We start from the raw sequence: 144,179 nt of genomic DNA, 5'->3' as shown, positions 1-144,179 counted from the left end.
TAAGCACAAAACACAAACAATACACTAAGGGGTCACAGACGGAATAAAAGCACGCAATAATGAATAAATGAGAAAGGGTTTTTTTTTTTTTTTTTATATAAATAAATAAAAGGAAGCACAAGGGCACAATAAAAACACATACAGAAGGGGAACAACACAGGGGAGAAATCTAAATTTTCCCACACTCTTTGTTTTTTTTTTTTTTTTTTTTTTTACACAGGTTAACTCTCCACCAAATATCCCCTTCTCTCGGGCCACCACCTAATATTGTTATAGATATGGAATGGAAAGTATGTAAGTAAATGTGAAGACATTGGGGGACTTGTGCAAACCTCAATGCCTCAGGACTGAATGTAAATGTTTGTTGAATCTTTTCTAAGAAAATAATAAAGATGATTTAAAAAAAAAAAAATTGTCTGTGCTGCATTATTTTGCAAAATCATCCTCAAGCTGTTGTGACTACCAAATGTTTAAATCCTTAAGAGACTGTCCGTTTGTGGTTGCAGTCCTTTTAACTCCTGTTAATTTCCTCTGCAAAATGGTCAGACCTCAAAAACATCTTCTGTTGGTGTCTCAAATTAACATATATGTGTTTTTTGCTTTCCTTGCTCTTTTCCAAGTCCTGTTTTGTTGACCAATAAAATTTGTATCAAATTTTAATGTTTTATGTGTTTTGTTAATAATTTGTTTTGCAAATGCATGCTCAATCCAAGTAATGCATTTTACACTCCCCCCCCCCCCAAATGCTCAATCCAAGTAATGCATTTTACGCTCCCCCCCCCCCCCCCTGAACATTTTTCACGCAACAAATTTCCCAGCTGCAGTTTAACTAGGCTGATTGGCATGGCAAAACAAAAAAAGGTGTGATTTGCGTAAAAGCTACTTTCCTGGTGCCTTCATGGTAGCCTATGCATGCGTATGTTGCCATGGATAGGCACCAGGGAAGGAAAATTACAGAGAGGTAAGTATTCAATTTTCTATTTTAGCGCATTGTTCTCAGCCTCAGTCCACAAGTATCCTCAACAGGACATGTTTTGGGAATTTATCTTAGCTAAATAGCTGTCCAAAATAGCAAGCCATTGACTCTGATTTAAAGCACCTGTGCAAGATGAAGGTAAACCTGCAAACATGGCCTGTTGGGGGTACTTGAGGACAGGATTGAGAACCATTTATTTAGAGCATTGAGCTAAAATATAGCTCAAGACAATCCTATTCTAATTGTGGGCATTTAAGGGAAACCAAGTGAGTGTTAGAACCCCTGCTTGTCTTTTTTAGGTTGGGCTGTGTGTCCCTTTCTGAAAATTGGCTTCACTTCCTGTCACAGGAAGTGAGGGTAAAACCCTACTAATATCTTTCCCTGGGGACACACAGGTCAATCTAACTAATGTCACCATTAGGCAAATTGCACTCTAGCTCTTCATTGTGTACACTCCAAATCATTAGGTATTTTGGGGCTTATTAAAGGCAAATCCACCTTGCAATACAAGTGTACTCGCTGTAAATCTGAGGGGAAGAATTTTATCATCCAATCATGTAGAAGCAAAGATTTTTTATTTTTTATTTTTTTCTTGCATGTCCCCCTCGGATATCCAGCAACTGCACTTCCAAGTGCACTTGTAGTGCAAAGTGGATTTGCCTTTAGTAAATAAACCCCAAAGTCCAAGATACCTAATAATTTGGAGTTTTATACAGCAAAATGCTAGAGTGCAATTTACCTAATTGGGAAACTATTTAGATTGACCTGTGTCCCCAAGGAAAGACATTGGTAGGGTTTTACCTTCACTTCCTGTTTGGCTATGTGACAGAAAGTGAATCAATTTGAAGGAGAAACTGGCAAAATTTGGGAGGTGTCTTCACCCTCAGGGGTGAAGACATCCCCAAAAACTGACAAGGCTTCTAATCCCTCTGCACTCTATCCCCAAGCAAAGATAAGAAAGAATTTCATTTAGTTTAAAGCGGGAGTCCGCCGGGAGTTCCACCCTTTTTTTTTTTTTTTTAAAGCCAGTAGCTACAAATACTGCAGCTGCTGACTTTTAAAATAAGGACACTTACCCGCCCAGCGCGCCCACGATGTCGGCACCCGAAGCCGATCTCTCGATCATCTCTCGAGTGCTGCCGCCGCCATTGGTAGGGTTTTACCTTCACTTCCTGTTTGGCTATGTGACAGAAAGTGAATCAATTTGAAGGAGAAACTGGCAAAATTTGGGAGGTGTCTTCACCCTCAGGGGTGAAGACATCCCCAAAAACTGACAAGGCTTCTAATCCCTCTGCACTCTATCCCCAAGCAAAGATAAGAAAGAATTTCATTTAGTTTAAAGCGGGAGTCCGCCGGGAGTTCCACCGTTTTTTTTTTTTAAAAGCCAGCAGCTACAAATACTGCAGCTGCTGACTTTTAAAATAAGGACACTTACCCGCCCAGCGCGCCCACGATGTCGGCACCCGAAGCCGATCTCTCGATCATCTCTCGAGTGCTGCCGCCGCCATCTTGGGTATGGGAATCAGGAAGTGGAGCCTTTCGGCTTCATTTCCCGATTCCCTACTGCGCATGCGCGAGTCGCGCTGCGTCCTGCTGCCTCTGGGATCCGTGTGTTTCCCAGCAGGCAGCGGGGGACTTTCGGAAAGGGGCGTAATCTACGCCCCTTTCCGCAGATAGCTATGCCGGAACCAGGAACAGTGACTGGTGACAGTATGTAAAAAAAAAAAAAAAAAAAAATTTTAATAAATTGTTTTTAACATACTTTGACCAGAGCAAATAATGTTACCATAGTAACATTGTACTACTCTGGGGAAGTGATCAGTATTTTATTTTTCTTTACACATTATGTTTGCTTATAGCAATGACTTTCATTACTATAAGCAAACATTTTACTGAAGGAAATTGATTCATCCGCTTTGTTTTGTGGGGATTAGCTGTGATTGATCACAGCTGATCGCATGGCACAGATAGGCTGTGATTGGCCCAATCTGTACCATGTGATCACTGTGACCAATCACAGCTAGCAACACAATTGTACACAATGGATGACTTGAAAGGAAGCCATCCATTGTTTGATGGGGACAATGGTCTCTTCCCCACAACCCTAGCTGGTGGTTGTGGGGTTATGCAAGCAGTGCGCTTATCAGATCCTGCCCCCCCCCATGTGAATGAGTTTGGGGTACATAGTACCTCTACTCATTCACCAAACAAGTGACAAAAAGTATTAAAAAGACAGAGACAGCTTTTGACAATTCCATTATTAGAAAATAAAAAAACAGTGTCCCCGATGTAAATCCATTGTCAATCACGCCGTATGCCGCACCTGAAAAAAACAAACGCTTTCACTGTCCATGAAGGTTGGCCACCTACTGCAGGCTCCACCATTTGTCAGTTCTTATATAGGAAAGGGCGGGGCCACCTGGCTATGTCACCTGGTGGCACCGCCCCCTTGTGATGCCAAGGACCAGTGCATGCTTATACCCCATACTTAATTTACATGGGGGCTGGGATCTGGGGTTCTCCTTATTAAAAGGGGCTTCCAGATTCCAGTAATTCCCCTGTCTGCATACCCCCACAACCACAGGCTGGGGTTATGGGGATGAAGCCCTTGTCCCGCACCCAACCCCCCCCTCCCATGTTGAGGGCATGTGGCCTGGTATGGTTCAGGCTCGCTCGCCCCCCTTTCCTGACCTGCCAAACTGCATGCTCAGATAAGGGTCTGGTATGAATTTTGGGGGGACCCCACGCCATTTTTTTTAAACTTTTTTTTAACTGTCAGTTTTTTTATTATTCAACTGTCAGTGAGGAAGTCCATTGACTACTGATGACTCATCTATTGTGAAAGACGACGCGGCCAGTTTCCCGACCCCACTCCTTAACATCCAGCTTTTACTGTGCCCTGATTGGGCAAAGCTTTGCCCAATCAGGGCACAGAATTCTCTGTGTGTCGACGCAGTGCATTGGAGGACGTTCGACAAGGCGAACACCCCGCTGAACACCCTGCAAATTCAGGTGTACCCTGAACAGTTAATGTTTGACCCGAACTGATGCTCGGACCAAACTGTTCGCCCAACTTTACTTGTGAGCTGGTGTACTGTACACTATGTCACATTCTGTGCAGCTCAGCAGGTGGTGGCAGTAGTTTTTTGTGTAGAGAAAACCGAATGTGAACTGGCTGAACAAGCCCTGGCATTAAACATTCCTCCTGGTGCCACTGTGGGCTGCCATACTACCTTGCTTTTCTGTTTTTTTTAAGCTAAAAAAACTTGGGAATCGGAGGTACAATGTTACAGCCTCCCAACTTAATTCCTATTATCTGCAATTCTTTTAGTTACAGCCTCCCAACTTAATTCCTATTATCTGCAATTCTCTTAGTAGTCTGTTGTATTGGTGGACCTAAGGCAAATGCCCTATTTGTCCTTTTATTGATATCAATTATTTAAATGTGCATATATGGATCTTCAAACATCTTTTATATGAAGCCTCTTTAATCATTTACCAGTGGTGGTTCTATTTTTAAGACTTATATACGAATTATATCTTTTTTGCCTTTACCTGAAATAGTTTTCTAATAGACATTGCTTTAGATATCATTTGTTTTGATTATGTATAGAAACCCATTTAAGTTTACAAGATGGAGGCTCATGATTAAATTAAAGGGTAACAGGCAATTAATGAACCTCATATACACTGATAATAGAAAATTATATGTTTCTGTGCTGTTAGTCATTGTCTTATTATGAGGCAGAGAAGTCCTGCTCTCACTAATGGAATGCTTACTAATTATCAGCATTGCCCCGGAAAAAGCACAATGGGAAACAAAAGGTATAGTGAATAAATTGGAGTATAAGGACTCACAAAATCCTGCCACACCTTGTTCTTTGCCCAGGGCACTGAATGAGGTGCCAAATAGCAAGCTTAAACCTTGTTATTACAATTTTGTAAGTGTTTTCATTTTTTTTTTGTAACAAGCTATGTGGGTGTTCTGTACATTTCTTTTTCTTGGAGGGCGTATTAATCAACTGTTCCAGTTTTATAGGCAATACTATCATTCAACATGGTCATTAATGTTGGTGGGTTTCTACGTAACCAAGCTTTTGATAAATTTAAAAATATATGTATATTAAAAATGTATATTACTGTAGAGGTTACAAAAAGAAAACTTGTTTTGTATGAAGCTGAAAGCAATTTGTAGATACCAAAATGATGCTAAGACATTCATATTCTCCTGTGATATTGCTTTTGGGCAACCAAACTGCCCGTGTACTTCTACATTTGCTTGCTCAAATGGCAGAAAACATACAAAGGTTAGTAATAAAAAGAAGGAAACCATTTTTTCCGGGTGGGGGGGGGGGGGGGGGGGGGGGGCTCCTAGAAAACCAGACTAATGAAAAGAGCAACCAGGAAAGCAAGCACTGGGTTGGAAATTTAGGAATTAAAGCTACACTTTACCAACAACACCCTGATTTAAAATAATGTTAACATACATTTCACATTAATATTTATGCCACCAAAATTAGTATGTGATGTATATTGCTGGAGGCTGCCATTTTTCTGAAGCCTAGATCCCCTAAGCAGCAGTAAATCTATAGTCTATCAGCAGATTGGCCCCTAGTGGCTCTAATTTTCAGCACAATGCCAAAAATAGAGAGAAACTGAGCATGTGCAGAGCAGGCTTAGACATTGTAGTCCTAGATTTTAAACATTATAGCCGCTTATTTTTAATGCTTTACATAGCTATACTTGAAAAAAGGGCCAGTATAAAGTGATCTAACAGGACTAAATTTTCTGACTAAAGTTCCACTTTAACCACTTGCCGACCGCCGCACGACGATGTACGTCGACAGAATGGCACGGGCAGGCATATGGGCGTACATGTACGTCCCTGCCTTCCCGCGGGTGGGGGGCCCGATCGGGCCACCCCCGGTGCCAGCGGCGGTCGGTTTTCGTTCAGAAGTGATCCGGGATGAGGGGGCAGCCATTCATTCATGGCCACCCCCTCTCGATCGCTCCTGACAAATGGAAGTGAGGCGTGACATCACTTCCTCTCCTGTAATGTAAACACAGGAGAGGAAGTGATGTAATCTCACCTCCATGTCGGTATTTTTCGTTCCGGCACCGAGGAGAGAGGATCGGTGAGTTGCACCAACACGACACTTCACAGTAGAACATGCCAGGCACACTCACACCCTCCCTTCACCCCCCGATCACCCCCCCAATCACCCCTGCCCCCCCAGTCACAGTGACACCAATAGCATTTTTTTTTTTTGCATTGGTGTCATTTGTGACTGTAATAACTGTTAGGGCAGTTAGGGTTAGCCCCCTTTAGCTCTAGGGTACCCCCCTAACCCCCCCAATAAAGGTTTAACCCCGTGATCACCCCCGTCGCCAGTGTCACTAAGGCTGGGTTCACATTGCAGCGGTTTATGAGAACGGATGTGATTCGCACCGCACTGCAGTGCAAATCACATCCGATCTCTGTGCGATTCGAGTTTAGCCATACTGAATTCGCACCGCACCCGCCGCAAATTCGCACGGGACCCTTTTTTTGGTCAGAATCGGATCGCATGGGTGTTCACACCATGCGATCCGAGTTTGCAGATCGCACTGCGATATGCGAACTGATCTGGGGGTGTCATTAACATTTCACTGACACTCCCAGCAGTTCGCATAGGGCAGTGTGAACTGCCGCCGGGAGGCATGCGATGCGGGAACCCGCCGCGGATTCGTGGCGTTCCTGCATCGCTCCAGTGTGAACCCAGCCTAATAAGCGATCGTTTTTCTGATCGCTGTATTAGTGTGACAGGTGATGCTAGTTAGGCAGGTAGGTATTTAGGTTCGCCGCAGCTTTTTATAGCGCCAGGGACCCCCATATACTACCGCATAAAGCCCCCTGATTGCCCCCTAGTTAACCCTTTCACCAGTGATCACCATATAACTGTTACAGGTGACGCTGGTTGGTTAGTTATTTTTTTATAGTTTCAGGGCACCCGCCATTTATTACCTAATAAAGGTTTAACCCCCTGATCACCCGGCGGGTGTCATTTGTGACTGTAATAACTGTTAGGGCAGTTAGGGTTAGCCCCCTTTAGTTCTAAGGTACCCCCCTAACCCCCCCAATAAAGGTTTAACCCCGTGATCACCCCCCGTCGCCAGTGTCACTAAGGCTGGGTTCACATTGCAGCGGTTTATGAGAACGGATGTGATTCGCACCGCACTGCAGTGCAAATCACATCCGATCTCTGTGCGATTCGAGTTCAGCCATACAGATAGTATGGCTGAATTCGCGTCGCACCCGCCGCAAACTCGCACGGGACCCTTTTTTTGGTCCTTAGCAGAATCGGATCGCATGGGTGTTCACACCATGCGATCCGAGTTTGCAGATTGCACTGCGATATGCGAACTGATCTGGGGGTGTCATTAACATTTCACTGACACTCCCAGCAGTTCACATAGGGCAGTGTGAACTGCCGCCGGGAGGCATGCGATGCGGGAACCCGCGCGGATTCGTGGCGTTCCCGCATCGCTCCAGTGTGAACCCAGCCTAATAAGCGATCGTTTTTCTGATCGCTGTATTAGTGTCACAGGTGACGCTAGTTAGGCAGGTAGGTATTTAGGTTCGCCGCAGCTTTTTATAGCGCCAGGGACCCCCATATACTACCGCATAAAGCCCCCTGATTGCCCCCTAGTTAACCCTTTCACCAGTGATCACCATATAACTGTTACAGGTGACGCTGGTTGGTTAGTTATTTTTTTATAGTTTCAGGGCACCCGCCATTTATTACCTAGTCTCCCTAGTGTACCCCTAAATTTAGGGGTGTCTACTTTCCAAAATGGGGTCATTTGGGGGGGTTTGTGCCATCTTGGCATTTTATGGCCTTCAAAACTGTAACGCCCTTAGAAAGCCTGAAGGCGGTGCTTGGTTTTCGGGGCCCCGTACGCGGATAGGCTCCCAAAAAGTCCCACATATGTGGTATCCCCGTACTCAGGAGAAGCAGCAGAATTTATTTTGGGGTGTCATTTCACATATGCCTATGGCATGCGTGAGCAATATATCATTTAGTGACAACTTTGTGAAAAAAAAATAAAAAAAAATTAAAGTTTGTAATTTTCCCGCAACTTGTGGCAAAATATAAAATATTCCATGGACTCAACATGCCTCTCAGCAAATAGCTTGGGGTGTCTACTTTCTAAAATGGGGTCATTTGTGGGGGTTTTGTGCCATCTTGGCATTTTATGGCCTTCAAAACTGTAATAGGTAGTGAGAAGTGAAATCAAAAATTTACGCCCTTAGAAAGCCTGAAGGCGGTGCTTGGGTTTCGGGGCCCCGTACGCGGCTAGGTTCCCAAAAAGTCCCACATATGTGGTATCCCCGTACTCAGGAGAAGCAGCAGAATTTATTTTGGGGTGTCATTTCACATATGCCCATAGCATGTGTGAGCAATATATCATTTAGTGACAACTTTGTGTAAAAAAAAATAATTTTTTTTTTGTCATTATTCAATCGCTTGAGGCAAAAAAATAAAATATTCAATGGGCTCAACATGCCACTTATCAATTTCCTTAGGGGGTCTACTTTCCAAAATGGGGTCATTTGGGGGGGTTTTGTACTGCCCTGCCATTTTAGCACCTCAAGAAATGAGATAGGCAGTCGTAAACTAAAAGCTGCGTAAATTCCAGAAAACGTACCTTAGTTTGTAGATGTGACAACTTTTGCGCAAACCAATAAATATACAGTTATTGACTTTTTTTTTACCAAAGACATGTGGCTGAATACATTTTGGCCTAAATGTATGACTAAAATTGAGTTTATTGGATTTTTCTAATAACAAAAAGTAGAAAATATCATTTTTTTTTCAAAAATTTGCGGTCTTTTTACGTTTATATCGCAAAAAATTAAAATCGCAGAGGCAATCAAATACCATCAAAAGAAAGCTCTATTTGTGGGAAGAAAAGGACGCAAATTTTGTTTGGGTACAACATTGCATGACCGCGCAATTACCAGTTAAAGCAGCCCGGTGCCAAATTGTAAAAAGACCTCTGGTCATTGACCAGCAAAATGGTCCGGTCTGAAAGTGGTTAATGATATGCGCCATCAGGAGTCTAGAACCATCAAATCCAGCCATCTCTCCAGTTCTAATGTTACCTTACACCACGCCTACTCTGTGTATCCATTTTTTCAAGGGCTCCCTCCAGCCAAAAATTTGTTTGCCATAACTCCATCAATATCACCAGCAAAGCAGCTTAATTTTATATCCCATTAACCACTTAAGCCCCGGACCAATTTACAGCCAAAGGACCAGGCCCCTTTTTGCGATTCGGCACTGCGTCGCTTTAACTGACAACTGTGTGGTCGTACGACATGGCTCACAAACAAAATTGGCATCCTTTTTTTCCCACAAATAGAGCTTTCTTTTGGTGGTATTTGATCACCTCTGCGTTTTTTATTTTTTGCGCTATAAACAAAAATAGAGCGGCAATTTTGAAAAAACTGCAATATTTTTTACTTTTTGCTATAATAAATATCCCCAAAAAATATATAAAATAAACATTTTTTTCCTCAGTTTAGGCTGATACATATTCTTCTACATATTTTTGGTAAAAAAAATCACAATTAGCGATTATTGATTGGTTTGCGCAAAAGTTATAGCGTTTACAAAATAGGGGATAGTTTTATAGCATTTTTGTTAATATTTATTTACTAGTACACATCGGACAATTTTTGACACATTTTTGGGACCATTATCATTTATACAGAAATCAATGCTATTTAAATGCATTGATTCCTGTGTAAATGACACTGGCAGTGAAGGAGTTAACCACTAGGGGGCAGTGTAGGGTTATGTATGACGTTATGTGTTTTTTTCTATTGTAGGGGGGCGTGGCCTGGCATGTGACGTCACTGATCATCCTTCCCTATAAAAGGGAAGAGACGATCGGTGACAGCCACACAGGGAAGCATGGGGAGAGGTTTGTTTACACAGACCTCTCCTCGTTCTTCATCTCTGTGACCCAATCGCGGGACACCAGTGGCAATCAGGTCCGCTGGTCCCCCGGCCACAGTCACGGAGCACAGGACCGGGTCGGGAGCGCGCCGCCGGCGCCGCGCTCCCGACCCACAGCTGGGCACTTAAACAATCACATACCGCTACGTAATTGTGCCCAGCTGTGCCATTCTGCTGACGTATATCAGCGTGAGATGGTCCTTAAGTGGTTAAAGAAGAAGAGAATATGTGCGGCATTTCGAGACTTCATAATTTGCCATGTCACGTATGTTAATTCTCCATTATGAAGGCTAGTTTACAAGACCAACCGCTTCCAGGTCGTCCTTGCTTCCGAGCATGCGTGTTTGTACTTTGGACTTTTGTCTGACGGACTTGTGCACACACGCTCAGAAAATCCGACAACAGACATTTGCCCGCAGAAAATTGTAAAGCCTGCCATGCACCATTTGTCCGTGGAAAATCTGACAACAATTGTCCCATGGAGTATACAAACGGTTGGTATCCGATTGTGTGTACGCGACTTTAGTGTATAAGTCAGTGACGGCGAACCTTGACACCCCAGCTATTTTGGAACTACATTTCCCATGATGCTCAACTACACTGCAGAGTGCATGAGCATCATGGGAAATGTAGTTCCATAACATTTGGTGTGCCAAATGGTTCTGGTTCGCTATCACTGGTATAGATGCACACCAGTATGGAAATAATATGAGCTTAATATAATAAAAGATTAATAATAGTACATACAATACATCCAAGGTACAAACAGTTATTATGAGCAAAGGGCCCAACACGAATCCTGCTGGAATAGTGCACATATACCCAGGTATATATACTGTGGTTATCAATTAAGATACCACCAGATGAATTTTGCTGAAAATTCCAGATGCAGGGGCCCCTGAGAATGATCATGATGTGGCATCTGTCTTAGTGACAAAAACCTGAAGATCAGCAATGATGGGGAGATACTTCAACCATTGTCCAACAACTGGCATGGAAAGCCAAACTATGGACAGGTATAGATTTTTTTTTTTTTTTTTTTTTTCAAAAGTAGCACCCAGGTTGCATTGCATTGCACTTGCTTTACTGGGACAGGGTAACTTACAGACAAAAAAAATAAAATAAAAATAATTGAAAATTGAAAATAATGTTAAAAGAAACCCCATACAAACCTACCTCACTGGCTTTTTTATGAAAAGAAGTAGTGGAAACCTACTACATTGGTGTTTAATCTCATGTCAGTTAGGTGTAGAGTTACATACAAAAGTTGGGAATCACTTAATTTAACTTCACCTATTTCTATTAACATATACGTTCAAAATACACCAGTGAAGTGAGGTAGACATAATGGCTTTTTTTTGTAAAACTGGACAGCCATGGTCAAATTACGGGTATGGTTTATTTTGTATGTTAATAGTTACTGTACAGTGTATGTCCTAGACCCCCCCCCCCCCAATTAATTTCTCAGTACATCCCTCCTCCCCATGTTCTAACCCCCAAAAATGCCATAAGTGCAAAAAATACCAGGAGAACAGAAAGAATTGACAGCTAGTTACAGAAAACATTTGAAGATCAGATTTCTGACACCAAATATTGAGATGGTGTACACATTTTATTCTCTACCTGATATATTTTATACTCTGTGCAGAGGTTTTGTCCATTTTTTTTTACAATCAACAGAACAACTAACTTGACCACAGACCTTGACGGTGCTGTGATCAGCAGATACATTAAAAAGGTCCACGTGGCAAAACTCTTTGCTACCACCAAACACATATCTGAAGTCTATATTTTTTTAGAGAATATTTGGGGATAAAGGGATGGGAGGAGCTTTGTGAAATATGGGGTTATGATTTTGATGTATTTTTGCGTACTATATTTTGACATTATATTACATTTATATTTTCAAGACAATGCAGTGCATTACTGTGAAAAAAAAACTCTACTAAGAAACAGTTTTATCACTTGCCAATTTGTACAAAGTTAAAAATGGTGTACATATGTAAATAATAAAATGTGTATTATTTGTAATACAAATAATTCAATAAAAATAAAAGCACAGTAAATTGTAAGAAAAAAGAAAATGTCCTCAGGAAGAATCCAGTCACCGTAGTGGAAAGATTTTATGCAGTGGCTAACAATCGTTTTATCCGTACTCCACCATCACTCGTGTGTGAGAAATGCAAACTCACCAGATATCTAAATAAAACAAGCCTTGTAACAATCAGATTCCTTAGATATCCCTGTGTATCTGAAGAGGATTGATCTCAGCTCAAGATATATCTCCTTAGTTTAATACCAAAAAAGCTTGGGAGAAACTCAATAGATATAGATAACGCAACAAGTTTATTGCAACAAAGGTCCCAGCATATAGATAACGAATGTGCACTTACATTTCAAGGTGCTATAAGTTAGCACTAACATGTACAGCCTGCCAGGTATAAAAACTCTGTCTCTCCAAGTTACGATGCGCGTTCCAGAGCACCGGAGGTCAGAAACACAAAAACCAGAAGTGACGTAGATATGGGTGGAGGCAAAGCCCCAATGCATTTCGTGATCAACACATCATCAGGAAGCTTGCCCACCTTTATTTTGTTGAAGCCTTATATATCCCACTGTTCGGTCTAATTGGTTAGCAAAAAAATCACTCATAAAGTTCCAGTTTGGGTTACCCACAACTTGGAATAGCTTTAAAAAACATCAACACGCCGTTGTACATATTGGTATCTCACCTTTACAATCAAAACGTATGTGAGCAAAGTAGAACGCTTAAAACAATCACAAATCCATTTAATCATATAAAAATAAATCAGTATAAAATCATTTCATTATTAAACAAATCGGACATTACAAAATCACAGGACTCAAGTTGGCAAAAAAAATGTGGTCCAGTGACATACAGTAAATAGCATAATTGAATTTGGTGTAAAAATCATAAAAAAACTATATATAACAATATTAGTTCAATCAGCTCCCACAAAAGACATCCATATTTCTATCAAGTGGCCAAATGGTGTACTTCATGTGTAAACTGATTCAACCAACAGTCTCACACCCCTACACATAGATTTTAGTGGTACAAAATAATGTATTTGTATTTAGTAAAAGAATACATTATATTAAAATTAAAGGCGAGAACTACCTTTATTAATGCAAGGGTGACTTAAAGGCTTTATTAGTCAGACTAAAATAATAGGGTCAGCAATTACAATAAATGTGGCTAAAATATAGCAATTTAAAAGTTGGAGATATAACAATTTAGGCCAATATCTATGCTGAGTCCTGATGGAAGCAAACAACCAATCTCATGTATCCACCAGGTCTCATTCTGGGAAATATGTCTAGGAAGAACACTTCCTCTCCAATGTCTATAAATCCTATCAATTCCCACAAACCAGAGGACAGATGGGCCCCTATTATGCATTTTTCTAAAATGACTGGACATGTTATGTTTAGTACAGCCCTTTTTGATATTATTAACATGTTCATTGATCCTTTTAAATATGGGGTCTAGTAGTTCTACCTACGTATATCAACCCACAAGGGCAAGTGAGGAGACAGGTTGCACATTTAGTGTGGCATGTGATAAAGTCATACTTTCAACCCGTGGTGCCATGAAAATTTTCTACCTTTGTTTTTTTAAAACTAGTGATTCTAGAGGAAATACATCTACCACATCTCTCTAAGAAAGTGGTACGTCTCTTAGGGGGATTCAAAACATTTTTGGCTATTATATTAAGTATTCCAGGAGCTCTTCTGTATATAGTAGAGTAAGTAGAGGCTTTTTTGGAAATATTTTGCTCTAAGTGGAATCTTTCAACAGGATCAGCCAATATTTGCATACAATTTTTTCTACACTTTTGTATTGGGCGTGGTAACCTGCAATAGAGACCATGTCGACCAGTTTTCCTTTTTTAGTTTTTGTGTCAAAAACTTGCTTCTCTTTTACCAATCTCATCTCTCATTTTTATTCATTCAATCTTTTGTTTTATAGCCCTTTCCTTTAAACCTTTCTACAAGTTTCTCTGATTGGGAGAGATAGTAATTTTTATCATGACTGTTTTTTTTTTAGCTCTTATGAACTGGCCTTTAGGAATGGCTCCAACCCACCTAGGGTGATGACAACTCCTAGTGGATACATAGCCATTTCTATCAACATCTTTAAAAAAAGTGTGAGTGTACACTTGATTATCTGTCTTATATAATTTGAGGTCTAGAAACTGAATGATGTCTGAATTCCAATTGGCTGTTAATTTGATGTTATAAGCATTACTGTTTAATAAGGCCAAGAACTCTTTTAGCCTTTCCGCAGATCCCCTCCATAACCCCAGGATGTCAGGATGGACCAAGGAACTTATTTGCCAACTGAAGTCCTGTGATTTTGTAATATCTAATTTGTTTACTAATGAAATGATTTTATAGATATACTGATTTTTATATGATTAAAAGGTTTTGTGATTGTTTTAAGTGTTTCTACTTTGTCCACATATGCTTTGACAGCGGGGTTTTGATATTTTTTAAAGCTATTCCAAGTTGTGGGTAACCCAAACTGGATCTCTATGAGTGATTTTTTTTTTGATAACCAATTAGACCGAATGGTGGGGTATATAAGGCTTCAACAAAATGGCAGCGGGCAAGCTTCCTGATGATGTGTTGATCGCGAAATGCATTGAGGCTGCGCGTCTGCCTGTTTCTACGTCACTTCGGTTTTTGTGTTTCTGACCTCTGTGTCAGAAACCACGAAACAGACTGACACAGAAGTACAATCAAATCACACTTGTTTATTAATAAAAATAAAAAGGTAAATAGAAAAAAGCATAGTCAAGCATAGCCAGAGTCCTGTAGCCAGATCGGGTAGTCAGACAGTCCAAAGTTCATTAACCAGATCGGGTAATCGGCCAGGCAATAAGTCAGGGATCCAAGAAGAGCAACCACAAGCAGGATAAGAAGCCAGGTGGGATGTCAGCAAGCCAGTCTTGAAACAAACAGCAGGAGATGGCAAATGAAAAAGTGAGCAGGAAGGCTTTAAATAGGCAGGTCAGACGAGCATCATCGGGAACAGCTGGTAACTGTGTAAAGAGAAGAGAGCTGGCAATTAGCCGACAGCTGAGCGGCCAGCCCAGAGGAGGAAGGGCTAAGCCAGCCCTGACACTCCGTTACTCTGGACCGCACGCCGCAACTTGTGAGACAGCGTTTTTTGTACCTGGCATGTACATGTTGGTGCTAACTTATAGCACCTTGAAATGTAAGTGCACATTCATTATCTATATGCTGGAACTTTTGTTGCAATAAACGTGTTGCACTGTGATATCTATCGAGCTTCTCCTGACCTTCTTTGGTATTAAATTAAGGAGACATATCTTGAGCTGAGATCCATTCTCTTCAGATACACAGGGATATCCAAGGAATCTGATTGTTACAAGGTTTGTTTTATTTAGATATCTTGTGAGTTTGCATATCTCACACACGAGTGATGGTGGAACACAGATAAAACGATTGTTAATCACAAAATCTTTCCACTACGGTGACTGGATTTTCTCACAATTCACTGTGCTTTTATTGTGGAACAATATTTTGGAATTGATATATATACAGTTTATTAAGGATTTGTATTTATTTTTCAGCCTATAACATGCACTTTTCCCCCCTGAAAATTAGGGAGAAATAATGCTTGCATGTTATATACCAATTCCTGCTGTCTCTGAGGGAAGTGGAGTGTTGAGCACCACCGGAGTATACACAGCCTCGATCTTCTGTGTACCCGTCGCTCAGACACGTACAGTCCCACCTCTAGGACAGCATTGGATCACTGTTCTGTCTATTACAGGAGGCGCGACTGTGTGTAGCTGATGGCCAGGTACACTGAAGGTGATGTGTAATTCGAAACTTGTGAGGCTGCAGATGGGCAATGTACAGGCTGCATTCATTTGCAACGGTGAAGCTGCAGATGGGCAATGGTGAGGCTGCAGATGGGCATTGTGCAGGCTGCATTAATTTGCAATGGTGAGGCTGCATTAATGGGCAATGGAGAGGCTGCTCATGGGCAATTGTAAGGCTGCAGATGAGCACTGTGCAGGCTGAATTAATTTGCAATTTTGAGGCTGCATTAATGGGCAATGGAGAGGCTGTTGATGGGCAATGTGCAGGTTGCATTAATTGGCAATGATGAGGATGCAGATGGGCAATGGCAAGGCTGCAGATGGGCACTGGTGAGGCTGCATTGATGGGCAGTAGGGAGGCTGCAAATGGGCACCGGTGAGGCTTCAGATGGACACTGGTGAGGCTGCAGATGGGTACTGGTGAGGCTTCAGATGGGCACTGATCAGGCTGCATTGGTGGACTGTGACCCTTATTTTGCTTCAAAGTTCTTTATTTAAAATGTAAGTTTTGTTTCTGAAACTTCCCTCTTAAAATGAAGGTGTGTGTTAATTTTACGCCTGTGCATGTTATACGCCGATAAATATGGTATATATATATATATATATATATATATATATATATATATATATATATATATATATATATATATATATATAGGAAGGAACAGCAATGCATGTTGATATATATAGTTTATTAAAAATTTATATTGATTTTTAGCACCAAACTTTCACTTTATTCTGCTAATCATGATACAGACTGCCTGCCTTTTACTGCGAGGAAAGGCTGCCTATGGATGTAGGAGTGGTGTTTAGGCCTAGGACTTTTTTATTTAACCACCTCCCACCCGGCTACTGCACATATACGGCTGGGTGGGTGCTTCCTCCTTCTGAGTGAACATTCTGGAACGTCCCTCAGAAGGAGGGGAATCGTGCGCACGTGTGCCAGTGCAGCGGCGTGATCCCGATGCACTCGTGTCACCCGGACACGGCGCATATCAGATCGGCAGGAGGGCTCTAAGATTGGCCCTCCTGATCACATGATGACTGTGTCTAATCACAGCCGTCATGTGATGTAAATAGAGAGCTGTTTGCTAGGTGATCAGCTCTCCTCTCCTCACACGGAAGTTGTCAGTGAGGAAATGAGAGCAGATCACTGAAGTCAGCCGGTGATCAGTGAGTATAACCTTTTTTTACAGCATTTTACACACTGATCACCGGCACAGTTTCCCCACACATGTAAACACACAATGTAAACACACAATGTCCCCAAAATAGTGTCCCCAAAACACTACCCCCACACACATGTCCCCACACATGTCCCCACACAGTAAAAATATCTGTCCCCCACATATGTAACAGTAAAATCATATGTCCCAATGATCATCTGCACACATATGTCCATGATCATCTGCGCACATATGTCCGTGATCACACAAACCAATTATTATACACTTTTTTTTACCAAAAACATGTAGCAGAATACATTTTGGCTAAAATTTATGACAAAATTAGATTTTATTGGATTTCTTTCAAAACAGAAAATAGAAAATATTGTTTTCTTTTTTTTAAATTACGCTCTTGTTTTCGCTTATATTGCAAAAAATAAAAAAACTGATTTGTGAATAAATCCATCCAAAAGAAAGCTATATTTGTGCGAACAAAATGATAAAAATGTAATTTGGGTACAGTGTTGCATGACTGCTCAATTCTTATTGAAAGTGCAAGAGCGCTGAAAGCTGAAAATTGACCTGGGAAGGAAAGGGGCGAAAGTGTCCAGTATTGAAGTGGTTAAGTAGCATCCAGGTTGCATTGCATTGCATTTGCTTTGCTCAGAACAGTAAGCCCCTGTACACACAGTCGGAGATTTCGACAACCAAATCCGTCGGATTTTGTCCGTCGGATTTTGTCCGTCGGATCTTGTCCGAAACTGTTGCATACACACAGTCGGATAAAGTTGTCGAAAAATCCGATCTTTCAGAACGTGATGATGTAATTTCGTTACGATGGGACTACATTCAGGCTAGTAGCCAATAGCTTTGATGTAGGAATTTGATCTGAGCATGCGTGGCACTTGGTCCGATCAAAATTCTCTACACATGATCGGAGTATGTGCGATCGGCCCAGTTGGTCGGGAAATATTTCCAACAAGTTGGAAAATTGGGTCCGACGGATATTCCGACGGGATCAGTCCGATGCATACCACACACAGTCGGATTATCCGACAACACGGTCCAACAGGACACATTCCGACGGATTCTCCGACCGTGTGTACAAGGGCTTATACTTATGACAAGATGGAGCAGACAGAATAATAGACTTTATAGTCACAGATAGCAGTAGGCAGGCACTGAATATCTCCAATGGAGCTGTTGTGAAGATACTTTGCCTCTGAAGGAACAGCAATGCATGTTGATAACTTGTATGTTACAAAAGTTGCAGATCTGATGCATCAAGTTTGGTAAATGTTAACTCCTTCAAGCAAGTGCCCTCCAGACTGGACATCATTTATTTGGGGGAAATATTCTCTTGTAAGGAGATCCTTCATGGGAGGAAATGTGGGAACAAAACACTGTGGTGGTGTTGAGACATTGGTAGTTAAATTAATTTGATTTCGCCATACTGCATAGCTACCTTGTGGTGTGTTGGGAGCTTTGGTTTTAATTAATGTGTGACTACCTAGTATGTCCTAGCGCAGTGGCCTGTAGCCGGAAACGGCCCTTTGCTTTTATCCGACCCTTGGGGCATTATTCCTCCCACCGATATGATACACTATTCTGTCAACTGACACTATCAATGGGGGACCATTTTTCCCACTGACACCAATAATGGGGCACTATTCCTCCCAATGATATCAACAATGAGGCGCGATTCCTCCCCCAACACCAAATGTGTCGATGTTTACTCCCACTGATGCCAGGAAAGAAAAAGGAAAGTATTGGGACTTTAAATGAGAGTTGTGAAGAATAGAAACACAAGCCAGGCACACATGACCAAGGCCCCACAAAGATGAGAGTGTCCATTTGACATTCGCTGATAATACATAGCAATGCCTCCAAAGGTGTCTATGAAATTATGAAATTAATACATTTGGGGCCAAAACTCCCCCATGAATCAAGCAATGTCATGGAAAGGACACACTGGAACATCAATACTGACGTACCGTCCAGAGCAAGGCATGGCGCTGATGCTCAACAGGCAAGGGCCTGCCCGAACCTCCGCTTGTCCAAGGCAACAAGGTAGAAGGGGAGGGCACCGGGAGCGCATCGCAGCTCCTGGGCATATAAACAGCCAGTCAGTCCCTCAGAGTCAGACTGCATGGAACCGGACAAGATAGTGACACCAAGGTATAGTGAAAAAATGCTGTATTTGGTGTATAAACATGCTGTATTCTATAGATGTCTCAATTGGTACAGATCAAAGACAAGGATCTGACAACTGTGGTGAAAAGCTCAAAGGACCAAGGGTTGTAATTATGAATTATGTGCCAGCCATTCATGTGCCTTCATTCCTATTACATTGTAAACTGGAAAGGGGGCGCTTGGTACTTTAAATGAAGCAACTAAATAGGTGCCTCCATCCCTAATTCTTGCAAAAAAAAAGAGGTATTGGGACATATGAGGCATGTGAAGAATACTGGATAATTGATCAAAATATCATATTTATTAAACATATGCACATGTCATAACACACCCGATTTCTATATACATGAGTAAAAATTATTACATCTATATACACACCCATGACCCATTAAATTCATCTATCTACATAGATATCATAATGACACTTATGCAGTATATAATGTTATGAGCCAGTATAAAAAGTGGGTTGCGCTTAACTTTTTTATTATTTAACAAAAGTGCCGTGCTTAAATGGAAAACTCCCTTAACTATGAAAAATGACTCCTTTATCACAATAGTGAATATTGCAAAAGTGCAATATAATATTGAAAATTAAAAATAATAATCAGAATATTCAAAAAATTCAAGAAATGTTGGTACCGCTGCAGAGCTATCCACCTGACCTGCAGTGATATCAAGTAATTAAAGTGCCTTACAGTGCCTGAGAAATATGGAACCAATATCAATGTACTATGGATGTCCCAAGTGAATGATCACCTAGGGACACCCTTGCAGTAATAGCAAATAATTAAAGTGCCTTATAGTGCATTAAACCACATAGAATATGAAACCAATTACAATATAATATGAATGTCCCAAGTGAGTGATTACCTATGGACTCCCTTACAGTAATATCAACTAATTAAAGTGCCTTATGGTGCCTTAACCACTTCAGCTCCGGACCAATAAACACCTTAAGGACCAGAGGTCTTTTTGCAATTTCGCACTGCGCTGCTTTAACTGGTAATTGCGCGGTCATGCAATATTGCACCCAAACGAAATTTGCGTCCTTTTCTTCCCACAAATAGAGCTTTCTTTTGATGGTATTTGATTGCCTCTGCGATTTTTTTTTTTTTGCGATATAAATGGAAAAAGAGCGAAAATTTAGAAAAAAAATATATTTTCTTCTTTTTGTTATAAGAAAAATCGAATAAACTAAATTTTAGTCATACATTGAGGGCAAAATTTATTCAGCCACATGTCTTAAAAAAAATGTCAATAAGCGTATATTTTTTGGTTTGCGCAAAAGTTATAGCGTCTACAAACTAGAGTACATTTTCTGGAATTTACACAGCTTTTAATTTATGACTGCCGATCTCATTTCTTGAGGTGCTAAAATGGCAGGGCAGTACAAATCCCCCCCAAATGACCCCATTTTGGAAAGTAGACACCCCAAGGAAATTGCTGATGGGTATGTTGAGCCCATTGAATATTTATTTTTTTGTCCTAAGGGATTGAATAATGACAAAAAAAAAAAAAAATTTTTTTTACAAAAAGTTGTCACTAAATGATATATTGCTCACACATGCCATGGTTATATGTGGAATTGCACTCCAAAATATATTCCGCTACTTCTCCCGAGTATGGGGATACCACATGTGTGGGACTTTTTGGGAGTCTAGTAGCGCACGGCACCCCGAAAACCAATCACCACCTTCAGGATTTCTAAGGGTGCAAATTTTTGATTTAACTCCTCACTACCTATCACAGTTTCGAAGGCCATAAAATGCCAAAATAGCACAAAACCCCCCAAAATGACCCCATTTTGGAAAGTAGACACCCCAAGCTATTTACTGAGAGGCATGTTGAGTCCATGGAATATTTTATATTTTGCCACAAGTTGCGGGAATATTACAAACTTTTTTTTTTTTGCACCAAGTTGTCACTAAATGATATATTGCTCACACATGCTATGGGCATATGTGAAATGACACCCCAAAATACATTCTGCTGCTTCTCCTGAGTACGGGGATACCACATGTGTGGGACTTTTTGGGAGTCTAGTCACGCACGGCACCCCGAAAACCAATCACCACCTTCAGGATTTCTAAGGGTGCAAATTTTTGATTTAACTCCTCACTACCTATCACAGTTTCGAAGGCCATAAAATGCCAAAATAGCACAAAACCCCCCCAAATGACCCCATTTTGGAAAGTAGACACCCCAAGCTATTTACTGAGAGGCATGTTGAGTCCATGGAATATTTTATATTTTGCCAAAAGTTGTGGGAATATTACAAACTTTTTTTTTTTTTTTGCACAAAGTTGTCACTAAATTATATATTGCTTACACATGCTATGGGCAGAAGTCAAATTACACCCCAAAATAAATTTTGCTGCTTCTCCCGAGTACGGGAATACCACATGTGGGGGACTTTTTGGGAGCCTAGCCACGTACGGGACCCCAAAAACCAAGCACTGCCTTCCGGATTTGAATATAAAATGCTACCAAAAAACCTGTTAGCGATGGCAGGGATCAGGCCTGACTCTGCGATCGCTGCAGTTATGTGTTTAGTGTTTTGTAAGTGACAGTGATCGATCGATACTGCACTTGGGTGGGCTGGGCAGAGGGGCAAAACGCAGGTGCTAGCAGGTATTTGGGCTGATCCCGCTAACAATGCGTTTTTTTGGAACCCTAAACTGCTGGGGACGCTAGTATAGATCTGATCAGATCAGATATTGATCTGTTCAGATTCTATACCACTACGGGAGGTGTATGCTTTGCGTGTGGGTGTTAGCGGTACTGGCACTAACCTAGCGCTGCCTGGGGCGACGCAGACCCTGACCCTAAAACCTAATTGATATCACCCGCCGGGTGATCAGGGGGTTAAACCTTTATTGGGTAATAAATGGTGGGTGCCCTGATGCTATAAAAAACAAACTAACCAGAGTCACCCGTAACACTTATACGGTGATCAGTGGTGAAAGGGTTAACTAGGGGCAATCAGGGGGTTCAAATTTTTATTAGGTAGTATATGGGGGTCCCTGGCGCTATATAAAAACCTGACGGGGAACCTAAATAACTAACTGGCTAACCAGCGTCACCAGTGACACTTATACTGTGATCGCTGGTGAAAGGGGGTGAAAGGGTTAACTAGCAGCAATCAGGGGGTTAAAACCATTATTGGGTAGTATATTGGGGTACCTAGCGCTATAAAAACCTGGCGGTGAATCTAAAAAAATAACTAGCTACCTAGCGACACTAGCGACACTGATGCAGCGTTCAGAAAAATGATCGCTTAGTGACACTGGCAAAAGGAGATGAAAGGGTTAACTAGCGGAAATCAGGGGGTTAAAACCATTATTGGGTAGTATATCGGGGTACCTAGCGCTATAAAAACCTGGCGGTGAACCTAAAAAAATAACTAGCTACCTAGCGACTGTAGCGACACTAATGCAGCGATCAGAAAAACGATCGCTTAGTGACACTGGCAAAAGGGGGTGAAAGGGTTAACTAGCGGCAATCAGGGGGTTAAAACCATTATTGGGTAGTATATCGGGGTACCTAGCGATATAAAAACCTGGCGGTGAACCTAAAAAAATAACTAGCTACCTAGCGACACATGCAGCGATCAGAAAAATGATCGCTTAGTGACACTGGCAAAAGGGGGTGAAAGGGTTAACTAGCGGCAATCAGGGGGTTAAAACCATTATTGGGTAGTATATCGGGGTACCTAGCGCTATAAAAACCTGGCGGTGAACCTAAAAAAATAACTAGCTACCTAGCGACTGTAGCGACACTAATGCAGCGATCAGAAAAACGATCGCTTAGTGACACTGGCAAAAGGGGGTGAAAGGGTTAACTAGCGGCAATCAGGGGGTTAAAACCATTATTGGGTAGTATATCGGGGTACCTAGCGATATAAAAACCTGGCGGTGAACCTAAAAAAATAACTAGCTACCTAGCGACACATGCAGCGATCAGAAAAATGATCGCTTAGTGACACTGGCAAAAGGGGGTGAAAGGGTTAACTCTAGGGGCAATCAGGGGGTTAAATCTTTATTGGGGGGTGATAGGGGGCTACCCTGGACCTAACACTAACTGTCCTGACAGTTTTTACTGTCACAACTGACACTGAATGCATTGATCAGTAAAGAAATGATCAATGCAATCAGTGACACTGTGACTGGGGGGGGAGGGGGGGCGGGGGGGGGATCGGGGGGCGATCGGGGGGGGGATCGGGGGGGGGGGGGTTTGTGTGCCTGTGTGTACCTACATGTCAGTGTAGTGTTGGTGCACACTTACTATTAGTCTTCTCCTCGTAGTCCGGTCAAAAAGACCGCCCCGTGGAGAATGACATCACTTCCTCCTTCCTGTGTAAACAATACACAGTGGGAGGAAGCTTCTCATTGGCCAGGAGCGATCCAGAGGGGGTGGCCGAAAACCAACGGCCATCCCCTCATCACGGAGCGCTCCTGGAGCGAACCGGACCGCTGCAACCAGCGGGAGGGGGTCCGATCGGACCCCCCACCCGCTGGAAGGCAATCACGTAGATCTACGTGATTGTGCCTGCCTGTGCCATTGTGTTGACGTACATTGGCAATACGGCGGTCCTGAAGTGGTTAAACCACATACAATATGAAACCAATTACAATATAATATGCATGTCCCAAGTGAGTGATCCACTCCTATAGGAAAAGTGCACAGTGCATATATGGATGAACAATCACTCCAGTGCTGATTAATTCTTCTTATTTCAAAAATACCGTTTTCCAAATATAAAGTGCTTCTTAAGCCCCGTACACACGAGAGGACTTATCTCCGACAGACCTCCAAAGGAGTTCCGCCGGAATTCCGACGGAGTTCTGGCGGACTTTTCGACCGAACGGACTTGGACACACACCATCACACCAAACTCCGACGGAGTCGAACGTGATGACGTACGACTGGATTCGAATAAGGAAGTTCATAGCCAGTAGCCAATAGCTGCCCTATCGTCGGTTTTAGTCCGTCGGAGTAGCATACACACGAGCGGATTTTTCGACGGGGACCGGGTCCGGCGGAGTTCCGTCGGGAAAATTTGAAGCATGCTTCATTTCTAAAGTCCGTCAGACTTTGGCGAATCAAAAGTCCGTTGCAGCCCACACACGATCGGATAGTCTGACGGACTCAGTCCGTCGGAGTTTGGATGTCGAAAAGTCCGCTCGTGTGTACGGGGCTTTATAATCACCAGCCAAGTGACTTCACCACCACCAAATGAAATGGCCACGCACCAGATATAATTTGTATATGCGCCTTTAGCTCATTTAGGATAACCACTCCTTTAGGGATCTCATCAACACCCTCTCCAAAATAGAAACCTCTCATGCTATTTAACTCACAAAGATATATAGGGGACCATGATAGTGCAGTAAGTCAAAACAAATTTATTAAAAATTTTAAAACAACAAAATTAACACTCACATATGCCTGTGCCTGAGCCGGCCCCAAGCATGTCCAGCCATGTACATGGGAATATAGGTTTAGTCTGCCTCCCTGTGTACTCAAGGCCCTCGGCAGCGGTCGGCAATTAAAAAATACATCCCAATCCTCTTCCTTATCCACCAAAACTAACCAACGGAGGTCCAGACAGCCACTACGCATTTCACAAAGGTAAGTATTGTGTCATCAGGAAATCCTCCCCCGGTCATGCAAGTGACCAGGGGAGGACTCTTCGGAGGAGGGCCAACAAGCTGGCATCCTGAGAAGTGCCTGGTTACTGAGTTATGAAGGACACTGACAAATTCACGCTTTTTCCAGTACTACCAAGAAGACAGAGAACGTTCCAGGTACTGAGGAAAAAGGCTCCTGTTCACTTTCAGTAACAACTTGTTCAAGGTCAGAGATTTCACAAGTTCTGAGTCAAAGCGCTGATTGCCATAATCTATGGCTAGAGATTTGTTCAGCCTTGAAGTGCCCAGTTGCGAGTGGCTACTCTCTGGGGTGGTACTAGAGACTTTGTTATATCTGCAGTTCAAGGTGCCTGAGTTCTTCACCCTTGCCCTCTGTTCCCATACGAGACTGTGTTGTTGGATGTTACCCCTGCAAATAAAAAAACCTTTCAAAAGGACTTTATTGGTGTCAGCATCCAAAGCTGTTGGGTACCAACCCTGGGAACCCCTAGACATGGAAGAACAAGCCAGGCGGAGGTAACCGGTAATCCCAAAACGTTAAGACCGCCCCCTGCAGAGGGTTGTGGCCGCTACAAATGCATATATGTTTTCAATATATTTTATATTATGTCCTTTTGTCTTTTAATGATCTCAATATATGGATCAATACTGGCTCATAACATTATATACTGCATAAGTGTCATTATGATATCCATGTAGATAGATGAATTTAATGGGTCATGGCGGGTGTGTATATAGATGTAATCATTTTCAATCATGCATGTACATATCGGATGTGTTATGACAAGTGCATATGTTTAATAAATATGGTATTTTGATCAACTACCCAGTATTCTTCATGTGCCTCATTTAAAGTCCTTCATTTTTATTGCAAGAATTAGGGATGGATGCTTCATTTAAAGTTCCAAACGCCCCCTTTCCAGTTTACTGATGCAAGGAAAATTTCCACTCCTGCTTGCCATAGCCCAGCCCCCCTGAAGTCTCAAGAACAAATAATCTGGCCCTTTGTTGGGAAAGTTTGGGGATCACTGTCCTAGAGCATGAGCTCAGCCCCAGTGACCAAGTCATGGAAATCCAGAATTCAGACACATGGTCGCTGACAATCCTGAGCTGAGTTTTTACTGTTGTCCTTGGTTTTAAGAGGTTAACGTTCTGCCGTGCATGTAAACACTCTTAGCCCCTGTACACACGGTCGGAGATTCTGCCAACCAAATCCGTCGGATTTTGTCCGACGGATTTAGTCTGATGGATTGTGTCCGAAACTGTTGCATACACACGGTCGGACTAAGTTGTCGAAAAATCCGATCTTTCAGAACGTGATGACGTAATTTCGTTACGATGGGACTAGATTCAGGCTAGTAGCCAATAGCTTTGATGTAGGAATTTGATCTGAGCATGCGTGGCACTTGGTCCGATCAAAATTCTCTACACATGATCGGATTACGTCCGACCGGCCCAGTTGGTCGGGAAATATTTCCAACATGTTGGAAAATTGGGTCCGACGGAAATTCGGACGGAATCAGTCCGATGCATACCACACACAGTCGGATTATCTGACGACACGGTCCGATAAGACGCATTCCGACGGATTCTCTGTGTACGCGGCATTAAACGTAAGCGAAAACAAAAAGAAATTTATGTGAAACATACTTTAAAGAATGTGACAAATGTTGGAAAATACAAAAAAATCATATATACATAATAAATATATGTCCGCCATAAAAAAAAATCACCAATAATGTGCCAGTGAATATATCAACAGATATTACCAATAAAACACATACAAAATTCATGAGTGCACAAAATAAAGTCAAACGAATATGACCAAATAAAAATAGACCAGTGCACTGTAAAATAAAAAGTTCATATGACTGTGAGCAATGCCACCCCCACACTCTAGAAACAGCAAGATGTGTTTATTCCACCACTAGAACAGCAGAAATTGACTCTTAATGGATTGCTATGATCCACTATGACGGAGGATCAAAGGAAGCATGTAATAGATTGCGGCTTAGCTTCCAGGGGACCAAAGGCGTAGTACCAAACTTATAACAGCCACTTCCCAAGAAGTCAGGTCATCCGTAAATACTCTCCTCATGTGTTCAGATTAAGACTAAACACTCTTAAATGTATCAAAAATATGTGATGCCAGAATATGGTGTTGCTGATGCTGTTTTTGAAAATCGTTCTGTTCTGTAATACACAAAGCATAAAAGTCATCTCCCAAATATGTAATTCAAAGAACCACCATGTTGCATTAAAACAAGAACCCTGTAATCACTGTACACTTTATTAAAATGTATTTTGCATTGGTACATGTCCCCTATGGCATTGCCCAGCTACCCCTACCCTTTTTTTCCCATTACCTTGACTGTTTGATTGAAAATGGGCAGAAGTATTTTCAAGATCTGCCCCCCATAGGCTTCAATGGGGATTGATATAAAGATTAGAAATTTAGAACTTCAACAAACCCCCCACAAATAAAATCTGGGTACAATTACTTATCCCTCTGGCAGACATACTGAAGTAAGGCATACAAATAATTTCAACTGCCAGTAAATCTAGCTAAATGTTATTCAAGACCATCTACATCTTATTTTTTTTCTTAAGTTTCGGACATAGCTGAAAAAATTTGGACTGTCAGGTTTTGAATGCTAACACAGAATATATAATGTACAATGCACACACATATGTGACAAAAATATAAATAAACAAATAGATAATGTATATAATAAATAAAATTAATCCATTAGGCTGCTATAGAAAGTGCAGAAAATGGCATATATATATATATATATATATATATATATATATATATATATATATATATATATATATATAATCCATATTATAAAGTGCAATATATCAGTAATTATAGTCCATAATATAAAAATATGTACGGTACAATTAATCCACAGTTCATCCACCATGTGACCATTTCCCAGAAAACTCTTGCGTATGATCCAAGTCTTTTGCTTCAAACATCACACCTGCAGTCAGTGCTTAATCCTCAACCTTCCCCCTGTGATTAAACAAACTCACCAAATGGTATTGACCTCTTTTCAAAAAACAGGACTATTGCAATTATCAGTATTCCCTTATATGTTTGAATCCTTTCTGCCCAATGCTCATCTCAGATAGTCGAGGAAAAACCCAGACAAAAGAAAGCTATGGAAAGGTGAATTTACACCCAACACCATCCCCACGTATCTGATCCCTGCTACATTTGCCTAAGTAGGTGGTAAGACATTGCTTCCCACACAGCTGGTGCAGCAGTCTGGGGTTCTGAAAACCCCACTCTTTATCCCCATCTTTACTTAGGACTTCCGGGATAGATCAGATCTATTTAGATTGGTTAGATGCTGGCATGTGATCACCTTGACCAATTGGAATTGCTCTGATCTGTCCCAGAAGTCCTAGGGAAAGAAGGGAATGCAAAGCTGGGTTTCCCCAGACCACTGCATCGGCTGTGTGGATAATCATCTACAGAGGTAAGTGCAGGGGGGGGGGCCAGGGGGGTCAGAAGGGTATAAGGTGTTAGTTTACCTTTACATTTTTTGTGAAAAGTTGATCTTACGCTTTAAGCAATGTAATAGTCACTTACATTAAAAAGTGCTTTCCCAACACTGCATAAACTCTCAGTTAGGGATGAGCTTGGTGTTCGAGTCGAACGCATCGGCCATTTGTCTGTTCGGCAAAATCATAACTTTGCGGGCAGTTTGCACCATATTCGTGTGGCGCGAATGGCCCACAATGCACTAAGCCATCGCAGTGCAATGCTGGCTCGTGATTGGCCACTGTGACCCCGCATGCTCGGCCAATCACAGCGCCAGCAGCGAAAAGAGACATAATAGGCCACAGGCAGGATGACTGTTGCCAATTATAGCTCAGGGGGTTTAGTACACGCCCCACACTATATAAGGCCGCCAGCCTTGTGTAGTGTGTTCCGGCGTGCAGGGAAAGAACAGCATAGGCAGGGACAGTGTGTTCTTTTCTTGTGAATCTGCAGCAGTTAAAGTGGGTGTTGTGTGCCTCCAGCACAGTATACACCTGTAGCTACCCTTTATTGCTGGTGTTCTCTAATACAAGCATCTGCAGGAGTTAAGTGGGTGTTGTGTGCCTGCAGCACAGTATACACCTGTAGCTACCCTTTATTGCTAGTGTTTTCTAATACAGGCATCCGCAGGAGTTAAAATGGGTGTTGTGTGCCTCCAGCACAGTATACACCTTTAGCTACCCTTTATTGCTGGTGTTCTCTAATACATGCATCCGCAGGAGTTAAAGTGGGTGTTGTGTGCCTCCAGCACAGTATATGCCTGTAGCTACCCTTTATTCCTGGTGTTCTCTAATCCAGGCTTCCGCAGGAGTTAAAGTAGGTGTTGTGTGCTTCCAGCACAGTATAGGCCTGTAGCTACCCTTTATTGCTAGTGTTCTCTAATACAGGCATCCGCAGGAGTTAAAGTAGGTGTTGTGTGCCTCCAGCACAGTATACACCTGTAGCTATCCTTTATTGCTGGTGTTCTCTAAGCCCTTGTACACACGGTCGGACATTCCGACAACAAAATCCGTCGGATTTTGTCTGACAGATTTTGTCCGAAACTGGTGTTGCATACACACGGTCGGACAAAGTTGTTGGAAAATCCGATCATTCGGAACGGGGTGACGTTATTTAGTTATGATGGGACTACGTTCAGGCTAGTAGCCAATAACTTTGGTCTAGGAATTTGATCTGCACATGCGTGGCACTTTGTCCGATCGGAATTCTCTACAAATGATCGGACGAAGTCCGATCGGACCATGTCGTCGGAAAACAATTATATCCAGCTCTCAAACTTTGTTGGTCCGACATTCCGACGGAAAAAGTCAGATGAAGCCCACACACGCAGAAGTTAAAGTGGGTGTTGTGTGCCTCCAGCACAGTATACACCTGTAGCTACCCTTTATTGCTGGTGTTCTCTAATACAGGCATCCGCAGGAGTTAAAGTGGGTGTTGTGTGCCTCCAGCACAGTATACACCTGTCGCTACCACTTATTACTGGTGTTCGCTAATCCAGGCATCTGCAGGAGTTAAAGTGGATGTTGTGTGCCTCCAGCACAGTATACACCTGTAGCTACCCTTTATTGCTGGTGTTTTCTTATACAGGCATCCGCAGGAGTTAAAGTGGGTGTTGTGTGCCTCCAGCACAGTATACACCTGTAGCTACCCTTTATTACTGGTGTTCGCTAATCCAGGCATCTGCAGAAGTTAAAGTGGATGTTGTGTGCCTCCAGCACAGTATACACCTGTAGCTACCCTTTATTGCTGGTGTTTTCTTATACAGGCATCCACAGGAGTTAAAGTGGGTGTTGTGTGCCTCCAGCACAGTATACACCTGAAGATACCCCTTATTGCTGGTGTTCTGTAATACAGGCATCTGCAGCATTTACAGTGGGTGTTGTGTGCCTCCTGCACAGTATACACCTGAAGCAACACCTTATTGCTGGCGTTGTTCTGTTTCTGTAACACAGGCAGGCAGCTGCAGCAATTACAGTTGGTGTACTGTGACATCTGCTCAGTGTGCACCTAAACCTACCCAATTGCTGGTTTTCCCATCTCCCTGCAGGCCATTACTATGTCTGGAAGGCCAACAAGGAGAGGCAGACAGTCAAAAGCCAATAAAAGAGGGCAAGCAGGCTCTGTGTCTAGAGACAACAGTGCTGGTCGTGGACGCGGTGCATCATCATCATCAGCACTTGGCCATGGGACACGCTTGTCCTTATTTTCGGTAGCTGGACGCGTTGAGCCGCATCATGCCAAAGACTTGGTAGAGTGGATGACCAAGCCCTCCTCATCCTCCTCATCCTCTCTCACCCAGGCTCAGGGAACTAGCAAAGCAGCTGCCAACACGTCCTCTTCCCTCGTCTCAATGTTATCAGTCACTCCTTCCCTAGACCCACCATGTCCTCCTGAGGAGTCCCCCGAACTGTTTGAGCACAGTGTTGGGTACATGCTCTAGGAAGGTGCCCAGAGTTTTGAAGGCTCTGATGCTCAAGAAGGACAGAAATCTGGCAGTCATGTTCCACCAGCTGCAGCATACTGCCAGGTTTGCTCCAGTGATGAAGAGGGAGGGGATGATGAGGTCACTGACTCCATGTGGGTGCCTGATAGGAGAGAGGAGGAGGAGGAGGAGGCACATCTACAATGAGGCAGGATGCCCTCCGGGGCCAGCTTAGAGGCAGCACACCGAATGAATCACACCGCAGAGCTCTGCCTGTGCAGGGCGCTGCCTCTGCGCGTAATTCCAAAAGTTCTTTGGTGTGGGCCTTTTTTGAGACGAGCGCATCAGATTGCACCGCTGCTATTTGCAACATATGTCTCAAGCGTATCTCGCGTGTCCAAAACATCAGCCGCTTGGGCACCACATGCTTGACCAGACATATGTTGACCTGCCGTGCAGCTCGTTGGCAAGCGTACCTTAAAGACCCACACCAAAGAACAAAGCGGATCTCTCGTTGCTCCTGATCAGCTGGGATCTCCAACCCCACTAGACCTTCAGTCCTCTCTGAAACCTGCACTGAGAGGAATGAAGGTTTAGAATTAGGTGTGTCACAGCCAAGTACATGCGGGCACTCTGCTAGCAGTACACCCACATCCGATTGTAGCAGGCAAATTTCCCTGATCCAGATGCTGGACCGTTGAAAGAAGTTCACTCCCAGTCATCCACATGCCCAGCGGTTGAATGCTAGCTTGGCTAAATTGCTAGCACTTCAACTGCTGCCTTTTCAGTTGGTAGACTCGGCCCCCTTCCGTGAGTTTGTGCAATGTGCGGTTCCTCAGTGGCAGGTCCCCAAATGCCACTTTTTCTCATGGAAGGCGATTCCGGCTCTCTACCGGCATGTGGAAGGCAATGTCCATGCCTCGCTGGACAGGGCGGCCAGCGGTAAGGTGCATATTACCACTGACTCATGGTCAAGCAGGCATGTACAGGGACGTTACCTATCCTTCACGGCCCATTGGGTCAATCTTCTGGCAGCTGGGAAGGATGCAGGACAAGGTGTAGTAGTGTTGGAGGTTGTTTCCGCCACCACGCCTCCAAAATGCTACTACTGGTTGTGACACACCTCTCTCCTCCACCCCCTCTTCTTCTGCCTCCATGGCCTCTTCCAGTGCTCTGTCCTCGGAACCAGCGGTTCTCCGTAGGCGTTCAAGGGGCTATGCAAGTAGGCAGGCAAAAAGATGCCATGCCGTGCTTGGGCTGGTTTGTTTGGGGGACAGGAGCCACACTGGGCCAGATATTTTGTCAGCTCTGCAGGGGCAGGCCGAGAGGTGGTTAATGCCATGCCAGCTTAAGCCAGGAATGGTGGTTTGCGACAATGGCACCAACCTCCTCTCCGCCCTCCGACAGGGACAACTGACCCATGTGCCCTGTGTGGCTCACGTCCTTAACCTGGTGGTGCAGCAGTTCTTGGCCAGGTACCCGGGCTTACAGGGTGTCTTGAGGCAGGCCAGGAAAGTCTGTGTGCATTTCCGTCTATCATTTAATGCCAGTGCTCGACTGGCTGAGCTCCAAAAGGAGTTGAACCTGCCCAAGAACCGCCTTATATGTGACATGCCCACCAGGTGGAACTCAACGTTGGCCATGCTACAGCGGCTGCACACGCAGCAGAGGGCCATCAATGAGTTCCTGTGTGACTACGGCAGCAGGACAGGGTCAGGGGAGCTTGTATTTTTTTCACCACGCCAGTGGGGCATGATCAGAGATGCATGCACTGTCCTGTCACCATTTGAGGAGGCCACGAGGATGGTGAGCAGTGACAGTGCATGCATCAGTGACACTGTACCTCTTGTCCACCTGTTGGAGCACATGCTGCGTGGAATAATGGACAGGGCACTTGAGGCAGAACAGAGGCAGGAAGAGGAGGACTTCCTTGCCTCTCAAGGCCCCCTTTATCCAGAGAGTGTTCCTGCTGTCCCACCCATCACACAGGAAGAGGACGAGGAGGAGGAGGAGGCATGTGTCAGCATGGAGGTGGAGCACTCAGCATCAACAGTCTTTTAGGGATGATTTACAGTGTCAAGAAACCCATGGACTTGTACGTGGCTGGGAGGAGGTGGCTGCGGATAATGTTGTCCTTAGTGACCCAGAGGACTCCGGTACGAATGCCTCAGCTAACCTACGCTGCATGGCCTCCCTGATCCTGCAAAGCCTGCAGAAGGATCCTTGTATTCTTCGGATCAAGGAGAGGGACCATTACTGACTGGCCACTCTCCTCGATCCATGGTACAAGGGTAAGGTTGTGGACCTTATCTTGCCATCGCAGAGGGAGCAGAGGATGAGACATCTCCGGGAGGCCTTGCAGAAAGGTCTGTGCAAAGCGTTCCCAGAGACTGGGAGGTAACAAACTCCTGGTCCTGGACAACGTGTTGCTGAGGCTTCGGTCAGTCACAGAAGGAGCGGTGGAGAAGGTGGCCTTCTGACTGATGCATTCAGACAATTTTTTAGTCTGCAGCCCCAAAGTATGATCAGTTCCAGCAACCATCGCCAGCGTCTGATTTACATGGTGCAGGAATACCTAGGGGCAAGGTCAGACTTGAACACCTTTCCTACTGAAAATCCTCTGGCTTACTGGGTCTTGAGGATGGATCACTGACCAGAGCTTGCACAGTATGCAATTGAGCTACTGGCCTGTCCTGCATCCAGCGTTCTTTCGGAACGCACCTTCAGTGCTGCTGGAGGCTTTGTAACCGATCACCGGGTGCGCCTGTCCACCGACTCGGTTGATCGACTGACCTTCATAAAGATGAATCAGTCTTGGATCACCACCAGCTACCAAGCACCTAAAGCTGATGTAACCGAATATTATTTTTTTTTTAATGTCACATTCCTTCAAGACTGCCTATGCTGATACTGAGTGACTGCCTTGTTATGTTGACTGACTATCCTCTTCCTCCTCAATGATCCTGCTGATAGCTTGGAAGAACATTTTTGGTTCTGGGTGATGCCACCAGTCCAATTTTTCAGCCCCTGTTTAACAGGGGCGTGTAATTACAATTTTGGATGCAATGCTTTGCAGCAGGGCTCATTCCTGCACTCCAACTAGAGTATATGGGAGAGGTTGCAGTGTCGTAGCACCAGCACCAGTGCCCAAGGCCCATTTTTTCAGCCCCTGTTTAACAGGGGCATGCAATTACAATTTTTGATGCAATGCTTTGCAGCAGGGCTCATTCTTGCACTCCAACTAGAGTATCTGGGAGAGGTTGCAGTGTCGTGGCACCAGCGCCAGTGCCTAAGGACCAATTTTTCAGCCCCTGTTTAACAGGGGCATGTAGGTACAATGTTTGATGCAATGCTTTGCAGCAGGGCTCATTCCTGCACTCCAACTAGAGTATCTGGGAGAGGTTTCAGTTTGTGGCACCAGCAAGCAGTGCCTAAGGCCCAATTTTTCAGCCCCTGTTTGACAGGGGCATGTAATTACAATTCTTGATATATTATTTCACAGCAGGGCCCGTTCTTGCACCCACTGAGAGTAACTGTTAGGACTTATAGTGTTGTGGCACCAGCACCACCACCACAACCACGAAAGGCCCAATTTTTCTACCACTGTTAACAATGGCATGCAATTACAATTCTTGATATAATCATTCACAGCAGGGTGCTCCAGCACCCACCAAGAGTCACTTTGAGGGCTTACAGTGTTGTGGCAACACCAACACCTTAGGCCCACATTTCTGCAGAGCATATAGGGCAGGCCCCTACTTTCAAACATCCAACTTACAAATGTCTACTACTTGGAAACGGAAGGAGACAACAGGAAGTGAGATGAAAAAGACGGACTGCCAAAAAAATTATACAGGGGTGATAAACCTTCCCTATGTTTTCCAAAAAGCTTAAAAATAGATTTTTTGACTGGAGCTACACTTTAAAAATGTACCAGTTCAAAATTACAAACAGATTCTACTTAACACAACAAACCTACACAGTCCCTGTCTTGATTGCACCACCTGTATACTGCTGTTCTGAGTATATAGAGCCTGGGGGCCCCACGCCTTTCCTTTTTTAAATTTGGCTACGGGGTTCCCTTTAACATCCATATGACCCAAAGGGGCTGGTAATGGGCAGGGGGGGGGCTACCCATGCCATTTTTTTCTCAATGATTTTCATCCGTATTGCCGGAGCCAGACATGACATTAAAACCGCAAGCAGTTTTAAATGACTTTTTTTCATTTAAATGTCATTTTGTGCAGGGACTGTTCTAAACTCGGCAAACACGTGCCACTTCACAGGCATACTATAGACACCCCCCAAGCACGATATTTAAAGGAATATTTCACCTTTTTTCACTTTAATCATCATTAAAATCAATGCTCCCGAAAAAACGGCGTTTAAAAAAAAAAATTGGCATTGACCCATGTCCCCTGGGGCAGGAGCCGGGTCCCCAAACCCTTTTTAGGACAATATCTTGCATATTAGCCATTAAAATTAGCACTTTTTATTTCGAACGTTCGAGTCCCATAGACTTCAATGGGGTTCTAATGTTTGCACACATTTTATGTCCGTTTTCAAAGTTCTGGTGCGTACTGAACCGGGGGGTGTTCGGCTCATCCCTACTCTCGGTCAATCATAATGACGTCACAATGCAAAGCCCTGCTCAACTCACGTTTTATCAATCCTGACGTCAGAAGAAGTCTTGCAGCCATTATTATACATCCATTAATCCCTAACTTTCATAACATTCTATAAAAAGTTGCTGGTGACACCTAGTGGTAATATAACTCATTTCCGTTTCCCTACTAAACTCTGTTAATTAGCCAAAATACCTGGTGACATCTAGTGGGCAATTACCTAACTCCATGCAGTCTTTATTGTGTTAACATTATTGTAGGAAAATGTTACAGATCCACCTAAAAAAAAGACTGAAATTCTACTACAGTATGTGTTCAAAACTAGAATTTTTTTTTTACCTAGAATTGGGCTTTATGTTGTTTCAAACATCACAAATAGACACAATTCTTGTATGTGGTAATATGTGCATACACCCGATTGACCGTATGAATTGAGATGATCTTTTACCAGCTAATAATGATAAGTAGTGATGGACGAACTTCCGACGGGACGTTTCGCGAACGCGGCCGATACATCGTGAACCGTAACGTTTGCGGCGGGCCCCATTGACTTCAATGGGAGGCGAACTTTACAAACCTACAGGTCAAATTTGCAGCCACAAAATAATTACTAGCTGTGCACACATAGTCCCACCACATGGCCAATGACATAACACATGTATGAGGTGAATCTGGGATCGACAACTACAAGCATTCTTTTTTTATATGTGAAATTCTGACAATTCAGGACTCAGGAGCACAAAAAGGCAATGGAGGAGAGGGAAGGTCAGGGTAGGCTAAGAAGAGGGTGCAGGAGATGATCACCAGCACCGTGATATAGAGCACTGACACCTGCACTGTGATAGAGTGATCTGACACCAGCACCATGATAGAGAGCACTGACATCAGCACCGCGATATAGAGCACTGACACCTGCACCGTGATAGAGTGATCTGACACCAGCACCGTGATAGAGAGCACTGACATCAGCAGTGTGACATAAAGCACTGACACCAGCATCGTGATATACAGCACTGACACCTGCACCGTGATAGAGTGATCTGACACCAGCACCGTGATAGAGAGCACTGACATCAGCAACATGGCATAAAGCACTCACACCAGCACCGTAATATACAGCACTGACACCTGCACCGTAAGCAGTCCCAGGAGGAAGTCAGCATAGCACAGGGATGGTGGGAGCCCCTCGTAATGAGCATAGCACAGGGATGGTGGGAGCCCCTCATAATATGCACAGCAGAGGTACAGCCCCAGGAGTAAGTCAGCATAGCACAGGGATGGTGGGAGCCCCTCATAATAAGCAGCCCCAGGAGGAAGTCAGCATAGCACAGGGATGGTGGGAGCCCCTCATAATGAGCATAGCACAGGGATGGTGGGAGCCCCTCATAATATGCACAGCAGAGGTACAGCCCCAGGAGGAAGTCAGCACAGCACAGGGATGGTGGGAGCCCCTCATAATAAGCAGCCCCAGGAGGATGTCAGCATAGCACAGGGATGGTGGGAGCCCCTCATAATAAGCAGCCCCAGGAGGAAGTCAGCACAGCACAGGGATGGTGGGAGCCCCTCATAATAAGCAGCCGCAGTAGAAATATGACACCACTCAACCTCTTCAAACAGGAGGGTACGGGCATATAGTACGGTGTGCTTGTTTTGTACAAGGAAGTGAGCCAAATGAAGAAAGAAGGTCTGTGTGCTCGATTAAAAAAATTGTTTATAGACATATACATGGTCTACTGGTCACATGTGTTGAATTCCTCCAAGATCCATGCCTCATTCATTTTTAGAAATGTGAGGTAGTTAACACTGTCGTGAGCTAGGCGAGTACGCTTATCAGTCACGATTCCCCCTGCTGCGCTGAACGTCCTTTCGGACAGGACACTGGATGAGGGGCAAGCCAACAGTTCGATTGCAAATTGGGCAAGCTCTGGCCAGAGGTCAAGCCTGCCCACCCAGTAGTCCAGGGGTTCATCACTCCTCAGAGCGTCCACATTGGCCATTAACCCGATGTAGTCGGACACCTGACGGTCTAGGCGTTCCCTGATGCTGGATCCGGATGACACCTGTCGATGGGTCGGCTGAAAGAATGACCTCATATCAGAAGTCACCAACACATCTTCAAACCAGTCTCTTCTTACAGGCGCTGTTGGATTGGTACCCGCAACTCCTTCTCTGGGAGTGGGAATTGCTCCTCTGCCAGCTCACACAAAAGCAGAATGCAGCATTTCTCCAAGCACGGCCTGAAAGTGATCCATTCTGACAGCCCTCTGTGACGGCGGTAACATTTCCGCCATTTTGTGTTTGTACCGGGGGTCTAAGTACGTTGCCAACCAGTAATGGTCCTTGACCCTTATGCTTTTTATACGGGGGTCCCTATTAAAACACTGGAGCATGAAGGCCCCCATTTGCACTAAAGTGGAAGCGGTGTGGTGGCCTGGCTCCTGCTCATCATCCAGGATAATGTTGTCCTCTTCATTCTCCTCTCCCCATCCATGCACAACAACAGGGATCCCAGAAATGTTTAAAGCATGCTCTTCTTGCTCCTCCTCATCCGCCCCGGCACCATCCTCCTCTGACTCCTCTTCAGACTCCTGTTGTTGACTTGTCTCAGATAGAGTAGCCCCCCCCCCTGGGAATTCATACAGCATTGCGACTTCCTCATCTTCATGCTCCTGCTCCTCCACAGTTTGATCAATGACACAACGCAATGCACGCTCCATAAAGAAGGCATAAAGGTACCATGTCACTGATGGCGCCATGGCTACGACTGACGAGTTTGGTGATCTCCTCAAATGACCGCAGAAGTCTGCATGCGTCGCGCATGAGCACCAACTGGCATGGTGAAAAAAAACCCAGCTCCCCAGAACCTGTTCTGCCGCAGTTCATACAGGTAGACGTTAACTGCACGTTTCTGCTGGAGCAGCCTATCAAGCATATAGAAGGTTGAATTCCATCGCGTCAGCAAACGCAAATAAGACGTTTGACCGGCAGATTGTGTCGCCACTGAATGTCAGCAAGGCGAGCCATGGCCGTGTAAGATCTTCTGAAATGGGCCGATATTTTCCTTGCCTGCCGCAAGATGTCCTGGACCCCAGGGTATTTGACAACGAATCGCTGCACGACCAAGTTTAAGACGTGTGCCATGCATGGCACGTGCGTAATTTTGCCCTGTTTCAATGCGCTAAGCAGATTGGCACCATTGTCACACACCACTTTACCAACTGTCAAATTGAGCGGTGTTAGCCACTGATCTGCCTTTGAACGCAAAGCTGAAAGGAGTGCCGGGCCAGTGTGGCTCTTGGCTTCCAGGCACAACAGACGCATCATGGCAACGTCTCACCTGGCATGTCGAATAGGTTCTGGGGAGCTTGGGCGGCACAGCGGAAGAGACGCTAGCAGCGGAAAAAGGAGGAGTCAGCCGAGGAGGAGAGGGAGGAGAATGGAGTAGGAGGAGGAGGAGAAGAAGAGCCAGGCCTGCATGCAATCTGTGGCGGTAAAACCAAATCTACACGGGTGCCACGGGTTACATGCTTGACGGCCGTCAGAAGGTTCACCCAGTGGGCAGTAAAAGTGATATACCTTCCCTGTCCATGTTTGCTAGACCACGTGTCTGTGGTCAGATGTATCTTGGCACCGACACTGTGTGCCAGAGATACATTCACTTGCCGCTGAATATGGCCATATAGCTCTGGGATGCCCTTATGTGAGAAATACTTCCTTCCTGGGACCTTCCATTGTGGTGTTCCAATGGCCACATATTTTCGAAAGGCCTCCAAGTCCACCAGTTTATATGGCAGTAGTTGGCGGGCTATCAGTTCTGACAAGCCAGCCGTCAACCGTTGGGCAAGAGGGTTATCCGGCGTCATAATTTTTTTACGCTCGAACATTAGGTCCACGGAAGACTGCCTTTTTGCAGAAAAACGTCAGCTTGGCGTGATGGAAGGTGGAGTGGAGGACAATTGTGAGGAGAGAGGAGAAGGAGAAGTAGAAGACGAGGCTGGACGATGAGAGCTTGGAGTGTGGCTTTGTGTGTTCCGTTGCTCCCACTGGGCTCGGTGATGGCAGCTCATGTGCCGTTTTAAGGCGGTCATCCCTAGGTGAGTGTTGGGCTTACCACGACTAATGTGTTGACTGCAAAAATTGCAGATGGCAACGCTATTGTCAGCAGCGGACACGTTAAAAAAAGCCCACATTGCGGAGCCATGTGCCGGTGTCCTGGGAGCGCCAGATGTGACCGTACATGGTCGATGACTCGCTCCTGATACATTAGCAGTCTGCTTTGTCCCTCCTGTGCAATGTAAGTTATTCCTGCTTCTCCTCGCTATCTGATGGTCCATATCTCCCTCTGAACTCCCCTCCTCTTCCTCTCTTTGTGAGCACCCACGTGACATCACTAGACACGTCATCATCGACGTCACCTTCCCCACCGCTATAAGTAGAGATCTCGGAGTAGGCAGCAACACCGGTGACCAACCTCCTCCTTGGGCTGATCTGGGTACTGTCGCCAGACTGCTGAGCGGTGGTTGTTGCTACCTCCTCTTCCTGATCCAATGCCAAGAGTGGCTGCGCATCAGAAATGTCTTGATATGGATCGGAAAATAATTCCTGTGACTCAAACGGAAGGTATGTGGTGGTGGTGGTGGTGTTGTTGGTGGTAGTGTCTTTGGGGGTGCACATAGCAGAGAGTGAAGAAGAGGGTGCAGATCGAGAGGATGAGGAGGGTGCAGAAGAGTAAGGCTGAGTGAGCCACTCAACCAATTCTGGTGCTTCCTTTGACGTAATCGCACGCACCTTCTGCAATTTCCCACTTTGGCTCAAGCCTGTTGCTCCTGCCCTACCCCTACCACCCCTGTGGAAGGGCCTGCCTCTTCCTCTGCCTGTCATTTTTTTAAATGACCCTGTGACAAAACTCTCTACAGAAGTGCAGTATGTATGTGGAAGAAGGTATATAACACCCCGTTTCAATCTGTTGTTTTTGGGGGCCACTGGTCGTTCACACCAGTTACAATACTTTTTTTTGGATTGCGTTTGTCACTCTTTGTATTATCTCTGCAGAACCGCTCAGCAGTCACAATGCTGCACAGTGGAAACGCACTATACTATGCTTTCTATATGTGCAAGTATTTTATACGTGTATTACAGAACTATATACTGCACACCAAATAGTACACTTATACCAGTCCTTAAGGACCTTTGTGGAACTACCCCAATCTCTCCGCCTATCTCCTACTTTATTAGCTTTTAGACGATCCCTGAAAACACTTCTCTTCAGAGAAGCCTACCCCACCCACAAATAACTGTATTTTCATTTTCTCCATCAGCTCATCCCCCCCACAGTTATTACCTTTTGTTTCAACTTGACCCTCCCTTTTAGATTGTAAGCTCTAACGAGCAGGGCCCTCTGATCCATCCTGTATTGATTTGTATTGTAACTGTACTGCCCTTATATTGTAAAGCGCTGTGCAAACTGTTGGCGCTATATAAATCCTGAATAATAATAATAATAATAACTAGTAGGTTGTAATTAGCAGACTGTACCTCAGTCTCTATACTGATAAAGGACTGCTGCAGAATAGGGCAGCAGTCAGCAGTAGTGCATCTCAACCCTATATATTGTGGACCTATACCAGTCCTTAAGGATTAGCAGACTGTACCTCACTCAACCCTATATACTGTAGTACACTATACCTTACCAGTCCTTATAAGGACCTTTGTGGAACTAGTAGGTTGTGATTAGCAGACTGTACCTCAGTCCTTATACTGATAAAGGACTGCTGCAGAATAGGGCAGCAGTCAGCAGTAGTGTACCTCCAACCTATATAGTGTGGACCTATATCAGTCCTTAAGGATTATGAGACTGTACCTCACTCAACCCTATATACTGTAGTACGCTATACCTTACCAGTCCTTAGAAGGACCTTTGTGGAACTAGTAGGTTATGATTAGCAGACTGTACCTCACTCAACCCTATATACTGTAGTACACTATACCTTACAGGTCCTTATAATGACCTTTGTGGAACTAGTAGGTTGTGATTAGCAGACTGTACCTCAGTCCCTATACTGATAAAGGACTGCTGCAGAATAGGGCAGCAGTCAGCAGTAGTGCACCTCAACCCTATATATTGTGGACCTATACTAGTCCTTAAGGATTAGCAGACTGTACCTCACTCAACCCTATATACTGTAGTACACTATACCTTACCAGTCCTTATAAGGACCTTTGTGGAACTAGTAGGTTGTGATTAGCAGACTGTACCTTACTCAACCCTATACACTGTAGTACACTATACCTTACCAGTCCTTATAAGGACCTTTGTGGAACTAGTAGGTTGTGATTAGCAGACTGTAGCTCAGTCCCTATACTGATAAAGTACTGCTGCAGAATAGGGCAGCAGTCAGCAGTAGTGCACCTCAACCCTATATATTGTGGACCTATACCAGTCCTTAAGGATTAGCAGACTGTACCTCACTCAACCCTATATAATGTAGAATGCTATACCTTACCAGTCCTTAGAAGGACCTTTGTGGAACTAGTAGGTTATGATTAGCAGACTGTACCTCAGTCCCTATACTCATAAAGGACTACTGCAGCAGAAGGGCAGCAGTCAAGTATTCTTTCTATATTTGGAAGAAAGAATATTATACGTGTACAACCCTATTACCATACCAGTCCTGAAAAGGACCTTTGTGGACCTAATAGTAACAGCTAATGATTAAACTGACTGTCCCTCACTGCTACACACAGATTCCTGTCTGTCCCTATTTAAACTGACAAATAGGGATGAGCCGAACACCCCCCGGTTCGGTTCGCACCAGAACTTGCGAACGACCCCCGCGTTCGGTACGAACGTTAGAACCCCATTGAAGTCTATGGAACTCGAACGTTCGAATTGGAAAGTGCTAATTTTAACGGCTAATATGCAAGATAGTGTCCTAAAAAGGGTTTGGGGACCTGCCTCCTGCCTCAGGGGACATGGGTCACTGCAAAAAAAAGTTTTAAAAACTGCCGTTTTGGCGGGAGCACTGATTTTAATGACGATTAAAGTGAAAAAAAAAAAGTGAAATATTCCTTTAAATATGGTGCCTGGGGGGTGTCTGTAGTATGCCTGTGAAGTGCCACGTGCTTCCCGTGTTTAGAACAGTCCCTGCACAAAATGACATTAAACGGAAATAACACCATTTAAAACTGCTTGCGGTTTTAATGGTATATCTGGTTCCTGCAATATGGTTGAAAATCATTGAGAAACATGGCATGGGTAGCCCTCCCTGCCCATTACCAGCCTATTTGGGTCTTGTATGCATATTAAGGGGAACCCCGTACCCATATTAAAAAAAGGAAATGCGTGTGGCCCCCAGGCCCTATATACTCAGAACAGCAGTATACAGGCGGTGCAAACAAGACAGGGACTGTGTAGGTTTGTTGTGTTAAGTTGAATCTGTTTGTCATTTTCAACCGGTACATTTTTAAAGTGTAGCTCCAGTCAAAAAAACTATCTTTAAGCTTTTTGGAAAACATAGGGAAGGGTTATCACCCCTGTATAATTTGTTTTGTCATCCATCTTTTTTCATCTCACTTGCTGCTGTCTCCTTGCGTTTGCAAGTAGGAGATGTTTGTAAGTTGGATGTTTGAAAGTAGGGGCCTGCCCTATATTATAGCGGTATGTACTGGGTACAGAGCACGCAGACAGCACGCACTATCTCCTAACACTACTGACTGCAAGCTCTATTATTAACCACTTGTTAGCCCAATGTTTGCATAAAGTGAAAGATGAAGTTATGCTGAGTAAATAGATATCAAACATGTCACTCTTCAAAATTGCACATGCCCGTGGAATGGCGCCAAACGTCGCTACTTAAAAAATCCCCATAGGCGACGCTTTAATTTTTTTTTTACTGGTTACATGTTTTGAGTTGCAGAGGAGGTCTAGGACTAGAATTATTGCTCTCGCTCTAACATTCTCGGCGATACCTCACATGTGTGGCACATGCGAGCACATGGGGACATGGGCGCTTTAATTTTTATTTTATTTTTTTATTGTTCATTTTACTTTATTTATTTTAGTTTGACATTTTTTTCCCCAAAAATATATTTTTGATCACTTTTATTCCTATTACAAGAAATGTAAACATCCCTTGTAATAGGAATATGGGGTGACAGGTCCTCTTTACACTGAAATCTGGGGGGTCAATATGACCCCACATCTCACCTCTAGGCTGGGAAGCCTGAAATAAAAAATAAAAAAAAGATTCTGGCTTTGATCGTACTGGCGAGTTGGTAGAAGCACCGGAGGGCGGTGAGGGGTGGGGGGCGTCTATGGCTGGGTATTTCAGGGTATCACCGAGTATGGCTGGGTATCTCTGAGTATGGCTGGGTATGGCAATTTATGGCAGGGTATTACAGAGTATTGGCGGGGTATTGGCAGGGTACTACAGAGTAATAGCAGGGTACTGCAGAGTATTGGGGGGTACTACAGAGTAATGGCAGGGTACTGCAGAGTATTGGGGGTACTGCAGAGTAATGGCGGGTACTGCAGAGTAATGGCGGGTACTGCAGAGTATTGGGGGGTACTGCAGAGTAATGGGGGTTACTGCAGAGTAATGGGGGTTACTGCAGAGTAATGGCAGGGTACTGCACTGCAGAGTAATGGCAGGGTACTGCAGAGTATTGGGGGTACTGCAGAGTAATGGCGGGTACTGCAGAGTAATGGCGGGTACTGCAGAGTATTGGGGGATACTGCAGAGTAATGGGGGTTACTGCAGAGTAATGGGGGGTACTGCAGAGTAATGGCAGGGTACTGCACTGCAGAGTAATGGCAGGGTACTGCACTGCAGAGTAATGGCGGGGTACTGCAGAGTAATGGCAGGGTACTGCAGAGTATGCACTGGTATTGCAGAGTATTGGCAGGGAATTGAGGGGTTAAATTCGGTGAGCAGCGATGTGGGCACTGCAGATGCAGCCCACATCGCTGCTGATTCCGATCTCTTTCCCCTCCGCTGTACCGATCGGTACAGAGAGGGGAGGGAGGAACAGGCGTCATAACATGACGCCGGTTTGTTTCCAAGTGATCACTCCGTCATTTGACGGAGCAATCACGTGGTAAACGGCCGCTATGAGCGGCCGTTTACCGTGATCCATGATGCGACCCGGCGGTCACGGATGCTCTTGAGTGCGCACACCTCGGGGCACGCGAGAGCAGAATTCTGGGAGGCCGTTAATTAATGGCCTCTCAGAGTTAAACAACCCCCCTGAAGCCGTTAATCGGCAATGGGCAGTTGTTAAGTGGTTAAAGCTAGATCACTAGCTATATAGGTGAGGTGAATATAGTGGTGTATACTGCAGTCAGGGCACAGACAATAACCACTACACAGCAGCAAGATACGAAATCAGCCAAAAACGATTGGTGTGTACTGTGTTGAAGGTACACAGAACACCCACTGCTTCAGATGCTAAGTAACACACTACACGAGGCCGCCTCAAAGGCGGCCTTATATAGTGTGGGGCGTGCACTACACAGCCTGAGCTATGATTGGCCACAGGCAGGATGCCTGTGGCCAATCATGGCTCTCCTCGCTGCCGGCGCTGCGATTGGCCAAGCATGCGGGGTCACAGTGCATGCTTGGCCAATCATGGGGCAGCAATGCACTGCGCCACCGCAGTGCATTGTGGTCCGCGCGCGCGTCACTCGAATTTTGACGCGAACGGCCCAAACGTTCGGAATTCGCCGAACGGCCGAACAGCCAATGTTCGAGTCGAACGTACGTTCGACTCGAACACGAAGCTCATCCCTACTGACAAAACAGAGGCTGCTGCAACAATAACTTGAATAGCACTGCACTCAAAACTATATCCTGTACTACTACACCATACCAGTCCTGAAAAGGACTTTTGTGGACCTAATAGTAACAACTAATGATTAAACTGACTGTCCCTCTCTGCAACACACAGCGTCCTGTCTGTCCCTATCTGCACTGAGAAAAGACAATCTGCTGCAACAATGACTTGAATAGCAGTGCCTCAAACCTATACCCTGAACTACACCTATACCATACCAGTCCTTAAAAGGACTTTTGTGGACCTAATAGCTAGCGATTTGGGTCACTGCAGTCTCTCCCTGCTCCACACAGCAACCTCTCCCTATAGTGACAGTAGAAAGAATGTAAAATGGCCGCCGGATCGGGTCTATTTATAAGTTAGGGGTAATGTCCAAGTGTCCATGTGCTGTAATGTCTCAATTGGCTGTCCTGTACCACATGATGGATGTGTCATCATAGGTCAAAGTTATTTTACACAGTAAACACGTAAGTCCGCCGGGCGAACAGCGGCAATAGCCCGCCGATCGGGCGGACCGCGAACAGCCGAAATTTGCCACGAACCGTTCGCCCATCCCTAATGGTAAGTTACCTAATTAATATGACACACTAAGTATTATTGAAAACATTTATTCCAGTTCTTTGTAGTGATGTCAAAACTTTTTTTTTTTGAAGTGGTGTAAAGCCAAATCTTTCTACTGAGAGCCAATAAAGCTATCTTAGCTCCAAATTACATCTAAGTGGGACGTTTTTACTGGAGTATAATACAGTTTTCAGAAACCAAGTCATCTTCAAAAGAAAGTACAGGCCTCAAGTGACCGCAGCATCTGAAAACTAGCACATCGAGCTAACTTTACTACAGGAAAGAACAGCTGTGCAAAGAACTCCCTATTCCAGTTGCTAAAAGTACAGCGAATAACAACTGGCAAACTGTAGCCTTCATGGGTAAGTGCAAGTCACTTTTAAGGCAGATTTAGCACAGGCCAGATAATATAAAAATTTCACTACTGAATACAGGAAGAAAGTTATAGATAAACCAAAAAATGGGAGATTACAAGTCCAGTCATAGATGGGGATGAGTGGAGTAATTTCAACAAAATACTGTAGATTTTGCTGATAAACTACTAATTTCGCCAAAGTGTAAGCTCCTAATTTCACTCATTGAGCTGTTTGAAAAAAAAAAATTCTACTTTTTTCTGTGTATAGAAGTCCATTTTGGGGGGGGCGGGTGGGAGAAGGGGGTACAGTAATTATGTAGATATTTTATATAGCCATTCATTCACAGTATATGTACAGTTACATAGATGCGTATAGGATTTTCTTTTTTTTTTTTATTCACTGTTCTATTTTTGTATATTTACAATTATGTTTAATTATTAGTATGTAGCGTCGTGGTCCTGTGAGATACAATATTTGTTCTTATGTGTGGTAGAATAACAATACAACTTGACTTAAAGGTTTTTTTTCTTGTACAGCATGATAGGGTTAGGGTTAGAATCTCTTTTAAATTCAGCATGCCTAAAAACATCTTATAAAGTTACCCTATTTTTCAAATTTTGCTTTTTAAAATGTTCTAGAATGCTGGAGTCCAACTTGTGGCCCAATAACCACAGAGTGCCCCAAGGTACCTTTTGTATGGCCCCTGGGTTCTATCATTCAGTGTCCAGTGTTGCCTGTCTAGACGTTCACTCTGTGCTCTAAGACTTCCCCTATGGCTTGCTGTCTTTGACATAAGAAAAGCCTGTAAATATAAGCCATGCGCTAATGGAGAGGACAGCAAACTGCTGTGTGTAGCATCATATTTGCATTGTTAGAACTGCTACATGGTACTACAGCACCTGCACTTCTATCACACTGTATCACCTATGCCAGGCTAAAGACAAATAAGCATTCTGTGACTAGGAATAAGTGAGAGTGAGAGTTTTTAAATTTTCTGTGAAAATTATGATATTTCGGCATCATTTCACAATTTCAGTAAAATGCTTTGGAGTCAAACAGAAAGGTGAAATGACAATGTTTTTTGGTGGCCTTTAATCATTCCGCTGCCATGGATGTAATTTACACACACTCGCAGCTCCTACAACAGTTGGTAGTGTGTGTAAATCTTAAAAGCTGATTGCTAGCTATCAGATGGATGCAATCTAGTGGTTGTACAACCCTTCCCTAGAATATACCAGGAAGCACCACATATTACATCACTTCCAGATATAATGGAGCACAATCTGCAAACTGCACATGTGTGCACTGTTTTTTTTCCTGCTGGTGCTCATGGTCTGGCACTGCTCTCGGCTCCTGCAACCACACAACAGCACAGTGATTCAAGGATGTTTCCTGGGCCTCAGTTGCTTGACACATATGACACTAACCCTTCCAGCCTTGAAACTACTGTAGACCAGACTATGGCTTCCCAGCAGGGTTGCTGGCTGCAGTTGTGTAAGCCGAGAGCGTGTGTTACACTCTTTCACACTGCCCAAAGCCAGCACTAACAATCCCCCCATCCCACACACACACTGGAGAGGAGAGAGGGCTCGATCTGCACCTCTTCCACTCGACCCTACCCCTCTGTCTGTCCACACTCCAATCAATAATAATAAATAAATAAATAAATAAATATGTGTACTGCTAAAGTGTTCGGGTTTGACTTTAAGAAAAGGTAGCAACCCCACTCACCAGCTTTGAATCAGTTAGCAACTTGGGAGGTGATGATCTTTCTCCACAAGGTTCCAGTTTTCTCAGCCCTGACCACTCTCTTCAGTCTAAGTCACCCTCTCTTGCACACCCTTTGTCCTGTTCATACAAAGAGTAACTTTTAGTCACTATGTCTGACTTTATGAGGACTGCAACCATTATGGATTCAACAACCTGCAGGGGTTGTAAACAGGCCCCATCAGTCTATACTCTGGAGTCTGTTTCTGACTTTCCCATCACAGCTGATGCTCTCTGTGGAAAAGGACGAAACTTCAGATCAGAATGAAGGTTTACAGTATCTGCTGAAATCCCTCAAATGCTTAAAGGTATCACTGCTATCCTTTTGATGCAGTATGCATATGCCTGAACTGCCTTAATTTATAGAAACCAGCATCAGACTGCCCTAAGGTCTCCAGCGTGGGTTCCCTTAAAATGCCCAAACCTGCTAAGACCTTCCCTATACATGCCCACTTTGAGCCTATTTTGTGCAGTGACTGGCCTCACCCTGAAAGATTAAGCAACTTGGTTGCCCCATCAACACTAGACTTCTTGGGTGTGAGGTCACCCAACCAGAATCCAGTGGGACAATGCAATGTCCTACAGCAATCGTCAGGAAGGAACCAAAAGTAGAGATCCAGGCCTGATTGTCCCTTGGATAGAACTGCACATTTTGGCTCTATGAACTGTCCACATCCTATGCATGGGAAATTGGAAGGGGATTTCCTAAGTCATTAGCATTTAGATACAACAGAATGAACTCCACCTGGAGGTGTTTCAAGCCCCCTACCTGAAGTGGGGGTTATCAAACACAAATCTTTTGGTATCCAGGTTCAACCGCAAACTGGGCAGATTTGTTTCCAGATTCAGGGACCCTTGGGGCTTTGCAGTAGATACTCTGGTGACTCTGTGGAATCAGTGCTACCAGTTCTATGACCTCCCTTCTCCAAGTCCTTCCTAGTCTGCTCCACAGCATTGAGATGGTAGTGGTATGGGATACTCTCCATTGACCCTTCAATGTTTGTGTGGACCATTTTTACCCAAGTGTTATCATGCTTGTCGTGGCTGGTTTTAATATCATGGCTGTTGATGCCCAGTTCCTGAGGGACAGGGGCCTATCAGATTTGGTCATTCTTTCTTTCCTGAAGACTAAGAGGCTAAATTCTTGCAAATTCTTCCATTGCACCTGGATGGCCAGCTTTGCATTGTGGGAGGCTAGGAAATTCAATACCTGAAAGATCTCCAAGGGATGTATCCTGTCCTTTCTCCAGTATTGGTCTTTACATACCAACAAGGGCAAATCTCAGCCCTGACTCTGCCATTTAAGAGACTGATGGCCTCTCTTTCCCTATTTAAAGCCTTTGTACAGGGTATCTCACACATTGCTCCCCCTGCACATTCCCCAGTAACACTGTGGGATCTTCTGGCCCTTCAGTGGCCTCCCTTCAAACCCATTAGGGATATTCTCTGAGTTAAGTGCCCTATCTGGTAGTCTGAAGGATAGGGTTCAACCTCTCCCTGCTAATATGCACCACATCTGTCAGTGCTTCAGGGGCTCTCCAGCAATGCTGCCCCTGGTTCTTCTTTTTACACATTTTTTAAGGTTTATCGGGTAGTAAAGTCAGTTAAGTTCTTTCTTGACCCATTGTTACGTGGGCCTATTGGTGATTGGTTTCTGTACTGCCCACCCTCAGTTAGACTGCTTATGGGCAGACTGAAGATCCTGTGTCCTAGATTGTATCATTTAGAAAAACAGGAATATTGATGTACCTTTAAATGTCCTATCTTAGATTACATGTGTCAAACACAAGGCCCTCTGGCCAAATTTGGCCCTGCAGGTCGTTTCATAAGGCCCTTGTACCTCTTCTGCAATTGCGACATGCCCCTTGTCCCCGCTTCCACCTTGTTTCAACAGTCGGCAGCAGAGAGTAGGACAGAAATCCTCTTACAGATCCTACCCCTCTCTGTGCAGCTGCAGCACCCCTTTATCTCTGCCTCCTCTAGTGTCAGCATTCAGTTGACTCCAGCCCTCCTATGGTCCTCCTTCAGACCCTGCATTTACTGCTTCTCAGCTCCACCCCCAACTTCTTCCTGGCAGCAGCACAAGATAAGGAGGGTGCACTGCAATATGTGAGGGTAAGGGACTCTTGTCATCTGATGTGAGGTGGGGTGCTTTGGACATCTAGTCTAACAGATACAACTGAGACAACCCCCCAGTGTATCTATATAACCCCACCCACTCCATGAGGCTTTAGTTTTAAGCCAGCAATAAGGAGATTACAAAGAAAAGAAGTAAGGGAACTGTGTCCTGTACTGTAATTTAAGATATGGAATTTACAGGTACATCAAAAAAATTATTTTAATCGTACAGGACACAAGACTTGATTCTTAGACCCTGGGATGTCCTCAAGTAATAATTCAAGGCATGAACAACAAAATGGCTAAAACAGCAGCAACAGGCCCACATGAAAAACATGAAGGGTAAGCAGACTAGAATACATAACAGCAAAAGCTCCTTGCAGCTGGAGCATGCAGTCTCAGTCTCAGACAGCCACCTGGCAAACAAGCAATTTTGAAAAACATGAACAGGGGGATAGGTAATGGCATTGTAACCTATGATTAGGACAGATGCTAAATGCTGCAAAAAGCTCAAGAACCCAGACATCTCTGGGAAAATGGGCTCAGGCAGGGAAGGGACTTGTTTCAGCAGGGCAAAAGGTAAAATGATCACTCACCAGTGAAGGGAATAAAGTACCACCCTCTGAGGAGAGAGAAGTTGTGGCAGGTAGCCATAAATGACAGCCCTGACCCCATCCATAAGGTAAATCCTAAAATGTTTGATATGCCTTCAGGCTGAACATGGGGAGGGAGATTTGCAGTCCTACAGAAGGGCAGAAGAACAGCATCAGGCAAAGAAGAAGAACTGGCTTCCAGGATATTTGGTCCCCACGTAACATAATAAAAGGAGCAACAGAGAAAGAAGACCCTATTGGTAAAAGAGACCATTTAAGGGAGTAACCCCCTTAAACACAAGGAGAGGGCTATGTGTTGGTGGCAAGAGCAACCAGGCCACAGTGGGCATGAATGTAAACAATGAAGAGCAAATTCTTGCAAAAAACAAAATTCACAGGGAGTGCAAGGGCAAACGTTTTAGGAAGAGGATATACAAAACCTAGACATTGGGAGGTTTCTAACTGGTGTTATCAGTGAATAAAAATGGCATTAGATTTCTGAAATCTCAAAAGTCTGCAAAGTAGTTATATAACTGTAAATGCAGGCAAGTGTTGGGGTTCCTACAGACTAAAACCCTGCTAAGGGGAGGAAAGGACATATCAGAGCTCAGGGCAGAGTCTGAGGCGTGTAAACCAAGATGATATTTATTACAGTAATAAGAAGGCTCTAGGATATGGAGCTAACCTCCTCATGTAGGGAGTAGGAGAGTTCCAATGACTATTTGTGGGGAAAACCAAGCACTTGCTGTTTTAAAAGAATCCACAAGCATAAACTGAGAGAAATTTTAATGAAGATGTGCCAATGAGAGTATGTTCCTGAACATAGAATCATCGACAAAAATGTTGTACTGAAGTAAAATGTCCCCTCAACAGTATAAGGTTAGGGTCGCTGCCAGAGAAGGATGAAAGATCAACTGAAAGGGAGAAGTGTGAGTATATAACTTGGAAATATGGTTAAAAAAAACTGTCTTAAGAGGTCTCCAAGGCACCCTGGGATATGACTGTGCAGGATGTGATTAAGGGTTGAATAAAATAGCACCACAGAATGCAAGACTACCTTGATGTGTGAACATATAATAAGGAGTGAAACCCATCACTTAATACTTGCTATTGAAGGTTGAAAATCTCTTGCATTAGGGAATTATTGGTCTACAGGAGACCATGCAAAAGTCTAGCTATTGCAGTGGACACAGTGGCAGGTCTATAAAAGACCTTGCAGGATCCTAACCACTGCATCAATTCAGACAAATTTGGTGGCACAGTGGTGTAGTGGGTAGCACTCTTGCCTAGCAGTAAAAAGGGTCACTGGTTTGAATCACAACCAAGATACTACCTGCCTGGAGTTTGCATGTTCTCCCTGTGCCCGCGTGGGTTTCTCTGGGTACTCCCACATTCCAAAGACATGCTGGTAGGTTAATTAGCTTCTGTCCAAAATTGGTCCTAGTATATGAATGTGAGTTGGGGACCTTGGATTGTGGGGTCCTTGAGGGAAGGGACCGATGTGAGTGTGTGATGTATGTGTGGAGTGCTGCATAAATTGACAGCACTATATAGGTACCTTAAATAAATAATAATATAATAAACAAGCATCTTAATGAGACACAATGTACAGGGATAGATTCAATTGTAGACACTCACCCACACTCACTCAGGTTGAATTGGATGGACTGGTGTCTTTTTTCAACCTTACTAACTATGTAACTACTAACAGCACGATGGAGCATTTATCTGTAAACGGACTAGGGTCCTTGTGTAGGATTTGGAATTCCCTTGTAATTTTTCCTAAAAGGGAAAGAAGATGACCAGCCAATGTGACTGTAAGGCTGTAAGGAGGTGCAGGGAAACTGTCTGCTTTTTCAAAGCAGCAAGTAAGAACAGATAGCAGAAAAGAACAGAGATATGGCAGAAATAGAGACTATTTGTGTACCTCTCTGAATTTTTATTGTGAAAAAGCCTTCTGAGAAGGTATTATGGGCATAGAGGTGGATAGCTTGCCATTAAAGGAATGACCTCCAGTGCATGATTTGAAGGGGCAACTACATCTTACACGTAAGGTAGAGGAGGCCCATTTAATAGGGACACGTGCTTGTGAATAGTAGGGTAGAAATGTCCTTCCCTAACTAGCTGCCATGCATTGCTCAAGGGAGTTCTCAAAAACAAGCTTTGAAGTGCATCTCATAATTAACATTCTCATGCAAATTTAAATTTAGTAAAAATCATCAAAAGTACTGATGTGTTTTAATAGTCTTGGAATTCTGTTTACTAAAGTAAACAGATCACAAATCGGGGCAATTGAAATTGTACTGACTGTGGAATCTCTGTTAAGACTCAACATTTATAAGAAATACTAGTGTAGCACTTATTTATTTGTACCATAGCTCCATCCAAGTTCTCCCCCCCCCCAACTGTATTTTTATGGGATGCCCTTGCTCCTGGGCGAAGGAGCTATTTTTGTTTTTTTCCCAGTCATGGGGACAGGCTGTTGTGGCACCCTCTAATTAGGTGTGCTAGGTTGAATCTGGGCCAGGGCTGAGTTACTCAGGGAGGTTGGATGACTCAGCAGGTAGCACCTCTGTTAACTCCCCCTGCTCTCTGGAAGCTTCCAGAAGTAGAGGGTGGGGTCTAGGAGGAGCTGCTTGGAGAATTGAAGAGAGTCCCAGCCAAGCCCCAGCAAAATGTGCTGGCAGGGAACATGCACCTTATAAATAATCATGGGTCAAGCCAGCAAGGGCAGTCGGGTGGAAGATGGAGAAGGAGTGCTGAGGAGGATGTCAGTGGCCCTTGAGGGTGCCCCCCGCGTCTAGGGGGAGGAGACCTTAGGCCTGGAGCTCAAGTGCTGAAGGGACCCTCTACAACATACTGAGGAAATCCTCCCTGAAAACACAGGAGTAAGGAGAGGACAGCAGGTCAGCACGTCCAGGAGTTCTCCAGAGGAGTCAGTCATTTAAGCTGGTGAGTGAGCAGTCTGGTAGGACTGTGGTGTCAGTCTAGGAGGACTGAGAAGTAGCCAGGAGGGCTAGTGAAAGGGGCAGTTGCAGCCAGGCTGGCTGGCAGTGCCTGAAGAGGTGGTGCTGGGATCAGTAGCCACAGGAATGTAAGCTGGACACTGACATTTACTACACACCTAAAGGGGCATCGGGTTCCTGCCTATAACAGGTTTTTGCTCAAAGATCTGACTGAGTGCTCTGCCTGAATCATTTTTATCAGTATGCCAGTAGAGTTCTACAAGCAAGTGTGCTGGAGGAATCAGAGGGGTGTAAAAAGACTGTACATAGGAAAAGTTGTCCCTGAAATTGATCAAGCCAAGTGGTCATCCCATAATACCCCTACTCCCCATCCAAGTTTTATCCTCTCAATAAAATAACAAAAACAAAGTGCTGGACCGTTTTCTGACTCTGGGAGAATGTGAAAGTCTGGGGTGCACTACACTGATATTAGATAAAGTGTATGCTGACTATACCTTAGATTCTCCTGACCCTTTTGGTATATAATACCTAGAGAGAAAGAAGTGAAAGAGTAACATATGGCTGGTCTGGGCAGAGTGTGAGTGACTCCATAGGATATTTTAAGCTCAGTTTTAAAGCTGCATTCACTCTGGTACTGTGTCTTGCTTTTCTAAATGCAGAAGTCACGTGGGAGGTATAAACAACTTTTATGCCTCCCAGATCACTTTTTCCTGCATTTAGATTTTCCTGTGTTTAACTCTTTACCCTGCTACCGATGCATGGCGGCGGGAGGTTTTGCACACACACTCCCATTCCCATGTGTATATTTCACATGCCTGCTCTAAGGCCGGCCATACATTATACAATCTGCTTGTGCAATTTTCCTTTATATTTACCAAAACCATATAATATGAGGTCAAACCTGAACACTTTCAATTTGTATACAATCAGATATGCCCTTGCACTACATTGAAAGTTAATCTAAAAGAAATTGAATAAGAAAATTGTAATTGTATAATGTATTGCCAATATTATGGACAGTTGTAAGTAAGCCCCACCTAAGCACGATTTCCCCCACACCCCCTGCCATGCATCCCAGGTTCAGTCGTCCTACTGCAAAAACCACACAGTAGGGTGCGACCACCTCTTGCATTGCCAATAATAATTTTTATTGAATCCACATAAGCAAATGGATACTCAGATACAAACAAAAGTTAGTAAGCCAAACAGATCTGCTACAGCCTGAATGCAATGGGGGTAAGTCCTGTAGTCAAATGGTTGCACCTTTGACGCATTTCAGGGGTCATGCCTTCTCCTTAGAGACACTGCTGTCCCACCTATGGGCCCAGGACCTGCATGGTGAGTGCCTCTGGGTAGAGAGGATGGAGGTCAGTCAATGTCCATTTGCTGAGCTCCTGTACCTAGTAAGATCCTGAAAGTGATGTTTAAAGCCTCAAGTTCCTGTTGTCACTTTCCCTGCACTCACAAATAAAGTTTTAATGAAAAAAGTGTAAAAAATGAAAGCTACAACCAAGCACCTTTTTTCTAGCCTGCCTCCACCTGCATTTACACAGGCATTTAAACAAACACATCAGAGCGCCTACATATGAAAATGTAACTTGCACTAGACATGTTACAGTATATATCACTACATACATCAGGATGAGAGCAATAATTATAGGGCCATTATTCATGGTTACCTTTGAACTGATGACCTGTAGGTACTTTTAAAGCGTTACCTGTCTCCTTGTTACATAATGGGCAGGCACAATTTTAAGGCTTGACACGAAGAAGGACCAGTATAGATGCGTTTTTGGGAGGCGCTCCCCTTTGGCAATGTTCAAGGTTTATGAAGGGGAGTGTATCCCTGACATGCGCCTTGGCAGGTAATGCACCTAAGAAGAGTTTGAAGCCAAGGACAATGAGTCACCACTAGGAAGACCAGGTTGCTATTGTACACTCGCAACGAGATTGCCTGAAGTGTAAGCCCCATACACACGGTCAGAAATTCCGACAACAAATTTTTTTCCAACGGATTTTGTCCGAAACTGGTGTTGCATACACATGGTCGGACAAAGTTGTCAGAAAATCCGATCGTTCGGAACGTGATGACATTCGTTGTGACAGGACTACATTGCGGCTAGTAGCCAATATCTTTGGTCTCGTAATTTGATCTGAGCATGTCCGATCGGAATTCTCTACAAACGATTGGAAAAAGTCAGATCGGATTTTGTTGTCGGAAAATTTGAGGTCCTGCTCTCAAATTTTTTCCGTTGGAAATTCCAATAGAGCCCACACACGATCGGATTTTCCGACAATATAATTCGATTAGACCTTTTCCGTAGAAATTTCAGACCGTGTGTACAGGGCATTACTCTTCAGTTGGACTTCACACTGCTGACCATGCAGGAATGATCTTCTGGTCTTCTGGACCCTTCTGGTCCTTCTATTATGGGCATTTTTCTCTTCAATAAATCTTGATATACTGTACCATGCTCGGGTGCGTGTTCTCTGTTTTTTTGTGTTACAGTCTATGACATAATAACAAAGACCTTTAGTATTTTCCCTGCAGATAAAACAACAGTGAAGTCACTGGATTTTACATACCCTGGAATAAATGTATTTATGAAAAAAACAGCAGTCATACTCTGAGTTTTTAAAGATTAGCTTGATATTTGGAAACTGTGGTTAACTCACCTGTGACTTAGTACAGGGATTATTTATGTGAAATGGAAGTGCAGAAAAACAGAGTAGACCATTCTGAACTTTGTGAAATAGTTTGCATGTTTCAAAATGGAGAAGTTCACTAAATATTTCAAAATGTATTACATAGTTGCCAACATTGTAAAAAAAAATGTATAGGGACACTTTTTTGGCTGTAGGTGGAGTCTTTTTATAATTAAGGGGCAGTGCATGCGTTTGTAGGCATGAAAAAAAAAAGAAAAATGAGGAGCGCTGAAAAGTGGATGTGGTTTACATGAAACAGTGGGTGTGGCTTATATGGGCATGGTTCAAATGGGGGTGTGGTTAGAGTCTGAGATGAATGGGAGATGGAGAAAGAAAGGGGAAAGGAGGGAGGGAGAGAGAGTAAGAAGGAAAGAAGGAGGGAAGGAGAGAGAAGGAAGGAAAGAGGGATGGAGGGACAGCAGGCCCAGATCCTATACCACAATAGAAATGTGTATTCCAGAGTTTACCAAATCAGCAGATAAAGATACTCCAAACACCTGGTGTTAGCACTTCAATCATCCCAGCACCATGGCTGTTGTGGTGTCAGGATGATTGAAGTGCATTATTATTATTACATTGTAATATAGAATGAAATCATTCAACTCACCATAATCCAGAATCAGTGGGACCCCTGAGCGTGTCACCTGCCACGTCGCCTGCCACCAGATGCCATCAGGTGCCCCCAGCAGAGTCTGTCCTTGTATCAGGTGCCCCCAGCAGAGCCCCTCTTTAGATCATGTGTCCCCAGCAGAGCTTGTTCTTACATCAGGTGTCCCCAGTAGAGCCCCTCCTTACATCCAGTGTCCCCAGTGGAGCCCTTCCTTACATTAGGCATCCCAAGCAGAGCCCCTTCTTACATCTGGGGTTCCCGGTGGAGACCCTCCTTACATCAGGTGTCCCCAGTAGAGCCCCTTCTTACATCCAGTGTCCCCAGTGGAGCCCTTCCTTACATCCAGTGACCTCAGCGGAGCACCTGCTTACATCAGGCGTCCCCAGCGGAGCCCCTCCTTACATCCAGTGTCCTCAGTGGAGCCCCTCCTCACATCAGGCGTCCCCAATGGAGCCCCTCCTTACATCCAGTGTCCCTAGCAGAGCCCCTCCTTACATCCAGTGTCCCCAGCGGAGCCCCTTCTTACATCCAGTGTCCCCAGCAGAGCCCCTCCTTACATCAGGTGTGCCCAGCGGAGCCCCTCCTTACAGCTAGTGTCCCCAGCGGAGCCCCTGCTTACATCAGATGTCACCATCGGAGATCCTCCTTACATCAGGTGTTGCCAGCGGAGCCCCTCCTTACATCTGGTGGCCCCAGCGGAGCCCCTCCTTACATCAGGTGTCACCAGTGGAGACCCTCCTTACATCAGGTGTTGCCAGTGGAGCCCCTCCTTACATCAGGTGGCCCCAGCGGAGCCCCTCCTTACATCAGGTGTCACCAGTGGAGCCTCTCCTTACATCAGGTGGCCCCAGCAAAGCCCCTCCTTATATCAGGTGTCCCCAGCAGAGCCCCTACTTACATCCAGTGTCCTCAGTGGAGCCCCTCCTCACATCAGGCGTCCCCAACGGAGCCCCTCCTTACATCCAGTGTCCCTAGCGGAGTCCCTCCTTACATCCAGTGTCCCCAGCGGAGCCCCTCCTTACATCCAGTGTCCCCAGCGGAGCCCCTTCTTACATCCAGTGTCCCCAGCGGAGCCCCTCCTTACATCAGGTGTGCCCAGCGGAGCCCCCCCTTACAGCTAGTGTCCCCAGCGGAGCCCCTGCTTACATCAGATGTCACCAGCGGAGATCCTCCTTACATCAGGTGGCCCCAGCGGAGCCCCTCCTTACATCAGGTGGCCCCAGCGGAGCCCCTCCTTACATCAGGTGTCACCAGCGGAGACCCTCCTTACATCAGGTGTTGCCAGTGGAGCCCCTCCTTACATCAGGTGGCCCCAGCAGAGCCCCTCCTTCCATCAGGTGTCGCCAGCGGAGCCCCTACTTACATCCAGTGTCCCCAGCGGAGCCCTTCCTTACATCCAGTGTCCTCAGTGGAGCCCCTCCTCACTTCAGGCGTCCACAGCGGAGCCCCTACTTACATCCAGTGTCCCCAGCAGAGCCCTGCCTTACATCCAGTGAGTGTCCCCATCGGAGCCCCTTTTTACATCCAGTCTCCCCAGCGGAGCCCCTCCTTACATCCAGTGTCCTCAGTGGAGCCCCTCCTCACACCAGGCATCACCAGCGGAGCCCCTACTTACATCCAGTGTCCCCAGCGGAGCCCTGCCTTACATCCAGTGAGTGTCCCCAGCGGAGCCCCTTTTAACATCCAGTCTCCCCAGCGGAGCCCCTCCTTACATCCAGTGTCCTCAGTGGAGCCCCTCCTCACACCAGGCATCCCCAGCGGAGCCCCTCCTTACATCCAGTGTCCCCAGCGGAGTCCCTCCTTACATCCAGTGTCCCCAGCGGAGCCCCTCCTTACATCCAGTGTCCCCAGCGGAGCCCCTTCTTACATCCAGTGTCCCCAGCGGAGCCCCTCCTTACATCAGGTGTGCCCAGCGGAGCCCCCCCTTACAGCTAGTGTCCCCAGCGGAGCCCCTGCTTACATCAGATGTCACCAGCGGAGATCCTCCTTACATCAGGTGGCCCCAGCGGAGCCCCTCCTTACATCAGGTGGCCCCAGCGGAGCCCCTCCTTACATCAGGTGTCACCAGCGGAGACCCTCCTTACATAGGGTGTTGCCAGTGGAGCCCCTCCTTACATCAGGTGGCCCCAGCAGAGCCCCTCCTTCCATCAGGTATCGCCAGCGGAGCCCCTACTTACATCCAGTGTCCCCAGCAGAGCCCTTCCTTACATCCAGTATCCTCAGTGGAGCCCCTCCTCACTTCAGGCGTCCACAGCGGAGCCCCTACTTACATCCAGTGTCCCCAGCGGAGCCCTGCCTTACATCCAGTGAGTGTCCCCATCGGAGCCCCTTTTTACATCCAGTCTCCCCAGCGGAGCCCCTCCTTACACCCAGTGTCCTCAGTGGAGCCCCTCCTCACACCAGGCATCACCAGCGGAGCCCCTACTTACATCCAGTGTCCCCAGCGGAGCCCTGCCTTACATCCAGTGAGTGTCCCCAGCGGAGCCCCTTTTTACATCCAGTCTCCCCAGCGGAGCCCCTCCTTACATCCAGTGTCCTCAGTGGAGCCCCTCCTCACACCAGGCATCCCCAGCGGAGCCCCTCCTTACATCCAGTGTCCCCAGCGGAGCCCCTCCTTACATCCAGTGTCCCCAGCGGAGCCCCTCCTTACATCCAGTGTCCCCAGCGGAGCTCCTCCTTACATCCAGTGTCCCCATTGGAGCCCCTCCTTACATCCACTGTCCACAGCAGAGCTCCTCCTTACATCCGGTGTCCCCAGCGGAGCCCCTCCTTACATCTGGTGTGCCCAGCGGAGACCCTCCTTACATCAGGTGTCACCAGCTGAGCCCCTCCTTACATCAGGTGGCCCCAGCGGAGCCCTTCCTTACATCAGGTGTCTTCAGCAGAGCCCCTACTTACATCCAGTGTCCCCAGCGGAGCCCCTGCTTACATCAGGCTTCCCCAGCGGAGCCCTTCCTTACGTCCAGTGTCCTCAGTGGAGCCCCTCCTCACATCAGGCGTCCCCAGCAGAGCCCCTTCTTACATCCAGTGTCCCCAGCGGAGCCCCGCCTTACATCCATTGAGTCTCCCCAGCAAAGGCCCTCCTTACATCCAGTGTCCTCAGCGGAGCCTCTCCTTACATTCTGTGTCCCCAGCGGAGCCCCTCCTTACATCCAGTGTCCCAAGAGGAGCCCCTCTTTACATCCAGTGTCCCCAGCGGAGCCCCTCCTTACATCAGGTGTCCGAAGTGGAGCCCCTACTTACATCCAGTGTCCCCAGCGGAGCCCCTCCTTACACCTATCAGGTATCCCAGAGCAGCTGTGTCTCCGCTGCATTACAGAAGAGAGGTAGAGAGGGAACAAAATAGAGGTGGAGCCGGCCACGAGGTTACAATAGAAATTGAGCTGGCGCGCCGCCCATCCCCCGACCCTTTCCATAACAGGTCACAGAGACCGGCAGTGGGGCGGAGCAGGGTGGGCGGCGCTGCAGCTCAATTTCTATTGTAGCCACCTGGCCAACCTACTTCTTCTGGTCTTCTTAAAAATGGTGACTGGCGGAAACATTGTCTCCGCTGGCTGTGGACTTGTAGCGGCCGGCGGCGCGGACCTCGGCAGCGGAAAAAATTATTTCCTAGGACATTTCCCGGGAAACGATAAAATCAGGGAAAGGATCTAAATCCCGGGAGTGTCCCGGAACATTTGGGACAGTTGGCAAGTATGGTATTAGCATTCACTAGCTGTTGAGATAATGAACACTTTGGTCAGTAATATGTTGCCTAGACTAGAGCACAGTTAACAGAGAGCAGAAGCCAGGAATAGATAATCCACAACAGGGCTAGGCAACCTTTTCAGCACAGTGTGCCGTAAAATGTTTTCAAAGAAATTTAGCGTGCCGATTTTACAACAAAAAAATGTCAACTTCACACTCTCAATCATGAAAAGGATTTTTTTATAAAGTAAATGCTATAAATTACTTTAATAGTGAGAAATTAACATCCTGCACTCACACGCTTCAGATCAACCCTAATTCTTGCAAATCCACACCTCAGATCAGCCTCAATTCATGCACCTTCACATCTGCCCCACCATTGTAACACCTTGCACATCTGCCCCACCACTGTACTACCATGCACATCTGCCCCACCACTGTACCCTGCCTGCTCATATACCCCACCACTGTAACCCCCTGCTCATCTGCCCCACCACTGTAACCCGCTGTACATCTGCCCCACCACTGTACCACCTTGCTTAACTGCCCCTCCAATGTACCCCCTTTCTCATCTACCCCACCAATGTACCCACTTTCTCATCTGCCCACCACTGTAACCCCCTGCACATCTGCCCCACCACTGTAACCCCCTGCACATCTTCCCCCCCACTGTAACCCCCCTGCACATCTGCCCAACTACTGTACCCCCCCCGCCCATCTGTCCCACCACAGTACCAACTTGCTCTTCTTTCCCACCACTGTAAACCTCTGATCATCTTGTACCCCCCTGCACATCTGCTCCACCGCTGTACCCCCCTGCTCCTCTGCCCCATCACTGTAACCCCCTGCCCATCTGTCCCACCAATGCACCTCCTTTCTCACCTGCCCACACACTAAACCCCCCTGCTCCTCTTTCCCACCAATGTAGCCCCCTGCTCATCTGCCCCATCACTGTACCCCCCTGCTTTTCTGTCCCACTGCTGAACCCCCTTCTCATCCCTCCCACCACTGTACCTCCTGCACATCTGCCTCACCACTGTACCCCCCCTTGCTCTTCTGTCCCACCACTGTAACCCCCCTGCCCATCTGCCCCATCAGTGTGCCCCAAGCAGAGATGAGACATATCTACCTGTCCTGGCCCTGCCACACTCATCCTGCTGATCCACCTTTCACATCCAGTCAGTGTCTAGAACCTTCAGGGCCCTGATGCAGGAAACAATGGCGCCCCCCCCCCCCCGACCTCCAGACAGGGCTCTTTTCTCCGAGCCCACTGGTGGAACACCAGGGCCCAGTCCCAAGTGGGTGGCCGCATATAAAGGAACCGATTTAAAAAACATCAATTACAGCCACTGTGCCCATCAAGCGCCACCACTGTACCATCAAATGTCACTACTGTGCCCATCAAATGTCACTACTGTGCCATCAAACTCTGCCACTGTGCCATAAAACTCTGTGCCATAAAACTCTGCCGCTGTGCCCATCAAACTCTGCCGCTGTGCCCATCAAGCTCTGCCGCTGTGCCCATCAAATGCTGCCACTGTGCCCATCAAATGCCGCTACTGTGCACATCAAATGCTGTTGGTGTGCCCATCAAATGCTGCCACTCTGAATCCCCACCGCCCGCTCGCTGTCTGCCCGCCACTTACCCTGTCTTGGTGGGGCAGCGGGTAACGGCCATGAGCAGGGTCCTCCATGCATCTCCTGCCATCCTCATCTCCCGTCCTCTCCTCCTGATGGGCGTACAATAGCTGTGTCTATCGTTTCAGCCAATCAGGTGATGGGTAACAGACCCGCACATCTGATTGGTGGAGAGGCGGTTCAGTGTTAGGAAAGTGAATATTAATTCACTTTTCTAACACACCTGGGTGGACTGTGAGCGTCAAGCATGGCGCTCTCAGTTCACCTATTTTGAAGCCTATTAGAGCCCATGGCTCTAATCAGGTGCTGCAAAAACACCCCCCGCCGCTGTAATTCAGGTACCCGGCACCCCAAAAGGGACCAGACACCTAAATATGGGGGTGGCAGCGGTGGCCATGGATAGATTCATGCTATGCTATGCATGAATCTATCCATTGGTCATAGAGGGGGTGGAACCTGTGCACCCTTTTGGATGCACCACCACTGATAAACACATGCACATTCACATACATACATATGCATACTCACATACATGCACACACACACATGCATACATACACATACATATATGAACACACACACATACATGCATCATGCATGCTCTCACACACACCCACATACAAGCATGCTCACACACACAAGCATGCTCACACACACACATACAAGCATGCTCACACACACACACATACAAGCATGCTCACACGCACACATACAAGCATGCTCACACACACACACACAAGCATGCTCACACACACACACAAGCATGCTCACACACATACAAGCATGCTCACACACACACACACACACACATACATACATGCATGCTCACACACATACAAGCATGCTCACACACACACACACATACAAGCATGCTCACACACACACACACATACAAGCATGCTGGAACACTGGTGGAACACCAGGGCCCAGTCCCAAGTGGGTGGCCGCATATAAAGGAACCGATTTAAAAAACATCAATTACAGCCACTGTGCCCATCAAGTGCCACCACTGTACCATCAAATGTCACTACTGTGCCCATCAAATGTCACTACTGTGCCATCAAACTCTGCCACTGTGCCATAAAACTCTGTGCCATAAAACTCTGCCGCTGTGCCCATCAAACTCTGCCGCTGTGCCCATCAAGCTCTGCCGCTGTGCCCATCAAATGCTGCCAGTGTACCCATCAAATGCTGCCACTGTGCCCATCAAATGCCGCTACTGTGCACATCAAATGCTGTTGGTGTGCCCATCAAATGCTGCCACTCTGAATCCCCACCGCCCGCTCGCTGTCTGCCCGCCACTTACCCTGTCTTGGTGGGGCAGCGGGTAACGGCCATGAGCAGGGTCCTCCATGCATCTCCTGCCATCCTCATCTCCCGTCCTCTCCTCCTGATGGGCGTACAATAGCTGTGTCTATCGTTTCAGCCAATCAGGTGATGGGTAACAGACCCGCACATCTGATTGGTGGAGAGGCGGTTCAGTGTTAGGAAAGTGAATATTAATTCACTTTTCTAACACACCTGGGTGGACTGTGAGCGTCAAGCATGGCGCTCTCAGTTCACCTATTTTGAAGCCTATTAGAGCCCATGGCTCTAATCAGGTGCTGCAAAAACACCCCCCGCCGCTGTAATTCAGGTACCCGGCACCCCAAAAGGGACCAGACACCTAAATATGGGGGTGGCAGCGGTGGCCATGGATAGATTCATGCTATGCTATGCATGAATCTATCCATTGGTCATAGAGGGGGTGGAACCTGTGCACCCTTTTGGATGCACCACCACTGATAAACACATGCACATTCACATACATACATATGCATACTCACATACATGCACACACACACATGCATACATACACATACATATATGAACACACACACATACATGCATCATGCATGCTCTCACACACACCCACATACAAGCATGCTCACACACACAAGCATGCTCACACACACACATACAAGCATGCTCACACACACACACATACAAGCATGCTTACACGCACACATACAAGCATGCTCACACACACACACACAAGCATGCTCACACACACACACAAGCATGCTCACACACATACAAGCATGCTCACACACACACACACACACACATACATACATGCATGCTCACACACATACAAGCATGCTCACACACACACACACATACAAGCATGCTCACACACACACACACATACAAGCATGCTCACACACACGCACATACAAGCATGCTCACACATACACACACACACACAAGCATGCTCACACAAGCATGCTCACATGCACACACATACAAGCATGCTCACACACACACACACACACACGCATGCTCACACACCCGCACATACAAGCATGCTCACGCACACACAAGCATGCTAACATACACGCACATACAAGCATGCTCACACACACGCACAAGCATACTCACACAAGCATGATCACACACACACACACAAGCATGCTCACACACACGCACATACAAGCATGCTCACACACACATACAAGCATGCTCACACACACGCACATACAAGCATGCTCACACACACATACAAGCATGCTCACACACACGCACATACAAGCATGCTCACACACACATACAAGCATGCTCACACACACATACAAGCATGCTCACACACATGCACATACAAGCATGCTCACTCACACATACATGCATGCTCACACACACACACACATATAAGCATTCTCACTCACACATACATGCATGCTCACACACATACACACACTAATACAGTAGCTAGTCTTATTAAAAAAACGGCAGACATTTACCTTGGCTCTTCCTGCCGGGTACTGCACTGTAGGGGGAGACAAAGAGCACACACTGTGCTTTCACTAAAGGCTAATGCGATTTCAGTTCGGCTGATGATCGTTGAGCTCCTCTCAGCCTCCCCTCCTATGGAAGTGTACAGGGGGCCCTCAAGGGCCCCCTGCAGCAAGGGGCCCAGTCGCCATGGCGATCTTGGCGACCCCTATAATTCCACCACTGCATCCAGCCCACGTGCTTGTATGTGATGTCACATACAAGCATCTGGAATGAATGCACAATGATGAGCTCAGGCCAGGGACATTTTCTGAAAGCAGTGGACCTGTTTGCAGGATCATAAGTTAAGCCCCCTCAGCTGAGAAAAAGTGCAGCCTAACTTATGGCTTCTGTCAAACAGGCAAACTGGGAAAACAGCAGCAGTTTGGCATCCAATGAGCACTGACAGCCAATGGCCCCTATAATGGTGACAAGGGGTGTAGTGCCTCCCTACATTTGTGGTCAGTGGTGTAATGTCCTATTAGGTTGTGGGTCATCACAGAAATGCCGCCATACAGTACATTAATGATCGGTATAGGGCCCTCTTACATTGAATGTTAGTGATGAAGAGTACCTTAACATTGATGGTCAGTGGTGAAGTAAACCTTTATATTGATGGTTAGAGGTAAAGTTCACTTTTATATTGATGGTCAGTGAAGTGCACCTTCATATTGATGGTCAGTAGGGATGAGCCGAACACCCCCCGGTTCGGTTCGCACCAGAACTTTCGAACGGACCCCAAATTCGTACGAACGTTAGAACCCCATTGAAGTCTATGGGACTCGAACGTTCGAAATTAAAAGTGCTAATTTTAACGGCTAATATGCAAGATACTGTCCTAAAAAGGGTTTGGGGACCTGGCTCCTGCCCCAGGGGACATGGGTCAATGCCTAAAATGTTTTTAAAAATGGCCGTTTTGGCAGGAGCACTGATTTTAATGACGATTAAAGTGAAAAAAAAGTGCAATATTCCTTTAAATATGGTGCCTGGGGGGTGTCTGTAGGATGCCTGTGAAGTGCCACGTGTTTCCCGTGTTTAGAACAGTCCCTGCACAAAATGACATTAAACGGAAATATCACCATTTAAAACTGCTTGCGGTTTTAATGTTATATCTGGTCCCTGCAATATGATTGAAAATCATTGAGAAAAATGGCATGGGTAGCCCTCCCTGCCCATTACCAGCCTATTTGGGTCTTGTACGCATATTAAGGGAACCCTGTACCAATATTTAAAAAAAGGAAATGCGTGTGGCCCCCAGGCCCTATATACTCAGAACAGCAGTATACAGGCAGTGCAAACAAGACAGGGACTGTGCAGGTTTGTTGTGTTAAGTTGAATCTGTTTGTAATTTTCAACTGGTACATTTTTAAAGTGTAGCTCCAGTCAAAAAAACATTTTTTAAGCTTTTTGGAAAACATAGGGAAGGGTTATCACCCCTGTATAATTTGTTTTGTCGTCCATCTTTTTTCATCTCACTTGCTGTTGTCTCCTTCCGTTTGCAAGTAGGAGATGTTTGTAAGTTGGATGTTTGAAAGTAGGGGCCTGCCCTATATGCTCTGCAGAAATGGCGGAACAAGGTGTTGGTTTTGCCACAACATTGTAAGCCCTCAAAGTGACTCTTGGTGGGCGCTGGAGCGCCCTGCTGTGAACGATTATATCAAGAATTGTAATTACATGCCATTGTTGAACAGTGGTAGAAAAATTGACCTTTGGTGGTTGTGGTGCTGGTGCCACAACACTATAAGTCCTCACCGTTACTCTGGGTGGGCACAGGAAGGGGCCCTCCTGTGAAATATTATATCAAGAATTGTAATTACATGTCCCTGTTAAACAGGGGCAGAAAAATTTGACCTTAGGCACTGCTGCTGGTGCCACCACACTGCAACCTCTTCCATATACTCTAGTTTTATTGCAGGAATTAGCCCTGCTGCAAAGCATTGCATCAAAAATTGTAATTAAACGCCCCTGTTAAACAGGGGCAGAAAAATTGGGCCTTAGGCACTGGTGCTGGTGCCACCACACTGCAACCTCTGCCATATACTCTAGTTTTATTGCAGGAATTAGCCCTGCTGCAAAGCATTGCATCAAAAATTGTAATTAAACGCCCCTGTTAAACAGGGGCAGAAAAATTGGGCCTTAGGCACTGGTGCTGGTGCCACCACACTGCAACCTCTCCCATATACTCTTGTTTGATTGCAGGAGTTAGCCCTGCTGCAAAGCATTGCATCAAAAATTTTAATTAAACGCCCCTGTTAAACAGGGGCAGAAAAATTGGGCCTTAGGCACTGGTGCTGGTGCCACCACACTGCAACCTCTGCCATATACTCTTGTTTGATTGCAGGAATTAGCCCTGCTGCAAAGCATTGCATCAAAAATTGTAATTAAACACCCCTGTTAAACAGGGGCAGAAAAATTGGGCCTTAGGCACTGGTGCTGGTGCCACCACACTGCAACCTCTCCCATATACTCTTGTTTGATTACAGGAATTAGCCCTGCTGCAAAGCATTGCATCAAAAATTGTACTTAAACGCCCCTGTTAAACAGGGGCAGAAGAATTGGGCTGATGGCATCAACCAGAACCAGAAATGTTCTTCCAACATATCAGCGGAGGAGGAAGAGGATAGACAATCAACATAACAGGACAGTCACTCAGCATCAGCATAGGCAGTCTTGAAGGGATGTGATATTTCAAAAAAAATTATTCTGTTACATCAGCTTCAGGTGCTTGGTAGCTGTGGGTGATCCAAGACTGATTCATCTTGATGAAGGTCAGTCGATCAACTGATTCGGTGGACAGGCGCACCCTGTGATCGGTAACAAAGCCACCAGCAGCACTGAAGGTGCGTTCCGAAAGAACGCTGGATGCAGGACAGGCCAGTAGCTCAATTGCATACTGTGCAAGCTCTGGCCAGTGATCCATCCTCAAGACCCAGTAAGCCAGAGGATTTTCGGTGGGAAAGGTGTCCAAGTCTGACCTTGCCCCTAGGTATTCCTGCACCATGTAAATCAGACGCTGGCGATGGGTGCTGGAACCGATCATACCTTGGGGCTGCGGACTAAAAAATTGTCTGAAAGCATCAGTCAGACGGCCACCTTCTCCACCGCTCCTTCTGACCGATGCCTCAGCAACACGTTGTCCAGGACCAGGAGTTTGTAACCTCCCAGTCTCTGGGAACGCGTTGCACAGACCTTTCTGCAAGGCCTCCCGGAGATGTCTCATCCTCTGCTCCCTCTGCGATGGCAAGATAAGGTCGGCAACCTTACCCTTGTACCGTGGATCAAGGAGAGTTGCCAGCCAGTAATGGTCCCTCTCCTTGATCCGAAGAATACGAGTATCCTTCCGCAGGCTTTGCAGGATCAGGGAGGCCATGCAGCGTAGGTTAGCTGAGGCATTCGGTCCGGAGTCCTCTGGGTCACTAAGGACAACATGATCCGCAGCTACCTCCTCCCAGCCACGTACAAGTCCACGTGTTTCTTGGGACTGTAAATCATCCCTACAAGACTGCTGCTGCTGCTGCTGCTGCTGATGCTGATGCTGAGTGCAAGCCTCCACCTCCATGCTGAAACAATCATCCTCCTCCTCCTCTTCCTCCTCCTCATCCTCTTCCTGTGTGATGGGTGGCACAGCAGGAACACTGTCTGGATAAAGGGGGCCTTGAGAGGCAAGGAAGTCCTCCTCTTCCTGCCTCTGTTCTGCCTCAAGTGCCCTGTCCATTATTCCACGCAGCGTATGCTCCAAGAGGTGGACAAGAGGTACAGTGTCACTGATGCATGCACTGTCACTGCTCACCATCCTTGTGGCCTCCTCAAACGGTGACAGGACAGTGCATGCATCCCTGATCATGCCCCACTGGCGTGGTGAGAAAAAACCGAGCTCCCCTGACCCTGTCCTAGTGCCGTAGTCGCACAGGTACTCATTGATGGCCCTCTGCTGCGTGTGCAGCCGATGCAGCATGGCCAATGTTGAGTTCCATCTGGTGGGCATGTCACATATAAGGCGGTTCTTGGGCAGGTTCAACTCCTTTTGGAGCTCAGCCAGCCGAGCACAGGCATTAAATGATCGGCGGAAATGCACACAGACTTTCCTGGCCTGCTTCAGGACATCCTGTAAGCCAGGGTACCTGCCCAAGAACCGCTGCACCACCAGGTTAAGGACGTGAGCTACACAGGGCACATGGGTCAGTTGTCCCTGTCGGAGGGCGGAGAGGAGGTTGGTGCCATTGTCGCAAACCACCATTCCTGGCTTAAGCTGGCGTGGCGTCAACCACCTCTCGGCCTGCCCCTGCAGAGCTGACAAAACATCCGCCCCAGTGTGGCTCCTGTCCCCCAAACAAACCAGCGCAAGCATGGCATGGCATTGTTTTGCCTGCGTACTTGCGTAGCCCCTGGAACGCCTACGGAGCACCACTGGTTCTGAGGACAGAGCACTGGAAGAGGCCATGGAGGAAGAAGAAGAGGAGGGGGTGGAGGAGAGAGGTGTGTCACAACCAATAGTAGCATTTTGGAGGCGTGGTGGCGGAACAACCTCCAACACTACTGCACCTTGTCCTGCATCCTTCCCAGCTGCCAGAAGAGTGACCCAATGGGCCATGAAAGACAGGTAACGTCCCTGTCCATGCCTGCTGGACCATGAGTCAGCGGTAATATGCACCTTACCGCTGACCGCCCTGTCCAGCGAGGCAAGGACATTGCCTTCCACATGCCGGTAGAGAGCCGGAATCGCCTTCCGTGAGAAAAAGTGGCGTTTGGGGACCTGCCACTGAGGAACCGCACATTGTACAAACTCACGGAAGGGGGCCGAGTCTACCAACTGAAAAGGCAGCAGTTGAAGTGCTAGCAATTTAGCCAAGCTAGCATTCAACCGCTGGGCATGTGGATGGCTGGGAGTGAACTTCTTTCGCCGGTCCAGCAGCTGGGGCAGGGACATTTGCCTGCTATAATCGGACGTGGGTGTACCGCTAGCAGAGTTCCCGGAAGCACTTGGCTGTGACACACCTAATTCTACACCTTCATTCCTCTCAGAGCAGGTTTCAGAGAGGACTGAAGGTCTAGTGGGGTTGGAGATGCCAGCTGATGAGGAGCAAGGAGAGGTCCGCTTTGTTCTTTGGTGTGGGTCTTTGAGGTACGCTTGCCAACGAGCTGCATGGCAGGTCAACATATGTCTGGTCAAGCATGTGGGGCCCAAGCGGCTGATGTTTTGGCCACGTGAGATACGCTTGAGACATACGTTGCAAATAGCAGGGGTGCGATCTGATGCACTCGTCTCAAAAAAGGCCCACACCAAAGAACTTTTAGAATAACGCGCAGAGGCAGCGCTCTGCACAGGCGGAGCTCTGCGGTGTGATTCAGTCGGTGTGCTGCCCCTAAGCTGGCCCCCGGAGGGCATCCTGCCTCGTTGGACATGTGCCTCCTCCTCCTCCTCCTCCTCCTCCTCTCTCCTTCCAGGCACCCACGTGGAGTCAGTGCCCTCATCATCCCCTCCCTCTTCATCGCTGTAGCAAACCTGGTAGTATGCTGCAGCTTGTGGAACATGACTGCCAGATTGCTGTCCTTCTTGAGCATCCCCTCTCTCTGCGCTCACGCTACTGCCTTCCTCTAGCTGAGTGTCATCATCAGAGCCCACAAAACACTGGGCATCCTCCTGGAGCATGTACCCAACACTGTGCTCAAAGAGTTCAGGAGACTCCTCAGGAGGACGTGGTTTAGGGAAGGAGTCACTGATGATGACATTGAGAGGAGGGAAGACGATGCGTTGGCAGCTGCTTTGCTAGTACCCTGAGACTGGGTGAGAGAGGATGAGGAGGATGAAGAGGGCTTGGTCATCCACTCTACCAAGTCATTGGCATGTTGCGGTTCAACATGTCCAGCTGCCGAAAAGAAGGACAAGCGTGTCCCATGGTCACGTGCTGATGACAATGCACCGCGTCCACGACCAGCACTGTTGTCTCTAGACACAGAGCCTGCTTGCCCTCTTTTATCAGCTCGCGCCTGTCTGCCTCTCCTTGCTGGCCTTCCAGACATGGTAATGGCCTGAAGGGAGTTGGGTAAAAAAGCAGTTGGGTAGTGTATATTGTGCTAGAGGCACACAACACCCACTAACTCCTGCAGATGCCTTTATTATAGAACACCAGAGATAAAGGGGTATATACAGATGTATACTGTGCTGTGCTGGAGGCACACACAACTTCCAATAACTCCTGCAGATGGCAAGTGGTCTCAAATAGAGAAGAGTTATGTAGGTGGATATAGCGGTATGTACTGGGTACAGAGCATGCAGACAGCACGCACTAGCTCCTAACACTACTGACTGCAAGCTCTATTATAAAAGATAGATCACTAGCTATATAGGTGAGGTGAATATAGCGCTGTATACTGCGGTCAGGGCATGCAGACAACAACCACTACACAACAGCAAGATCGAAAATCGTCCGAAAATGATCGGTGTGTACTGTGTTGAAGGTACACAGAACACCCACTAACTCCTGCAGATGCCTTTATTATAGAACACCAGAGATAAAGGGGTATATACAGATGTATACTGTGCTGTGCTGGAGGCACACACAACTTCCAATAACTCCTGCAGATGGCAATTGGGCTCAAATAGAGAAGAGCTATGTAGGTGGATATAGCGGTATGTACTGGGTACAGAGCACGCAGACAGCACACACTATCTCCTAACACTACTGACTGCAAGCTCTATTATAAAAGATAGATCACTAGCTATATAGGTGAGGTGAATATAGCGGTGTATACTGCGGTCAGGGCACGCAGACAATAACCACTACACAACAGCAAGATCGAAAATCGGCCGAAAACGATCGGTGTGTACTGTGTTGAAGGTACACAGAACACCCACTGCTTCAGACGCTAACACACTACACAAGGCCGCCGCGCTGGCGGCCTTATATAGTGTGGGGCGTGCACTACACAGCCTGAGCTATGATTGGCCACAGGCAATCATGGCTCTCCTCGCTGCTGGTGCTGCGATTGGCCAAGCATGCGGGGTCACAGTGCATGCTTGGCCAATCGCAGCGCCAGCAATGCACTGCACCATCGCAGTGCATTGTGGGCCGTGAGCGCCACACGAATTTGGTGCGAACGGACCAAAATGTTCGGACTTCGCCGAACGGACGAACAGCCAATGTTCGAGTCGAACGTATGTTCGACTCGAACACGAAGCTCATCCCTAATGGTCAGTAGTGAAATGCACCTTCATATTGATGGTCAGTGAAGTGCACCTTCATATTGAAGGTCAGTGGTAAATTGCACCCTTACATTAACAGTCAGTGGTGATATGCACCCTTACATTGATGGTCAGTGGAGTAGTGCACCCATTACATTAATGCTCAGTTGTTAAGTGCACCTTTACAGTGATGGTCAATGGTGAAGAATACCTTTACATGGATGGTCAGTGGAGAAGTGTCCCCCAACATGGATACTCAGTGGGGGAAGTACCTAATTTTATTGGTGGTCAGTGGTAAAGTGTCTATTTACTTTGGCAGTGAAGGGTTAAGGGGTCAGGTAAGCTGGGTCTGGTAATGCATCTGCTTGCCTGATTACGAGAATGTTTCCTAAAAGTTGTAGTATAATGTACAAACCTATGTAAATTGTATGCACTTTTTTCAAGGAACAACATATAAGCTCCCAACAAGAAATATTTGTAAGCCTTCAATGATATGGCCTGGTTGACACAAATTTGTCAGGCAGACATACTTTTCAAATTTGTTCCATGGGTTCAGGTTTCCACAAGTAACTATCCTTAATGAGAATACAATGCAGGTATGGAAAGATATGTTTCTTGGCAAACAGATATCCAAATCATCTGTCTATCTCACATTGAACCAGTTCTTTATTCTTTACAAAAATATTCAAATACTTTGCGGCTTTATTGAGGTTGATGAGTTAATGGAAACTTGAATCAGACTGATTAAGTAAACCTGTCAGGTAATATAATATAGAAGGGCATGAAGTGTTAAGTCACTTGTATGAATGTTAGTCAAGATTATCGTGCAAGGAACTTTGTATTCAACTATAATAGTTACCATGATTTCTTGAAACTATGGAACATTTGATGTGATCAAGAGATTAAAAAAAAAAATGCAGAATGCATTTCCATTCATACAGACTGTAGTGTATGGTTTTAGCCTAAGTCATTGTTCAATGTACACTTCCAAATAATAGTAAATACATTTTCAAAAAAATCCATATATGGCAGAATTTACTGGTACTAGAGAGGACAGACACATAAATATATCAAAATTATAGAACATGTTATTCAAAAGCTTAAAATCACAAAATCACAAGCCCCGGACCATTCGGCTGGCCAAAGACCAAAGCACTTATTGCGATTCAGCACTGTGTTGTTTTAACTGACAATTGCGCAGTCGTGTGACGTGGCGCCCAATCAAAACTGACATTTTTTCCCCACAAATAGAGCTTTCTTTTGGTGGTATTTGATCACCTCTGCGGTTTTTATTTTTTGCGCTATAAACAATAAACAATTTTGAAAAAAACTAGATTTTTTTACTTTTTGCTATAATAAATATACCCAAAAAATATAAAAAAAATGTTTTTTTCCCCTCAGTTTAGGCCGATACGTATTCTTCTACATATTTTTAGTAGAAAAAAAATCGCAATAAACGTTTAGTGATTGGTTTGCACAAAAGTTATAGCGTCTAATAATAGGGGATAGTTTTATGGCATTTTTATTATTATTTTTTTTTTTTTTTTACTAGTAATGATGGCGATCAGCGCTTTTTATTGGGACTGCGACATTATGGCGGACACATCGGACACTTTTGGCGCGATTTTGGGACCATTCACATTTAGGCTGGATTCACACCTATGCATTTTTAGTGCTTTTTGCATTTTGCATATTTGCACTACAGTACGTATTCCATAGGAAACCATGTTAGCTGGACTATAGTGCAAATCGGCAAAATGCAAAAAGCACTAAAAATGGATAGGTGTGAATCCAGCCTTATACAGCGATCAGTGCAATTAAAAATGCATTGATTGCTATGTAAATGTGACACGACTCTGATCACTGCTACCAATCACAGGGAGCGGTGATCAGTGTCAGTGTCATTAGACAGAACGGGGAAATGCTGGTTTACATTAGCATTTCCCCATTCTTCCTCTCAGTGAGACGTTCTAGTCCACGGGACCCGCGATCATGCACACGGAGCTCCTGGTGGGGGCGTTGATCTGCCTGTACGTTAATCTGCCTGTACATGCCCTTCTGCCACAGTATTGCCCCATACACATGGTTGGAAATTCCGATGGAAAAAGTCAGATCGGATTATGTTGTCGGAAAATCCGAACGTGTGTGGGCTCTATCAGACTTTTTCTGTTGGAATTTGTGCCGGAAAAAAGTTTGAGAGCTGGATCTGAAATTTTCCGACAACAAAATGGACTTTTTCCGATCGTGTGTAGAGAGAATTCCGATGCACAAAGTGCCACGCATGCTCAGAAAAAATTTGGAGACGAAAGCTATTGGCTACTGGCCTCTATGTAGTCCCGTCGTACGTTTTCTACGTCACCTCGTTCTGAACGATCAGATTTTCCAACAACTTTGTGCGACCATGTGTATGCAAGACAAGAATCCGTCTGAAAAAATCTGACAGATATTGTGGTCGGAATGTCCGACCGTGTGTATGGGGCATATATCTGCGTGAGGTGGTTGGGAAGCAGTTAAAAAAAACCTTGGGAAATGATCGATAAGTAATATTTATGGATGTGGTACATTTGTCTACTATTTTTTCAATATAGTGTAATAATACATTTCATTATCTTGATATTCGAACCAGAGCTTCAAGTTACAGAGCAGGGAGTTAATGAAGTGACTTATCCAGCCATAATTTAGGCAATCCTTGGACAAGTCTGTCTAGGGCTGGTTTTAGCTAGATGCACCAATTGCCCAGGCAGGAAAGTATGTGTCAGAGCTTGCATTATGATGCTCAGCTGGCATGACCTAACCAAAGGTGACATCATGATGCCATCATTATCCCCAGTAAATGTTAATAAAATATTTTAAATGATTGCCACTTTGCCGAACACAATAAAGACAAATGGACTGGATCTTGCATAAGACACAAATACAGGGAGTATACCATTTAACTATTATAATGGGATCTTAGATTCTAACACATGCAATCTCAATGTGCTTTCTTACTGTTGATGTACTTCTGTGAACAATTGCTGAACAATATAGGTGCTAGCTTCTGTGAACTGGAAAAATAAATACACCAAGGTGAAATGATCTGCAAGCATCCTCTGCCATCTGCTGGATGATTCTCAGTACTGCGGTGTGGTCACAGTATACATTTTGTATAATATAAGCTGTACAAAGGAATGGTTACCACCCCAACCTATGACTAGCCTTTGTAGCAAGGAGCACATGAGCAATTCACATCAAAAATATACAAAATTCCCAGCTCACTTACTAGCTAGCCTGCAAAATACCAAATTTTCCATTTCTAATAGCTTACGTAAAACAAGGGGTTTAGTTGCAAACATTTGCAAACGTGTAAGCCGCAGTGGCGATGTCAAGGCTCACCAGTTTACCGTGATCCTAAACTATAATTTTGAGACTCTCCCAAATAGGGGCGCATATATAGCAATAGATAGATTAACGCAGGTTTGCCTGGAGGGAGCCCACCCCTTCTTAAAGGTACAGGCATACAAGGGACACCCAGCAAGGGCACAATGGTAACTGAAGGTATTACATGTGTGCCCACAAAAATTTACAAACAAATGGCAACCACCCCAACCTATAACTAGGCTTTAACGCAAGGAGCACATGGAAGGACAATGCATATCAAAAACAAACAAAAATGGCCAGCTCGCTTACCAGCTAGCCTGCAACAAACCTAGATTGACCCTGTCTAACAATTCACATTATAACATCAGCATTGTAATAACAATACAATCTATAGCTATTATTGACAATCCATTATAGGCTTACTTTAACTCCTTTCATGTTGTGAGTGCTGCCTTTATTCTGGTTTCTTTCATCAACTTCCTGGATTCCCTACATTATATGCATCTTCTCCTCTGCTGTTTATCTTCAATTTATAAGTACTACATATCCCATGGTACCTTGCAACCATGAAAGCAGTGATTCCTGTACTGACTCTGCCTCCTGAAACTCCTCCTCTCAGCTCCTCTGGAGTTCAGAAGGTAGACTCTGTGAAATGTGTGACAGAGCAATGCCTACTCATAGGGCACAGCGACTACATGTCACAGAATTCAAAGAAGTAAATGTGTTGGGATCTGCACAAGGTAAGTTTACAAACTTCAAAATTGTTCATATCATCAGGAGTAGGCTATAAATAATTTAAATGCAATGTGGAAATTAAAGTGATTGTCTACTTTAAAAAAAACAACAAAAAAAACAAAAACAAACTTATCATACTTACCTCCTCTGTACAGGGGTTTTGCACAGGGCAGCCTGGATCCTCCTCTTCGCAGGTCCCTCTTAACTGCTCCTGGCCCCTCCCTCCTCTTGAATGCCCTCACAGCAAGCAGCTATGGGGGCACCTGAGCCCAGTTGCAACTCTGTGTGTCCACACAGATAAGGAACTGCTGTTCGGCCCCACCCCCTCTCTCTTCTGTTTGGCCAACTGATTTTGCTTGACAGCAGCAGGAGCCAATGGCGCAGCTGCTGTGTCTCAGCCAATCAGAAGGGAGAGTCCCAGATGCCTGAGGGACTCGTGGACATCACTGGAGAGAGATGGGTCTCCAGCAGGGGCGTAACTATAAGGGGTGCAGCAGTCGCGACCGCAACCAGGCCCTGTGATGCAGGGGGCCCATGCGGCCCCCTCTACATATGTCCGGCAGCAGCATAGGCAGCTAAGGGTACCAGCGCACCATGCACACGGGTGGCTGGAGGTGGAGGGTGACTAGCAGAGCTCCATGCTCGACTATCGCACTGGCTGCTCTTTAGTTGTGCATTCCCCTCATGACTTCTGTCCTCGGCCGGCTCCCCAGCCAGAGTCCCGCCCCCCCCCCCCCCCCCGCCAAGTCAGGCCCACTCTGCACTGCATACTTCTCCCGGGTAAATAAACTTTAAGCACACAGATGCAGTGCAGCCCTATGAGAGCCGGCTCCCCGGAGGACACTGCAGGCTTGTCTGCCAGCCCTCCTCCTCCCCCGTCATACACAGATGATGAAAGGTCTTTCTGGGAGATATGCTGATCGCCCGTCCAGCACACTGGATGGAGCCCAGGCCAACATGGATGAGTGTGCGGCCTACAGGTCATGGTGAGTGAGAGGACTCCATCCCCCACACACCATTACATACCCCCTCCATCTCCCCTTGGGGACAGGGACCCCTTCTCACGTGGGGACAGGGACCCCACCTCCCCTGGGGACAGGGACCCCTTCTCACCTGGGGGCAATAACTTCATCTGCCCTGGAGAAAAGGACCTCATCTCTTCTGGGGACAGTGACCCCATCCTGCCTAGGGACAGTCCCCCAATGGGGCACCTAAAAATAAAAAAATAAAATAATAAAAAAAAACTACTGATACCAGTGGTGGAACGACAGGGCTCACAAAGGTCATACCTGTGACCATGCCCTGGAGTTCCACCGCCGGACTCGGAGGAAAGGGCCCTGGCTGGGGTTCAGGGGGGCCCTTCATGGTTTCTTGCATCGGAGCCCTGAAGGTTCTAGTTATGCCACTGGGCTCCAGTAAGTATGAGGGGGCTGCTTCACACAGAAAGCTTTTTATCCTAATATATAGAATGCATTAAGATAAAAAAAAAAACTCCAGCCTTTACAACTCCTTTAATATAGGAATTTACATATAGACAATAGATAAACCTGGCCTCAATCAGTACTGCTTAAACAGAGGTTTAGAACATTGAGGTGTGTTTACTATCTGCCTGCCAGCTTTTATGTGTTTGGATCTGTTTCCTATCAGGACTAGTTATGTCTTCAATTTATACCTTTTCTTCTTGCTTGCAATGACCGTTGGTTTGTCCACAACTGCCCTTGTCTGTCACCAGGCCTAACTTTCAGCCTGTTGCTACTCTGAAATGTTGTGTCTGTCTGTATAGTTGTCTGCAGACTATTTAGGCTCCCCTGGAAGCCTGGCCAGAAGACTCCCAGTTAGCGATCCTCACAGCGTGTCATGTTGCCAGAACAGGAAAACCATTGGTTTGCATTCCTGTAATGCTGGGAGTGAGCATTTAAATGGTTTTCACAACCTAGCAACAAGGCATGTGGGGATTGCTAACTGGAAGTTTTCCAGACAGACGTCCAGGGGAGCCCAAGTAACCCACAAATATGACAATAAAATTAATGAACATTTTACAAAGCTACAGTTTTTAATACCTAATGAGGCTCCTTGATTGCATAGGTATTTTATGGAAATGGCGAACGTAGCCTTATTTATAAATGCTGCCTTTCTTAGGTTTAATCTGCATAGCAGGATCTGGGCCTACAGGACTCTGGTGATAGAATGTGAAGATGAACAACCCAACCAAATGTAACTTGTATGAGGATATGTGTAAGGGAAAAAACGAGTGGAATGGCAGTGATGAATTAAATGGGAATGAGCGCACTCAGGCCCGGATCCTCCGTGGGTGTGGTCTGCGTTGGCAGCTCCCGGCCATGATGCCTTTGGATGGCCCACGGTTGTTGGTACTTTATCCCCAACTGTGCAGACTTATGTAAGTCCCTTCTCTGGGGGGGAGTGTCTTCACTCTACTCTAAACAGGAGGAGAAGACAAAACAAGAAACCCAAATCACAAATTACACAAATTTTAATAGCAGAAACACAAAACCTCCTGCACAGAAGTGAGTTACCAGGTGGACTAGAAGTTCATACTGAAAAATGCTTCAGACCTTGCTGCCCTCAAAGATAGGGAAATCCTAGTAGTCAGAAACACAAGAAGAAAAAGAGGGCGCAACAGCCTTGTGCATTATCCTTTAAAAGTCTTTTTTATTAAAAATACTACTCACAAAGGTATGGAAAAAAAGCGTGCAAATACAAACGATCTCCAGATGACAACAATTAGTTGATTGACAGACAGACTCCAGATGGTACACAGGAGATATCAAGGGCCACTGCCGACTGACGCGTTTCGAAGGGATACCTTCTTCCTCAGAGCCTAGCCAAAGTACACAAGTTGTAGTGGCTCAAAAACTCTGCTAGATGTCAGCATTCTACTGAGCAATAATAACCTGATGAATTCCAATACAACACATAAAAAATACATGTAAGTGGGACAGAGCACAGTGGTTGTATTGGCTTTTTGTCTATTGAAACAGTTTATAGAAGCATTTCTCTTGTCTTAAATCAAATCTCCACTTTGCAAATTGAATATTATTAATAAGGTGAGTCTGTATTCACCTTTATTACCCAATAATGTGAGAGGGAAATTTGGTGGGGATTTGAGAGTCTGATTCTAGCTCCCATTCACACAAGCATTTTGAAGGAAAGGTTTGACCCTCAGATTTCCATATTATTAACCACTTCGGACCCAGGCCAATTCTGACATTTCTCTCCTACATGTAAAATTCCTAATTTTTTTGCTGGAAAATTACATAGAACCCCCAAACATTATATATGTTTTTTTAGCAAAGACCCTAGAGAATACAATGGCGGTCATTGCAACTTTTTATCTCGCACGGTATTTGCGCAGCAATTTTTTGTTTCATGCTTAAAAAAAAAACCAGTAAAGTTAGCCCAATTTTTTTGCATAATGTGAAAGAGGAGAATACGCCGAGTAAATAGATACCCAACATGTCATGCTTCAAAATTGCACGCGCTTGTGGAATGGCGCCAAACTTTGGTATTTAAAAATCCCCATAGGCGACGCTTTAAATTTTTTTACTGGTTACATATTTTGGGTTACAGAGGAGGTCTAGGGCTAGAATTATTGCTCTCGCTCTAACATTCGCGGCGATACCTCACATGTGTGGTTTGAACACCGTTTTCATATGTGGGCGGGACTTACGTATGCGTTCGCTTCTGTGTGCGAGCTCACGGGGACAGGGGCGCTTTACATTTTTTTTTTTTTTATTGTTAATTTTATTTTAATTTTTTTAGTTTTACACTTAAAAAAAAAATAAAAAAAAATTGATGACTTTTATTCCTATTACAAGGAATGTAAACATCCCTTGTAATAGGAATATGGCACGATCGGACCTATTTACAGTGAAATATGGGGTCAATAAGACCCCATATCTCACCTCTAGGCTGGGAAGAATAAAAAAAAAAAAAAACGATCATGGCTTCCTAGCCAGATCGGCGCCGTTAATTTGAATACCGAGGCCGGGCGTGACGTCATAACATCGCGCCCGGCCTCCGAACGATCATAGAGACTCCAGGGACAATCTAGTCCACCGGAAATCTCTATGATCACTTGCTGGGGCCGGCGGATTCTGTGACCGACTCACCGATGGAAACGGTGAGTCGGTAGAAGCACCGGAGGGCGGCGGGAGGGGGGTGTCCCCTCCCGCCGCCCGTAAGAACGATCAAGCGGCGGAACAGCCACTATGATCATTCTTATGGTGTAGGGAATCGCCGGCTGAAAACGGCAATATCTGAATGATGTCTGTGGCCTCAGGCATCATTTCGATATAACCAGCGAAACCCCATGATGCCAATAGACGTAGTGCGGGTCTCAAGTGGTTAAATAGTACAGGTGTATCTTTGGAGCATGATGGCATGTTTTTGGACTTCAGTGGATCTGCCTAACAACTGTCTTCTCCTCCTCCTATCAACTACAGTAGCTTCCCAATGAATAAAACAAAATGCTGAAGCCTGAAAACATGTGGAATTGCATGCACAAATAGCAAAAAACGCATGAAGAACACCCTACGATGCCAACACTCAGTTTTGAATGTACAATTGGTATAGAAAAAAAAAACTCCCCTCCCCTTTAAAATAATCACATTGGGGTAATTTACTAAGATGAATGTGCTGCGCCAGTTCATACCTTAATTTGTGCACCAGATAAATGATTAAGCGAGCGTATGAACCGGCACACGCATAAGTGCAACAGATAATATGCCGGCACATGCGATATCCCATTGATAATAGCGCTGTATCATTAACAGTCCATTCACACAGGAGCAACACGACTTCCAGCGTGACTTTGGGAGGCAACTTGGACACGACTTGAGTGTGAATCACAGCACGGCTTGGGGCAACTTACAACATGACTTTAAGTCGCCCCCAGGCCAGGCGACTTTAATTAAAAAAGGAAACGGCATGGGTTCCCCTCCAAGAGCATACCAGGCCCTTCAGGTCTGGTATGGATATTAAGGGGAACCCCGCACCAAAAAAAAAAAAATGGCGTGGTGGTCCCCCTCAAAATCTATACCAGGCCCTTCAGGTCTGGCATGGATTTTAAGGGGAACCCCGCGCCAAAAAAACGTGGGGTCCCCCCTCAAAATAAATACCAGACCCTTATCCGAGTATGCAACCTGGCAGGCCGCATGAAAAGAAGGAGGACGAGAGAGCGCCCCCCCCTCCCAAACCGTACCAGGCCACATGCCCTCAAAATTGGGAGGGTGCTTTGGGGTACCCCCAAAGCACCTTGTCCCTATGTTGATAAGGACAAGAGCCTCATTCCCACAACCCTGGCTGGTGGTTGTGGGGGTCTGCGGGCGGGGGGGCTTATCGTAATCTGGAAGCCCCCTTTAACAAGGGGACCCCCAGATCCTGCCCCCCCCGTGTGAAATGGTAAGGGCCTACTATTTCACCAAAAAAGTGACAAAAATGTTAAAAATGACAAGAGACAGTTTTTGACGATTCCTTTATTAAAGTCTTCTTCTTTCATCTTCTTTCTTTTGGTCTTCTTCCTTCTTCTTTCCTTAATCCTTCGGTTTCTTCCTCCATCTTCTTCTTCCTCCATCTTCTTCTTCCTCTGATCCTCTGCTTCTTGCTCTGGTGTTCTCGTCCGACATCTTCCTCCACAGTGTCTCTTCTTCCTCGCTTCATTTTTGGGCCGCTCCATGCAATGGGAGGCTCCCGCTGTGTGACGCTTCTCTTCTTCTGACACTTATATAATGGAACCATGCGTCAGAGGGGACGGGACCACCGGGTGACCCCACCCTCTGTTATATAAGAACTGTCAGAAGAAGAGAAGCGTCACACAGTGGGAGCCTCCCATTACGCGGAGCGGCCCGAGAACGAAGCGAGGAAGCAGAGACGAGAACATCGGAGCAAGAAGCAGAGGATCGGAAGAAGAAGAAGATGGAGGAAGAAACCGAAGCATGAAGGAAAGAAGAAGGAAGAAGACCAAAAGAAAGAAGATGAAAGAAGAAGACTTTAATAAAGCAATTGTCAAATACTGCCTCTTGTCATTTTTAACACTTTTGTCACTTTTTTGGTGAAATGGTAGGGGTACAAAAGTACCCCCTTACCATTTCACACGGGGGAGGCCGGGATCTGGGGGTCCCCTTGTTAAAGGGGGCTTCCAGATTCCGATAAGCCTCCTGCCCACAGACCGCCACAACCACCGGCCAGGGTTGTGGGGATGAGGCCCTTGTCCTCATCAACATGGGGACAAGGTGATTTGGGGGGTACCCCAAAGCACCCTCCCAATGTTGAGGGCATGTGGCCTGGTACAGTTCAGGAGGGGGGGCATGCTCTATTCCCCCCTCTTTTCCTGCGGCCTGCCAAGTTGCGTATTTGGATAAGGGTCTGGTATGGATTTTGAGGGGGACCCCCACTGCATTTTTTTTGGCGCGGGGCTCCCCTTAAAATCCCATGCCAGACCTGAAGGGCCTGGTATGGATTTTGAGGCTGATCCCCACGCCATTTTTTTGGGTGCGGGGTTCCCCTTAATATCCATACCAGACCTGAAGGGCCTGGTATGGAATTTCGAATCCCGAGTCTGGCTCGGGTTGGGATTTTACTAACAGGAGTGGTAACCCCGAGCCAGACTTGGGATCCAGCAATGTCCTCCGTGCTGTGTGTGCGAGCTGTCCTCCGCTTGATTCACAGTGCCGAATGCCGCCGAGCTCCGTTCCCTGCGACGTTACGGCACACGGGAGCGGAGAACGGCGGCAAATTCAAAAAAATAAAAAGACACAAAACACACACAGCACTGTAATCTTACAGATTACAGTACTGTATTAAAAAATACACACCCCCTTTGTCCCTAGTGGTCTGTCCAGTGCCCTGCATGCACTTTTATATTATAAATACTGTTTTTTCTGCCTGAAATTTGGAGATTGTCCATAGCAACCAAAAAGTGTCCCTTTTTCAGTGTTTTAGGATTTGATTACATTATTGAATAATTTTTATTATTATTTATTATATTATAAACTTTATCATACCCGGGATGTCTACTAGACTCTGGTTTGAACAGATTTAAGTTATTCATAAGAATTACAGGACTACAATATAAAACGTCAAATTTCCATGCAAAATAACTGTGCCGCTTTCAGCACCTAAAACCAGACTGAATCATACCGCCAGGGAGGTTAATGCTAACATGACCTGTGTGCAAATAGCCTTAAAAAAGCCCATAGAAGTGAACCAGCGCAAGGAAAAAAAAAGTCAAGTTGAGAGGTGCGCCTGTTCAACTTGTTCAACTTATGCAAATGCATCTACGTGGCTTGACATTTACTAAGATTTTGCCGGCGCAGTGAACCAAAGCACTTGACCGTGCGCAAATTTCACTTGTGCATGCGCAGTGCATAAATTGACCTAGCGCAGTTCCAAGTGTATTTGCAGGCGCAGCAAGCTTGCTCAGAGAAAGTTACTTTTCCATTCTATTTTGGGCATGTTTGTTACTTGGACAGTTATAACTATACTTCCTCACATCACCCACATCACCCCCATAATATGGGCACCTTCAGCTTCATTTAATTCTGAGTTGAATAATGCATTTGCCATGTCTATAGCGGCGCACAGATCGCCGCCTCCCGTGCGCCGGCATGCTAATAGTAAATGGGGAATTGCAATGTGTGACAGGCCCAAATGCTTTGTGAATACGAAAACGGCTGTTGCACATCGGCGTAAGTCGCAACTCATGGCACAAACCATTTGTAAATAAGCCCCATTGTGTTGCTTTGCAGCCTGAAATTAAGATAGACACCATTTTTGTTTTATCCAGCTGTATTTACTAATGCAACTTATAACATCCCCATGAAAGATATAACACTAACATGTCAGAAAAAATAAAAAACAGAATCACTGAGTTGGAAAAAGGATTACCCACCTTATGTCAGTATTTTGTGGACCACATTTTGCTTTAAATACATACTTTAGTCTGTTGGGATGTCTCTACTAACTTTGCACATCTAGACTTTGCAATATTTGCCCACTCTTCTTTGCAGAACTGCTTGAGTTCAGTTAAATTTGATGGTGGCCGTTTGTGGACTACAGGCTTCAAGTCATTCCACAGATTTTCAATGGGGTTTAAGTCTGCCCACTCGTCAGATTGCAAAAGATAGTAGGACGAATTCCAAAAATTCTTCAAATATATCAGGTCTGAGCATGTAGGCCCTTTACAAAAAAATCTAGAATGGGTAACGGGACAAAAAGAAATCAAATTTATTAAATACTTTCATCAGCTTTGTGTATACAAAGGAGCATGGGGGAGCTCATCTCCACAATGGGGGTGGTATTGGCACAGCCCTAAATGATCCACAATGGCTCAAAAATGATATAGTCCAGAAATATTTAGAAAGAATAAAGGTGGATAAAGAACCTGGATCAGATGGCATCCACCTAATGACAGGACAGGCATCTTCCAGTGCAAAAAAAGAGGATGCCTGACCTGACAATTTATCATCCATGGGACCAAAATAATTACCACTAATTTAGGTAAAAATTATGAAATTAGGCAGTTCATTACATGCTCTGCTGAATTTGTGATCTATGTTCTATGGTGCCCGTACGGCCTCTTCTACACGGGTCACACTATTTGTGCATTGCGTGCAAGAATAGGCGATCATCATAGATTTATGAAAAAGGGGTGTGATGAACACAGTGTTCAATTACATTTTCTTCAGTTTTACAATAAAGATATTAAATGCCTGGAGGTCTTTGCTATAGAAACTTGGCAATATGCATTCCTTGATATAATATTGCATTTGTTTGTAGCAGTATTATTTATTATCAATGTTGAAGTTGTTATAGTTTTTGTTTTCATTTTTATTAGGCATGTTAAATGGGACTCAATTATGGATCATTTTTATTAGTATTTTTTTTTATTAGTATTGTTTATTTATTTGTAAATCCACTGAGAAATGAGGGATTCATGATAATGGTCTGATTTATCCTGCCCCCTAGCTTGGTTAATTTCCCACCCTTTTTAGACTATTTAAACCCCCTTGATGGCCCTCTTCCTTGACTGTGACAAAGCGCATGTGCGTGAAATGCATCGTCAAGACAACACCAATACAGTTAAGGGGTAGTCACCACGTCCCACTTTTTACCATCTTTCAGCATTTCCATCTCTGGCAACCATTGGTAGCTTGGTCAGTTATTCTAGTCTGTCAGCTCAGACTCTCCAGGAGCGGGTCATACATTCCCACAGTAGTGACCAAGTAGTGGACTGCACTACGTGCAGAGGAGAGATTAGCAGCAGATCCATCACAGCACCATCAGGTTTTTCCCTTTTCCCACGTCAGTGTCTCAGCTGGACTGACGTCACAATCACACGCGGGACGGAGCTCTTCCACCTTCCCGCTGTATGCTGTTTTTATCCCCCTACACCTTGGGCGATCAACATGTATAAATACATAAGTGGTCCGTATAGTGAACCTAGTATTGAGTTATTCACTTTAAGGTCATCACAGAGGACACTCTTTACGAAAAAAGATTTCATCTCCAAATACAGAAAGGTTTCTTCACAGTAAGACCCCTTTCACACTGGGGGTGTTTTACAGGCGCTATAACGTTAAAAATAGCGCCTGCAAACCTCCCTAAAATAGCTGCTCCATTGTTTCCAGTGTGAAAGCCTGAGGTCTTTCACACTGGAGCGGTGCGCTGGCAGAGCAGCAGAAAAAGTCCTGCCAGCAGCTTCTTTGGAGCAGTGAAGGAGCGGTGAACTCACCTCTCCTCCACCGCTCCTCCCCATTGAAATCAATGGGGCAGCGCTGCTATACTGCCAGCAAAACACCGCTGTATCAGTGCTTTGCAGGCAGATTTAACCCCTTTTTGTCCGCTAGCAGGGGGTTAAAAGCACCCCGCTAGTGGCCGAATAGCACCGCTAAAACAACAGTAAAGTGGTGCTAAAAATAGCGACGCTTTACCAGTGACACTCGGGGTGGCACAGTGTGAAAGGTCTCTAATGCCGCATATACACGTAGCCGACTATCCGGTGGACTTAGTCCAACGGACTTCCCATCGGACTGTCCGCCGGACTTTCCGAACAGGCTACTTGCCCACATACGGCACTTTTTCAGCGGACTAATACGGCGTACTAAGTCCGCCATACTTTTGAAATGAACGGACTCGCCCACACACGCGGAGGAAAGTCCGCTCATTTTAAGCATGTCTCCAGGTAGGCGGGGCCCGCGAAGGAGACGTCGCTAGCCCCGCCACCTGGTATGGACTTAAAGGGGAACCCCAATGCCAAAAAACTTGGCGTGGGGCCCCCCCCAGGTCCACATCAGACCCTTGTCCGAGCACGCTACCCGGCCGGCCAGGAAAGGGGAGACAAGCGAGGGCCCCCCCTCCTGAGCCATACCAGGCTGCGTGCCCTCAACATGGGGGGTGCCTTGGGGAAGGGGGGCCGCGCAGCCCCCCCACCCCAAAGCACCTTGTCCCCATGTTGATGAGGACAAGGGCCTCTTCCCGACAACCCTGGCCGTTGGTTGTCGGGGTCTGCGGGCAGGGGGCTTATCGGAATCCGGGAGCTCCCTTTAATAAGGGGGCCTCCGGATACCTGCCCCCCACCCTATGTGAATGAGTATGGGGTACAATGTACCCCTACCCATTCACCTGTAAAATAAAGTACAAAAAAACACAACACAGGGAGGGAGTGACGAGGCAACATCTGAAGAGGAGAAGAACAGAAGGCGGCGACGACAGCGACGACAGCGGCGGCAGAAGAACCGAAGAGGGGGACAAGACCCCCGAAGTCAGAAGAAGAGGGCGGCGGCGAGGAAGAAAGCCGGGCTCCTCCGCTAGTAAAAGAGCTAGCAGAAGATAGCGGAGGAGTCCGGCGAGAAGACCCCCCCAAAGACGGAAGACCCCCAGAGCTGTGCAATAAACTATTTTAACCCTTGTGTGTTGTGTTTTTTTGTACTTTATTTTACAGGTGAATGGGTAGGGGTACATTGTACCCAATACTCATTCACATAGGGTGGGGGGCCGGTATCCGGGGGCCCCCTTATTAAAGGGGGCTCCCGGATTCCGATAAGCCCCCCGCCCGCAGACCCCGACAACCAACGGCCAAGGTTGTCAGGAAGAGGCCCTTGTCCTCATCAACATGGGGACAAGGTGCTTTGGGGTGGGGGGGCACCCCCATGTTGAGGGCACGCGGCCTGTTATGGCTCAGGAGGGGGGCCGCTCGCTCAACCCCCCTTTCCTGGCCAGCTGGGTAGCGTGCTCAGACAAGGGTCTGATGTGGACCTGGGGGGGACCCCCACGCCGTTTTTTTCAGCGTTGGGGTTCCCCTTTAAGTCCATACCAGGTGGCGGGGCCAGCGACGCATCCTTCACGGGCCCCGCCTACCTCAAAATGAGCGGACTTTTCTCCGGGCGGGAAAAGTCTGTTCATTTCAAAAGTACGGCGGACTGGCATATGCACAGCCATATTGTCCGCCGAAATGCGAGTCCGGCGGGAAGATTGGAGTGCAAAACTACTTTCTAAGTCCGCCGTACTTTCGGGTAAAAAAAGTACGCCGGAGGCTACACACGGGGGGGATTGTCCGGCGGACTTGAGTTTGCCGGACTTTTCCACCCGATTGTTTGATCGTGTGTACGCGGCATAAGAGCTCTGAAAATGTGGGATCGACTCCTTTCAGAAGTGGTTCTGGCAAGCTCAGTAGATTGCTTTAAAAATAGGCCTGGATTTTTTCCTAAATGTACATAATATAACTGGGTACTAACCTTTATAGGTAAAGTTGATCCAGGGATAATCCGATTGCCTCTCGGGGATCAGGAAGGAATTTTTCTGCTTGCTGTAACAAAATTGGAGCATGCTTTGCTGGAGTTTTTCACCTTCCTCTGGATCAACCGTTGGTGAAGGATTGTGTATATGGAATTGCATTTATTTTAATTTTTTTTTGGTTGCACTAGATGGACTGGTCTTTTTTCAACCTGACCAACTATGTAACCTTGTAACATTTTTAAGGCTGAAAAGCAACAACATGTGATTATTGTAAGGGGGGTGATCCTTTTCTATACCCACTGTAGCCTTAGGTTTGGATGAACATGCCTTTGCAACACACTGATACTGCAGAAAAGTGACATTCTAGTGGACCAATTTACTAAAGCTGTTGAACTAAATAAACAGGAATTTTCTTTTCATGTTGCATAACTAAAGTTAACAAGACTTAACTTTCCAAAGTGAACACCTACCAACCACCTACCACCTACCTACTCCTTTAGCATACCTCCACCTACCAACTTTCTGAAATGGGACAGAGGGACACCAATTAGCAAGAGTATATAGGCATAAGGAACACCCCCTGACACGCCCCCCTTAAAAGATAATTGTACAAAAAAATCATTGGTTAAACCCACAAATGCTTTTTGTTTACCACTACTATTCCTTCATATTGCCTTTTGGAATTTACAAATGCAGTCATTTAGAAATTGTATAAAAGTTTTAGAACTAAGGAACACTTGTTGATAGATAAGTAGTGCATTTTATATACAGCTACATAGATCAAACCAAAATAAGGGACAAATGAGGAGGAAAGAAGGACAGAGGGACATTGTTTCCGAAGGAGGGACAGTCCCTCGAAATCAGGGACAGTTGAGAGCTTTGCTTTAGTAAATCAGCCTCACCATGTTCCATGCATATGATGGGTCTACTTTTTGATAATTACCCATCTATACAGAAGTTCGGAACCTGTATAATGTGTGTCTCATTCTGTGTAATGTAAATGAAATATTATTGTTATTACACACATGAGAAACTGGCTAAATCTACTGTAAAATCCTCTTCCAGATTTTAGGGAAAGCCTAAGCTAGTGTTCACATTCTCATTGTATTCAGCCTCCATGCATGACTGGAGAACAAGCACTTACCAAAGCGAGCATCTTTATAAAGTGTTTCAGATTTCTTTGCTATGAGTAATGTTTAGGCTATTTTTATGTGTGACTGCATTTGTTACTGTGTGAAATTACATGTTTAAATATGGCTACCATGCTTTCTTCTGAGTGTTCCTGTATGAAAACGTTTACCTTAAACATAAGAAAACAAATTTGTTTATGATATTTGGACTTTTGACTTTTTTTTTCATTATTATTATTATTATTATTCAGGATTTACTGTATATAGTGCCAACAGTTTTGTTACATTTTTACACCTTCATTAGCTAGGGATGCTGCAGCTTAAGGCAGAACCCCTACATTGAAAATTATTATATGTGTAGCGGGGATATAATGGTGTATTGATGCAATAAATGTGAAGTATAATGTAAAGCTATGGACCATGTATTCACTAGTATTGGATGCCATCTAGTGACCAAAAACTGGAACTGGACCTTAGTTATTTTTCTTTTCTATGGCCACGAAGAGATGCGATCGTATTGGCTGCCAAGGAGGAGGAGATGTAGGGTAAAGCAGCAGAGGAGGAAGCGCTGCCATCAACCTAGATGGATAAGTGTAGGGCTGGTGGGCTGACGATCGAGCAAACGGGGGATGTAGGCGTGCGACCGACCGAGGGGGGGGAGGTATGGCATGGTGTTTGTTCGCCGCCCCCCACAGCCGCCATTGTGCACTATACCTGCAGGTAAATAAGAGTGGATTTGACAATAAAGTTGCCAGTGTTTCTACCCAAAACAAAGCATCTGTGAACAGTTTAGAGCAGAGGGACTACTGCAACCAGCATACAACATTAACCATAAGTATATAGATGCCCACCAGTATATAAATATACAAGGTTTATATCAGAAACTAGTACATACATCCTGTGTACAAACAGGTATTAATCAGAAAAAGGCCCAATAGCTACATTGGCACTATATAAATCCTGTATAATAGGAGCCCTGGTGGAATTGTGCACATATACCTAGCTATATATACAGTAGTTATTAATAGGAATACCTCCATATGAATGTTGCAGCAAATTTCAGTTGCAGGGGCCCCTGGGAATGATTGCGATGTGGCATCCATCTTTGTGTCAGAGAGTTGAAGTCAAGATCAGCAGTCATAGGGCGATCCTCCAACTGTTGTCCAACCAGCTTAGAATGCAACTCTTCACAAGCAGAAATTGTGGTGTGGCACTGGAACTTAGCCTACCTGCTCTGTGCTTTAGTCCCTGCCTGGTAGCTTCTAATCTGACATGAAGCTGGACCTCTAACTACCAGAAATGGATGCCCAACCTTTCCTTTCACGATAAACTCCATTGCAGAATACCAATGAGTAGACTCCACCCTCGGTCCTACTCCATAGGACCCCTCCCACATAAATTGAGTGTGTTGTTATTGCCTCTATAGAAGCCAAACCTTAAGCCCAATAACCCAATAACCCAATTGTGCAGCCAACAAAAGGCATCCAGCAATGAATCTGCATGTTTGTTCCCTTTGATTTTGCCAGAAAAGGTGACAAAGAGATAGCCTAGAGTTCTAACAAAGCCAAAGCTTGTAAGTAGGCTCGAAGTATCCTGACATCCAGCAAATGGAATTGGTCATCTTTAATATTCCTAAATGCAGGTAGATTTTTTTTGTCTCGTGAGATACTAAAGTCACTTTTGATTCCATCCCTGCATGGGTATATGCAGTACCTGAACTGGGTGGTGGGCAGAACACCAAAAAAAGGATGTCTCCTAACTTAAGGTCCTGATTTATACAAACTTCCTGGCTGGAAAACCATTAGAGAGGCAATTTTCATGGATCACTATTAAATGAACTGGACTGAAAGTGATCCCATTTAGACCTGGGAAGGAAGTCGACAGCAAGTGGTAAATCCCATTTTGGGTGTTTTGGATCTCTAGAGTCTAAAACACAGCACTCCATTAAAGAATAGAATGAGAAAGAAGTAATTTGTCCTCAAGACATTGGAGAAGACCTGGAGTGCCAAAATCACCACTCTAAACCCTTGTACACACGGTTGGACATTCTGACGGAAAATGTCCGATCGGACAGTGTTGTTGGATAATCGATAATTGTGTGGGCTCCATCAGACTGTTTCCGTCGGAATATCCGACCGACAAAGTTTTAGAGCTGGGCTATAAAATTTTCCGACAACATGATCCGATCAGACTTTGTCCGATCGTTTGTAGAGAATTCCGATCGGACAAAGTGCCACGCATGCTCAGATCAAATTCTTAGACCAAAGCTATTGGCTACTAGCCTGAACGTAGTCCCGTCGTAATGAAAAAACATCATCACGTTCAGAACGGTTGGATTTTCCCGGATTTTCCCGATGAAACCGGTGTATGCAACACCGGTTTCTAACAAAATCCGTCGGACAAAATCCAACGGATTTTGTTGTCGGAATGTCCGACCATGTGTACAAGGGCTAAGAGAGCTGAAGATCAGGCCAATATCCAGGGTTTGTCCAGAAGTTTGTGGACCACAGTAGTATAGAAACAGGAGAAGTCAGAGGCAGCCATAACTGGACACACTTCACTCAAATACTATTGTAAACTATTTGAGTGCGCCATCTTTCTGGAGTAAAGATATCAGCTTAGCGAAACCGTCAATAATTGGAGAATAGATAAACAAGTATGTAATATTGCACCTCGTAACAGAAGAGCTCATCTAAAAGATAGAGGTACTGTCAGGGCTCTGCTCACTCTTTGCGGGCGAATCTGCGTGCACACATGCGCACGCGCATCTTTAGGCAATCCAAGCATCAGCTTGTGTGTGTGCGCCAGTATGCACCTCAGGCGCACGTGCGTGTGCAAAGGTCGCATGTGCGCGCATCCCGCACACATACATGTGCGCGCTAGGGTGGTTTGGTGCCAGTGGCCCTATTTAAAGGTACAGCTGCATTTGTTCAGTGCTGTTTGTCTGCAGCTTGTACCTGAGACTCCTGTTACCTGTTCATCTGATTGCTATTACTGACCCGGCTTACCTCTGACTCTGCTTATCTCCCCTGCCCTGATGCCGGCCTGCCTGACTCTGTTTATGAACTGCTCCCTTGGTACAGAATTTGATTGACAGCAGTGGGAGAAAATACCCCTGCTGCTATCAGTCTGCCTAGTGAGGAGGGAGAGAGTGGAGAGAGCTGCTACTTTTATGAGGATTGCTGGATTGACAATTAGCTGAGGTAAGTAGAATGGGGGTAAGGGGGGAATTCAGTGACATGGAATGTTTTTTTACACTAATGCATAGAATGCATTAAGTGGAAAAAACAAAAAACTTTAGTTTTTAGAACCACTTTAAATGTAAAAATGTAAACTAACCCTTTAAAGAGGAAGTAAACCCTGATGGGTTTACTTCCTCTTTGATTCCCTGCAAAGGTAAAGCATAATGGACTACTATGCATCGCACAGTAGCCCATTATGTGTCACTTACCTGACACAGGAGCCAGCGAAGTCACCGCTGTCCCCTGTAGTCTGGAGCATCCATCTTCTTGGTGGGTCTCGCTGCTCTTCAGCTGTCATTCGACGAAGCCGCAATGATGTCACCCCCGCACATGCGCACGGGAGCCGCCACTCGCGGCATATCGCCATTGACAACGGCACGCTCAGTGCGCCTGCGCGCCGCTGTCTTTTGGCAAATATCTCCTAAACCGTGTAGGTTTAGGAGATATTTCTTGGACCTACAGGTAAGCCTTAATCTAGGCTTACCTGTAGGTCAAAGTGGTTTGTAAGGGTTTACAACCACTTTAACTGTGACAACTATCTGAGACTGTAAGGCCGCGTACACACGGGCGGATTGTCTGCTTGTGTGTGGGCTTCAGCTGACTTTTTCAGCGGATTGTCTGACGAACAAAGTCTTACGGAATTTCCGTAAGACAGTCCGTCCAAACTTGGTTTCAGCGGACAGTCCGCTCGTGAGTAGGCTAGTTTGACAGACTAAGTTTGGCGCATGCTCAGAAAGGATTTACACGGCGAAGGTTGCATTGCAGTGTATTGGACGTCGAATTTTTCGTCCCGTCGTACGTGCCGTACACGTCATCGCGCAAGCTTTCAGCGGACTGTCTGCTCATCGTGTGTGGTCAAGTCCGTTCATGCAAATTTCGAACGGACTGTCTGTCGGATTGTCTGACGAACTTAGTTGGCCAGACAATCCGCCCGTGTGTACGCGGCCTAAGGCTAATGCCCTGTACACACGGTCGGACATTCCAACAACAAAATCCATCCGATTTTTCCCCACGGATTTTGCCCCAAACTTGTCTTGCATACACACGGTCGCACAAAGTTGTTGGAAAATCCGATCGTTCAGAACGCAGTGACGTAGAAAATGTACGACGGGACTATAAATGGGCCAGTAGCCAATAGCTTTTGTCTCATAATTTATTCTGAGCATGCGTGGCACTTTGACCATCGGAATTGTCTACACACGATCAGAATTTAAATGATCGGATTTTGTTCTTGGAAAATTTTAGATCCTGCTCTCAAACTTTGTGTTTCGGAAATTCCGATGGAGCCCACATATGATCAGATTTTCCAACAACAAGATCCGATCGCACATTTTCCGTTGGAAATTCTGACCGTGTGTACAAGGCATTCGTTTACACTGGCATTAAAAGCTTTTGAGAGGCATTAAAAATGCCCCTCAAATGCCTATGCACAAGATACAATAGACAACACACAGTGCTGTTCACACTATCAAAACATGAAGCGTTAGCATCGCTAGGCTTTAAATTTTAAACCTCATGTTGAGTCAGGATGTGTTTGAAGCCTTTCAATGCCTCCCGTTCAAGTCTATGGTAACGCTTCACAAATGATCTGCTAAAGCTCATTAATGCGAGTATAGGAGTGATTGTTAAGCATAGAATTGTAGTCAAGTGTGAACAAGCTATTACAATGTTTTATTGTGATTTCTTAGTGCCACCGTAGGGAATGTTCACAGAAATTGAAACAGTACAATGGCAATCCTTGTAGAATTATTTTATTTTATTTAAATTTTATGAATGTTGTGACAGGTTATTTTGTACATGATCATTTTTTTTAGTTTATATTTTTCTTTTCTTTCTCTCCTGGCTAGTCTGGGGGTCCAGCTCAGTGGCAGACAAATGACCCAGCTCAGGAGAGGTCCAGGGCCAAGTTCAATAGCAGGCAAGGGGCCTGGCCCAGGATGTGTCCAACTCAGTGGCAGTAAATGGGCCTGCCTCAAGGGCAGGTAAGGGGTCTGGCTCGGGATAAGACTAGGGGCTTGGCTCAAGGGCAATTCAGGAACCGTACTCCAAAGGAGTCCAAGAGCATGGCTAGGGTGGTGTCCAAGGTCCTGTGACAGTCCAGGGGTCAGGCTCAGGAGGAATCCAGGGGCCTGACATGGAGGCAGGCAGGGAGTGCAGCTCATGAGGAGTCCAGTGGCCCAGGTCTATGGCAGGTTAGTGGCCTGCTTTGAGGGAAGTCCAGGGGCCTGGTCTGGGGGGCAGGCAAGGAGCCTGGCTTGAAAAGAAGTCCAAGTATCCAGGGCTGACTTGAGAAGAGTCCAGGTGCCCAGTTCAGCAACAATCCAGGGGCCTGTCACCAAGATAATATCTGTGCTAGGTTTAAATAAATAAATTAACAAGCTGCCACTTACAATTGTGATACCAGCCAAACAATTAGTGTACAAAGGAAAGCAGAGCTAATTACAATAATAGTGTTGACAAATATTTACAAAGATATACAGGGGTTTATTTACAAAAGGCAAATTCACGTTGCACTAAAGTGCACTTGGAAGTACAGTCGCTGTACATCTGAGGGGGACATGCAAGGGAAAAAAAAACAGCATTTTTGCTTGCACATGATTGGATGATAAAATCAGCAGAGCTTCCCCTCATTTCAGATCTTTCCCTCAGATCTAAAGCGACTGAAATTCTAAGTGCACTTGAAGTGCAAAGTGTATTTGCCTTTAGTAAATAACCCCCTAAGTATGTGTAACAATAAAAGTGAAAAAAGTTCCCATGCAAAAAAGTCTTAGTGAACAGAGACTTGTATGCAAGCCTCTCTCTGAATTGTGCTTATATATATTTATATGTATATCTATATATATATAGAGACCCTAGAGTATAAAATGGCAGTCGTTGCAATATTTTATGTCACAATGTATTTGCTCTGCGGTCTTTCAAGCCCAATTTTATTGGAAAAAATACACTTCAATTAATAAAAAAATAAATAAACAGTAAAGTTCGCCCAATGTTTTTGTATAATGTGAAAGGTAATGTTACGCCAAATAAATAGATGCGTAACATGTCATGCTTTAAAATTGCACACACTCACACAGTGGAATGGCGACAAACTATGGTGCTTAAAAATCCCCATAGTCGACGCTTTAACCACTTGCTGCCCGCCATAAAGCAAAATGGCGGTGGCAAAATGGTTGTAATATCGTGACCGGACGTCATATGACGTGATCAGGATATTAAGCCGCTAGGCGACCCCGGGGGCGCGCATCGCGGCGATCGTTGTTGCGGCATGTCAGTCTGACACCCCACAACTACGATCTCGGTAAAGAGTCTCTGACGGAGACTCTTTACCATGTGATCAGCCGTGTCCAATCACAGCTGATCACAGTGTAAATAGGAAGAGCCGGTGATTGGCTTTTCCTCACTCGTGTCTGTCAGACACGAGTAGAGGATAGCCGATGGGCTGCTCCTCTGACGGGGGGGGGGGGGGGGGGGGTCTGTGCTGATCGATTATCAGTGACATTTCAGGGGTCCTACTCTGTGGCAGTTAAAGGCGCCATTTCTGGAAGAGTCGAGGGGCCTGGTTCTGGAGGAGTATAGAGATTTGACTATGGAGATGACAAGGGATCTGACTCTTGAGAAATTGAGGGTTCCCGGCTCTGGAGGAGTTGAAGGGCCCAGCTCGGTGGCAGACAAGGGTCTAACTCTGTGAAATTCAAGGGGTCCAGCTCTAGTGGAGTTGAGGGGCCCAACTCAGTAGCAGTCAAGGTGTCTGGCTCAGAAGAATTTTAGGGCCCGACTGGGTGGCAGTCAATTGATCAATTGATCCTGAAGATTACTTTAACCACCACCCCAAGCAATATACATTTTCTGAAAGCAGCGTCCCTGTAGAATAAAATGCTGGCAGTTGCAATTTTTATGTGGCTTTTACTTGAGCAAATAATAAATAAGTACATTGAAAGCATACAATATTAGGATGATAGGGAATGGAGCCATCGTTCCCAGTAGGAGGCTTGTTTGGCTGAGAGATATTCCTACCAGTATTTGGATACCTGAATATCTAGCATTTGTAATTAGGGATTTTTGAGTAGGGGAAATACAAATACCTATAGAATTAGTCTATCCCTGTCTATATACTGTATGGATGGATGCTATACAATACAGTATATCTTGATGCCCTCCTGGAATGATTGATATGAGTTCTTGTTTTCAAATAGAGATATTTTTTCAACTTTACATTGGATCATGTAGATAAGCCTTTACGTCAGTGCTTATCCCAAGAAACAGAAGCGCAAAATCGTGAAATGCATCAATGTTAAGCGCTGTGAATACATATGATTGTAGATTGTTGCCATCTCTTTCACACAGTTTGGCTGATTATTTGTTTTAGCATGTACATTTTTAATGTGTGTATATATATATCCACTTGCCGACCGCCTAACGCCGATGTACGTCGGCAGAATGGCACGGGCAGGCATAAGCACGTACATGTACGTGATTTGCCTCCCGCGGGTCGGGGGCCCGATCGGGCCCCCGCCCGGTGCCTGCGGCGGTCGGTTTTCGTTCGGGAGCGATCCCGGACGAGGGGACGGCCATTCATTCATGGCCACCCCCTCGCGATCGCTCCCGACGAATAGAAATCCCCGGTGACATCACTTCCTCTCCTGTAATGTAAACACAGGAGAGGAAGTGATGTATTCTCTCCTCCGTGTCGGTATTTTTCGTTCCGACACGGAGGAGAGCGGATCAGTGAGTTGCACCAACACATCCCACACACAGTAGAACATGCCAGGCACACTCACACCCCCCCTTTACCCCCCGATCACCCCCCCAATTACCCCTGCCCCCCAGTCACAGTGACACCAATGTCATTTTTTTTTTTTTTTTTTTTTTTTTTGCATTGGTGTCATTTGTGACTGTAATAACTGTTAGGGCAGTTAGAGTTAGCCCCCTTTAGTTCTAATGTACCCCCCTAACCCCCCCAATAAAGGTTTAACCCCGTGATCACCCCCCGTCGCCAGTGTCACTAAGGCTGGGTTCACATTGCAGCGGTTTATGAGAACGAATGTGATTCGCACCGCACTGCAGTGCAAATCACATCCGATCTCTGTGCGATTCGAGTTCAGCCATTCGCCGCACCCGCCGCACCCGCCACACCCGCCGCACCCGCCGCAAATTCGCACGGGACCCTTTTTTTGGCCCGCAGCAGAATCGGATCGCATGGGTGTTCACACCATGCGATCCGAGTTTGCAGATCGCACTGCGATATGCGAACTGATCTGGGGGTGTCAGTAACATTTCACTGACACTCCCAGCAGTTCGCATAGGGCAGTGTGAACTGCCGCCGGGAGGCATGCGATGCGGGAACCCGCCGCGGATTCGCGGCGTTTCCGCATCGCTCCAGTGTGAACCCAGCCTAATAAGCGATCATTTTTCTGATCGCCGTATTAGTGTCCCAGGTGACGCTAGTTAGGCAGGTAGGTATTTAGGTTCGCCGCAGCTTTTTATAGCGCCAGGGACCCCCATATACTACCGCATAAAGCCCCCTGATTGCCCCCTAGTTAACCCTTTCACCAGTGATCACCATATAACTGTTACAGGTGACGCTGGTTGGTTAGTTATTTTTTTATAGTTTCAGGGCACCCGCCATTTATTACCTAATAAAGGTTTAACCCCCTGATCACCCGGCGGGTGTCATTTGTGACTAATAACTGTTAGGGCAGTTAGGGTTAGCCCCCTTTAGTTCTAAGGTACCCCCCTAACCCCCCCAATAAAGGTTTAACCCCGTGATCACCCCCCGTCGCCAGTGTCACTAAGGCTGGGTTCAGATTGCAGCGGTTTGAGAACGGATGTGATTCGCACTGCAGTGCAAATCACATCCGATCTCTGTGCGATTCGAGTTCAGCCATTCGCCGCACCCGCCACACCCGCCGCACCCGCCGCAAATTCGCACGGGACCCTTTTTTTGGCCCGCAGCAGAATCGGATCGCATGGGTGTTCACACCATGCGATCCGAGTTTGCAGATCGCACTGCGATATGCGAACTGATCTGGGGGTGTCAGTAACATTTCACTGACACTCCCAGCAGTTCGCATAGGGCAGTGTGAACTGCCGCCGGGAGGCATGCGATGCGGGAACCCGCCGCGCATTCGTGGCGTTCCCGCATCGCTCCAGTGTGAACCCAGCCTAATAAGCGATCGTTTTTCTGATCGCTGTATTAGTGTCACAGGTGACGCTAGTTAGGCAAGTAGGTATTTAGGTTCGCCGCAGCTTTTTATAGCGCCAGGGACCCCCATATACTACCGCATAAAGCCCCCTGATTGCCCCCTAGTTAACCCTTTCACCAGTGATCACCATATAACTGTTACAGGTGACGCTGGTTGGTTAGTTATTTTTTTATAGTTTCAGGGCACCCGCCATTTATTACCTAGTCTCACTAGTGTACCCCTAAATTTAGGGGTGTCTACTTTCCAAAATGGGGTCATTTGGGGGGGGTTTGTGCCATCTTGGCATTTTATGGCCTTCAAAACTGTAACGCCCTTAGAAAGCCTGAAGGCGGTGCTTGGTTTTCGGGGCCCCGTACGCGGCTAGGCTCCCAAAAAGTCCCACATATGTGGTATCCCCGTACTCAGGAGAAGCAGCAGAATTTATTTTGGGGTGTCATTTCACATATGCCCATGGCATGCGTGAGCAATATATCATTTAGTGACAACTTTGTGAAAAAAAAAAAAAAAAAAAAAAAGTTTGTAATTTTCCCGCAACTTGTGGCAAAATATAAAATATTCCATGGACTCAACATGCCTCTCAGCAAATAGCTTGGGGTGTCTACTTTCTAAAATGGGGTCATTTGTGGGGGTTTTGTGCCATCTTGGCATTTTATGGCCTTCAAAACTGTAATAGGTAGTGAGGAGTGAAGTCAAATATTTACGCCCTTAGAAAGCCTGAAGGCGGTGCTTGGTTTTCGGGGCCCCGTACGCGGCTAGGCTCCCAAAAAGTCCCACATATGTGGTATCCCCGTACTCAGGAGAAGCAGCAGAATTTATTTTGGGGTGTCATTTCACATATGCCCATGGCATGTGTGAGCAATATATCATTTAGTGACAACTTTGTGAAAAAAAAAAAAAAAAAAAAAAAGTTTGTAATTTTCCCGCAACTTGTGGCAAAATATAAAATATTCCATGAACTCAACATGCCTCTCAGCAAATAGCTTGGGGTGTCTACTTTCTAAAATGGGGTCATTTGTGGGGGTTTTGTGCCATCTTGGCATTTTATGGCCTTCAAAACTGTAATAGGTAGTGAGAAGTGAACTCAAAAATTTACGCCCTTAGAAAGCCTGAAGGCGGTGCTTGGTTTTCGGGGCCCCGTACGCGGCTAGGCTCCCAAAAAGTCCCACATATGTGGTATCCCCGTACTCAGGAGAAGCAGCAGAATTTATTTTGGGGTGTCATTTCACATACGCCCATAGCATGTGTGAGCAATATATCATTTAGTGACAACTTTGTGTAAAAAAAAAAAAAAAATTTTTTTTTTGTCATTATTCAATCGCTTGAGGCAAAAAAATAAAATATTCAATGGGCTCAACATGCCTCTTATCAATTTCCTTAGGGGGTCTACTTTCCAAAATGGGGTCATTTGGGGGGGTTTTGTACTGCCCTGCCATTTTAGCACCTCAAGAAATGAGATAGGCAGTCGTAAACTAAAAGCTGCGTAAATTCCAGAAAACGTACCTTAGTTTGTAGATGTGACAACTTTTGCGCAAACCAATAAATATACAATTATTGACTTTTTTTTTACCAAAGACATGTGGCTGAATACATTTTGGCCTAAATGTATGACTAAAATTGAGTTTATTGGATTTTTCTAATAACAAAAAGTAGAAAATATCATTTTTTTTCAAAATTTGCGGTCTTTTTACGTTTATATCGCAAAAAATAAAAATCGCAGAGGCAATCAAATACCATCAAAAGAAAGCTCTATTTGTGGGAAGAAAAGGACGCAAATTTTGTTTGGGTACAACATTGCATGACCGCGCAATTACCAGTTAAAGCAGCGCAGTGCCAAAGTGTAAAAAGACCTCTGGTCATTTACCAGCAAAATGGTCCGGTCTGAAAGTGGATATATATATATATATATATATATATATATATATATATATATATATATATATATATATATATATAAATTAAATTATGCTTTTATTGGTTTTTAAATCACTGTATGTGTTGAAAATTTACCCTGGTGGTATGCGTAAAATCCTGCTTTGTGGTTTCATTTAAGCACTGAGGGACTTTTTTTGTATCTGTTTGCAGGTTTTGACTATGTTTTCAATTAATATAGGAAATCTTAAATTAGTGAAAGAGTTGTACAACCTTTACAGGTCAAGAAATGGTGTGAATAATTATTTTTGGTCCCAGATATGCAGATAAACATTTTATGACATGGTTTATTTGTTACTAAATGTTGTATTCTGCCATAATAAAGCAGATATATAAAAGCAGTGATGTTTTTTTTGTTAAACACATTTTTTCTTTTTAATTAGAAAAGTTAGGTTTCAATTGACAGGCAGATCTTATAGATTAGGTTATCTAAAAGATCTGCCTGACACCATCACATCGCATGACCATCATAAAATGATTATTCACACATTACATATGCTGTTAAGCCCCATACAGACGATCGGACTTTCCGACAACAAAACCGAGGAATTTTGTCTGAAGGGTGATGGCTCAAACTTGTATACACACGGTCACACAAATGTCAGCCAACAATTACGAACTTAGTGACGTACTACACGTACCACTTGGTTTTTCAGCTCTTTAGAGCCACCCTTTGGGCTCCTTCTGCTAAATTTGTGTTAGTAGAAATTTGGTGAGCATTGATTTGCGCTTTTCTTTTCACGTTTATAATTTAGGACTTTTCATTTCGAGTTTTTCATTTCGTGCTTTTCAGTTCATTTCTGAATGGCCGTTTGTCAACCAGACATGTTTCGGAATCAGAAGAGATAACGTGTTATTTGTTATTGGCCTTGGACTTATTGCCTTGATATTATTTTTTTGGTTGAATAATGATTTGATTTGGTATATTTTCTATATATTTGGATGAATAGAATGTACTTCTTGGTTAAGTTCTATTGGCAGATAGCATGTCTATTTTTTTTTTTAATGCACAATAAAAATAATGTGTAGAATAATACTTGGTATACCTGGTTAGGTTTGCACCAGAACCTTTGAACGGACTGAAAATTCATACAAAATTTAGAACCCCATTAAAGTCTTTGGGACTCGAACATTCAAAATCTAAAGTGCTAATTTTAAAGGCTAATATGCAAGTTATTGTCCTAAAAAGGGTTTGGGGACCCAGCTCCTGCCCCAGGGGACATGTATCAATGCAAAAACAACTTTTAAAAATGGACAATTTTTCGGGAGCACTGATTTTAATGATGCTTAAAGTGAAAAAAAAGTGAAATATTCCTTTAAATATCGTGCCTGGAGGGTCTCTATAGTATGCATGTGAAGTGGCCCGTGCTTCCCGTGTTTAGAACAGTCCCTGTACAAAATGACATTTCTAATGGAAAAAAAGTCATTTAAAACTGCTTGCAGTTTTAATGAACTGTCTGGTTCCGGCAATACGGAAGAAAATAATTGAGAAAAATGGCATGGGTAGCCCCCCCTGCTCATTACCAGCCCCTTTGGGTCTTATACGGATATTAAGGGGAACCCTGTACCCAAATTAAAAAAAGGAAAGGTGTGGGGCCCCCAGGTCCTATATACTCAGAACAGTAGCATACAGGCGGTGCAAACAAGACAGGGACTGTGTAGGTTTGTTTTGTTAAGTAGAATCTGTTTGTAATTTTGAAGTGGTACATTTTTAAAGTGTAGCTCCAGTCAAAAAATTGATTTTTGGAAAACATAGTGAAGGGTTATCACCCATGTATATATATTTTTTTTGCCGTCCGTCTTTTTTCATCTCACTTCCTGTTGTCTCCTTCCGTTTGCAAGTAGGAGATGTTTGTAAGTTGGATGTTTGAAAGTAGGGGCCTGCCCTATATGCTCTGCAGAAATTTGGTCCTAAGGTGTTGGTGTTGCCACAACACTGTAAGCCCTCAAAGTGACTCTTGGTGGGCGCTGGAATGCCCTGCTGTTAACTATTATATCAAGAATTGTAATTACATGCCATTGTTGAACAGTGGTAGAAATATTGGGTCTTTGGTGGTGGTGGTGGTGCTGGTGCCACAACACTGTAAGTGCTCACAGTTACTCTCAGAAGGCACAGGAGCGTGCCCTGCTGTGAAATATTATATTAATAATTGTAATTACATGCATTTGTTAAACAGGGGCTGAAAAATTGAGCCTAAGGCACTGGAGCCACAGCACTGCAACACCTCACAGAAACTCTAGTTGGAGAGCAGGAATGAGCCCTTCTGCAAAATATTGCATCAAAAATTGTAATTACACACCCCTGTTAAACAGGGGCTGAAAAATGAGTCCTTAGGCACTGGTGCTGATGCCACGACACTGCAACTTCCAGATACTATAGTTGGAGTGCAAGAATGCGCCCTGCTGCAAAGCATTGCATCCAAATTGTAATTACAGGCCACAGTGCTGACAAATTGGGCCTTAGGCACTGGTGCTGGTGCCACAACATTGCAACCCCTCACAGATACTCTAGTTGGAGTGCAGGAATGAGCCCTGCTGCAAAGTATTGCATCAAAAATTGTAATTACATGCCCCTGTTAAACAGGGGCTGAAAAATTGGGCCTTAGCCACTGGTGGTGGTTCCCAGAGTCAAAAATGTTCTTCCAAGCTATCAGCAGGATCATTGAGGAGGAAGAGGATAGTCAGTCAGCATAACAGGATAGTCACTCAGCATCAGCATAGGCAGTCTTGAAGGGATGTGACATTTCAAAAAAAATTATTCAGTTACATCAGCTTCAGGTGCTTGGTAGCTGGTGGTGATCCAAGACTGATTCTTCTTTATGAAGGTCAACCGAGTCGGTGGACAGGCGCACCCTGTGATTGGTTACAAAGCCTCCAGCAGCACTGAATGTGCATTTCAAAAGAACGCTGGATGCAGGACAGGCCAGTAGCTCAATTGCATACTGTGCAAGCTCTGGTCAGTGATCCATCCTCAAGACCCAGTAAGCCAGAGGATTTTCGGTAGGAAAGGTGTTCAAGTCTGACCTTGCCCCTAGGTATTCCTGCACCATGTAAATCAGACGCTGGCGATGGTTGCTGGAACCGATCATACCTTGGGGCTGCAGACTAAAAAATTGTCTGAACGCATCGGTCAGACGGCCACCTTCTCCACCGCTCCTTCTGTGACTGACTGAAGACTCAGCAAAACATTGTCCAGGACCAGGAGTTTGTAACCTCCCAGTATCTGGGAATGCATTGCACAGACCTTTCTGCAAGGCCTCCTGGCAATGTCTCATTCTCTGCTCCCCCTGCAATGGCAAGATAAGGTCCGCAACCTTACCCTTGTACCGTGGATCAAGGAGAGTTGCCAGCCAGTAATGATCCCTCTCCTTGATCCGCTGAATACAAGGACCCTTCCGCAGGCTTTGCAGGATCAGGGAGGCCATGCAGCATAGGTTAGCTGAGGCATTCGGTCCGGAGTCCTCTGGGTCACTAAGGACGATATGATCCACAGCCACCTCCTCCCAGCCACGTACAAGTCCACGGGTTTCTTGGGACTGTAAATCATCCCTAAAAGACTGCTGCTGCAGATGCTGAGTGCCAGGCTCCACCTCCATGCTGACACAATACTCCTCCTCCTCTTCCTGTGTGATCGGCGGGACAGCAGGAACACTGTCTGGATAAAGGGGACCTTGAGAGGCAAGGAAGTCATCCTCTTCCTGCCTCTGTTCTGCCTCAAGTGCCTTGTCCATTATCCCACGCAGCGTGTGCTCCAACAGGTGGACAAGAGGTACAGTGTCACTGATGCATGCACTGTCACTGCTCACCACCCTCGTGGCCTCCTCAAATGCTGACAGGACAGTGCATGCATCCCTGATCATGGCCCACTGGCGTGGGGGAAAAAAAAAAAGCTTCCCTGACACTGTCCTGGTGCCGTAGTCACACAGGTACTCATTGATGGCCCTCTGCTGCGTGTGCAGCCACTGAAGAATGGCCAACGTTGAGTTCCACCTGGTGGGCATGTCACAGATAAGGCGGTTCTTGGGCAGGTTCTACTCCTTTTGGAGCTCAGCTAGCCGAGCACTGGCATTATATGACCGGCGAAAAAGAACACAGACTTTCCTGGCCTGCCTCAGGACATCCTGTAAGCTCAGGTACCTGCCCAAGGACCGCTGCACCACCAAGTTAAGCACGTGAGCCAGACAGGGCACATGGGTCAGTTGTCCCTGTCGGAAGGCGGAGAGGAGGTTGGTGACATTGTCGCAAACCACCATTCCTGGCTTAAGCTGGCGTGGCATCAACCACCTCTCAGCCTGCTCCTGCAGAGCTGACAGAATATCTGCCTCAGTGTGTCTCCTGTCCCCCAAGCACAACAGCGCAAGTATGGCATGGCATCTTTTTGCCTGCGTACTTGCGTAGCCCCTTGAACGCTTATGGAGCACTGCTGGTTCCGAGGAATTGGGGTAGCTTTAGGTGCACACTGAGCAGATGACACAGTACACCGACTGTAATTACTGCAGCTGACTGCCTGTGGTATAGAATCTGAAGAACATGAGCAATTGTGGAAGCTTCAAGTGTACACTGTGTAGGGGGCGCAATACACTGACTGTAACTGCTGCAGCAGCTTGTGATATAGCACCAGAACAACACCAGTAATTGGGGGTAGCTTCAGGTGGATACTGTGCAGGTGGTCCAATAGACTGACTGTAACTGCTGGAGCTGCCTGTGGTATAGGACCAGAACAACACCAGCAATTGGGGTAGCTTCAGGTGTATACTGTGCAGGGGGCACAATACACTGACTGTAAATGCTGCAGCTGCCTGTTGTATAGGACCAGAAAAACACAAGCAACATGGGGTAGCTTCAGGTGTATATAAAAGGAGTTATTCCTGCGCCTAATCAGGAAGAAGTCTAGTTTTTGTACCGCTGCACACACTGGAATGGGGTACTTGAACCCCAATTACAGAGTAAAGAAGGCAAAAGAATAGTGATGCGCAGTACTATAATGGGAAGTTTAGCCTGAAACGCTAATAATTCTATAGGCACTAAGATTGTTGGGTGATAAATGTACTACCGCCCAGACTAAAAAGATGGTATATAAGAAACCGATATGCGTGTTTTGTGAGGGAATGGTGAGGAACCCTCACTGCTATAACGTAGTAGTATTTAGAATAAGGATCAAGTGGATGTATAAGCATAAAAAAGAAAAATTCCAATAGTTAAAGCTAGTGATACCCAATGCGATTTGTTAGAATTAGCAGAGTCGCATAAAGTGACAGTGCTGGACAATAAATAGGTTCGTGAAGATATCTACTACATCATAAAGTGAATTAAATAATATACATAAAACAGTCAACAAAATATATAGTGATTCCCAATGCGATTTGTTAAAGCTGACAAAGTCGCATAAAAGTGCCAGTGCTAGACGGTAAATGGGTCCGTGGAAATATCTACTACACCATAAAGTAAAAAACAGTATACATAAAGCAGTCACTAACTCGATGAATCAATAGTGCAAAGAGTGGTTGGTTGTGACTGACAAGAATCGCATAACGTGCCAGTGCCAGGGAAAGGTTATAAAAAGTAAATACGTGCAGGTGTCTTCTACCATACAAAAAATAATATCAATACAGTGAACAGCTCAATAATACAATTGTGCAAAAAGTGGCAGAAAATAAAAAAAAACGCATAAACAATATTAGTGTTGAAGGAAGGGAAAAAAAATCCCTCTAGAAATAATCCAAAAAAAGGCTGTGCACAATACTTGAAAACTATATAAACAAAAGAAAAAAATTATACAAATTGAACAATGACATTTGGCAGAATGTGTCCATTCAACTTGTGCGACAACCGGTGGCGATTATATCAAAAATCGCATATATCAAGGAAATCGCATACAGTGCTGGTGTTTGGATATATGTGCACTATAGAGTAGCAATATAATCGGTGGTGGTAGTGGTGATGGTGAATATATCCCACGTGGTCCTGTGTAGTCGAAATATGGGTGTCCCCTTACCTTACAGCTGTAAGGTAACAGCATATAATATTTGTATCCTCAGGGTTCCTGGTGGTCTTTATCCCTCGAGGTCCCGTTCCTGTGTCCCCAGATCCTGACGTCTCCTGCCTATTGCGCCGTGTTGGTCTCTTTATATAATCGCTCAGCAGTACTCAGCGTGGGGGGGTACCTCGGCGGCTGGTGTTTATGTAAGGGGTTAAGCAGATGAGGAGGAAGGGAGCCCCATAGTGTAGTAATTTTTTAAACAATATTGAAGTTTATTCAAGCAAACAGATCAAATACTCACAAACAAACAATTCTCTTATGTGGGGTATAAACGAGCCTCGAGCTCGATTGCGTCACTTCCGGTAGCGTCCCAGGTGTATACTGTGCAGGGGGCACAATACACCGACTGTAACTGCTGCAGCTGCCTGTGGTATAGGACCAGAACAACACCAGCAATTGGGGTAGCTTCAGGTGTATACTGTGCAGGGGGCAGAATATACCGACTGTAACTGCTGCAGCTGCCTGTGGTATAGGACCAGAACAACACCAGCAATTGGGGTAGCTTCAGGTGTATACTGTGCAAGGGCCACAATACACCGACTGTAAATGCTGCAGCTGCCTGTTGTATAGGACCAGAACAACACCAGCAATTGGGTTAGCTTAAGGTGTATACTGTGCAGGGGGCACAATACACCGAATTTAACGGCTGCAGCTGCCTGTGGTATAGGACAAGAACAACGCAAGCAATTGGGGGTAGCTTCAGGTGTATACTGTGCAGGTGGCAGAATATACCGACTGTAACTGCTGCAGCTGCCTGTGGTATAGGGCTAGAACAACGCAAGCAATTGGGAGTAGCTTCAGGTGTACACTGTGCAGGTGGCACAATACACCGACTGTAACTGCTGCAGCTGCCTGTGGTATAGGACCAGAACAACACGAGCAATTGAGGGTAGCTTCAGGTGAATACTGTGCAGGTGGTCCAATACACCGACTGTAACTGCTGGAGCTGCCTGTGGTATAGGACCAGAACAACACCAGCAATTGGGGTAGCTTCAGGTGTATACTATGCAGGTGGCACAATACACCGACTGTAACTGCTGCAGCTGCCTGTGGTATTGGACCAGAAGACCAGCAATTGGGGTAGCTTCAGGTGTATACTGTGCAGGGGGCACAATAAACTGACTGTAACGGCTGCAGATGCCTGTGGTATAGGACCAGAACAACACGAGCAATTGGGGGTAGCTTCAGGTGTCTACTGTGCAGGGGGCACAATACACCGACTGTAAGTGTGCTAGGTTCAATCACAAGAAATGTAGACACTGTCTCTGCCTATCCTTCTCTCTATGAATGCCGCAACACACTACACAAGGCCGCCGCGCAGGCGGCCTTATATAGTGTGGAGCGTGTACTAAACCCCCTGAGCTATAATTATTTTTATTAATTATGGCCCTCCTCGCTGCAGGCCCTGTGATTGGCCAAGCATGCGGGTCACAGTGCATGCTTGGCCAATCATCAGCCAGCAATGCCGCAGTGCATTGTGGGCCATGAGCGCCACACAAATATGGCACGAACGACCCACAAAGTTCTAGTTTTGCCGAACGGGCGAACACCTGGTGTTCGTGTCGAACATGTGTTCGCCTCGAGCACCGAGCTAATCCCTAGTAGGCAGTTACATTTTAAAAAATACAATGTAAAATTGACAAGACGTGCTAGCCAACATTTGTAGGCGGAAAGTCCGACAACAATTGTCTGATGGAGCATACACATGGTTGGATTGTCTGCCAACAGCCTGACATCCAACATTTCCCGTCGGAAAATCCGATCGTGTGTACGGGGCTTAAAAGATTTGTTCAAACAGCATTTGCATCAAACAGTGATCCTGCGATTGGTCAGAATGCACACAGAGTACTCAGATTGTAGAATATAAGCCATGTAAGTTATTACCCATCTAAAACACAACATACAGTAAATACAGTATCTGTGTTACCATGTTGATTGTATTAAACTCAGTAAACTCTTAGATCATCACAGTCAACAGCAGGTACTATGCCTGCAAAGCACACACTTTAGAAGAGCAGATCCAGCTTTAGATTACAGAGCTATAAACAGCTCTGCGTTAATCCGCATTTGTGAAGCCTAAGTAAATTATAAATGTGGCTTCAAGATGTTTCTAGTCACAAAATGAGAAGAACAATCAAAAGTTGCTGCAGGATTAAGTAAAAATAGCTCAGTGCAGAATATCTATCTATCTACACTATATAACCAAAAGTATTAGGATGCCTTCCTTTACACGCACGTGAACTTTAATGGCAGCCCAGTCTTCTGTTTAGGAAGAGGTTTAGGAGTGTGTCTATGGGATTGTTTGACCATTAATCCAGAAGAGCATTTGTGAGGTCAGTCGCTGATGTGGACGAGAAGACCTGGCTCACAGTCTGCGCTCAAATTCATCTTTTCATTTTGTGACTAGAAAAGACATGGATGAGTGAGTTTGAGGTGGAGGAGCTTGGCTGACCTGCACAGAGTCCTGACTTCAACCCGATAGAACACCTTTGGGATTAATTAGAGTGGAGACTGCGAGCCAGGCCTTCTTGTTCAACATCAGTGCCTGACCTCACAAATGTGGCCCTGGAAGAATGGTCCAACATTTATGACAAGTTTTTAGTTTTTATCAAACCCCACTAATATTTCCAACTGGAACTTGGTGTGCTGGCATTCTTTCACTTTAATATTTCACAGGGTGCCACTGTATGCCAAGCACCCTCTTTGATCTACTTCCACTTAAGGAGTTTTGTGCAAGATAGATTGTTACATGCTAGGTTTTTATTTCTGTCTGTGATATCAATGGGGATATTTTCTCTTAATTACTGTCCCCCATGAAATGGGGGAAACAGTTGTAAATGGGACAGGAAAGCACGGAGAACAATTTTGTATTGCTTTTCACTTCACTTTTGGAAGTTTTAACCCTTTTCATGATACCAATATTGTGTTTTTTGTTTATGTCCCCAAAAAAAAGATGTCTAATCACTTGTCCTGATCTGATGCTATGTGATGATATTACTATCATAAGTGCTTGAGGATATCATATTAACTTTCAAGAATTACAGTTTATTTTATAGCATAAGGGTGGTCTACAGTAGTTGAAACTCACCCAAAGAGCGTGTTGGGGGTTATAGAGTAGAAGAGAGAAATGTGATGGTAAGTATTGGTGGGGGGGTAGGGGAATCCCTATGGATTTGGGGTGGGGAGTGTGGACTTGGCCAGGGGCTCAAGCCACTGCCCCTTCCCCAGTGGGAGAAAGATAAAAAGGGAGGAAAAAAGAAAACACTAACCTTAAACTAAACACAATACAAAAACTGAGCCTTTATTCTACACTTTATTCTATGGAGTTATACTTAATCCCCTAAAATCTAACTCAAATTTTAACCCAGGGCTTGACAATTGTGCTGTGAATCTAGGAGCCAGCTAAAAAAGATAAGAGCCAGGTTTTTTTAGCTTAGCGTGGGCTGTCAGCGCCTGGGGCAAGGCAAGTAATTTTCACCCCCTAAAGGGTTAAAGGCAGGCCAGAAAGAATGACAATAAAAACCTGTTATGGGGGAAACTCAGCTCCGTTAGACCCCATTCACACCTGGGCATTCTTGGATTTACTGAGATGTTGCCCGCAATCTCAAAACGCACTACAATCGCAAAATGCAGGTTCAGGAGTCATTTTCATTGCAGTGAAAATGATCCCAAAGCGCCCATGTGTGAATGATGCCACTCTGGTTCACAAATATGCGATTCTGAGTGCGTTTTGAAACTCACACATTGGCATGACAGGCTACATATTATGCGTTTCTATTGAAGTTGTTCACACAGATGCGAACCACATGCATTGCGTTTTGAGTACCATTACTAAAAGGGTCCTGTGCAAGTTTGTAGCAGTGCGTTCCGGTGATAGAGTAGAGTGTCATGCAGAGATAAGTATTCACATAGGATTGCTATGGACAGATGTTTTTGCATTAAAGTCAATGGAAGGCATTTTTACATTGAAGTCAATGGGATGCGATTTTGGATTGAAGTCAACAGGATGCCATTTTGCATTGAAGTAAATGGGAGGCAGTTGTAGAGAGAGAGTCAAAATCCCACCTGTACTGAAATCGCACAGAATGACATTGCGATTTTTAGCACGCATACAGTATCTCACAAAAGTGAGTACACCCCTCAGGTTTTTGTAAATATTTTATTATATCTTTTCATGTGACAACACTGAAGAAATTACACTTTGCTACAATGTAAAGTAGTGAGTGTACAGCTTGTATAACAGTGTAAATTTGCCATCCCTTCAAAATAACTCAACACACAGCCAATAATGTCTAAACCACTGGCAACAAAAGTTAATACACCCCTAAGTGAAAATGTCCAAATTGGGCACAAAGTATCAATATTTTGTGTGGCCACCATTATTTTCCAGCACTACCTTAACCCTCTTGGGAATGGAGTTCACCAGAGCTTCACAGGTTGCCACTGGAGTCCTCTTCCACTCCTCCATGATGATATCACGGAGCTGGTGGATGTTAGAGACGTAGTGCTCCTACAACCTCCATTTGAGGATGCCCTACAGATGCTCAATAGGGTTTTGGTCTGGAGACATGCTTGGCCAGTCCATCACCTTTACCCTCAGCTTCTTTTGCAAGCTTTCTTGTGCATTATCTTTAGAAGTGGCTTCCTTCTGGGATGACAGCCATTCAGACCAATTTGATGCAATGTCTGAGCACTGACAGGCTGACCTCCCCACCCCTTCAACCTCTGCAGCAATGCTGGCAGCACTCATACGTCTATTTTGCAATGACAACCTCTGGATATGACGCTGAGCACTCAACTTCTTTTGTCAACCATGGCAAGGCATGTTCTGAGTGGAACCTGTTCTGCTAAACCGCTGTATGGTCTTCGCCACTGTGCTGCAACTCAGGTTTAGGGTCTTGGCAATCTTCTTACAGCCTAGGCCATCTTTATGTAGAGCAGAAATGCTTTTTTTCAGATCCTCAGATCTTTGCTGAGTTCTTTGCCATGAGGTGCCATGTTGAACTTCTAGTGACCAGTATGAGAGAGTGAGAGCTGTAACACCAAATTTAACACACCTGCTCCCCATTCACACCTGAAACCTTGTAACACTAATGAGTCACATGACACTGGGGGGAAAATGGCTAATTGGTCCCAATTTGGACATTTTCACTTAGGGGTGTACTCACTTTTGTTGCCAGCGTTTTAGTCATTAATGGCTGTGTGTTGAGTTATTTTGAGGGCACAGCAAATTTACACTGTTATACAAGCTATACACTCACTACTTTACAGCGCAGCAAAGTATCATTTATTCAGTGTTGTTACATAAAACAATATAATAAAATATTTACAAAAATGTGAGGGGTGTACTCACTTTTGTGAGATACTGTACCTCGGCTTCCACAAGTAGTATCTTAAAGAGGTATGCTAAAGAGAAGCATATAGGCAGACCCAGGGATCCCACATCTATTTAAAGATAGTGAGAGTTTTCAATCGCATAACAGCTTCCATAGATTTAACCTCTCTAATGCAGGAATATGAATTGGTCTTGGTCGGTCAAACATTCTGCTTCCACTGTGATGGAATTAGACATTTGGCTACAGTAAAAACCTGAAGAAGTAACCTTCTGGCATTCTTAGACACTGGTCAAGAGGGAAGGCCAAACAATTATATGGTGGGATCTAGCAGAATTTGTGTTAGAAATTCTGTATATAGCCCTACAGAACAGACAGATAGTGCACAATCCACATGGGCTTTGCTGCTTAACTGCAGATAGCAAACAAGAAACTTTATTCTACAGACAAAATACATATAGTTTACCATAGAGCAGCTACAAACGTATAAACACTGCCATCTATTGGTTGATATAGTTGTTGCACAAAATACATAACATAACAGTGCATAACACTCCCACTCAACAAATACTAATTACATTAGTCTCATTTTGGATCTTAGTTTTATAAATCTGTTTCAGTTCAGTCTTATCTCTTTATCGGCAGCTCTGATCCACTTTTGTTTCTCGTCGTGGATTGGAAGTCTTTGTATCTCATCCCATGAATCTGGCTCTGGCTTTAATGCTATGCGAGCAACACAGACAGACATTTGACTGGGATGCCTTTATTGCTTCTGGTGGATTTGCTGATTGAAGCCTCTTGTGGCCTGGCTTCTTCTTTTGCAGTGTTTGGATTGTCTTTGTTCAATTTTATTTCTGTGTCACTTTGTTGCTTATCTTCATGTGACACTGATGTGGAATTTACCTCAGTTTGGAGTGTTTATTTTAGTTCATGATTACACATCTACTGATCGTTATCTTGTTGTCTTGGTGTCAAATTCTGTATCTCTCTTGAGATTCACTGTACCCCACAAGTACACCTTTCTTTGCGTTAGCATCCTGTTTTGTATGCTTTTCTTTTGGGATGTGCACATAGGCTTTGCTTCAAATTTCCATTCCACAGTGCATATGGAGATTTTTCTGTTGATTTTCCTGGTTGTCAATTTTGGAGTTAGCATGCAGTCATAATAGCTTCTCTCCAGTAGTGATTGGTACTTCCACTCTCACATAGAGTAAGGTTCACTCTTTCTGCAGCCTAATTTTGTTATGAGTTGTATGGTGCAGTATTTGAAATCTTCAGTTCAGTTCCAAATTTGTTGCTTACTTGAGCCAAATACTATTCACCTTTCTCTGGCACTTCACTTTTATTGTGTAACAGATACAGTGTAGTATACCTAGAGTAAAAGTGAAAAAATACCTCCTCTTTCCTGGAGTCATTTTTTCTATTGGACTGCAAAGATCTGAATGAATTAAGGGCAGAGGTTTCTTAGCTCTGCAGTTACTTTGCTTTGGAAAGGCTTTCCTTGTCATGTTTCCTTTTGTACAGCTGGTGCATTTCATTGTTTAAACATTTGGACTCATTTTTATTCTACTTGCAAAGTCATTCTCAGTTAATTTCTTTTTTATGTCAGGATGTCTATGCCCATGGCATCTGTGCCATGTGTGAATGCAGTTTGAATGTGTTTCCTCCTTGGCAGTATTAACCACCTACAGTTCAACTGATACAGTTCATCTGTAATTTTAGTCTTTGCAAGTAAGATATCCCTATTTGTGATGGCACACCTGTCATTTTGGAAGGTCACTACATTGCCTTGTTCTGTGAGCTTCTTCACTGACAAAAGATTAGTTTTAGGAGCAGGGACATAGAGGATTTTTTTTTCACAGGTACCTTTCTGGTGACACTCTGGGTAATAGGACAGTAAAGAAAACCTATCCTATTCTTCAAGGTGAATGAATTAATGACATTTCTGTCATTTGTCATGTAACCCATAGCTCCTGAATCAGCACACTATGCCTGCAGAGATGAGGTGCAACATTTGGATTAAAAAACACATTATCTGAAGCAAAATTAGTTTCCTCCTTCACACTTTTGGCCTTTTATAGTTTAGTTTGTTTTTGTATTCTAGCTTTCCTGATACTGCAATCTGCTTTTAAATTACCTTGTTTCTTGCACACAAAACATTCACACGTTTCTTGTTGCATGTTACTGTTTTTATTCCTATTTTTCATCTTTAAAGCAGACTCACTATTAATGCTTTCTGTTATACACTTATATTCATCCACAAGCTTACCCTTAACATATTCCAATGTCACTTTATCATCTGGACATGCATCAAATGCAGTGACAAGCATTTCATCTGGTAAGCCACTTAGTAATTGTGCTGCAACATGAAAATCTTTTATTTCTTATCCTATACCTTTTAGGAATTCAAGCATTTCCAAGGTGTGCTTTGTGTAATGTGCAAAGTCCAGGGGGAAGGAGAACAGAGGTAAGCAGTGCAAACGTGAGACAGATGGTCACTTACTGTACTACTTCACTCTTTACTATGTGCCCCTTCTGACCCCTGATCTCTGCCTCACTTAGTACTGACCTCTGAACTTTGTAGTGACTGACACAATGCTTATAAATGACTCAGAGGTCATTAGTGAAGGAGGCAGAGTTTCAGGGTCAGTAGTAACAGAAAGTTCAGGGGTCAGTATTAATTAACAGAGAGCTCAGGGGTTAGTAGTAATAAATGGTCAACTTGGCTTGCATTCAGTGCAGTTTTTATGCAGACTAGCTGGGCTTTGGTGTAGACTAATAGAAGTACTTGTATTAATGAACTGAAATATCTTCTGTATTAATAAAAAATAAATCCAATGCAAAAAATTTCAAATGACAGTGTCGTTCAACACAATCAGCATCAATTTTGTCCAAAAACTTTTTATCAGTGCTACACTTCCCCCCTATTATAAAAACTCACCAGCCCACCCAACACCTTACTTTAGTAAGAGGGTCTAATGCACTTGTGATGATGACCCCCCCCTCATTAGATTTCTCCCAGGTTTTTAGATGGAACCATGTAAAGGCAGAGACAGAGAGTATCTCAACACTTAAAACCATTTATGTCAGGAATCATTATAAAACATAATCCAAATATAATACACTCACATTCGTTTGTGCCAGGCCTTGCACCTAGGATAGTATGCCTATTTGTATAACAGAGTGCTAGTCCACTAGCATTTTCTGCCTGAATCTAAGCATGTGCTCCAACAGATGGGACTGACCACCCCTCGCAAAGTGTTTCATCTTTACAAGACATCATCAGGAGTATTAATGAATTTAATTCATTGATAATACAAAACCTGAACTAGCTATGGCCATTAGAAAATAGTAAAAAAAATAAGTTAAAAGTTAGTAACATAATAATTCAAATCACTGTCAATATTTAGACCTGAAGTATTCAAAGTTCCCCATAAATCCACCAAGTTTATTTTGTAGAAATGTATTTTTAAATGAGAACGTCTCCAATGGTTTTTAACCCTGTCTATTCATTAGATCAACCTGTAGGGTAGGGAGTGGTACCTCCTCCATGTTTCTCTCCTCATTGGGCACTAAGTGTGGGTCTCATAGGAGGCCTACCCCAGGGTGGATTCCTCTGGGCTATACTAGGCACCTTCGAAAAGGGTCACTGCCTTACACATGGGCTATCTTTATTTGTGCCATGCTCACTAATGGCCTGGGACAGGGTCACTTTCATGGAAAACTCAACCTTAAGGCAGTCCTCTAACTCAGAAATGGCCGTACACCATATAAACTTGAACAGATGACTGAACTCTAGTTAACTCTCTTCATGTCAATGTACACCACTACTGTCACTTGTTGCATCTAGGAGGGACACTCTGAGCAAATGCCCACTCCACCTGTCCAGCATATATGTCTGCTACCTCACTCCCATTAAAGAATAGGGCCCCACTGTGTGCCTAGGGTGGGCTCCATGCTCATTTAACTCTTGCTCTTCCATATCTGTGCACAGACTGATGACCTCTGCTCCTGTTGCTACTGGAGACAGACTACTCACAGAGAGAGTACTGACAACAACTCCTTTGCTGCAGGGGACTGTCCAATCTGCCACATGCTTCATGACAAGCTGTTTGTGAAACCTTTGTTACCCTTGTTTACCACTTGTGTCTTCATACCCTAATGTGCCTTAGCTGACCCAAGCTGTAGACTATGAGTGCCGGTTACTTGCATTGCACCTCTTTAGTAACTTCAGACCAGCCAAAGGCAAGGTACAACAAATATAATACAGTCTTTTCCTAAGGCCCTTAGAGCTCAGTGCACAGTGTGTCTGAAAAGCTGTATGAAAAGCATATAAGTTAGCAAGCGAGTACATTTTTAATAAATTCTAGGAAGATTAAAAAATTGGTTTGGAAGAGGGTATAGGCAGATGGGCAGAGAGTGAACATGGCTGGTCAGAATGTATATGTAGCTTGAAAAAGAGCAAATATAATGGGGCTAAATATATAAGTAGCTTGGCAAAATATGAAAGTGGCTGGCTAGGGTTTAGAAGTAGTTGGATAGAGTAAGGCCCATGTACACTGGATATTTTTAACGTGGCTGTCAGGGGCGTCTGACATTCTTTTCTAAACGCTCCTGCATGTTAGCTTATGTGTCCATGCACACATAGACATTTAGAGGGGTTTAGAGGCAGGAGCATTTAGAGACATAAAAAAACCCACAGCCAGTACATCTAGGAGCTGCAGATTTGTGGCATAAAAAACGTTTGATCCCTGTAAACGCATGTAAACGTGTGTTAATGTTAGGCGCATTTAGCGCTTGTGCATTAATTCATTTCAATATGAATAAATTGTTACTCTGGCCAATGAAATTAATTAACATCCAAGTGCTTGATGGACCTACATGTGTTACACTAATTTACAAGCATCAAGCATTTTTTTCTTCAAATGAAACTGCCTCAAAAGAGGAAACGACCCAGCAGAGAGCCCCCCCCCCCCCCTCTGGAAACTAGGGTTTTTCCCTTAATTCCGAAGAGGACTTGTCTCCAGTTTGACTAGATTTAGAGTCCCAGGGCTTGCTGTTGAACTGGACCCTTTGCTTTGATCAAGACCTGGAGTTTTAAATCTGTGCATAATAGAAAAAATGTTTTTTGGCCTCAGAATCGGGCTTAGGATTTTTCAGCTCAGGTAAATAAGTACTTTTGCTTGCAGTGACATCTTTTATGAGTGTGATCAAGGCAGCTCCAAAGAGACTTTTACCCTCAAAGGGAATGCACGGCAAACACTTTCTACATTACTGGTTTGACAACCAACCAAACCATATTCACTGATTGGAGACCAAATTAAGATGAACCAGTCAAAGCAATAGCGTAGGGCTGTTGGCATGAGCTCTGAGTGCGCTCCATATAAAAGATCAGCATGAATAGAGTCCATTGGGGTTGCTTTACTAAAGACAAATAGACTGCACACTTTGCATAGTGCACTTGCACTCTGCAAGAGCAGTTTCTCCAATGCTTAGTAAATGAGCAGAAGCTCTGATGACTTTCATCATGCAATCATGCACAAGCAAAAATGCTGTTTTTTTATTTTCCTTGGACATGATTGGGTATTCTTTGCAGAGTGAAGCTTTACCTCATTTACTAAGTCCTGGAGCAACTGCACTTGCAGAGTGCAACTGCACTTTGCAAAGTGCACAGTCTATTTGCCACTAGTAAATCAACCCCACTGTCCTAAAGTTTGGCAGACTAATATGGCATGGCAGATTGCCATGCAGGCCTTCTAAAGAAAATAAGTGCTTGGAAAGAGTTTATTTTTCGATGAGATCCTTAAAGGAAATCTATGGTCACAGCATACACTTTCATTTCATAACATCAACGTTGTAATAACATAACAATACAAGCAACAGTTATTTTTGACAATCCAATATATGCTTACTTGAAAAGTCTCATTTTATGTTGTGAGCACTGCTTGTCTGCTAGGGATCTTTCCCACAACCTCCTGGATTCCTTGCATCATTTTTAGTGTCCCCTTTGCTATTTAGTTTAAATTTCTAAGGATTATACACAGGGCCGGAATTACCATTGGGCTTGACTGGGCTCAAGCCCATGGGCCCCACCCAATAGGGGGCCCCTCGGCCCCACCGAGATATATAGCTGACAGCTCACAGCTGTCAGCTCACAGCTCACAGTCATGTCCAGTCCCGCCCTATGATGGACATAACACAGGGACTGGGAGTGACTGTGAGCCGAGCCGAGTACACTCGGCTACTCTCGGCTCCACTCGGGAATGCGAGAGGACCCGAGAGCTGCCGAGAGGTCCTGAGAGCCGCCGAGAGGACCCGAGAGCTGCTGAGAGGACCCGAGAGCCGCTGAGATTACACAGGACTCTATATCTCGGCGGCGCGATTTTTAAACTTCAAGACTGCAATGACAAGGCTGCAAATGACAAGGCAGCAAATGACACTGGGGCGAGGCTGAAAATGACAAGGCTACACTGACAAGGCTGCAAATGACACTGGACAAGGCTGCAGATGGACACTGATAAGGCTGCAATGATGGGCATTTAAATGTAAGTTTTTTCCTTAAACTTCCCTCCTAAAAGTTTTTTTCCTTAATTTTCCCTCCTAAACTTGGGGTGCGTGTTATACGACGGTGCGTGTTATACGCTGATAAATACGGTAATGTATAGAAGGTAGGGTCCAAAAGTGACTCAAGCCCAGGGGCCCCCACCACCCTAAGTCCTGCCCTGATTATACAGTACATAGGCATCCGCAGGTAGGGGCAAGGTGGGTCAAGTACCCCCCCCCCCCCCCGGCAGAGCTGGTGCTACATATAGGCAGGTGTGCATATCAATCTGGGGCGCTGCACTTCAGGTCTCAGGGCTAAGAGTCACATACACAACATGGAGTGTGTGTCAGGAGTGATGGTGTTTTCGACCCCTGAGCTGGGGGGAGGCAGCACGGCCAGTAGCTGGAAATACAAAGCTCTCCCACAGCTGCCTGTTACCTTTCACATGCTACGGACAGCGTCTGCTAATGCTCAGCCTGACCAGATCACTAATGATTTGTTTCCTCTCCTTCTCCTCTCCTCTGACTACCTGCTATCTGTGCTCTGCCTAGACATGTATGAGAGGCCCAGTGCTCCCTTCTAGATAGGGGCCCCTGAGAACATCCACGTCATGAGGCCCCAGCCTCATTTGTGCTGCTTGGCATGTGCAGCAGTTGTTGGAGCCTGTATCTGGGTGTAATCTGTGTGTATTGGGATGTAATGTATCTAGGTGTATGGGGGAGTAAGGTATATGTACTTTGTCTGCAGTCTCTGACCATCTCCTGTACTACGTCTGCAGTCTCTGACTGTGATGACATTGTTGAAAAGGGGGATATCATGGGTGACTTTAAAATGATGCCCCCCCCCCCCCCCACCCGGAAAAAGTTCTGCAGGCACCCATGATACAGTATACCCCAGTTCCTGTACTGACTCCTGAAACTTCTTCTCTCAACACCTGTCAGGGTCTTCACAATGTAAGTTTAAAAACTTCAAGATTGTTCAGATTAATAGAAATAGTCTAGAAATAATTGAAACACAATGTGGCAATTAATATAGAGTTTTATATTTTGACCATATAAACACTTTAAACATTGGTGCATCGTCAATAGGAGTGGTGAGTGCTTTATTAGGGCATGACACTGACAGATCAACAGTGGGAGTTGCTCACTTTTTAATTAATTCATCCACAAATGGATATTGGCCTGTAAAACCTTTTGAAGATGTGAATAGCTTAGCAAGAGTTTTTGAGACCCCATCTAGAATGCCTTCAAGTAAGGCATGTGCCAGATAGTTTTTTTTATAGCTTTAGACCCTCTCAGGAATCCTAGGCTAGTAACCACATTAGTAGAAGCTACAGCCCGCTCTTCCATTTTTATCATATTATGCACCATGTCATTAAGAAATGTTACGGTGCCTTTAAGCTTGGGAGCTATGGCAGCTGCCTGTATCTCCTCATTGATTAAATCATCCAGAAAGGATTTAGAGTAAACAATCAAAGTTGCAATTTGGCCCATAAACTCTTCCATAACTCCTGAAAACTTTTTTCTAGATAAGACCAAGGAGGGAACCACACCCAATGAAGCTAAGTCCAAGGAGTGTAGGCCTTCTCTGCATTAAGGTAAAAAAAATAAAACTTCCATAATGAGCTCCCCTCCAACCCCCCCTAAATACTTACCTGAGCCTGATCTTGATCCAGCACTGTGCCTGAGAGCAACACAGGAATCAGAGGCAGCAGCCAACTCATTCCCAAGCCTGCACAACTGCCCCATAGCTTGCTATGGGGGCACTCCGAATGGAGGATGAATGGAGAACATCAGCGAGCACTCCAGATCAGAAGGTTCGGGGTTGCTCCTTGCAACAACATTGTACAGCGTAGGTAAGTATAACATCTTTATTATTAAAAAAAATAACATATACAATCACTTTATTTGAGTACATCTAAGTATTTATAGTGAATCTACATGGAGACAATGTTTTTTTATTTTTAATAAAGAAATTGTCAAAAATTGTGTCTGTGCTTTTATTTCTTTTTTTACACTTTTTTGGTGAATGAGTAGGGGTACCCCCTACGCATTCACATAGTGGGGATGGGAACTGGGGGCCCCTTTGTTAGAGGTATATTGGTTGGGGGGCCTCCCAGCCCTAAAGCACCCCCCCCCATGTTGAGGGCACATGGTATGGCGAATGGTATGGTTCAGGAGGGGGGGTGGCACACGCTCGCTCGCCCCTCCCCTTTCCTGGCCTTCCCTGCTGCATGTTCGGATAATGGCCTGGTATGAATTGGTATTTTTTCGGATCTAATTCGGATCAAATTTGGTTGAGTGAAGTCTAAACTGGGCAAGAAAGTGACAGTTTATTAAAAGATTGAATGGAAAATACCACAGTATTTATGAATTTGATTATTTCACTGCGTTCAGTTGGGTACATTTCCATACCATCTCCTTGCACTCAAATGAAATCACAATTTCCCCATTGCAATTGTTTTCCAATTTCACAGATACCATGTGTATGGCCAGATTTAGATCTGCCAGCCCTTGATGCATCTTCTTAGTGGCACGTGCTGATGCAACCATTGCTTTCAACTCCTTACTTTGAAGGCAGTTTTTCTGACCAATTGATCCAATGCCCCTACCCTATAAGATCTACTAAACAATTTTCATAAACAATGCTTTACTGTGCAAGTAATCCAGTTTAGATGTAATGGTCATAGACAGGGCAAGACATTAGGGTAAATATCTCTTGCAATGACAACCATGTGTAGGGATTAATTAGAGATTATGAATGCCTGAGAGTACTTTAAGCACTTTTTACTGCACGGAGAAATTTCACAGCATCCCAGGAAATCGCTCTACAACCAAAGGCAGATCATTCCCTTTCTAAGGAGTATGTATGAGAACTAGCTTTTCATGCCATGTACACATACATCGTACATTGGCCAAGTTGGGGAAAACGTTGTGGGTCCCAGTGGTCTGGCAATGTACATAAGGAAATGCAAACCTTTTTTACTGCTTGAATTCTTAATGAGAAATCTTTCTGTCTCTAATCAGCATTAAATCTCAGTAACTGAAGTGTTCTCGTGACTAAGAATAGGCATTTGTTTTTAGAGTCTAAAGCAGATAAGTTAAAAGCATGTACAACAGGTGTTTTTAAATGTGGTGCTTCTTGAACTGGTGAAGACCTTAACAGACTCTGTGGCTTTACCTTCTCTCAGGAGAGCAGAGGGAGTGACATATGCCATGTGCGGATAGGACAGATGTGTCTATCACAAGGCAAAACAGATATACAACAAGAGATTTTCTGTACAGATGGCCCTATGCATATGTCAAACAATCCATCTCTATGTATGGACTATAAATAGCATGTAGCAGCATCAGAATAAATAGACCTGTCTTGGATGCACATCATGTAGAGATCAACCCGTTTAGACAAAGTACCGTACTATGACTCTTTGCATATAGCAGTTTGCATTATGTTTGACCAATGCATGCAGCATATAATGCACTTTTTATGCATCCCTTTAAAGATGCTACATATAGACAAAGCTAGCTATCCTATGCTAAAATAATGGATGCATATGATTGTAAAATTACAAGAAGAACAGCAAACCCACCTTTGGCAAGTAAAGGTAAGAACAGTATAATTAGATTTTTTTTAAATTGTATTTTCATTGATTATTATTGCAGTTGCAAAGATTTAATTTTCCTAGTTTGTCGACATTTTAAAAAAAGTTCATTACTATATACTATAGTTTTACAAACACAGAAATGTTTTCCATATTTTTTATATGACCAATTAGATTTAAGGCCCATTATTTAAAAAAATTAAAGATAAATTATTAGCTTAAGTTTTTGGATGTTATCAGTTAAATATGTAACAGTATTACCTTTCTTTAACTAAAAGTTTAAAGCACAGAAAAGACCTCAACAGTTCTTAATATTTACATGACTTAAGGAGGCATTAATTAAATTCTTATTGTCTGTCTGCAGGGCTTTCGGTTAATGCAGGCTGCTCTGTTCCCAAGCATTTTTCAAACGTCAGTAAATCAGTGCAAGAAGAGTTTATCTATTGTTTGTGCCCACCTTAGTACAGTGACATTCACATTTGTTGTTGTTCACAATTTTTTCATGCATGACTAGCATTTATGCAGCAAAATTAATTTTTTTTTCACTACTTCTTCCAGCAATGTTATTAATGATTTTAATTATATTATACAATTTCAGCTTGAAAACTTAGGTCTCCTGATTACATTTTATCATTTTTCAGAAAAACATTCCTTGGAAGGGGAACACAGATTACTTGTGCATCACATTTGTGTATAACAATTGTGTGTAATTTGTGTGTAATAAGACTAGGGATTGTGTATTTTTTTGTGCTAAATTGTATCATTTAATTTCAGCAAAAAAAAATAAAAAAAAAAATAAAAAAAAATACTATATATATATATATATATATATATATATATATATATATAGCTGTTGCAATTTAATAGAAATTCAAATCTTGAACAGTAGCTAAATGGTTGGTGCAGCTGAAAACTGGTGGTGTTAAAGACTGCTGCATTTCTTGGACATTGCATTTTTTTTTACGTTTTTATTTTGTGATATGGATGAAGTTTAACTGTGAAGTATAAAACTTCATATATAGGCTATACACTTCTACCAGGAGGCATTCTATGGGTTTGACAGCTACTTTTTAAACAAGTAGTATGATCTACTTTAAAGTATAGTTTTAAGGAAGGATAAGTTCACCACATGTCCCAGCAACTGCAGCCTATCCAACCCAACCCCCCCCCCCCCCCCGTGACAATGGGCAGGCATCTTCTCCGGGCGCCCGCTGTCACGGTTTGAAAATAACTCCGCCTGGCCACGTCATTTATTTACAGACCTTTGGAGCTATCAGCTTGTAATTTCAACTAACAACACCAGTGCTGTTGAGCACTCATTCTTCCTGTCAGTGTGTATCGGCCTCGCGTTGGCCGATATCGGCCTGAGAAGTCTGAAGGAGTCCTGCGATCTGCTGATGGCAGGTGCAATGCTTTCCAGGCTCCAGGTAAAATAAATAACAAATGCACATTTTTTACCTGCAAAAAGTTGTGAATTTATTATTTTTTTTAAAGGTGAACTTATTCTTTAACAACTTACCGCCTGGCCTATAGCAGAATGGCGGCCGGGCGGTGGCTTTACACTTCTGGCTGGACCTCATATGACATCCTTCACAATGCTTGTATGCACCCCCTGGGTGCAATGCTTTCCAGGCTCCAGGTAAAAAAAATAACAAATGCACATTTATTTACCTGCAAAAAGATGCAAATTTATTATTATTTCACAATGCTTGTATGAGCCCCCTCAGGGCAGAGCAGCGCTGCGAGGGGTGATGAGCTGTGTCCCTTCCATGTTAAGTGACCCTGGCTTTTTTACTGAAGATGCCTCTGCTTACCGTCTGAATTGTTTCTAAACCACATTTCTGCCTTCCAAAAAATGTTTCATCTTTTTTCCACATTTTCCAAAAACTTGTGTAAAAAAAATGACGTTCAAAACACTCATAATGCATCATAAGATATACATTGGGGTGTTTGCTTTCCAAAATTGGGCCATTTTTGGGTGTTTCCACTGTACTGGTGCTCCAAGGCCTTCAGAATTGTAACAGGTAGTCAGCAAATTGTATGTGTAATTTATGTCCCTAGAATGCCTGAAGGTGCTACTTGGATGTTGGTCCTCTTTATTTCGTCAAGCTGTCTAAAAGTCTCACACATGTGTTATCACCATACTCAGGACAAGTAGCAGAATGTATTTTGGGGTGTAATTCTTGGTATATACATGCTATGTGTTAGAAATATCTTATAAATTGACAATTTTGTGTAACAAAAATAAGTTTTCACGTTCCCCATTTTCCAAAAACTTGTGGAAAAAAATGACTTGTTCAGAAGACTCATAATGCCTCAAAGAATATACATTGGGATGTATGCATTCCAAAATGGGGTAATTTTGTGGGTATTTCCATTGTCCTGGTGTTCTATGGCCTTCAAAACTGTGATAGGTAGTCAGGAAATGAAATGTGCAATATATGTCTCTAGAATGCCTGAAGGTGCGAATTGGATGTTGGACATCTGTATGTGGCCAGGCTGTGAACAAGTCTGACACATGTCATATCATCATACTCAAGACGAGTAGAAAAATGTGTTTTGTATGGAGAAAATTTGTTGTTGAGAGAGGAGGTAAAAAGCCCACATCCCCAATATGGTAACCCAAACTACACACCCCACTGAATGGGACTTTAAAGGGCATTCACAACTTAAAGACTAAATATATTAGGGCTGTTACTGATTAAAAAATGTGTTCGAGTAAGCGTTTTTTTTAATCGACTAATTTTGATTAATTATAACGCACATACAGATCCAACTATTTTTAGCTGATCTTTTTGCATTGCAACTATGCATTAGTCAGTGGTATATGTGGTATAAACTATATACAATCACCCGACACTAGTTAGTTTCCACAATCCATGACTTAACTTCACAGTTCACACAAATATGTTTTAAATTCAAACTGTAGCACTGACGTAAGTAATTTTTTACCATCATCTCCTTAGATCTCAGGACGCCTTGGGTAGAAAGAAAAGATCTAAGTGCTCACCACTTAAGTATAAGATTTAATTTTTGTGTTCAAACACAAACTACTCACATAAAGATGATAAAAACACAGCATGTAAAGCCGACAATCGTGTTAGTTCCGTAGGGCAGCAACGGGTGACGTCATGCATAGCTCCTCCCCCGTGCGCGCTACATTCAATCAGAACTTCAACGTCACCAGACTCCTCCCCCCTTCCCTTCGTTTGCAGACAGAGGCACTTGGGGAAGGAGGGAAGAGTCCGGTGACATTGATGTCGCTGACGTCACCAGATCTCAGACGGAACTCCCTGAAGACCCGGAAGCCGGCGGAGAGGTGAGTACCGATCAAAAGAATTTTGATCGATCAAAAAAATGAACGATTAATTGTGGAATTCATTTTTAATTTCCACAGCCCTAAAATATATATACATAAAAATATAATTTTATTTCAAACTGTTTGAAATAAAATTATATTTTTTTATAAATATTTACTCTTTAAGTTGTGAATGCCGTTTAACCACTTCAGGACCGCCGTATTGCCATTGAACGTCAGCACAATGGCACAGGCAGGCACAATCACGTAGATTTACGTGATTGCCTTCCAGCGGGTGGGGGGTCCGATCGGACCCCCTCCCGCTGTTTACGGCGGTCCGATTCGGTCCAGGAGCGCTCCGTGATGAGGGGATGGCCGTTGGTTTTCGGCCACCCCCTCTGGATCGCTCCTGGCCAATGAGAAGCTTCCTCCCCTGTGTATTGTTTACACAGGAAGGAGGAAGTGATGTCATTCTCCTCGGGGCGGTCTTTTTGACCGGACTACGAGGAGAAGACTAATAGTAAGTGTGTACCAACACTACACTGACATGTAGGTACACACAGGCACACAAACCCCCCCCCGATCCCCCCCCCGATCGCCCCCCGATCCCCCCCCCGCCCCCCCTCCCCCCCCCCAGTCACAGTGTCACTGATTGCATTGATCATTTCTTTACTGATCAATGCATTTAGTGTCAGTTGTGACAGTAAAAACTGTCAGGACAGTTAGTGTTAGGTCCAGGGTAGCCCCCTATCACCCCCCAATAAAGATTTAACCCCCTGATTGCCCCTAGAGTTAACCCTTTCACCCCCTTTTGCCAGTGTCACTAAGCGATCATTTTTCTGATCGCTGCATGTGTCGCTAGGTAGCTAGTTATTTTTTTAGGTTCACCGCCAGGTTTTTATATCGCTAGGTACCCCGATATACTACCCAATAATGGTTTTAACCCCCTGATTGCCGCTAGTTAACCCTTTCACCCCCTTTTGCCAGTGTCACTAAGCGATCATTTTTCTGATCGCTGCATTAGTGTCGCTACAGTCGCTAGGTAGCTAGTTATTTTTTTAGGTTTACCGCCAGGTTTTTATAGCGCTAGGTACCCCGATATACTACCCAATAATGGTTTTAACCCCCTGATTGCCGCTAGTTAACCCTTTCACCCCCTTTTGCCAGTGTCACTAAGCGATCATTTTTCTGATCGCTGCATGTGTCGCTAGGTAGCTAGTTATTTTTTTAGGTTCACCGCCAGGTTTTTATATCGCTAGGTACCCCGATATACTACCCAATAATGGTTTTAACCCCCTGATTGCCGCTAGTTAACCCTTTCACCCCCTTTTGCCAGTGTCACTAAGCGATCGTTTTTCTGATCGCTGCATTAGTGTCGCTACAGTCGCTAGGTAGCTAGTTATTTTTTTAGGTTCACCGCCAGGTTTTTATAGCGCTAGGTACCCCAATATACTACCCAATAATGGTTTTAACCCCCTGATTTCCGCTAGTTAACCCTTTCACCCCCTTTTGCCAGTGTCACTAAGCGATAATTTTTCTGAACGCTGCATCAGTGTCGCTAGTGTCGCTAGGTAGCTAGTTATTTTTTTAGGTTCACCGCCAGGTTTTTATAGCGCTAGGTACCCCGATATGCTACCCAATAATGGTTTTAACCCCCTGATTGCTGCTAGTTAACCCTTTCACCCCCTTTCACCAGCGATCACAGTATAAGTGTCACTGGTGACGCTGGTTAGCCAGTTAGTTATTTAGGTTCCCCGTCAGGTTTTTATATAGCGCCAGGGACCCCCATATACTACCTAATAAAAATTTGAACCCCCTGATTGCCCCTAGTTAACCCTTTCACCACTGATCACCGTATAAGTGTTACGGGTGACTCTGGTTAGTTTGTTTTTTATATATAATCCGGAAGGCAGTGCTTGGTTTTCGGGGTCCCGTACGTGGCTAGGCTCCCAAAAAGTCCCCCACATGTGGTATCCCCGTACTCGGGAGAAGCAGCAGAATTTATTTTGGGGTGTAATTTGACTTCTGCCCATAGCATGTGTGAGCAATATATCATTTAGTGACAACTTTGTGCAAAAAAAAAAAAAGTTTGTAATATTCCCGCAACTTTTGGCAAAATATAAAATATTCCATGGACTCAACATGCCTCTCAGTAAATAGCTTGGGGTGTCTACTTTCCAAAATGGGGTCATTTGGGGGGGTTTTGTGCTATTTTGGCATTTTATGGCCTTCGAAACTGTGATAGGTAGTGAGGAGTTAAATCAAAAATTTGCACCCTTAGAAATCCTGAAGGTGGTGATTGGTTTTCGGGGTGCCGTGCGCGACTAGACTCCCAAAAAGTCCCACACATGTGGTATCCCGTACTCAGGAGAAGCAGCAGAATGTATTTTGGGGTGTCATTTCACATATGCCCATAGCATGTGTGAGCAATATATCATTTAGTGACAACTTGGTGCAAAAAAAAAAAGTTTGTAATATTCCCGCAACTTGTGGCAAAATATAAAATATTCCATGGACTCAACATGCCTCTCAGTAAATAGCTTGGGGTGTCTACTTTCCAAAATGGGGTCATTTTGGAGGGTTTTGTGCTATTTTGGCATTTTATGGCCTTCGAAACTGTGATAGGTAGTGAGGAGTTAAATCAAAAATTTGCACCCTTAGAAATCCTGAAGGTGGTGATTGGTTTTCGGGGTGCCGTGCGCGACTAGACTCCCAAAAAGTCCCACACATGTGGTATCCCCATACTCGGGAGAAGTAGCGGAATATATTTTGGGCTGCAATTCCACATATAACCATGGCATGTGTGAGCAATATATCATTTAGTGACAACTTTTTGTAAAATTTTTTTTTTTTTTTTTTTTGTCATTATTCAATCCCTTAGGACAAAAAAAATAAATATTCAATGGGCTCAACATACCCATCAGCAATTTCCTTGGGGTGTCTACTTTCCAAAATGGGGTCATTTGGGGGGGATTTGTACTGCCCTGCCATTTTAGCACCTCAAGAAATGAGATCGGCAGTCATAAATTAAAAGCTGTGTAAATTCCAGAAAATGTACTCTAGTTTGTAGACGCTATAACTTTTGCGCAAACCAAAAAATATACGCTTATTGACATTTTTTTTACTAAAGACATGTGGCTGAATAAATTTTGCCCTCAATGTATGACTAAAATTTAGTTTATTCGATTTTTCTTATAACAAAAAGAAGAAAATATCTTTTTTTTTCAAAATTTTCGCTCTTTTTCCATTTATATCGCAAAAAAAAAAATCGCAGAGGCAATCAAATATCAAAAGAAAGCTCTATTTGTGGGAAGAAAAGGACGCAAATTTCGTTTGGGTGCAATATTGCATGACCGCGCAATTACCAGTTAAAGCAGCGCAGTGCGAAATTGCAAAAAGACCTCTGGTCCTTAAGGTGTTTATTGGTCCGGAGCTGAAGTGGTTAAAGTCCCATTTAGTGTGGTTTGTAGTTACCCAAATGTGTTTTGGGGTGTAATTGCAAGTATGCCTATGCTGTGTGAGAAATAACTTGTTAATATGACAATTTTGTGTTAAATAATAACTTCTTAATTTCCCAAGAATTGTGGGAAAAAACTACAACTTCAAAAAACTCACCATGCCTCTTTCTAAAAACTTTGGACTGTCCAAAAAGGGGTCATGTAGGGGGAATTTGTACTGTCCTGACATTTCAAGGCCTTGAGAAATGATATAGGCAGTCAGTACATCATGTGTGATCAGTTTTCAACAATACGTAGCATAGCCTGTAAACTCTATAACTTTCACACAGACTAAATAATATACACTAATTTGAACAGGCAATAAAGGAGAACCCCAACAAAAATAGCACCACATCCCAGAAACTATAAACAAAATAGGAAAGGACACTGGGCTTTAGCAAAACCCCGGGACTTTTAAGATGCTAGATAATATATAGTAGGTTAAAGTCACAAAAACAGTATGCTCAAACTAAAAAAAGGGCACGCTCACATAGATCTATGCCATTCCTTAAATTTGAGGTTGATTCATTTACCTACATTATTAGCCCTCCTGTGGTCCATCTATGTGAGCATGCACTTTTGCTTGGGGACTCAGACACTAGGGCTCCACTCACTGACCACTATTTTTAGTGGTTCAGATACATCTTTAATATTATTCAGCAGCATTTCTTGTTCATTCATATACCGTAACACTCCTGAAGAAGCTAAACAAGCGAAACATGTACAGTGGTATACTATGGAATGATCGGTTGTTTTATGTTTCACCATTTTGGTGGGATTTATGGATTGTACCCATCATTTGAATGATAATACCAATGTTTTTATTGTTTGTAAATAAAAAAAACTTTTTTTAGTTTGAGCATACTGTTTTTGTGACTTTAACCAACTATATATTATCTAGCACGTTAAAAGTCCCGGGTTTTTGCTAAACCCCAGTGTCCTTTCCTGTTTTGTATACACTAATTTGGGTTACTCTTACCAAAGATATATAGCAGTATAATTGCTGTAATAGTGACCTAAACTTATGAGGAAAAATTATTTATTTGTTTGTTTGTTTGTTTGTTTTTGCTTATATCACATATTTGGGAAAAAAAATATAAAAATGTTGTTGGGGTGCAGTGTAGCATGACTCAGTAATTGTTATTCAATTTATCCAATTCAGCTAAAAATTGGTCTGGGCAGGAAGGGGGTAAAAGTTCCAAGTATTGAAGTAGTTAAGCACTTTTTGCATCAAATTTGCTTGAGCAATTAAATGAAGTGACTTCACTGCACTGGAGTTTCATTGTACGACTAGGCAAAGAAAGTTTTCTCAGGCTTTTGAGTTTGTAGGGTCATCTTTCTCTCAGCCTGTGATGGGAAAGAACTCTCTGAGGATCTGAAAAAAAGAATTGTTGCTCTACATAAAGATGGCCTAGGCTATGAGAAGATTGGCAATACCCTGAAACTGAGCTGCAGCATGGTGATGAAGACCATACAGTGGTTTAACAAGGCAGGTTCCACTCAGAACAGCCTTCACCATGGTCAACCAAAGAAGTTGAGTGCATGTGCTCAGCAACATATCCAGATGTTGTCCTTGGGAAATAGACGTTTGAGTGCTGCTAGCATTGCTGCAGAGGTTGAAGGGGTGGGGGGTCAGCCTGTCAGTGTTCAAACCATACGCCGCACACTGTATCAAATTGGTCTGCATGGCTGCCATCTTATAAGGAAGCCTCTTCTAAAGATAATGCACAAGAAAGCCCGCAGTTTGCTGAAGGAAAGCAGACTTAGGACAATGATTACTGGAACCATGCCCCGTGGTCTGATGAGACCAAGATAAACTTATTTGGTTCAGATGGTGTCAAGCGTGTGTGACAGCAACCAGGTGAGGAGTACAATGACAAGTGTGTCTTGCCTACAGTCAAGCATGGTGGTGGGAGTGTCATGGTCTGGGGCTGCATGAGTGTTGCCGACACTGGGGAACTACAGTTCATTGAGGGAACCATGAATGCCAACATTTACTGTGACATACTGAAGCAGAGCATGATCCCCTCCCTTCAGGGACTGGGCTGCAGGGCAATGTTCCAACATGATAGCGACCCAAAACACACCTCCAAGATGACCACTGCCTTGCTAAAGAAGCTGAGTGTAAAGGTGATAGACTGGCCAAGCATGTCTCCAGACCTAAACTCTATTGAGCATCTGTGGGGCATTCTGAAACAGATGATGGAGGAGCGCAAAATCTCTAACGTCCACCCGCTCTGTGATGCCATCATGGAGGAGTGGAAGAGGACTCCAGTGGCACCTGTAAAACTCTAGTGAACTCCATGCTCAAGAGGGTTAAGGCGGAGCTGGAAAATAATGGTGGCCACACAAAATATTGACCCTTTGGGCCCAATTTGGACATTTTCACTTAAGGGTGTACTCACTTTTGTTGCCAGCAGTTTAGACATTAATGGCTGTGTGTTGTGTTATTTTGAGGGAACAGCAAATTGACACTGTTATGCAAGCTGTACACTCACTAATTTACATTGTAGCAAAGTATCATTTCTTCAGTGTTGTCACATGAAAATATATAATAAAATATTTACAAAAATGTGAGGGGTGTACTCACTTTTGTGAGATACTGTATGCAGATTGCAATTTGCATATTGCAGGTGCATTTTGCATTTTTCAATACACACTTTTGATCTATTGAAGTCTATTGAAGTCCCTGACCCTTTCCAGAAAATACACCAATGTGAACGACATCCATAGGAAACCATGTTAAATGGACTGTAGTGTGTTTCTGCAAAACTGAAAACGCACTAAAAATTTATAGGTGTGAACCAGGCCTTACTGTACTCAAAATTAATGACAGTTTCCTCTGCTCATTGTTTTTTTTTTTTAATGACTAAGATGGAATGCTCTCATGGAATTGGCCAAAAAAGTATGCTCACAATACAGGTAAAATTAATTAAAATGCAATTCCAGCCAAATAGCTAAATTACTAATTAAAATTAGAGTTGACCGGACACCTGGATGTTCGGGTTCGATGGGTTAGTCTTTTGAGGACTAAAATGGCTCTAAAAAAGTAATGGAAAGGGCTAGAGGTCTGCAAATGGCAGCAAAATGTTGTTAAGAGCATGGCAAGTGCTCTGCAAACAAAAATGGATAGGGAAATAACTTAAAATAACATAATATACATAAAAATAAAAAATAATAATCTTGACCTAGGTGGACAAGGTCCATATGGAGTAGGAGGTTGAGGTGGCGGTGGCGGTGGATGTGGCAGTGTAGGTTGAAGCGGCGGTAGAGGAGGACGAGGTAGCCAACACTGGTTTTTGTTTTTAATTTTTTTTTTTTTTAAATTAGGGTACACCCCAAAAGTGTGAGAAAGATTAAAAATACAACAATGGTTGGGTAAGGCCAGTCTATTCTGCACAAGGTACGAACAAGTCCTGTGGGATCCATGCCTGGTTAATTTTAATGAACGTGAGCTTGTTAACATTGGCTCTGGACAGGAGGCTGCGCTTGTCTGTGATAATGCCCTCTGCCATGCTAAATACACGTTCAGATAATACATTGGCTGCAGGGCAGGCCAGCACCTCCAAGGAGTAAAGGGCAAGCTCAGGCCATGTGCCCAATTTGGAGACCCAGAAGTTGAAGGGGGCAGACCCGTCATTCTGTACATGTAGGCGTGTGCACACATACTGCTCCACCATGTTGGTGAAATGCTGCCTCCTGCTAAGACGTTCCATATCAGCTGGTGGTGCTAGTTCCTGTGGCGTGCTGACAAAGCTTTTCCACATTTCGGGCCATGCTAACCCTGTGTTCTGAGGTGCTGGCGGTGCCCCGGCTGCGTTGGCGACCTCTTCCTCCTCCTCTGCCTTCGCCTTGTGCTTCCACTGTGCCCCCGCTGTCAGGTGGGAATGCTACCAGCAGCATGTCTACCAGCGTGCGCTTGTACTCGAGCATCTTACGATCATGCTCCAGTGAGGGAATTAAGGAGAGTACGTTGTCCTTGTAACGGGGATCCAGCAACGTGGCCACCCAGTAATCAGCACCAGTTACAATGTGGGCAACTCGGAGGTCATTGCGGAGACACTGCAGCATGTAATCTCTCATGTGTGCCAGGCTGCCCTGAGGCAACGAAAAGCTGTCCTCTGTGGGAGGTGTATCATCTGTGTCCTTGGTATCCCCCCAGCCACGCACCAGTGATGTCCAGGAGCTGGTCTGGGTGCCACCCTGCTGTGAACATGGTTCCTCCTCCTCCATACCTCCTCCTCATCCTCCACCTCATCATCCTCCAGAACTGTGCCCTTGCTGGACAATTGTGTACCTGGTGTTTGTTGGTGCAGGAACCTACCCTCGGAGCCTCTTGTGAATGACTGCCCTGAAAGCCTTGGAAATTATCCATCTTCCTCCTCCTCCTCCTCCTCCTCCTGTGCCACATCCTCTTCCATAATCGCCCAAAGCGTTTTTTCAAGGAGGCATAGCTCCCATAGCTGGAATAGTAACGCTGAGAACGGCGCCATCGGCACTGGCCATGTTGGTGGAGTACACGAAACAGCGCAACAAGGCACACAGGTCTCGCATGGAGGCCCAGTTATTTGTGGTGAAGTGGTGCTGATCCGCAGAGCGACTCACGCGTGCATGCTGCAGCTAAAACTCCATTATCGCCTGTTGCTGCTCGTACAATCTGGCCAGCAAGTGCAAGGTGGAGTTCCACCTTGTGGGCACGTCACATGTGAGCGGGAAGGCTGAAGTTACGCTGCAGCGCTGACAGGCGAGCAGCAGCAGGGTGAGAACGCCTAAAGTACACACAGACGGCCCACACTTTCTGCAGAAGCTCTGGCATATGGAGGTAATTTTTAAGGAACCTCTGTACTACCAAACTTAATTTTATTAGGGCAGCACAGTGGTGTAGTGGTTAGCACTCTCACCTAGCAGTAAGAAGGGTCACTGGTTCAAATCCCAACCACGACACTACCTGCCTGGAGTTTGCATGTTCTCCCTGTGCCTGTGTGGGTTTCCCCCGGGTACTCCGGTTTCCTCCCACACTCCAAAGACATGTAGGTAGGTTAGTTGGCTTCTGTCCAAAGTTGGCCCTAGTATATGAATGGGGACCTTGGATTGTGGGCTTATTGAGGGTAGGGACTGATTTGAGTGTGCAATGTACAGGGATAGGGACAATTGTAGACACTCACTCAGGTTGAACTGGATGGACTGGTGTCTTTATTCAACCTAACTAACTATGAAACCAAATTCAGCACATGCGCCAGGCAAGGGATGTGCGTCAAACCGGCTAGGCCCAGAGCTGCTATGAGATTTCGCACATTATTGCACACCACCAGGCTGGGCTTGAGGCTCACTGCCACCAACCACTCATCAGTCTGCTCCATGTCCCTCCACAACTCCTGCATGGTGTGGGGTTTTTCCCCCCAAACAGGAAAGTTTTAAAACTGCCTGCTGTTGTTTACCTTTGACTGTGCTGAAGTTGGTGGTGAAGGTGTTACGCTGATGGGGTGAGGAGGCAGTAGAGGATGAGGAAGCGGAGTAGGAGCGATTAGCAACAGGAGGCAAACTGAAGTGCCCTGCCATCCTCGGTGGTGGAAGGACATGCTCCAAACTGCTATCCGCTTCAGGCCCAGCCACCACTGCATTTACCCAGTGTGCTGGTCCACGTATCCATAGTTAGGTGGACCTTGCCACATATGGCGTTGCGCAGTGCACACCTGATTTTGTCCCCCACTTGGTTGTGCAGGGAAGGGATGGCTCGCCTGGAAAAGTAGTGGCGGCTGGGCACAATGTACTGTGGGACAGCCAATGCCATCAGGCTTTTAAAACTCTGTGTCTCCACCAGACGGAATGACAGCATTTCAAAGGCCAGGAATTTTGAAATGCTGGCATTCAGGGCCAGGGATTGCGGGTGAGTAGGAGGGGGTATTCCCTCTTCCGCTCTAGTGTTTGGGAGATAGAGAGCTGAACGCTTCCATGGGACATTGTGGAGATGGTTGGTGACCCAGGTGGTAGTGTTGCTGGCAGATCCTCTGTTTGCGGGGTGGCATGTGCCACTGTCACTACAGAGGTGGATGAAGAGGCTGAGACTGCAGCAGAAGATGAAGCAGGAGGAGCCAGAGACCTTTCTTGGTTTTTGAGGTGTCTACTCCACTGCAGCTCATGCTTTGCACTTAGATGCCTGGTCATGCAGGCTGTGCTCAGGTTGAGAACGTTTATGCCTCGCTTCAGGCTCTGATTGCACAGCGTGCAAACCACTCGTGTCTTGTCATCAGCACATTGTCTGAAGAACTGCCACACTAGGGAACTCCTTGGACCTGGCTTTGGTGTGCTCAGTCCCTTGCTGCGTTGGGCAGTAGCAGGCGTAGTGTCTAGGGGACGGACGCTCTGCTTTTGCACCCTGCTCCCTCTTCTGCTGTGCTGGTGGCTCTGTGCGACCACCTCCTCTTCCTCCGAACTACATAGGTCACCTGCATGACGTTGACTCCATGTGGGGTTGAGGACCTCATCGTCCTCCACATCATCTTCACCCCTGCCCTCCTTGTCGGTCTGCACAATTGCAAAAGCAGCAGAAGTTGGCACCTGTGTTTTGTCATCATCTGAGACGTGCTGCAATGGTCCTCCCATGTACTCATCTTCAAACATAAGTGATTTGGCATTGGTGCACTCAATCTCTTCCACTTCTGAGGCAGGGCTAGGTAGATGGCCCTGGGGAACCCTGCTAACAGCGACATCAAAAAACAGAAGAGACTGCTGCATGATTTGGGGCTCAGACTGCTTGGCTGATTTGCAAGGGGGTGAGGTGAAAGACTGATGGACATCGGCTGCAGGTGCCAACTCTGATCTTTCAGCAGGAGACTGGGTGGGAGACAATGTGAAGGAACTGGAGGCACTGTCAGCAACCCAATCTACTATCGCCTGTACTTGTCCTGGCCTCAACATTCTTAGAGCCGCATTAGGCCTGACCAAATACCGCTGCAGGCTCTGTCCCCTACTCGCACCTGAGGAAGGTGTTTCACTTGTGTGTGTAGCTGGCACAGATCGACCATGTCCTCTTCCTGCAACAGGAATTCCACCAGCAGCAACACAACCGGTGCCACTTCCCTTATTTGACTTTCTCCTCATATTTCTCAAATGTAGGATCTTGCCCTAAATGGGTGTTTTTTGAATAGCAGAATAGAAGAACAGTATCTAAAGTGTGTATCTCACACATACAGATATGGAGGAAACACTGCAAAATATATATTTTTTGCCCTAAATGGGTGTTTTTAGAATAGCAGAATAGAGCAACAGTATCTAAACGGTGTATCTCATACCTATAGATATGCAGAAAATATTTTTGCCCTAAATAATTTTTTGGGGAACAGCAGAATAGAAGAACAGTATCTAAAGTGTGTATCTCACATGTACAGATATGTAGGAAACACTGCAAAATATATTTTTTTACCCGAAATGGGTGTTTTAGTATAGCAGTATAGAGCAACAGTATCTAAACGGTGTATCTCACTCTCACACATACAGATATGCAGAAAACACACCAAAAAAAATATTTTTGCCCTAAATTATTTTTTTGGAATAGCAGAATATAAGAACAGTATCTAAAGTGTGTATCTCACACATACAGATATGCAGGAAACACTACAAAATATATATTTTTGCCCTAAATGGGTGTTTTTAGAATAGCAGAATAGAGCAACAGTATCTAAAGGGTGTATCTCACACATACAGATATGAAGAAAACGCACCAAATAAAAATTTTGCCCTAAATAAATTTTTTGGGAATAGCAGAATAAAACAACAGTATCTAAAGTGTGTATCTCACACGTACAGATATGCAGAAAACACTGCAAATTATTTTGCCCTAAATGGGTGTTTTTAGAATAGTAGAATAGAGCAACAGTATCTAAAGGGTGTATCTCAGTAAATACAAATCAGATATGCAGAAAACACTGCAAATTATGTTGCCCTAAATGGGTGTTTTTAGAATAGTAGAATAGAGCTACAGTATCTAAAGGGTGTATCTCAGTGAATACAAATTAGATATGCAGAAAACGCAACAAAATATATATTTTTTTCCCTAAATTGGTGTTTTTAGAATAGCAGAATAGACCAACAGTATCTAAAGGGTGTATCTCACAGTAACATATGTAGTGTTGGTGAACTGAGCTTGCATAAAATGACCACAGATGCCAACCTAACTAACAGATGGATAAAAGTTATCTTTTCTCTGGCACTGGGCTCAGGGCAGTGTAAAAAGATTGTGCACTGCACCCAGACAACAAAATCAAGGTAGATCGCTGAGTAATTTGATTTCTGAATCAGGACTCCTATCTAATTCTCTCCCTCAAAGCAGCAGAAGCAACCTTTCCCTACACTATCTAAAGCAGAGTGACGTTCTGTGCTATGTGCCTCTAGTTTATATAGTGGCTGGGTCACATGCTGCACTGGCCAATCACAGCCATGCCATTAGTAGGCATGGCTGTGATGGCTTCTAAGGACACACAAGTTAAACTAATGTTGATTGGCTGCCCTGCAGCTTTTTAAAATGCACCATTACATTGCCGAACACCGAACTCGAACCCGAACATACAGTAAATTGTTCGGGTACCAAAACCCCAAAAGTCTGGTACTTACAGTTTGGGTTCACTCAACCCTAATTGAAATACATGCAGGAATAAATTTGTCTACTAAAATATTTCTTATGTATGGTAAAATTACTGCGAGTTTTAACAAATCAGATAAAAGAAAGGTTGCAGGTAATTAACCAACTGAAATTAAGAAAAAGCATAATCAGTTTAAAGAAATACATAGGGGAACTAAGTATTTAAATAAACTCTTTCACTACAAAAAAAATTGATACCAGGCACAAACTTCAGGCACCTAGAAGTAGTCACTGACACCCTATAATGCAACACTTCTTTGATCTTGAAAAAAAGGTCACTGGCACTTTATGGTACCTACACCTATAAGTTTTTTCCATCTCAGATTGTTCTTTAAACAATATCTTGTATTGGCTTATTAAATTAAAGGTATAAATCAGCCTTGCATCTTTAATAACTGAGAAAATGAATCATTTAAACTATAAACTTTCTGCATTGATCAATGGTTGACAAGTTACAAGACTCTAGTCTACTAGTGTTTTCTATAACCTAATTTTGTCATTGCAAAAACACTGCTGTCAGATATAAAATACAGTAACCTAAAAATCATCACTGTACTTTATGGCACCTGTGGCTAAAGATTTTTTTCCACATCTGAGGTTTCCTTCTAAATAACTCGCTACAAATGTGAGTAACTACAAAAGAAAAAACTGCTGCCAAAGTACTGGCAGTGTCAGCCAGAGATTCTTGTAATACCTTCTCTATAGTGGCAAGCTTCTACACTAATGTGCAAGCTTTAACACTATCAGGAATTACAGGAGAAAGCGGTAGGACTTGGAGGTTGCTGCAGCCATAGGAATGTACCTCTAAATACATTTTACAGTCTTGTGACTTTTATCAGTGTCTGGGCTAGTTTTCATTCTCCTCTGACTGTCCTATGAGGCTGCATGACCCCTAACTTTCTGTCTGGACAGTGCTTATTGACCCTGTGCTGATCACATGCACCCTTCCAAAAAAAGAAAAAACTCTCATGCAATACACACCAAAGTAAACATGTGCAGGGTGCCCCCAAGGCTCTGTTCTACCAGGAGATAGATTGGGGATAGTAAAAGAAGGGGAGGATTAGAGAAGACAGGATCAAACAGCCTTTTTACACAATGCACTAGGTTAACCCCTTAGGTTCCACAGTGAGTGTAACAAGCATGCTTTACTGCATATACAGACTGATTTTACTGCTGTGGGTTTAGTAACACATTAAGACAATATATATATTAAAGTGGTTGTAAACCTAGTTAAACCACTTTTACCTATAGGTAAGCCTATAAAAAGGCTTACTTGTAGGTACTGAGAATATTTCCTAAACTTGCATGGTTTAGGAGATATTAACCATATATGCTTGCGCCAATGCCATTGACGCATGTGCACAGAAGAAAGGGCACGATCATGCCGTTTCTAAAGGGCCCGTGCTGTGACCAGCAGCTCCCGCACATATGCGCAGAAGTGGCTCCGTTGTGTGTCTCCGGTCAGTCACAGAGCCGGAGTCCATGGCCCTGGGGGGAAGAGAGGTGAAGATGGATGCGGTCACCAGCGGGGACATCGGGGACATTGCGGGCTTCGTTTGCAGGTAAATGGCACATAATGAGAGAGTATGCGATGCATACTCGCCCATTATGCTTTTACTTTGCAGGGAACAAAATAGGAAGTAAAACCCATCAGGGTTTACTTCCTCTTTAAAGTAAGCGTGCTGATATATTTTTTGTTTATAATGACATTGCTTTAATTACTCTTCGGTTGACCTATGTATTCCTGCAAAGTACAAAAGAAGTGGTGTAACTAATGCTGCTTATATTTCGGTCTTAAGACAATGTATAGATTAAAATAAGCATGCTGGTCTGAATTTTGCTTTCCACAGGCCCAACTGCTTCGAAGCATTCTTATAAATTGTAAATTACTGAGGAGAAGCGTTTGAGGATGCCATTCTGTGTTCAGAAGTCTAACTGCAAAGCAAGGAAGAGACATGCAGGCTTCCTAGGCTAACAGGATTCGGGACTGTTAGAGTATGTAATTAAACCCTTAGAATTTCTTGCAACATATAGTAATTGTTTTTCTTCTGCATTCATGAAGGCACACAAGATTCAGAGACAATTCTGCTATACTACCACCTACTGTACAGGAGAATTTCGACCCTAGCAGCAAAGAAAACAGTGACCAGCCTACCTACACCCACCACTGTAATTGTTTGGTGTAGCGGCGGTTAATAGAGCTGAGGGATCTGTGACAGACACTCATCAAGAGTGCTGGGTACACTCGATGAATGCATATGACAAGTCTATTTTTTTTAAAACCAAATTTAGGCTTTAACCATTTTTCTAGCCATTTCATCTTTTTTTTCAAGATTATTTTATGCTTTAATCAGGACTTCATCTTGGTCTCTTTATGTGGCTATCCAGATTCGTGAATCTTCAGTAGGGATGAGTCGAACACCCCCCTGTTCGGTTCGCACCAGAACCTGCGAACAGACCTAAACTTCGTGTGAACTTTAGAACCCTATTAAAGTCTATGGGACTCGAACGTTCACAATCTAAAGTGCTCATTTTAAAGGGTAATATGCAAGTTACTGTCCTAAAAAGTGTTTGGGGACCCGGGTCCTGCCCCAGGGGACATGGATCAATGCAAAAAAAAGTTTTAAAAACGGACGTTTTTTCAGGAGCAGTGATTTTAATAATGATTAAAGTGAAACAATAAAAGTGTAATATTCCTTTAAATTTCGTAGCTGGGGGGTATCTATAGTATGCCTGTGAAGGGGCGCATGTTTCTGCTGCTTAGAACTGTCCCTGCACAAAGTGTCATTTGTGCAGGAAAAAAAGTCTTTTAAAATCACTTGCGGCTAAATTGTCGGCTCCCGTAATACAGAGAACATTCAATGAGTGTTCTCTGTATTAGCCGACAATTCATTCATTCATTGATAAAAAAAAAAAAAAGCGTAGGGGTTCCCCTAAATTCAATTACCAGGCCCTTCAGGTCTGATATGGATATTAAGGGGAACCCCGCATCAAATTTTAAAAAAAATTGACTTGGGGGTCCCCCTAAAAATCCATACCAGACCCTTTATCCGAGCACGCAACCTGGCAGGCCGCAGGAAAAGAGGGGGGATGAGAGAGCGCCCCCCCCCTGCCTCCTGAACCGTACCAGGCCACATACCCTCAACATTGGGAGGATGCTTTGGGGGTCTGTGACCCCTCAAAGCACCTTGTCCCCATGTTGATGAGGACAAGGGCCTCATCCTCACAACCCTGGCCAGTGGTTGTGAGGGTCTGCGGGCGGGGGGCTTATCAGAATCTGGAAGCCCCCTTTAACAAGGGGACCCCCAGATCCCGGCCCCCCCCTGTTTGAAATGGTAAGGGGGTACAAAAGTACCCCTACCATTTCACAAAGAAAGTGTCAAAATGGTTAAATAAGACAAACACACTTTTGAAAAATTCCTTTATTAAAAATAAAAAAGATTCCAGCGGTGCTAATCCACTCTTGCTATCCAGCGACGAATCTCCGGGGTCCAGCGATGGATGATCATATCCAGCGACGGGGGATCTCTCAGTCCAGCACTGTCCATACATCCATCTTCTGTCTCCACTCCAGAGACACTGCGGAGATCCCAGCGCTGACGCTTCTTATATTAGGAGGGCGGGGCCACTCGTCACCTAAAGCTTATCCCTAATCTTCAGCAATAGATTTAGAAGCTGTACCCAGACCCTGCAGGACAGAATGAATGGGGGCCTGCCTGGAACTAGATATTTGGGCATTGGGGTCTATTTGTGTACTGTGTTAACCACAGAGGTCTTTTCAGGTCCAGTGGTGTGGCACAGCCTCTGGTGTTACCCAGTTCCTGAAGACTCATTCAGTAGTAGGCTGTACTAGCAGAGCATGGGGAGCTACTATATTGTTTAGTCTCCACATCAATACGCTAAGGAAATCATTTTTGTGTCACATACACACACTCATCAATGTGATCTAGAATCTTCCTACCATTGCTCCTATTCACAAAAGACTTGCATTTCCACCTTGGTTAGTCTCTGCTGTCACCTTTTGTGACCTACTCACCCCTGGTTATTTGAATCTCTACCGCTCTTGGCAGCCAGTTTGTAAGTACTCAAGGTGCTCAATGAAGGTGTCACTGTATATGTCAAGCACTGCTTGTCAGATTCCAAGCATAGGTGGAGCAATTCTTTATCGGGTCTCTCCAGCCAGGGCTACTGTTAGAAATTGTGGGCCCCCATACTGACTGACAGCCCCCCACTTGGGTAGAGTAACTTTCGCTGTTCCATATTTGGGCAACGATGTCACCACTATCCATGGCCCTGTATAGCTGATGACACCTTGGGGGGTTGATGGGCATTGCGATTGTCAATGAATTTACAATTATCTACTTTTTGGGGGATTTTTGTTTTTTCCTTTCCTGGCTAGCCATGCTTGAAGGGTCTCGATTTTTTTTTTTTTGGGTGGGGTCTGAAATGTTGATCTGTGAAACAGCAATGTAAAAAAAAAACACATCACCCTGTAGGTGGCAGTATAACCCAATCATCCCTATATCTTGTGTCCTTCAATGAACCCCAAACAAAGGTATTTAACAGAAGATATAAAAGTCCTATTATCCTATTCATAATACAGTGAGAATCTTAGAGGCTCCAAAATCAGCTTTACCTAATCTTGTATAACCAGCACTGTAGATAACTACAGTAGCTTAAACACATTGCTAAAACATGAATTACTGCCCTTATATATCTATTACCAATAAAAAAAATATGTTTGATAGAGTTTGAGGCTAGGTTTGGAAAACACAGGTCCAGTGTTAATAAGAGCTTCAAACTCTTGCAGCATATGCTTTTTTCAGCAATAGTAACATATATTTGCTATTCTCCTATTTTCTCCCTTATTTAATGTAGTCCAAAAATATTCATTTGATTTCCCCACAGTCAGTAAACCATGAAATGTGGCAGTTCATAGCCCTGCCTTAAAAATAGCAGTTATCAGCCCTGGCCAGCAGCTGGCAGCACACGGTTGTCACTGAAGTGCATATAACATTTCTGTTACAGAGCTACCGTATATACTCGAGTATAGGCCGACCCGAATATAAGCCGAGGCCCCCAATTTACCCCCAAAAAAACTGGCAAACTTATTGACTCGTGTATAAGCCGAGGGTGAGACATGCCTGTCCATCCCTGTGTGTGTGTCCGTCCATCCCTGTGTGTCCGTCCATCCCTGTGTGTCCGTCCATCCCTGTGTGTCCGTCCATCCATCCCTGTGTGTGTGTGTGTCCATCCATCCATCCATCCCTGTGTGTGTGTGTCTCCATCCATCCATCCATCCATCCCTGTGTGTGTGTGTCTCCATCCATCCATCCATCCCTGTGTGTGTGTGTCTCCATCCATCCATCCATCCCTGTGTGTGTGTGTATCCATCCATCCCTGTGTGTGTGTGTGTGTCTCCATCCATCCATCCATCCGTGTGTGTGTGTCTCCATCCGTGTGTGTGTGTGTGTGTGTGTGTGTGTGTGTGTGTGTGTGTGTGTGTGTGTCCAGCCTACCTGCACCTACACCCGCAGCAGATCGCAAAACGCAGTGCGGAAATGAATAGGGTTTGCAGTGTTAGCTGCATGGCAATATAGTGTGAACCAGGGCTGAGGACCCATTCACTTTGGCAGGGAAAAGGGAATAGTTGAGTCGCAGATTTATTCCCGCTGGCCACCCACACAGAGAAGACCATCCAGCAGCCACTTTGCGTCATAGCCACGACAAAAATCCCATCATGTTTAGTGGGCAGTACAGGTGTGTGTGTGTGTGTGTGTGTGTGTGTGTATGTGTGTGTGTGTGTGTGTGTGTGTGTGTGTGTGTGTGTGTGTGTGTGTGTCCAGCCTACCTGTGTCCCGAGCCTTTGTCCCGAGCCTCCGTCCCGTGTCGTGCCTTGCCTTCGTCCCGTCCCGTCCCGTCCCGTCCCGTGCCGTGCCTTGCCTTGCCTCCGTCCCGTGCCCTCTTCGTCGGCGGCCATTGTAAAATTCAAAAGCCGCGCCTCCTCCTTCGCCTGTGATAGGCGGAACACTGAATTTCCCAGCAGCCTGTGTTCCGCCTATCACGGACGTCGTATCATCCTCGTCCATAGTACGAGGATGAGACGATGCCCGTGATAGGCGGAACACAGGCTGCTGGGAAATTCAGTGTTCCGCCTATCACAGGCGAAGGCGGAGCCGGAGGCGCGGCTTTTGAATCATAGAATGGCCGCTGTCTGTCTGCTCGACACGCTGATCGAGCGGGCAGACAGCGATGACTCGAGTATAAGCCGAGGGGGGCACTTTCAGCCTCAAAAAAGAGGCTGAAAATCTCGGCTTATACTCGAGTATATACGGTACTTAATGTGTTTGTAGCCGTATTAGTGCAATTGTGACAGAGAAAATTGAGTACTGTCCGTGATACTTTTTTTATTTGCACTAACATGTATGTCCCCTTCTTCAAGGTCCAAGCAGTACTGATTTACAAATTTTTAAGCAGAATGTAAAAAAAAAAAAAATACCTCCGAGGGAAAGAAGAGAAAAAAAAGGGAAAAAAAACAACAACAAAAAAAAAAAAAACACATACAAATCAAATAA

Source organism: Lithobates pipiens, unplaced genomic scaffold (genome assembly GCF_037356315.1).
Source record: "Lithobates pipiens isolate NorthernLeopardFrog02 unplaced genomic scaffold, aLitPip1_a1.2 Scaffold_16, whole genome shotgun sequence".
NCBI lineage: Eukaryota > Metazoa > Chordata > Amphibia > Anura > Ranidae > Lithobates > Lithobates pipiens.
Note: the sequence above shows the minus strand (reverse complement) of the source record.